General features: G+C 47.4%; 5 protein-coding genes and 5 pseudogenes across 7 annotated transcripts; 4 read left to right on the top strand and 6 right to left on the bottom strand.

The window, feature by feature from the left end:
* Positions 1-184: 184 nt before the first annotated feature.
* LOC136519276 (small nucleolar RNA snoR31/Z110/Z27) lies at positions 185-282 on the top strand (annotated as a pseudogene).
* Positions 283-537: 255 nt separating this feature from the next.
* LOC136519275 (small nucleolar RNA Z112) lies at positions 538-674 on the top strand (annotated as a pseudogene).
* A 96-nt stretch (positions 675-770) lies between these two features.
* On the top strand, positions 771-851 carry LOC136519307 (small nucleolar RNA snoR2/U65; annotated as a pseudogene).
* Positions 852-1,079: 228 nt separating this feature from the next.
* Positions 1,080-3,027, bottom strand: LOC136518335 (probable inorganic phosphate transporter 1-8). The gene has a single exon (XM_066511987.1). The coding sequence runs from the start codon at positions 2,894-2,896 to the stop codon at positions 1,304-1,306; it is 1,593 nt and encodes a 530-aa protein (XP_066368084.1). The 5' UTR covers positions 2,897-3,027; the 3' UTR covers positions 1,080-1,303.
* An 11,235-nt stretch (positions 3,028-14,262) lies between these two features.
* Positions 14,263-15,543, bottom strand: LOC136516867 (serine/threonine-protein phosphatase PP1-like). Its single transcript, XM_066510362.1, has one exon. It carries the CDS (start codon positions 15,460-15,462, stop codon positions 14,407-14,409), a length of 1,056 nt encoding a protein of 351 aa, XP_066366459.1. The 5' UTR covers positions 15,463-15,543; the 3' UTR covers positions 14,263-14,406.
* A 14,335-nt stretch (positions 15,544-29,878) lies between these two features.
* On the top strand, positions 29,879-33,273 carry LOC136516783 (uncharacterized; annotated as a pseudogene).
* A 1,954-nt stretch (positions 33,274-35,227) lies between these two features.
* LOC136518643 (ethylene-response factor C3-like) lies at positions 35,228-36,459 on the bottom strand. The gene has a single exon (XM_066512317.1). The coding sequence runs from the start codon at positions 36,422-36,424 to the stop codon at positions 35,540-35,542; it is 885 nt and encodes a 294-aa protein (XP_066368414.1). The 5' UTR covers positions 36,425-36,459; the 3' UTR covers positions 35,228-35,539.
* Positions 36,460-83,131: 46,672 nt separating this feature from the next.
* On the bottom strand, positions 83,132-84,516 carry LOC136518365 (subtilisin-like protease SBT5.4; annotated as a pseudogene).
* A 15,127-nt stretch (positions 84,517-99,643) lies between these two features.
* LOC136518084 (malonyl-CoA:anthocyanidin 5-O-glucoside-6''-O-malonyltransferase-like) lies at positions 99,644-102,286 on the bottom strand. Its single transcript, XM_066511740.1, has one exon. It carries the CDS (start codon positions 102,232-102,234, stop codon positions 100,774-100,776), a length of 1,461 nt encoding a protein of 486 aa, XP_066367837.1. The 5' UTR covers positions 102,235-102,286; the 3' UTR covers positions 99,644-100,773.
* Positions 102,287-105,761: 3,475 nt separating this feature from the next.
* Positions 105,762-136,575, bottom strand: LOC136517929 (myosin-6-like). 3 transcript variants are annotated; one of them, XM_066511584.1, is made up of 39 exons: positions 136,340-136,575; positions 135,813-135,941; positions 135,434-135,577; positions 134,685-134,830; positions 134,442-134,598; positions 134,110-134,168; positions 133,842-134,001; positions 133,007-133,156; positions 132,786-132,922; positions 132,550-132,696; positions 132,341-132,442; positions 130,701-130,758; positions 130,491-130,592; positions 129,509-129,546; positions 129,294-129,420; positions 128,243-128,410; positions 128,038-128,169; positions 126,988-127,097; positions 126,852-126,912; positions 121,436-121,613; positions 121,137-121,342; positions 120,624-120,743; positions 120,249-120,347; positions 117,033-117,242; positions 116,794-116,933; positions 116,603-116,711; positions 111,152-111,187; positions 111,014-111,070; positions 110,753-110,923; positions 110,485-110,634; positions 109,736-109,939; positions 108,245-108,349; positions 108,091-108,161; positions 107,914-108,013; positions 107,058-107,114; positions 106,713-106,769; positions 106,534-106,614; positions 106,357-106,445; positions 105,762-106,256 (listed from the first exon to the last, which is right to left on the bottom strand). In XM_066511584.1, the coding sequence occupies exons 1-39, from the start codon at positions 136,340-136,342 to the stop codon at positions 106,142-106,144; spliced, it is 4,485 nt and encodes a 1,494-aa protein (XP_066367681.1). In that variant the 5' UTR covers positions 136,343-136,575; the 3' UTR covers positions 105,762-106,141. The 3 variants fall into 3 exon arrangements, with proteins under 3 accessions (XP_066367681.1, XP_066367682.1, XP_066367683.1); XM_066511585.1 differs by having other exon boundaries at positions 109,766-109,939; XM_066511586.1 differs by lacking the exons at positions 111,014-111,070; positions 111,152-111,187.
* Between the last annotated feature and the right edge of the window lie 7,604 nt (positions 136,576-144,179).

The raw sequence follows: 144,179 nt of genomic DNA, 5'->3' as shown, positions 1-144,179 counted from the left end.
TTGAGCTTATTGTTGTTTGTTATTTTAAAAAAAATTGTATCCTAATGCATAATCCAACACTTGATCCAAGGCCGGCTTCTGCCGAGCGAGTGATACACAGACATCTCTGTATCTGAATCCTTAACATCCTTAATTGTATCTCTCGGTGTTTGACGTTGTTGAACTGTATCTTTGTCTTTTTCTTTGTATCAGATGATGAAACCTCGAAACAATCTTAGGACACCTTCTGACACAGTGCTGGTACCTCTGTGAGTGAGAAGGCAATTCTTTTCTGATGATAATGCAAGTGCTCTTAATTTTGCCTTTTATTTTTGTTTTTGGGTATCTTTTGGTCTTTAAAATTGTTTGCTCTAGGTAGGTATCTTTACAAACTTACACTGTCATGTGATCTGTGGTATGCCAATCTAGAATTACCGTCAAATTACTAATGCCAAAAATTGTCTGACTTGCTGTGGCTTATGTGACTACGTATTATACATTTTCTGTTTTGGTCATGTACTCGTGTTAGTTTAATCTGATTATATAGACGTAGTTGTAGTCCCAATGGGGATCTCAAGACCTACCGATAGGAAGTGCCGTTTGACAATGTAAACCTCTGGTCTGATCTGGGATGGAGCCCCATCTGTAGTTGTTTAATTCAGCTATGGTGTGATTTAAATCGGTCCCTGAGGGGTTATAATAACTGCCTGTTAACTTATTCAATGTCTTTTAGTTTATGAACTGTAATGATATGCTACAGATAAAAAAAACTGCAATGAAATAAAATTTTGGGCCTAATGCCACGTTTCTATTAGTCATGGCATTGACTAGAGATGCTATGATTAGGTCGAAACAAAGTTGTTTCAACATTAACATGGCACACTACTAGCGTTAGCACGGCGCGAGATCAATATTATTCTAGAATTAACTTTTGACTTAATATGGTCCGTAGCATTAGCACGGGTACAGTACTAGTTATACCATAACATGTGGGTCCGTCAGTGCACTGCACACCTACCGCTAGCTGATCTGATCGCGCTGCGGATCGGATATATATTGTGCAAACAAACATGCATATGATTATATATAGGATATACTACATGCAAATTGCCTGACCATTGAAATCAGAAACCATAAAGTGCGTATATACGTACACAAAATCAGAGTACGTATATATAGCTAATAATAAGTGTGCAGACTCCTCTCGTAGACGTACGGTGCATATATATATGGAGTGGTAGCTAGGAATCCTAGTATCCGATAAATAATAAATAAATAAAAATAATAAAGTCCAGCATATATATAGTACTCCGTAGAAGATTAATTAGACGATGACGGGCATGGTTCTTGCGTGCGCCGGTGGTTGTTGGTCGTGGTTGTCGCCGGAGAGCTCCTCGAGCGACTTTCCCTTGGACTCGGGCACCAAGAGCGTGCAGGCGAGCCCCAGGAGGCTGCACACAGCGAGCACGAAGAGCGAGCAGCGCACGCCGATGCCCGCTGGGTAGCCGTGATCCGCCTTGGACTCGTCCCGGCTCTGCGCCGCGTACAGGAAGCCGAAGGATCCGACGATGGCGCCCGCCTTGCCCGCCGCCGCCGAGATGCCGTGGCACGTGGACCGCAGCCTCGCCGGGAATATCTCGGCGGGCACGATGAAGGTGGTGGAGTTGGGCCCGAAGTTGGCGAAGAAGAAGGTGAAGGCGTACATGACGAGGAAGCCGATGTGGTTGCCCGGGGTGGTCCAGTGGTGGTAGGGGATGGCCAGCCCCAGCATGAAGACGGTCATCATGGCGAAGCCCATCATCTGGATCTTGAAGCGCCCCAGCACGTCGATGAGCGCCACCGTGAACCAGTAGCCCGGCACCGTGCCGCACAGCGCGATCAGCGTCTGCGCGCGCGCGATGCGGTACACCTCATCCAGCGCGCTCATGGTGCGCGCCTTGGGGATCCAGTGGATCGCACTGAAGATGTCCTTCTGGAACAGGTTCTGCGAGTAGAAGGCGATGTCCAGCAGGAACCAGCAGCTGGTCGTGCCGAGGAGGTGGAGGCCGTGGCGCCGCCAAAACTCAGACGAGAAGAGGCCGAATTCATCGTGTTGGCGGTCGCCGGCATCGCCACCACTGACGATGTCCACCTGCAGCACCTTGGACATGTCGCTCGCCGCCTGCTTTGCGTTCCTGGCCACCAGCGCCGTGTACCTCGCCGTCTCGGGCATCTTCATCCGCCAGTAGTAGGTGAGCAGCGCCGGGATGGCGCCGAACATGAGGATGACGCGCCACACGTAGTCGGCCTCCGCCGGCGTGGACGGCACCGCGCCGTCCTGGTACGCCGGCGACGGGAACGCCGCGCGGAAGGCCGCCGAGACGACGAGCGTGACGACGCCGCCCGTGAGGATGCCGAACCCCTGCATGGCGAAGACGGCGGCGATGAAGGCGCCCCTCGTCTTCTTGTTGGCGTACTCGGACATGATGGTGGCGGAGAGCGGGTAGTCGCCGCCGATGCCGAACCCGAGCCAGAAGCGGAAGAAGCAGAGCGTGCCCATGACGGCGGCCGGAGAGCGGCCCAGGGAGACGCCCGACGCCAGGGAGCACGCCACCATGCACATGAGCGTCATGCCGTACACGCGCTTCCGCCCCATCTTGTCGCCGAGCCAGCCGAAGAAGAGCTGGCCCGAGAGCGTGCCGCAGAATGCCACGCCATTGACGGCGGCGGCGACGTGGGGCGGCAGGGAGCCCGGGTCCGGGGAGCCCTCCCGGTAGTAGTAGATGCGGCCGAGGAGCTTGGTGACGAGGGAGATGCAGAAGAGGTCGTAGGCGTCGGTGAAGAAGCCCATGCCGGCGATCACGATCGCCGTGAAGTGGTACCACTGCGTCTTGGCCGCGTCCAGGGCGCTCAGCACCTCCAGCTGCTGCCGCGCCATTGGTATCTCTGCTCTGCTCCTGATGATGGATCGGATCGGATCGATCGGAGTCGAGAACGACGACGACGTTGGTTCGTTGTTTGGTCAAACCTAGTTACTGATAACATGGATGGAAAGCCGCAACGCAATGAGAGAGAGAGAGAGAGAGAGAGAGAGAGATCGATCTCGTACGTCTCGGTAAATAAATGAATGAGGAATATATATAGCAACAAAATCGGCAGTTTGGTTGGACTATTAAACGGAAAACCAGGGGTTTTAATTATTTCTTTTCGCTGCGAGAAAGAGATTATACGATTTTACCGCTGGCGGCGGGGAGTGGCATGCATGCATGCACGCACCATTCAGTTCAACCAACGGCCTCCACATTTTGCATGCCGAGGTTGGATTTACTTTTGACCGCCGATCGACCTCCATGCATCACCGGCACGGGCATATTCACTGTTCATACGGATCGGATCTCGCCTTCAACCCATGCAACGCATGCATGCATACAGTATGTGGTGTCCTACGGATATTCACACGGACAGGAATGAATCTCTTGTGTCCTACGGATATTCTTTCTTTTTTTATTTGTTAGACATATTCCAATAGACAGAGTTGGCTGGCTCATTCGTCGGGTTCATAAATCTGAGGTCCTCATGAACCGGCTTTCCAGCAAAGGCTCGATCCAGCAGACAACGTTACGAACGACGCGCAACTTCTGGGCCGGCCCAAATACCTAAACAACAGGCCAAAAAGGTGATCCAATCTCCGACCGAAAGGCCTCGCTAAGGAGGAACAACGCTCGCTTTTGACTCCGGCCCGCCTCTTCAACCGGAAGGCCTGGCCAAACACCGCTTCTGACTCCAACCCGCGTCTCAAACCAGGGATGCACCGAACCCCTGCTTACAGCTCTTCTCCGACTGGCGCAGTTGGAGCCGACTGGGATCAACCGATCGGGGACGCCCGCTCGGTAAGGACCAGAAAACGGACGGAGCAAGTAAGACAGGGCACTCAAGTCGACTGCAATACCGAGGACCGTGCCCTGCACACCTGTAGGACAGTAACCGACATGACATGTCAGAAGGGTGCCCTGCAACCTTCCAGACATGCCAGAACCCAAGCAGTGTTGTGAGCGTCGACATTTGCCCTACAGTGTTGTGGGCGTCATCAACTCCCATACCAGACAAATATGGTAAGGCTCCCCCCACATGTCTCTGGGCATCAACAGTGTTGTGGGCGTCGTCATTTACCATACATGGTGAATGCGGTAAAACCTCCCACATGCGTCTGACAACAACAGTGTTATGGGCGTCTACCATCATCTTGTACCCGACGACGTGAGCAACAAGACTTAGTAGCATACATACTCTCTCTCACGCTTGTAAGGCCATCCCCTTCATCTATAAAAGGGGATGCGCTCTCTTCTAACAGGGAGATCCCTCAATTCACTCACATCGATTCACCCTCTGCTAGCTTTAGACACTCAAGCTACACAGAGTGCACGCTCGAATACTTAGCGTACGTAGAAGCTCCCGTCACTCTCGGCCCTTCAGTCTGGAGTCCGATCGGACCTCTTGCACCCCCATCTTATTCCCTCTCGTTTATAACCCCACAGCAAACTTCGAGCACCTAGGCTTAGGAATAAAGTCACCAACCGACTCAACTGGACATAGAGCATGTTGCTTGAACCAGTATAAACCCTGTGTCATCAAGTGCTAGGTCACATCCGATCATAACGTACGGCAAAACTATAAATATTTACGTGGTGGCCACTTTCTACACCGACAGTTGGCGCCGTCCGTGGGGAAGACGTTGTACGTTCACGCTTTTTGGTCATCGGATGCCCCACTTTTCCGCCATCTCGCCATGGCGGGCTCAAGTGATACGACTCGCTTTGGCTCGCTGGAGTTTCTCGCACTTTCACTTGTTGGGATGTGGGTTCCACCCGTCTTCGAGCCATCCTAGGCCTTACTCTTTAGAAAGCCTGGACTTCATTGGCGATCGGCTCGGCGTGCTCCACCTCCGCGAGGAGGCACCCATCCTGGCGCCCGTCGGAGGGGCGCCCTCCATCAGCTCCGGGACACCCGACGACTTCAACGATAAGGCGCCTGCGCTTCATTTTGAGCAAACGCTCTGCTCAAACCCCATTGGGAGTAATGTACATACTGTTATTTACTATCTTCTGCCAGTTATCCAGAGTGACCCTATTGTCCACACCGTGACCGCCATGCGACCGGTTCCCCTATGACCTCGTGTCCCCCACAGACGCGTACGCTCGGGGGCTTCAAAGGACGCTAGCACCGTCCCCTCTCACATCCAAATTCATGGGAATGGCGACCTATGCTCCCACCACTTTCCACGAACTCCTGGATGATGAGGTTGAGAGTGACGGCTCTAGCATCGGCGATGTGGCACCTAGCCACCATCCATCCCGATAGTGCGCTATGTCGGACGCTCTGGGACAGCCGCCGGTGGTAGCGAAGTCCTTGAAGACTCAAACCCCTCTGGACCCTCGTGCGGGGGCCCTCGCACTCACACAAGAGCACGGTGAGGAGCTACGACAATGGCAGTAGAACTAGCCACCATTTGCGCCAGCACGCTCGGTGCAGCACGTTGTGCCCCATGCGCGTAACCCGACGAGTGGCGCCCAAGGTCATGCCCGCTAGGTCTAGCGCGACATCATGGACGAGGGGAACGATCCCCCATAGTTCGCTTGGGCTAGCCAGAACATCGCCGCTGCGGCAATGCTTCTGCATGGCGTTCCGGAGCCCGTCGACCCCAGGAGCGGGCGGTCCACCGAAACCTCTGGGCGCTGGTGGAAGCCGCCGCCATTAAATAGCTCCGCATCGTGACTCCGACTCGTGGCCTCTCTCCCCACCAGGGGAGTGGGGATGCACTAGATAGATCGCTCTATCTGCTCACTGCTACAGCCACCAAGCGCGGCACAGGAGGCCGTAGCTGCATCGCGGTCCGACCCGGCGCCTGCTCCACACCGACCGCTGGTACGTGAATGGCTCGGTCCGAACTAAGATGCTCGCAGTGTCATCAACAACCGGCATCAGGCCTAGCATGATGATGACGTGCATCGGGCGGCGGTGAGGGTAGTTGACACAGGCCTCGGCCAGACCATTAAGGGCAGTGGTGAAACATGCCCTAGGCATGGTCGCCGGCTAGACGACCAGAGTCCTAGCCCGGATGGGCCAGGACCATGGGCCTTTGTCCGACGCATCTAGAGAGCGTCGTTCCCACAGCACTTCCAACCGCCCACCAACATCACCAAGTACACTAGAGAGATGAACCCTAGTATATGGCTCAAAGATTTCCAGCTCGCTTGCCGAGCCGGAGGGGTGGATGATGGCCATTTCATCATTCAATATCTCCACATCTACGTGGGGGAACATGTTTGGGCATGGCTTGAATTTCTCCTGCACGACAACATCCATGACTGGGTGGACCTCAAGAGGATATTCGTCAGAAATTTCTAGGAGACATATGTTCGCCCTGGTAACTCCTAGGACCTTAAGAGCTACCATCAGGAGCCCAGCGAGTCCCTACGGGATTACATCCGCAGGTTCTCCCAACGATACAACTCCCTCCATGATGTCGTCGATGTGGACGTCGTCAGCTCATTCCTCTCTAGGACAACCTGTGAGTCCCTGATCCACAAGCTTGGCTTTTTGAAGCCCCGTACCACCCGTGACCTGCTCGACATCACCATGAACCACACCTCCGGTGAGGAGGCGGTCAGAGTGGTCTTCAACGGAGGTCAGGACAAAGGCAAGGCCAAGCGTGACGACTAAGATGAGGGCCCCTCCATGTAGAGGGGCAAGAAGAACAAAAAGGATCAACGCCGACCGGCCAACACCGTGTTGTTCGCCGCAGCTGATCGCGTGGGCAAGTAGCCCTAGCAGGGCCTACCTGACCACTTAAACAAGCTCATGGATAGCCCATGCATGAACCACGCCTACCCCATCAAACACCTCTACAAGGACTGTGAGCTCCTCAAACATTTCCTACGATAGGCCGGCTGGCCAAAAGAAGGAAACGACAAAGATGCGGCAGCCAAGAAAGGAGGCACGGTGGGCAAGGATGGGGACAGCTTCCTCAACCCCGAGGAATGAATCATGATCTTTGAGGGATCTGACACCATCTGCTCCAAGCGCCAGCACAAGGTATGCTATAGAGAGGCATGCGTCACCAAGACGGTCATCCCCTCCTTCCTTAGCTGGTCGAAATCTCTGATCACCTTCGATCAAAGAGACCATCTCTCCTATGTCGCCAGACCAGGATGCTACCTGCTCATCGTCGACCCCATCGTCCACAAGAAGTGCCTCACCAAGGTGCTGATAGACGGAGGCAGCGACCTCAACATCCTCTACGTTGACACCCTCGACGCCAAGCACATCCCCTGGTCGGAACTCCACCCAGCGGGCTCTCCCTTCCACGGTGTGATCCCGAGAGTGCAGGCGTACCCGCTCGGGCAGATCAACCTACCCATCATGTTTGGCAACTGAGCCAACTTCTGCTCGGAGGTCCTCACCTTCGAAGTGGTGGACTTCCTAGGGTCCTACCACACCATCTTGGGGCAGCCTTGCTATGCCAAATTCATGGCGATCCCCAACTACACCTACCTCAAGCTAAAGATGTCGGGACTGAACAACGTCATCACTGTGAGCAGCGCCTTCTTGCATGCCTTCATGTGCGACTGCAGCAGTCCTAGGCTATAACAAACCAACCTCCTCAATGGCCTTCCGCCCATTCGAGGAAACTAAGGTGATGGGGATCAACCCCACTGACCCAACCAAGACGGTGTGGATCGAGACCCAACTCCTAGCCAAATAGAAATATGAGCTCATCGACTTCCTACACGCCAATCGTGATGTCTTCACATGGAAGCCATCTGACATGTCGGGCATACCATGGGACATCACCGAGCATGCACTGCGCCTCATCCTAGGCTCAAAGCCCACCAAGCAATGCCTACGTCGCTTCGACAATGAGAGGCACAAGGACATATGCGAAGAGATTGCCAAACTCCTGGCAGACTGATTCATCACGGAGGTATACCACTCTAACTGGCTTGCCAATCCTGTTCTTGTTAAAAAGAAGACCGAGAAATAGAGAATGTGCGTTGATTATACTAGCCTCAACAAAGCGTGTCCAAAGGATCATTTTCCTTTACTGCGCATAGACCAGGTAGTCGACTCCACCTCGGGATGCAAGATCCTCTCCTTTTAGGATGCCTACTTAGGCTATTACCAGATCATGATGAAAGAGTCCAATCAGCTCATAACCTCATTCATCACCCTGTATGGTTCGTACTGCTATGTAACAATGCCTTTCGGTCTGAAGAACGCTAGTGCCACTTATCAGTGGTGCATGCAGCAATGCTTCACCGATCAGATCGACCTGCTCGACCAACCTGATCAAGTCGACCGGCCAAAACCAACCATCGTTGTCTATGTTGATGATATAGTGGTCAAAATGGCTCAAGCTTGCAACCTGATCACAAACTTGGCCGCGACATTCGTGAACCTCCGAATGTTCAACATCAAGCTAAATCCTGAAAAATGTGTTTTGGGGGTTCCGAAGGGGAAACTGCTTGGATACATTGTGTCTGAGCGCGACATCAAAGCCAACCTCGAAAAGATCATGGCCATCTCCAAAATGGGCTCTATACATAATGTCAAGGGCGTACAAAGGCTCATCGGTTGTCTGGCTGCCCCAACCCGATTCATCTCCCAACTCGATGAACGGGGGATGCCACTCTACAAGCTCCTCAAAAAGATAGATGCCTTCGTTTAGACTAAGGAAGCTCAGCAGGCTCTAGAGAGCCTCAAAGCATCACTGACATCGGCCCCAATCCTTGTCGCTCCCGAATGAGGAGAACTCCTCCTCCTCCTCTACGTCGCAGAGAGGAACCATGTGGTGAGCGCCGCCCTGGTCATCGAAAGGGAGGAGCTAGGACACCATCTTAAGGTCTAGCGACCCATATACTTCATCGAGGAGGTACTCACCGACCCCAAGGTCTGGTACCCCTAGGTGCAGAAACTCATATACGCCGTGCTGATGGTGACCCGAAAGCTCCTGCACTACACCGACCACAAAGTCGTGATCGTCACTTCATACCCGCTCGGGGACGTTATCCACAACCGTGATGCCACGGATAGATCTCCAAGTGGGCACTCGAACTCATGGGCACGACATCAGGTATATCCCCCGTACTGCTTTTAAATCTCAGGCTCTCATAGATTTTGTCGCCGAATGGACGGAGGTCCAGCTACCGACCTCGGACGTCACCCACAAGTATTAGACAATGTACTTCAACGGGTCCGTAATGGCGCCCGGCTCGGGGGCTGGAGTGGTTCTGATCTCCCCGGATGGGAGTAGGCTCCGCTACACCATTCGCCTCCATTTCTCGGCCTCAAACAATGTCACATAATATGAGGCCCTTATCAATGGGCTGCGCATCGCCATCGAGCTCGGTGCTACGTGACTCTACATCTGCGGTGACTCAGAGTTGGTCGTTGACCAAGTCATAAAGGAGTCCTCCTGCAAAACCCCCCTCATGGTAGCATACTACCAGGAGGTGCACAAGCTCGATGACAAATTCTAGGGGATCGAGCTGCATCACATACCCCAAAAGGACAACGATGTCGCCGATTTTCTCACAAAATTGGCCGCTAGGCGGGATCCGTCTCTGAGCGGGATCTTCATCAATGATCTCCACGAGCCATCCACTGCATCCTAGAAGGTCCGATCTAGACACACCTCGATGCCAAGCTGGCGCCAAGGGCTCCAACCACGATGCTAAGCCGGCGCTCGAGGGCTCTGACCCCAGTGCCTCCATGACGACGTCGCCCACCGACGTCGTCGTGTTGGCACTCGATCAAACCAACTAGTGAGCGCCGCTACTCGCCTACCTCCTCGAGGAGGTTCTCCCACTCAAAAGGACAGAAGCTTGATGGATCGCTCGACATGCCAAGACCTTCATCATGCTCGGTGATGAACTCTACAAACAAAGTCCATCAGGGGTGCTCATGAAGTGCATCCCTACCAACCAGGGGAAATAGCTCCTCCTCGAGGTCCATACCGGGATCTACGGACATCACGTGGCCCCGAGGTCGCTGGTCGAAAAAGCCTTTCACTGAGGTTTTTACTGGCCCACCGCACTATGAGATGCAGAGGAGGTCATCCGCAGATGTGAGGGATGCCAATTCTACGCTCGGCAAACTCATTTGCCAACACAGGAGCTTCAAACCATCTCCATCACCTGGCCATTCGCGGTCTGGGGCCTCAACATGATAGGACCCCTCAAAAAGGGCCCAGGCGGCTTCACTCACCTGCTCGTAGCGGTCGACAAGTTCACCAAGTGGATAGAGGCCAAGCCCATCACCAACATCCGTTCGAAAGAGGCGGTCAAATTCTTCCTCAACATCATCTATCGGTTCGACGTTCCTAACTATATCATCACTGACCATGGAACTAACTTCACCAGGAAGAAGTTCCTGGACTTCAGTGATGAATACGGTATCAGGATCAATTGGGCCTCGATCGGACATCCACGTACTAACGGCTAGGTCAAGCATGCCAATGGCATGGTCCTCCAAGGACTTAATCCACGCATCTTCGACCGACTCAACAAGTACATCAGGCGATGAGTTGTAGAGGTCCCTACGATCCTCTGGAGCCTAAGAATGACCTCGAACCGATCCACAGGGTTCACACCCTTCTTCCTGGCCAACGGAGCTGAAGCAGTGCTGCCCTCCTACCTTAACCATGGTGCCCCAAGAGTGAAGGCTTTCGATCATGATTGGGCCACGGAGGCTCAGCAAGACGCTGTCGACCTGCTCGAGGAGGCTAGTGAGATGACCGTCATCCGCTCCGCTCGCTACTAGCAAACTCTTCGCAGGTACCACGAAAGGAAGATCAGGGGGAGGATCCTCGAGGTCAGAGACATCATGCTTCGAAGGACCCAGTCGACTAAGGAGAAGCACAAACTCTCTCTGCCATGGGAAGGACTCTATACGGCGACTGAAGTTACTCGACCAGACGCCTACCGACTGAAAGATGATAACGGCAACATTCTCACCAACACTTGGAACATTGAACAGCTATGTCATTTTTTCCCCTAAATTTGGTCTTACCACTTTTATTCAAACGCTTGCTCCTGTAAAGCGCCCCAACCTGAACACTTTTGGCCCGGGTCGCTCGAGGGCTCCATGAGGGTACAATACCACCTCTCTCTTTTACTATCATATGGTAAAAACTTTTTGCCCGAACGAAAGGGCATTGACCGAATGAAAGGGCATTCCATGCCTTTGATTACCCTACGTGACTTTGTTTTTACTCCCGACCGAGCGCACCCCGCCATGACCTAAGTTTACGAGCAGCCGAGCCTCACGGGCCATGTCTGGGTTCTTAAAGTTGCATCCTACGGAACGAACATACATGTGCGAAAAAGAAAGGACAAAAACAAAGCTATGCTAGGATAAAAAAACATGGAATGGATAGTGATTCTATCACAAAGCAGAACTAATGTATTTATTAATACAAAACTGTTCACACGAGGGCTCTCCCACGAACTTAATGGTTACATTTGCAGACTACTTCTACTCTAAATGCTACTATGGCCGCTCGGCGGCATCGACTGATGCCAAAGGTGAGGCCACGACACATGCCACCAGACATAACCATCACCGCAAGGGCCTCACCCAGTTCTGCTCCCTTGACTTCAATGAGTGCAACGGGTACCTCAAGGGTGTTGCACCCATAGATGCTCAGCAGAAGAGCATGGAGGTTCGGACTTTCTCATGCAGTCGAGGTAGCTCTTGGACAGGGACGCTGCCCACCGAAGTATGGCCGCCGTGGCTAGAGGATGTCTCATCAAACTTTATGAACTGGCCAACCTATGCAGCTGCAAGGGTGAAACCCCTCACCAGCATAGTCCTGAGCGGCTTCCCCTCTGACAAGACTCGCCCAAAGAAGATTTGTCGGAAGGAGTCCACGTGCGACTCTAATCCGATGAAGGCCTCGTAGACAATGACGAAGCCGATGACACGCAGTACCCTCCAGTGCGCCACTGCCTTTGGCGGAAGCAGCCCCTTCTCAGCGAAGGCGACCAGCACCACCTTATCTACATTGGATGACCTCCAACGAGACATTGCACTCCAGATTCATGAATGGGTCTGTGAGTTCTCCTTTCCCTCACCCTTCCCCTATTTAAGGAGGAGATACAACAGTTGAAGAAGGGCAAAGGATTAGGGCGAAAAACCCTCTCCCTTACCCTATTCAATGCGGACGGGAATGCGACGGGACATGTCCTGATCGATGGGATGCGCCCTACCCGATGAAACATCGCCTGGTTAGATGGAACATGGTCTAGGCTTGGCCCACCACTACCGCACGCCGGGCGCAGCAAACAAAGTGCCACCGCACATAGGCAGCCCTCCGCCTTCCTAGGCAAGCCTTGGAAAAGCCCAACATCGCTATCTCCGTCTAGGAGAGACCAACAGGCTTCCTGAGTCGATCGCACGGCTTAGGTGAATGCCGAGAAACAGGTAAAGAGCAGAGGGACGCCCCATGTGGGCCACGCCAACTCCGTCACGAACGACGAGCACGGGTCCCGATCAGACATATCCGATAAAAACTCCTCAAACCTTGTCACTCGAGTCATCAACGTAACATTACCAACCCCCACTATTTCTTTATATGATCACCTGCTGTCATTCATACATGCACACACACATTCATACATCCCTTACATCCGAAGCATCGGATATGCTGTTAAATGCATCACAACGCTCCATGTTGTGTCACGAAGCGGCAGTTGCCTCATTCAACATGAGCAACGATCGACCGGGGTTCGAAGGTCGGCCCACGAAGGGCTTGAGGCCGCCTCGCGTTAAACAGAGCCAGGGGAGAAAACACAGATGAGCCCCGAGCGGCCCTCGCGCTAGTCTGCTCCATAGCAGACAGGGTCATCTTAACCTTCTCATTCGATCCTAACCTCGAGCCATACCCATAGAATCTCCATCGAGGGGAGGCTAGCGGGCCACCCGGGTCGGTCTCTGAAACAACCCAGGCATCTACCGAGAAGCCACTATTTTCATCGAGACCGCAAGCAATAGCAACCAACACCTACCTGGCTAAGCCATCGTATGTTGATAGAGGCAGAGACACACGGGAGAGACATATAATTGAGTTGACAACACACGCCCGCGTGTGGATAATTAATTAATTAAATTGTAATAAGTACATCAGTAGCTAGCGGCGGTGCATGCTTCTTCATCCAACTCTAAGCACACAACATGTTGGGCATGTTTGGATGTTGTCATGGCAAATTTGCCTGGTCAGACAACATCCTCAGGCATCCGATTTCCTAAGTCTGGGGTGGATGATTGCAGCGTGGCAGGCAGCATCCAAACAGTCCTGTGTTGTGCGCTTCGCTAGATTTTAGAATGGACCGTGGAGCATGGGTGTTAGGTTCGTCATGTAGCGAACGTGGCAAGTGAACAACAACCTAACCATAATTCTAAAAAAAAACCTTCTTATGTTGATTTGGTGGCATTTTTAAGAAGGTATTCGAGTGAATTGTGTGGGATTAGACAAAGATGTTCCATTTGATGTAAAAGGAAATGCGTTGGTATGCGATTCACTAGTAAAGGAAGGTCACTTGGTGAAGGAGAGGTGTACTGTGATGGCGATGGGTGGGTATAGGTAGATACTGACGGCGCTTTTGTTATTGAAATAGGAGAAGCAAGACTTAGAGCGATACTACTTTCAAAAAGACTTGAGTAATAGTTCGCGATGAAGAAGGCAAAGTCTTAGCGTCCTGATGATGCATCAGAAATGTGGAAAAGCACTGAGGAAGTGGTGGCGTTAGCGCGCTGTGATGGAACTGAAATTGCGGCGAAATAATCGTCGAAATAGGCTGTACCACAATGCATGGTAAGCATGCTATCATCGCCCGTTGAGATCCAGTCGTCGACGGATTTGTGCCACGTTCGTTTGGCTTATAAATCGTACTTTTTTAACTAATAAATATTATTTTTTTCTCACAATAAATTAGTCAACAGTCATAGCTTATCAGCGAAACGAACATACCATTGATCGGCAGAGAGGCACGTGAAGGTGGAGAGAGAATCCCAGAGTGCATGGAAGATAGTCCACAGGAAAAGAAAGTGTAATTTCGCAGCTCATGCGCTCGCACATTTTGCTACACATACAAGACATTCAACTGTTTGGAGATCTAAGACAAAGTTTGTGGCGAGCACATTATTGATTGAGATTGTAACCCGCCTTGCTCCCGAGTAATATAATAAATAAAGCTCTGTTCCTCCAAAAAGAAAATTAGTAGTTAATTAAAGTGGCATCAGCAGCTAGCATAATTAACGCGGTGTGGTGCATGCTTTGCAGAGTTGCAGTGCAGTTTCTTGATCCATCGCCACAGGAAAATCGAATCGAATGGCCCTGCTTGCTTTGCTTCACTCTCTTTTTTTTCTTTTCTTCCGCCAGTAATTTAGTAATTACCAGTATCGCAGGAGCCCCTTCCCCGTGCTTCTGTTGGAACTTGCAGGCGGCGCAGGCGCTGGTGGTGGTGCTGATGAGCTGCGGCCCAGGCCGGCGGAGGAGATGCCCCTGCCCCTGCTGCTCTTCCCGCTGTCCGTCGTCTCCGGCTTGATGACGGTGAAGGAGCAGACGAGGTCGGCGTCGATGCTCATGACGGCGCCCGCGTTGTCGAACTCGCCGCAGTAGTTGGGCGCGGAGAAGACGGTGACGAGCTGGCGGTCGGCGAAGAACTCGTATCCGTCCTCCACCACCTGGTGCGCCCTGCACACGAGGTCCAGGTCGTGCCTGCGGAGGAAGTCCGCCACGACGTCGGCGCCGAAGGTGCAGGAGACGCCGCGGTCCTCGTTGTCCGCCCACCCGCTGTTCTGGGGGGAAGGGTCGGACCAGAGCAGGTCGCAGAGCAGGCCCTCGTCGGGCACGTCGCAGGGCCTGGGCAGGCGTCGGATCTGGTCCAGGCTGCGCAGGTGCGGGGACAGCCCCCCGTGCACGCACAGGACGCGGCCGTCCACCAGCGCCGCCACGGGCAGGCAGTTGAAGCAGTCGGAGAAGAGGCGCCAGAGGCGGACGCTGTAGCGGCGCTTGCACTCGTCGTAGAAGCCGTAGATGCGGTTGATGGAGGCGCACTCGTGGTTGCCCCGGAGGAGGAACAAGTGCTCCGGGTACCGGACCTTGTAGGCGAGCAGCAGGCAGATGGTCTCCAGGCTCTGGTCGCCGCGGTCCACGTAGTCGCCCAGGAACAGGTACTTGCTCCGTGGCGGGAACCCACCCGTGGCGTCGAAGATGCGGAGCAGGTCACGGTACTGCCCGTGCACGTCGCCGCAGATGCTGATGGGCGCGTCCAGGTCCACCAGGCTGGGCTGCCGCATGAACACGTCCTTGACGGCAGCGCACAGGCTGCGGATCTCACCCTCGCCCAGCTGCGCCTGCTTGTTCGCCGCCGGGCGGCTGCGCCGCGTGTCCTGGAGCAGGAGGCGGCGGATGATGTCGTCCACAGCAGCGCGGCTCATCTCCATCCTCGATCGTCGTATGTAGGACGGACGATCCTGCTGCTGCTTCTCCTTCACTCTCCTACTCCCAGCTCCATCACTGAAGACGTACTCTAATAGTCTACACTGTGATGAGGCCCAAGTGCTAGTCCTAGTCCTCCAGTATCCTATTCCTGTTCCCATTCCTATTCCTATTCCTATTCCTATTCCTATTCGTGTGATCGTGTCCAGCGCTGCATGCATGATTGATTGACGATCTTGTTCCATAGCAGGAGTACGAGACACGGGGAAAGAGAGAGTAGCCACTAGTTAGAGAGGAGAACCGTGAACCGTCCGTCCGTCCCTAGGTACCAAGCACGCACAAGCCAGCATCGTCTCTACACACAGAATCAAAACTTTCGGCCTCTGCAGCATCAAATCCATCCACACAACACTCGATCCATGGGCGATGCATGCATGGATGGAGCACCAAGCAGCGACCAGGTTACCTTTACTACTTTGCCCTAGCCTTTTCTCCCATCGACGACCGATCCTCACCGCCACCACGCCACCCATCACAGATTCTCTACCAAGATACTAGCTCCACCACGGAGGAGCTCAGAGCATAACTAAAGCAGGAGGGGAAATGGAATTACGACATATCGTCCAACCAACCTCATGAACTGACAATGCATATATAAAAGCAAATTAAAGAAAGCTAAGACCGAAACTTTTTAGGCCTCAACGCTACTTTTCCACGATGGAACGATGTTTTTCTCTCATAGCAAATCAGCATAAGCTAAATTTCAGCGAAACGAACAGGGATTTAGTTATTTGCCAACTTGATCCCTGCTTCACTGTAAGTACTCCCTCTGGTTCAAATTTTTAAGTTAATTATTCTGACTTTTCTACACATATAGCCAAAAGCTTTTATTATATATCTAGACATAATATATATCTTGTTGTGTAGTAATTGGAATATGGGGAGTATATAATAAGTGTTTACACCAGAATTTGGAAAGAAGAGCGCGGGAACTCAAAGATTCTAAGATTATGTCATCGAGAAATCGATTGCATAAGGATCGATATTAACTGATTCAGATGCGAAACTAGAATCAGCTCTCTTCGGATGACATCAACAGATAACATCAACGAGCTACAGTTGGCGTCGGGAAAGATATGTCGGACTCTACAAAAAAAGATTATGGTCCAAGTTATCTTAAGTTAGGAATGTCTTCTCTTATTCCAAAGATCGTAATGAGTCGTGTTTGAATATGATTCATGTTTAGATTCCGGGTATAAATATTGGACCCCGGTTATTGTAAAAAGTACATCCAATCAATCAATACCAATTATTTTTTTGGGCTTCACGCCAACCCTTAGGAGTAGTAGTAGTGTAGATTTCGGCGAGTTCTTCAACAAGCAGGACTGCATCGGTCTGGCCGACCTCTGGCTTGTCTGTAAGTACCGTCATGGCTTATACCTCTGTTTATAAGGCTGCATCGGTCTGGCCGACCTCTTACGAGCTCTAGTATAAGCTAGTTATTGACCCTTATCTAGTTCAAGTACGGCTGCATAGGTTAAGTTCGACCTCTACTACTCGAATTAGATTAAGGTCAAGTTATCAGCTCTACCTAAGGGTGGCATCCTTCAGGTAGATTCATTAAGTTACCGATCTTGCTGATATTCCTATTATTATTAGTTTCAGCAATATCAACCTGCCCGATCGAGATCGATCTAGTTCGGCCACACATCCTTTTAGTCCATCGTTTATTTTGTTACATTGCGACGGTTCTTATTTTAAACGATGGATTATGTTTCATCGGTTGTTCTACTTCGATCTTGATCGTGCATAGTACGTGGTTAAGGCATGTCTAATCTTGAGAATGTTTAGTGGCTAGTTGAATCTGGTCTATAACTCACTATTATGGATGTAACGATCCGGTTGATCCCCACTGTTAGTACTTTAGATCAGAGTATGCTAGCTAGTAGACTTGCTTTTGACTAGGCGTGATCTTGGCTGTTTGCTATGCCTGCATTGGCTAAATAGCCGATCGCCCGTACTTTAACGCTCATAGTATGTTTTTATGATCCTTTTAAACGTGAATAGATCTGTTTACTTTAAATGTTTAATCTATTATCTTTATTATGGCTGCCATCGATCCGGTCGAACCCCACTGTTAAATATAATAGGCTAGATTTGATGAGTTTATAGACCTGTTCGCATTAAATAGTCGATTGTTCTCATGCTATGATCTTTTTTTTACCTGAATCGGCTATTTTAGCCGATTCGTCTGTGCTTTCACACATATAACATGTCTTTCATAAACTTGTCAACGTATAGATGGTGTCGGGTTCATAAACTCGAGGTCCCTCATGGACCAGCTTCCCAACAAATACTCGGCCTAGCTGACAACGTTATAAACGACGTGTAACTCATGGGCTGGCCCAAACACCTAAACGACAGGCCAAAAAACAATCCAATCTCCGATCGGAAGGCTTGGCCGAGAAGGAACGACGTCCGCTTCTAACTCTGGCCCGCCTCTCCGACTAGAAGGCCTCGCCTCCGACTCCAGCCTGCCTCCGAATGGCCTCTCTGACCGGAAGGCCTGGCCAAACACCACTTCCGACTCTGACCCACGTCTCCGACTGGGGACACGCCAAACCCCTGCTCACCGCTCTTCTCTAACTGGCACAATTAGGGCCACCTGGACCAACCGACTAGGGACGCCCGCTCGGTAAGGACCAGAAAATAGATGGAGAAAGTAAGACAGGGCACTCAAGTCAACCGCAATACTGAGAAACGTACCCTTTACACCTGTAGGATAGTACCCTATGACCTCCCTGGCATGACAAAACCGAAGCAGTGTTCTAGGTGCCGACATTTTCCCCTACAGTGTTGTGGGCGCCATCAACTCCCATACCAGACAAATACGATAAGGCTCCCCTCACGTGCCTCTGAGGCATCAACAGTGTTGTGGGCGTCGGTATTTACCATACTAGGCGAACATGGTAAAACCCCTTGCATACCTCTGGGTATCAACAGTGTGGTAGGCACCAATGTCTACCATACCTGAAGAAGACGACGCAACCTCCCATGTGCATCTAACATTAAACAGTATTATGGGCGCCTACTATCATCTTGTACCCGCCGACGTGGGCAACAAGACTTAGTAGCATACATACTCTCTCACTCTCACATGTAAGGCCATTCCCTTTATCTATAAAAGGGGATGTGCTCTCTCCTAAAAGACAATTCATTCAGATCGATCAAGTTCACTAGGACACAACAACAGAACCACCAGGTTTAAACCACAAGCACACGCTCGAATACTTAGCACACAGCGAGGCTTCCGTCACTTTCGGTCCTTTAGACCAGAGTCCGATCGAACCTATTATACCCCCCATCTTTATCCTTCTCATTTGTAACCCCACTGTAAACTTCGGGCACCTAGGCTCAGAAATAAAGTCATCGACCGACTCAAACTAGATATAGGGCATGTTGCCTAAACCAGTATAAACTCTGTGTCATCGAGTGATAGGCCACCTCCGATCACAATGTACAGCAAAACTATAAATATTTACGTGTTGGTCACTTTCTGCACCGACAGCACAAGTACAATAGAACACGTCAATCGATATCTTACACAGTTGGGCGAAGCATCCATTGAAGAGGCTCATCGAGTTTGTTTCTTATCCTTGTCCCTGTCAGGACCAGCCTTCACTTGGTTTTCATCGTTGCCTGTTAATTCCATTACCAATTGGGCTGGCCTAGAGAAGAAGTTTCATACATATTTCTATACTAAGACAGGAGAGAAGAAAATCACAGATTTGACGACCATAAGGCAGAGAACTAATGAATCGGGTGTCGAGTTTTTTAGAGATTCCAAGAGATAGAAATTTGTGCTTCTCATTGAACTTGACTGATGATCAGCTAGCTGCTTTGGCCGTTCAGGGAATGTTGCCAACATGGAGAGAGAAGCTGCTTGGGCAAGAGTTTAACAATTTAGATTAGTTGGCTCAATGGATGACAACACTCAATAGCCAATTCTAGAATATACACATAGATACCCGATTCTAGAAGAGTGTCGCAATTGTCGAAACCTATAATCTATATTTAGTTGATAACGGCGATGAGGACGATGAAGAAGAAGAGATTGCTGCGGCTGAATGGAATTAGGGTAAGAAGACAGTAATGGTGCCAAATCCTTAGGGAAGAGAAGTTGAAGAGAGCTATGATTCCGATGTCACAAAATCGGACAGATCAAGTTGCCCGCCAATTATGTTATGTTACCTCCTAATCAGTTGAAGAATAAGAAGTTCTACAAATTTCATAATGCTACTTCTCATTCTACTAACGAGTGTAGAATTTTCTAACAACATATACAGAGGGCTATTCAGCAAGAGAAGCTCAAATTTGATACACCTCAAAAGATGACAGTTGATGATAATCCTTTCCAAGAGATCAGAACATGGTTGATGCTAGGTTGCTCAATGGGAAGACTAAAGTCCTAACATCAACTAGGGGCCAAAGAAGCCAGAACCATTGACCCAAAGATGCAAATATCGACTGATGAATATAAAGAGATTAAAAGGCATCGTAACCAACAGAAGAGCCGATACGAGCGGGGAGAGACGTCAAGGGATGGGGGCAATAAGGCCGCGTGTTACATCTTGAATTTTATTGAATAAATGACAACGACAGAAGGAAACAGATTATCAGCGTTGGTTAGAAGAAAAAAAATACCAGCGTCAACAGGAGAAGGAGAGGTATGAAAGAAAGCAAGTTGAATCACATTGGAATTGTTCTTTCATCAGACATTGTTGAAATAAAGGTTTAAAATTACCTACTAGAAATAATTGCCCAGAGTGCAGTGAGCAATATTAGGAGTTTAGGCAATAACAAGCCAACCGCCGGTCTATCTATGCTCGAGATAAGTATCATCATAATAATATGGATCGACGCTTAAAAATAAAAAGTGTTCACGATCGGCTCAGAAAACGAGTTGTAGACCAAAATTGGGCTGATTATGAAGAAGAAGATAACAAGAAAGTGTATGTTTGGCAGGAAGGGCAATGGTGTCTAGGAGGTTTGACAAGAAGCCAAAAAATGAGGGTGCAGCGCCTAAGAAATATAGAGCTAGAACAGGCTTAGGCATCTGGTAGACCTCAAGTGTGGCGTGCGAAATAAACAACCGATAGACATCAATCATCGGCTAATATTCAAATAGCTTTTCTATTGCTGTTAGAATCTAGATCTCCAACAGACCAGGTAGTTTATTCAGATTTTGATGAATCGGAGTATGAGGAGATAGTTGCCAAGTTGACAGTTGTGCATCAAGCTATATTCAATAAGTCAGTCAAACATCGACACTTAAAAGCTTTATATATAAAAGGTTTCATACCCAAGTTCATCCCCGAGTTCTCCAAAATAGCTTAGCCAATCACCAAGTTGCTCTAGAAGGATGTCAAGTTTGTATGGAGTCCGGCTTGTGAAGAAGCTATCCAAGCCCTGAAGAAGTTTCTTACCTCTGCTCCTGTTCTTGCCCAACAAGATATTGATAGATCATTTGATGTGTATTGTGATGCCTCTAGGACTTGACTAGGATATGTGCTTATACAAGGCAGACATGTGATCGCTTATGCTTCACGTCAGCTGAAAAAGCACGAGTTGAATTATCCCACCCATGATTTAGAGCTAGCTGCAATTGTGCACGCTCTAAAAATTTGGAGACATTACCTGTTAGAAAATAAAGTGCATATCTACACAGATCACAAGAGTCTTAAATATATTTTCACTCAGTCCGAGATGAACATGAGACAACAGAGGTGGCTTGAGTTAATCAAAGATTATAACTTAGAAGTTCATTCTCACCCTAGAAAAGCTAATGTGGCAGCTGATGCCTTAAGTCAGAAGTTGCATCAAGTTGATGAAGAATCTTTGTCCCTCACCCATTCTAAAGTGTTAGCCCATATTACTCTAGTCTTAGATTTACTTGAGCAAATTATTATAGAGCAAAGGCAAGATGCTTCAAGAATTCCGTATATCAAGAAGTTAATTGCCGAAGGGCGTGGTCTTCATTTCAGTATTGATGATCAAGGTGTGGTGAAGTTCAAGAACCGATTGGTGGTTCCCTCAAGTGATGAGCTTAGGAGAAAAATTTTGGATGAAGCCCATGACTCCAAACTATCCATTCATCCGAGAAGTAACAAGATGTATCATGATTTGCGTCACTTGTATTGGTGGCCAAATATGAAACAGGATATTACCAAATACATCTCAGAATGTGACATTTGTAGAAGGGTTAAGGTGGACCATATGTGTACGCCTGGATTTCTACAGCCCTTGCCTATCCCTGTTTGAAAATGGAAGGATATTTCCATGGACTTTGTTGTGGGTTTGCCCCGCACGGCAAAGGGATATGACTATATTTGGGTCATTGTGGATTGCTTCACCAAGTCCACTTATTTCCTCATGGTGGATACAAGGTATTCATCCAAGAAGTATGCCAAGTTATATTTTGATCGGGTTGTGACCCTACATGAAGTTTCTCTTACCATTGTTTCCGATAGAGGGTTAGTCTTTGTCGCTCATTTCTAGGAGCAACTCTAGAAATGTCTTGGTACTCGTCTTCTTAGAAGTTTAGTTTATCATCCACAAACTAACAATCAGACAGAAAGGGTCAATCAAGTACTTAAAGACATATTGAGAGCTTGTGCCATTTCTTATCCAGAAAAATAGGACGAATGCTTGACTTTAGCTGAGTTTTCCTATAACAATAGCTATCAAGAGAGTATTCGAATGGCACCTTTTGAGGTTTTGTATTGTAAGAAACGTAGGACACCTCTTAACTAGGTTGAAGTGGGTGACCGTGGTTACTTTGGACCTAATTTCATAAAGGAAGCAAGAGAGCAGGTATTTAGAGTCATTTGAAAGTGGCTCAGAACCGGCAGAAGCTTATGCGGACAAGAGAAGACCCTTGTAGTTTGAAGTTGGTGACCATGTGTACCTAAAGGTATCCCCAATGAGAGGTGTGCATCGATTTGAAGTCCGTCGGAAGTGTGCTCCTTGTTATATTGGACCTTATAAATTTTTGGAGCGGTGTGGTTCTGTTGCTTACCGTCTCCAACTCCTAGATATTTTGTTAGTAGCCCATAATGTATTCCATGTTTCCTAGTTAAAGAAGTGTCTGAGGGTTCCCGATGAAGTGGTGGAAATTGAAGGACTCCATCTCCAACCTGACCTTTCTTATATTGAGCACCCTGTCAAAATCTTGGATGAAAAAGAGAGAGTCACTAGGAACAAAGTGGTAAAATTCTATAAAGTCTAATGGCAAAATCATTCAGAGGACGAAGCAACTTGGGAACAGGAGAGTTATATTCTAGAGCATTATCTCCATCTTCTTTCTAGTTCACCAAGGTAATTATGTAAATTGAAATTTATTTCTTATCTCTATCCCACACTAGACACACACATGAAATCTCGGGATGAGATTTTGTTAAGGGGGTAGAGCTGTAACACCCTTGATGTTACGTCCTAAACAAACTATTAAATCATATCATGAGCATCATATTTATGTGATAATATATGTGATGGAATGTGTAGATAACATTTTTGTAACTTCAGATGATCAATAAAAATGTTAAATGATAAGCTATTCCATAACTCATATCTATCAATTAGGGTTTAAAATTAATTTTTATTGAACAAAAATGCTATAAAATATATATGTGGCACCAAATAAAGTTTAGAATATGAACTTTGTAGATGACAATGAAATACTTGTCGTGGAAAAATAACAGTGCTAGCCAACATTTCTAATAGCCTAGAAATGCAATTCGGAATATTTTCAAGTATGTTGACAGCTAGACAATGCAATGTTTGGCAATTTATTTTGTGAAATTGAGTTAGGAGGTGGTGTTGTGTTTTAGCTCGGGTTGGTAGCCTCATATCCCCTCTGGAGCATGGTGAAGATGGTTTAGGTTCCAGAGCAACTGTTTAGTTTTTATAGGCGCTTTAAAATTTGTGCATGACACGGTCTCGGGCTGGTTGGACGCGTGGGCGTGGTCACCACGCTCGGGTACACGGCGTCGCCACGCTAGTTGCCCCGCGCACACGCACGCTGCCATGTGTGGTGGGCTAAGGCGGCTTTTGGCCTGGCCATGGCTTTGCTGTGGCCTAGCGTTGTAGGCCTCTATGTTGCTGCTCCCCTCGCCACCGCGCCGCTGCCACCTTGCCGAGCTACCGGGGCGCAGCCACTGCCACCCTTGGTAGCTGCCATGCGGTGCTGCTGTCGTCGTGATGACATGTTGCGCTGTTGCTGCTCGCCTTGTCATCACGCGCACGTGGGCTATCCCGGCTGCCTCGCGTCGTCGTCTTGCCTTAATGGCGCTGCGGCCGTGCATGCTGAGCCCCCACCTACCTCCACGCGCGCATGTGGTCTGACCGCGTTGTCACGTAGCGAGTGCGCAAACCTATTGGTGTATTTAGTTCATACTTATATGTGTTGATACTAGGAGGCATTAAATCATTTGAGAATGCTTAATATTATTAAGTTAATTATTGTAGGAATTTTTGTGGTAAATTGGTGATAGCTTTAGTCCTGAAATTTTTATGGTAGCTTCATTGTATTATTATGTGCTCACTGTAATTTTTGTAGCCTTAGAATAGACTAAGCATTAGGGTAGTTAAATGCTCTTTGGTTCGATATATATGAAATCACTAGTAGAAATAAAGATATATCCTTAAATTGCCAAGTTAAGGGTTTGATAGTTGAACCAACACTTTGCTTGATGAAAATAATAGTTAGCTTAGTATCTTAATCATTAGAGTTATCTTAGTAGCTTAGTATGTGTATTCTAATTTTAAGAGTTGTTGTTGCCTAAATGCTAAGTGTTGCATCATCATCGCATGCATGTAGAGAACGAGTTGACGGAGATAGTGACCGCCGGTGATCACGAGTTTGAGGATATCATCGAGGAGTACGAGGAGGAGATTCTCGTGTAGGAGGAGGTCTTGGAGCCGCCACTGACTGACTTAGCTGACACCGTGTCTGCCCAAGGCAAGCTCCGGTGCATAACCTCTATTTTATAATTCACCGTATATATATGTGTTATGCATTTATGTTACAGAAATTTTATGGAAACCACATGCATAGATATACCTATCCTAAAAGTTTTACTAATACAGGTTCGAGTAGATGCTATGCTTAGGTCATCGGTTGCGTGAGTAACCTGTTGTTGCTCATAATAGAGGATTATTATTACTCTCATAATAAAATGATGAAAGAAAAAATAGAGACAGGATAGGGATATGGTATGTGTATTGGTAGGTGTAACATGTTGTGTCCCGCAACCAATGGGGCTTAGCTTGGTTACACTATTTTCCCTGTTCGTGTCGATTAAGCACCGTCCATTGCTATGGATGGCAGTCAGGTCACAGACTTATTATCCTTAGCACATACTTGCTTATAGAAGCAGGAAGGCTCGTTACGCTATTGACGTGGGTTCTGGCTCTTTCTGGACCGACTGATTGGAGGCGGGGAAAGGTGGAGGTCTAAGCACTATATTGAGACCGGGTCTCAAGTGTGGGGGCTTGGAGTCCAAGTTTGGACAGAGACCTGGACCCCATGATAGGAGTGGAATGGGTTGGTCTTATTTATGCCTGGGGTACAAACAGAGCATGCGTTTCGGGGTACCCAGCTAGGATACATTGGTTCATGATTCACTGTTTCCATGAGACGGTATGACTTGGCTATGGTCTAGCACCATAGTAAGAACTGGAAGATAAAAGATGGTGAAATGGTTCTGATTGCTTAATACTGGCTTGAAAGTAGAACATGTGCTTACCTAGAATGGTTAGCTAATGAAGTAATCATGACTGCTAATAAAACTTGACTATAAGGATGAAATATTAGTAACGCTTTCTGTAAATAAAAAGAAAACAACAAACCTATATTGCCTATCATATCCTTGAGAGTCGGGAAACTATTTCCACTAGTCGGGTAAGTCTTGCGAGTACATTGTGTACTCAGGGTTTATTTTACTCCTATTGCAAGTGCAGCTTGAGGAGTAGCTCTTGTGTGAAGGATTCTTCTGGTGGGCACAAACGGATCCTTGTATCGTTTTCGCTAGATGTTTATTTTTATTACATTGTTTAATTATCACACTCTGAACTCTGGTATTGTAATAAATAATTTCTAAGAACTCTTATTGTATGAAATGGACTAAGTATTGTAAGCTCGTACTCATTATTGATTCTAGATGTAAAACGTGGATTGTTTTGAGTTCTCCCTTGGGGTGTGCTTGATGGAACTATCTGATGTAGCTCACTTTTGAGGTGCTTAGTGTCTAGTGGAAGATGAGCACCTTTGAAAACATGTTATTTTAGACAGTTCTACCACAGCATGGCTCCTAGGCGTATGATTTTAGATGTCTAGGTCTAGGATTGCTTGCATGGCCAGGCATTGCCTGACATGCCTCAATCCAAACAAACCCTAAGGTAGTGTTTGGATTGGGGGATGGGGTGGGTTGGAGATGGGACGATCCCACTTTTTGGGTGTTTGGTTGGGAGTCATAGGGAACTGGGATATCCCACCTAGAGCATATGTCATGGAATATTAAGTGAAATCGGGGGCGACCCCGTCCTAGAAAAAACCATGGGCAGGATCATCCCACTTCCATGCCGTCTTCATTCTCGATCGAGCCATCTCTGGGTGGATCCTATCTCCCCCGGCGGCATTCTTCTTCCTCTTCTCTGATGGTCGGACGGCCTATAATAGAGACGGGGATCCCGATCTTCCGTCAGGTGATGATAACTATCGTTGTGGCGGAGAATGACACACGGATCCGGCTTCAGATCGAAAGATCAAACCCTGTAATCTTAGCACCATAGCTCCTCTAGTTATCAACCAAGTCATGGACTAGGTTGACCTCACCAAGAAGGCTAATCCCTGCTTGCGCAATGAAGAACACAAGCAAGAACAAGAAAGAATGCAACCAAATTACAGATGAATAATTAAACTCACGAAGTTGGGGTCTCACAAACCGATGAGCGGCGAAACTGTTCTTGATAGAATAATCTAAGCAAAACTCAAACCCTAAGGGAGGGGCGGCAACTGTTTATGAAGACTCTAGGGTCATGCAAGACCCCTGGACGTGCCCCTAATGGGCTCAAACTCAATACATGGTCCAACGGACCAAAAGACGGTGTCGCAGCACCCTGGCAGATTCTGGACGCTAACTTATTTCGATAATTCCCATTGATTCCAAATAGATTTTGACGTGAAACACTTGGATTGTCTTTCTTATCAAATTATCTTTCCATCCATATGTGAATCATCGAAAACGGAGTTCGGATGCGTCCTGGGTGACCAATTTAAGATAGATTGGTCCTGGAGACCGAGACAGACTCGAATTCTTATTGGACTGAGCCTCCGGCTTGTGTTGGACGTCCTTACTGGTCATCGTCACCTCCACCACTTCCTCTAAGTCTGTTTGTGCATCCTCTACAACAGCTTGTAGTTGCTCTTGACTGACACACTCGTTGAAACCCTTAGGATTGTTATCTCTAATCTGTTCACCTCCTGCCATTGAAAACACAAAAATAGGAACAAATAGGTAAAAGTTATCCCTATCAAATGACTACGTGGTTGCAGTGGTGTCACTTTTCACAGCAAGTGGAAACGTCTTACCAAGCTCTTACAAAGTTCTTACCAACACAAGCAGTGGGCGGTACAACCGGTGGCTCGTTCGTGATACCTGTGAGGCAGTGGTACCGAGATTGCAAGACTCTTTGTATGTACTGATCTGAAGAGTTTGTGGAGCTTGGAAGGCAAACAAAGAATAATATGTATATCTGGCACACAAGTTAGTAACAGAAAGTAATGCTGAATTATAGTCCAACGTACTTGTTCTCGTTGCTGTTCTAAAGTGTTACAAGTACCAGGTGTGTGACAAAAGTATGGTGGATAGCAAGGTGATAGATGTGAGAAAAATAAGTAAGGTGGATGGAGACAGCAACACAAACAAGGAACCACACAACACATGCTAACACAGCTCACTTTGGTCTTCTCTATGTGCTCCTCTAAATATTGTACCTCTTTTACCCCTCTTTTTTTGTATTTTTTGGGCTGTCGTTGTTTTTTTAGGAAATTTTGACTTTTTTATTTTATTTTTATTTTATATTTTTTATTTACTTAGGAGCACAAAAGAAATAACCACAAAAAATATGAGCTCAAACAAGTGAAAGACGTGGCCTGTGGAATTTTCAGAAAACTAGATCAAAATCGATAAAAACCTTGTGACCACGAAACGAGGATCTTGTGACCACTTTTTGACCAATCTAAAAATTTTGAACCCCAATAAAACAAGGGATGGACAGATCCAAAAATTTTTTCTGATCGATTTGCATATATGGAACGTCGAAAACGGAGTTCGTATGCGAAAATTAGACCAGTTTTAAGAATTGGCTCCGAATTAAAGGACAAAATGGGAACAATGTGTGCAAAATTGGTCACAACAGACAAGATTTGATGGAAATGATGGGGAAAAAACACACGAACTGGACTCTAACACGACCTAACCAGCAACAAGACCTTGACCAAGACACAAACTCAACACGACGAACTCTGAAACAGAAATATACAAAGGCTATGGCACGGAAGGTTCTAGGACAGGAAAAACGAGTATGGCACTGACTATGGGAACAATGCGAAATACTAAAACTAGGAAATAAAAGTGAACCTGACGGTATACCTTAGCTCTGATTACCACTTAATGGAGACGGGGATCCTGATCTTCCGTCAGGTGATGGTAACTATCGTTGTGGCGGAGAATGACACACGGATCCAGCTTCAGATCGAAAGATCGAACCCTGCAATCTTAGCACCACAGCTCCTCTGGTTATCAACCAAGTCACGGACTAGGTTGACCTCGCCAAGAAGGCTAATCCTTGCTTGCGCAACGAAGAACACAAGCAAGAACAAGAAAGAATGCAACCAAATTGCAGATGAATGATTAAACTCACGAAGTTGGGGTCTCATAAACCGATGAGCGACGAAACTGTTCTTGACAGAATAATCTAAGCAAAACCTAAACCCTAAGGGAGGGGCGGCGGCTGTTTATGAAGACTCTAGGGTCATGCAAGACCCCTGAACGCGCCCCTAATGGGCCCAAACTCGATACATGGTCCAATGGACCAAAAGACGGTGTCGCAGCACCCTGGCAGATTCTGGACGCTGACTTGTTTCGACGATTCCTGTTGATTCCGAGTAGCTTTTGATGTGAAACCACTTGGATCGGCTTCCTTATCAAATTAGCTTTCCATCCATATGTGGATCATTGAAAACGGAGTTCGAATGCATCTTGGGTGACCAGTTTAAGGCAGACTGGTCCTAGAGACCGAGGCAGACTCGAATTCTTGTTGGACTGGGCCTCCGGCTTATGTTGGACGTCCTTGCTGGTCATCATCACCTCCACCACTTCCTCTAAATCCTTCATGACCCTCTCCAATGTTCCTAAGCAAGATAACATCATTAGGTAGTAGTCTATTCTTAAAAGTATGAAAAGTATCGCTTAAGAACGACTCACCTCTAAATTGAGTTGTCGCTTTCGAGCCCGGGTCATTGGACCTTGCATGATGGTTGAAGGATCAATGGGTACCTCTGAAGAAGTGATGTCCTCATCAGCCTACCTACGCGGGCATGGGGGCCACGGCGGTGACCTCCCGCGCGAGCGTTGGGGGCGCGACGGCGAGGGCCCGCGCGGGCGTCCGGGACATGGCGACGAGCTCTCGCGCAGGCGTTGGGGATGGAACGACGAGGGCCTGCGCAGGCGTGGGGGCCACGGCGGTGCCCTTCCACGCGGGCGTGGTGGAGGCGGCGACCAGGGCCGCGCGGGCGTGGGGGCGTTGCGGCGAGCTTCCGCGCAGGCGTGGTGGAGGCGGCGGCGAGGGTGGCATGGGCGTGAGAGTGCGGGGGGCGCGGCTCCCAGCGTGAGCGAGCTCCCTGGCGCGGGACTCACTCGCCGTGGGCGAGCTCCCAGGCTCGGGCTCCCCAGCAGCTTCCCGGAATGGGCGAACGGCGCGGAGGTGGAAGAAGAGAAATAAGACTGACAGGTGGGGCTCGCGCATGGAAGGAGAGAGAGGAAACTGGCAAGTGGGGCCCATTAAACAGTAGCTAACGACGCCAAATCCATCATCCATTCTATTCATATTTATCCCTTCAACCAAACACAAAATGGGTCGATCCTATCCCTTATCAACCAAACAAAAAAAATGGAGTCGTCCCGTCCCCGTCCAATCCCAACATAGTTGATGAGGCTCCCCCCCCCCCCACCCCCACCACTCCCCCCCCCTCTCTCCTGTACATGGGCCGACTGTATGACCTGAGCCCATTAAAACAACGTTTGTGCTCGAGAGCTGGCCCAGTTGTACCCCTTTTCGGTCTGATTGATTTTCTTTCCATCTGATTGATGGTTCCTGTTTCTCCCCTTTTCGGCCTCATCTAGCTTCCTTCAATCCTTCTCCAGATTGAGCCAAACCCTAGGCCGTGCGTGGCGGACGGAGGACGCAGTAAGCGGGATCGCCACTACCAACAGCATGCGTGGCGGGTACTCGGGCCGCGGTGGTTTCGCTGGCGGCCGCCATAGCAGCAGCAGCAGCGGCAGCCACAGCAATGATGGCAGGGGATACCACGGGAACCCTTGCCTGACGATGCACCAGCCGTGGGCGTCGCTGCTGGTGCACGGCATCAAGCGTGTCGAGGGCCGCTCATGGCCGTCCCCGATCACAGGTCTGCGCCTTCCCTTCCCCTCTTTTGATTTTGGTTTGGATTTGAATAAGTAAGTAGTAAGATTCAGTTCCATCTCATTCCCTCCCAGGCCGCCTGTGGATTCACGCAGCATCCAAGGTTCCTGACCCCGACACCATCAAAGCCATGGAGGATTTCTATAGGCAGATTTATGCCGTCAATGGCATCACTGACATCAAGTTCCCTGATCATTACCCTGTCTCACGCCTCCTTGGTTAGCACTCGTATGCCTTGTCTTCTGTCTTCTCTCCCAGTTACTATAGGACACGCCTGCTCTGGCTACTTCCTTCAATCACAAATGTAATCTGTCCAAAGTTGTCCCAATTAATATTTTCTAACTTTGACTAACAACATCTTTAAAAACATAACATCTCGAGTGAAAAGAGTGATATATTATGAAAATGTTTTTTTTTTCCACACTGGCTGACAATGTCAATCTTGTACTGTCAATCTATACTGTAAACTTTGGTGCTTCTCCTAGTGTTTCTTGTGCGTTGATGCTAGCTGTAGAGGAGTTACACTTTTGGGATTTGGCCAGGGCACGAGGTTAATTTGTCAGTGTTAGAGGTTGTGGTTGGTCAATGTGTTTGTGTGGCACGCATATTTTTGGATCGTAAGTGTGTGTGGTGTTGTAAGGGTTCTTACCCCTTTTTTCTTCTTAATATAATGATACGCAGCTCTCCTGGGTGTTCAAGAAAAAAATATATTTTGATCGGATGGTCAAAACATAAAAAGTTTACCTTGGATAAACCTAGATGGACTTATATTTACAACCAGAGAAAGTGCATCACATCATCCTAGATGAAGTTGTTGACCTGGGACATGAAAAACTGCATCTCATCTCCTACCATTCCGTTTTTTTGCTTTTATGTGCTAATATGTTCCACCACAGGCTGTGTTGAGGTGGTAGGCTGCCTCAGGTCTGAAGAGCTTGTTTGCTGGGAACACGTTCCTGAGTCTGTATGTTCTGTTACTCTCCAATTTCTCTTCCTTTGCTCCAGTACCATTTTACCTGCAATGCATTTTACTTAGCTCATGATGCAACATCCTACTCTCAAATGCAGGTCAGGCTTGAAGGGCTGACTGACTTTTGTTGGCTCTGTGAGAATCCGCAGGTGAGTTTGACATGCTACTCTCCTCCTCACTCCTAGCTAGCACATACCATAACCGCTGGCATCTTTGTTTGTCCGTGACATTCCGTACATGAATTTATGCAGAAGTTGGTGGTTCCATTCGAGATGCGTGGCTACCAGGGCGTCTACAATTTAGAAAGAAGGGTGAGTTCAGTCCTGGTTGGCATAAGCAGTTCCTCCTATTTCCACCTTTTGCTTGTACTCATAACTCTGGAATCTGTTCTGCTTGCCATCTCACAGATCTATGATGGGGCTGTGAGGGGCCTTTCACCTGTTCAAGGTCCACTGCCTGTCAAGTTCCCTCTTCCAGATCCCAGAGATCCTTTCTCTTTGAAGCCAGGATCTCTTACATTTGCTGCTTCCTAATCCACGCAGCAAAAATCTGCAAGTGTTACTGCAGCAATAGCCGGGGCTCGAGCTGCAGCCACTCAATTCTCAAAGAAGGATCACAAAGCTGCTACTAGTAGTGAAACTGGTACACAAGAACAATCCTGTGGAAGCAATGGTGATAGCAGTTCAGTTGATGGCAATGTGCCGTCCATTGTCCATGGCAGCTCTGCGTATCTACAGAACCAGAATCAGCCTTCAATTTTCCAGAGCACTCCAGCGTACTCCCAAAATCCAAATTCCGAGCCTCGGAGAAGCCCCAGATTAGAATTTGGAGCTTCCAATAGGGTGAGTATTGATATGTTTAGCTTCATCTACTTTTGCTTGGTGAATTCATTTTTCCTTGCAGTTTTGATTTTTCCTTCATTTTTCCTTGCAGTTTCGAGTCGCGGTCTCCTCGCATTGCACAGGCGAGGGTAAGGCTTGCCACTAACACCCTTCCCCAGACCCCGCATAGAGCGGGAGCTCTCTGCACTGGGTACGCCCTTTAAAGAATAAGTTGACTTGCTTAGTACTCCCTCCATTCCAAATTATAAGTCGTTTTGGCTTTTCTAGATACATTGCTTTGCCATGTATTTAGACAACATATATCTAGGTGCAAAGCAAGATCTATGTACCTAGAAAAGCCGAAACGACTTATAATTTGGAACAGAGGGGGAAATATACTAATATTGTTTGGTTAGTTTATACGTTGGATACTGGAGCACTGGGCACATAAATGACTAGGTTTCAATTTGCACCACAAAATCTGAAGTGAACATTTGAAAATATGGAACACTTGCTTTCCAGTTAACTAGTGATTGATATACTCAAATAAGATCATTAATCAGATCTACAACAGCTACCATGCCGCAGTTGTGAATTAAATCATAGCAGTTGTCACTGTATGGAGAATGTTTAGTTACATTAGAGGAATGGGTCAATGGTAGAGAACTGGAGACGCACTCTTGATTTTGTAGAATTCAGCTGGCAGGGTCGTTGGAACAAGATGAGTGGCAAACCTCTAGAATCCACAATTTGCAAATACACCGCACACAAATTAGGCATGTTTGTTTGGTTGGAGAAGGCGCTTGAGGTTATCATGGCTAACCTATTTGTTCGTGATTTGACAGGGTTTTGTTGGAAACTAACACTAATATGGTGACTGATTATTAGCTTGTTACAGTGGCACTGAGGGAGCTGAAGCAGTTAAGCCTGAGCGAGAAAGGAGCAGGACAAGCAGTTCCCAGAAGCTGACCAATGCAATCTAACAAGTAGGTAGGTTGAAGCGCATGCATGGGATGGGAGTATGTGATAGATAGAATGAGCACCTTGGATCCCTTGTAATGCTTGCCATAGCCCATAGGGCGAGAGAGGTATAGCATTTGGCTGTTGTATGTTTGTAGAAAGATCGGTGATGTTTGCAGAATTCATGGGGGGATGAAATCATGACGGACCGCCTAGCTAGGTAACAAATTTCTCAAATCAAGCGCCCCCTTTAGCTTGTAATTAAATATGCTGCAGTGCTGGAAGTGTTGCAATTGTGTGAATTAATGTTTGCCGTCACACGTACGCTAGCAGTGCTACGGCATTGCTGAGGCGGGCTCTTTTGGCATCTACCCGGCTCTGACATCTGAGGGAGGAAGGAGATAAAGGAGGTCCAAGAATGCAGGCAGGCAGGTGCAGGTTCATGCACCACCTGTATTTGAGGATGGCTGACCCTGACCGGGGATGCCGTGTAATGCAGTGGCCTGATAGCCGCGGTCACTCTCACTCTAAATTGTGTGAATGCAGAGTGCGTATATACGACATTTAGCTTGCTTGCAGCTCATGATATGTATGATACATATATTCCATCGATTTGCTTTGCTTCTTTAGCACTGTCTTGTATCAATGCATATACCATGCATACGTGTGATTTGTTTTAGCAAAGCTAGTGCATGCATCTTCCATACTAGTTGCCTTAATCTGTTGGACCAACAAGCCAGAACAATTTTGTTTATTCGGCTGTCTACAACTTGCAGTGGTTAAAGGGGTGGATCTATGTATGTATATATATAAATGGTGGTAGCTAGTACGATAATGATATGTAGCTTGTACCGCTGCGTATCTATATGGGGATGTGAATCATGTACATCCATCCAATGGATATGTATGAATATATACTAGGCCGTAGCTAGTATGATGTTTCTTAGAAGGCAAACTACTGATGGTAGCATGCATGCAATGGATGTGGATTAGGCTTAAGGTTGGTTTTCATTCTGAGCGAGGTGAGTTTGAGATGAGAAGACAGCGACCAGTTGATGAAGCGGCCGGCCGGCGAGTCCGTTCCGATTTCCGAATGTGGTTAGGCAAGCAGAGCACTGAGGCGGTGGTGAGCTGGTACACTACATTCATCTGCATCTGGTCACTGACTGGGTGCGTGCTGCTGCTGCTGTAGCTGTGCTTCTCTATCACTCACGTGAACGTGACCATTCTATCATCCTCGCATCCTATTGTATATGTATTCTAGTCTAGTCTATTTTATTGCAGAAACAGCCCGTAGCAATGTCTTATTTCCTCTATGTAGTGGAGAGTGATCGGTGATCGCACATTGCGGAATAAAAATTAACTTCTTTTTTTTTCCCCCTTAGACAGACAAGAAGAGGGGGATTTGAATCATATTTTAGAGGCAGGTATCTCAAGTATTTTGTGCCAATAAACCATCCTTTTTTCTAATTGTAGAGTGGATGGGGTAAGTCTGATGAGAAGCATTTATTTATTTATATACTGCCGAGGATAGGAGGTGCTTTGGGTTAATTGTCTTTTTTAGTGGTATATATGAGAAGGGTTGTAGATAGGAGTATACTCCTACAGAAGAAACAAAGACTTGTGCCGGGTGGAGACTTTGTTTTTCCTGCCCTGTAAAAGCTAGCCATGGAAACTTTTTTGTAGATGACGACGACGACGATGGAATAAATAAAAGACGAGCAAGGCGTGGAAAAGTAGCTAGGGGTAGCAATTAGCATAGGCGTAGCAAGCAGATTCATTGTACCTCGCTGGACCACCGGATGGGACGGATGATAACCTGCCAACAAATCAGTAAAAACCTACTGTAGGAGTAGTCACGCCCTCTCCTCCAGCGGATGGAATGAAGAAGAATACTGGAAGTTGCCAATTGCCATTGCCAGCACCAGCACTGTTTTCTTGGCTGGCTGACGGCTTGACCTGGTCATGTCATGCCCCTCTCTCTCTCTATATATATATATCCACGTGGAGTCGATTCCGCCCAAATTATTAGCTACTCAAATTCCACGGGGGAGACCCATTCACCCTTTGAAAGTCCCAAGTATAATGGTTCCGTGCCTTGTCTAACATCTTGCCCATGAATTCCATCCAGAACCCTTCGTGTCAACGAATATTTCCGACACAAACATGCTCCCCCTCTAAGGGGAAAAAACACACACACGTGGAAGACAACGCAAAAGATAATTTTAATACAACACAAACACCTGTCACTTAGTGTCCTAAAGTTTTTTTTTTCTTCGCGAACGTGCCTAAGCATGTTTTTTCATCCAGAAGCTTGCGCTTCATAAACCCTTTCCTTTTCTTTCCCTCTGTTTGGAGAAGGTTTCTCGTTAAGAAGGTGGCGCCGCCCCGCGCCTCAAAACAAAACATGTAACTTGATCAAGCTCGTCTCTTCAACTCAAACAAAACCTTACTATCTAGTTTAGCCCTCTTCTACTCCAAACAACTCCTCCATGGATGATGTATCTATTTGCCCATTGGTAATGCTAGCCACCACTTATCGTTCTTGACTTGCATGCCTAGGCAGATTCAGATGGAGTGGTGGCTCCGGCACCAAGATGACGACGACGACGACTCCTCGGTGGCAGTGGCGCCCAGCAGCGCCTCCAGGTAGTCTGCTCCGAGGTCTTCCAGCTCCATCACCTCGCTCCTTGTCGCCGCCTTCGCCTTCCGGCTCCGGCTCGCTGGACGCCGCATCCGCATGGAATGGCGCCGCTTGAGCGCCACCACGGGCGAGCCAGAGGCAGAACCAGAGCCGGCGCACACATCCATGCCCATTCCTTCCAGGGACTGGCGGACCCGCTCCACGGGGAAGTTGAGCACGGCGGCGGCGCCACGCATGGCGAACGCCGCCTGGTCGTACGCCAGCGCCGCCGCCTCCGCGCTGTCGAAGGTGCCCAGCCACACGCGCACGCCGTTGCGCGTCGAGTCCCGGATCTCCGCCGCGAACTTGCCCCACGGACGCTTGCGCACCCCGCGGTAGGGCCGCCTGCCAGGCCCCATGGCTCCCGTGCCATTATTCGCCTCTGCTTCTTCCTGCGTCGACGTTGCCAGGGCCAGGCCGGCCTCCTCCTGCAACTGCCGCTGCCCGGCGATCATGTCCAGCAGCGCCACCTCGTCGGTGTCGTTGCTGTCGAATGGGAGCACGGGGGCGGGCGGCGCGCGGTGCTGTTGCCGAGCCATGAAGCTCCACGGCGCGGAGGAGTCGACAGAGCCGGTGGAGGAGCCCGGCGAGTCCAGCGGTGCCACTGCCACGCGGGGCTGCTGGAACTGGAAGGATGATGGGTGACGCGTCGTCATGGCGGCACGCCGGGCGAGGAAGCCGACGATGCCGGTGCTGAGGTGCACAGGCGGCGGCGGCGGCGGCGGCGGGGAGCTGTTTGAATTCTGGGAGTGGGAGGTGCTGCTCACCATGAGACGATGCTGCCTGCTGCCTGCTGCCTGCTGCTCCTAGTATATACTAATAGTAGGGACTCCACTGAAGTGGTGGCTGGAAACAATCGCGCGCGCGCCTCTTTTTATACTGCTCTGCCTCTGCCTCTGCTCGAAACACAAACAGGAGGGCAAAGGAAAGGAAAAGGAAGCAACACAACAATACAGAGTACAGACAAAAGAAAACAGGGGAAAAGAAAACCACCAGAATCCTTGTTATGCTTTTTGAATCACTTGCAAATTAGAAACTTCTTTTTTCCTTACTACAAACTTGAGTCAAATGCTTATCTCCCAACCATCTAAAACTAACACTGATGGTTTTAAAAAAATGGCAAACAAAATCTCATCTAGAGCTCTGTTCGCTTGTCTTAAAAATGGCTTGTTCGGCTTCTTTTTTCAGCCGGAACAGTGTTTTTCTCTCACAACAATTCAGCCGGAACAGTGTTTTTTAGCCAGTTTCAGCCAAGTTTCAGACCAGCGAACGGGGCCAACGAGGGATTAGTACAGTAATTAGAAAGTTGTTGGGATGTGGCAGGCCCACCCTAGCCCCCTCCCTCTGCCCCTGCTTCTCGCTGTCAATGAGTATGTCGTTTAGCCATGAAGGCTCTGTTCGCTTCTCTTATAATCCATTTTTTTCAGCTTGTTTTTTCAGCCGGAATAGTATTTTTCTCTCACAACAAATTAGTCGGAACAGTGTTTCGGCTTATTTTTTCAGCGAAGCGAACGGGGCCGAAAGGATAGCGTTGCTGAATCTTGAAATAAATTTAAAAAAACAAACAAACATTGTGTAAGTAGATGATTTGGTGTTACATTACACACCTTCCAACTAGCTATTTGTTTGATGGAAAGCGAAACACAAGCGTAAGTAGATGATTTTCATTGTAGGTACAGTGCACCATGTAAAGTGAGCTCAGCTATTTTCCTGACCGGACATTATTACAGTATATTTATCCACATTATTTTACAGTTTATTAGCCCGCATAAAAAGGGTAACAAAAGTCCATGAGTGGGTAGTAATTAAAGAAATGCCAAAAGCCCACGTGAGTCAATGTATCAGTGCATGGTAGCAACAATTGTTGAAGAGCACGCATATATGCAAGCTGATAATAATCGGATGCCCGTATATATTTTGTGCAACCAGGGACCTTTCCATGGATCTTTTTCTCTGTTTCTCCGCTCAATTGGGCACTGGCTCCATATATATATATATATATATATATATATATATATATATATATATATATATATATATATATATATATATATATATATATATATATGGCTACAAAATAACTTATTCTATAGCCACTTTGAGTTACGATAATTACTATGTTAATTTACGAGATTATAGTAACTCTTTACTACGTGGTTTACTATAACATTATGGTAAATATCCCCATGTGTTATAGTAACCCAACTATCGTAAATTAGTATATAAAATTATCGTAAACGGAGGTAGCTACATAATAACTTATTTTGTAGCTGGCTACTGAATATACTCTAGAACTACTACCATGTAGCTGGCTACAAAATAACTTATTCTATAGCCACTTTGAGTTACGATAATTACTATGTTAATTTACGAGATTATAGTAACTCCATACTAAGTGGTTTACTGTAACGTTATGATAAATATCTTCATGTGTTATAGTAACCCAACTATCGTAAATATGTATTGATATTATCGTAAATTAGTATATAAAATTATCATAAATAGAGATGGCTACGAAATAACTTATTTTGTAGCTGGCTACCGAATATACTCTCCTATATATATATATATATATATATATATATATATATATATATATATATATATATATATATATATATATATATATATATATATATAGGGAGAGGCTATTCAGTAGCCGGCTACAAAATAAGTTATTCTGTAGCCACCTCCATTTACTATAATTTTATATACTAATTTACCATAATGTCAATACATATTTACGATAGTTGGGTTACTATAACACATGGGGATATTTACCATAACATTATATTAAACCACTTAGTAAGGAGTTACTATAATCTCGTAAATTAACATAGTAATTATCATAACTCAAAGTGGCTACAGAATAAATTATTCTGTAGCCAGCTACAGGATAGTAGTTCTATATATATATATATATATATATATATATATATATATATATATATATATATATATATATATATATATATATATATATATATATATATATATATATATATATGTTTGAGAACTCAGATGGCCAGATTCCTTGCACCTGCAGTAGCAGAGGCCTAATTAACGATGTGTGTACACGAGTGTTGTCTTGCATGTTCAGTTATTTGGGGTGCACTTGCAGGTGTTTGTAGTGAGCGCGTGGTATGCCATATGCCTATGCCGATGCATCATATCTTCTATAACTAAAAAGAATAAAATGTAGATATTTTTTAGTGTAATATTTGTTTTGGTTCATCCGTTTGCCCACGCCTACGATCCCACGATATCTCCTGTATGCTGTGTCCTTTGGTGCGATTCTCCTTGATTGAATATTGTCTATTATGTGATAGAGGAATCACGATAAAATAAGGAGTAAAAAATTATTGTGCTATCCATATACATATTGCATAGTTGCATGCACCAGCATACATGGCAACGATGAAAGCATCTAGGCCCCTAATTGAGTTTCGGTGATTAATGATAATATGTAATTACTATGACTAACGTGTGTTTTGCAGAAGCAATTAAGTTAGGTCATAGTAATGGCAATTGGTTGTCATGCCCCTACGATGAAAATAGTTTTAGTTTTATAAGGATGGACGACAAGGTTAAGGATGAACTAGTTCTAAGTGTCGTTTAGAGTTGAAGAGACACTTAGAGTAGTTTAGGACTTTGTTTTTCCTTTGGCCGTACTATTAAGGGGGTACAGACGAATAGCTTGACCTAGGTGTGGTGCACACTTGCTAAATCTAGCACTAGGTAGCTCCAAAACAGCCCTTAGATCAATTGGAGTAAACTTCATTCACATATGATCGAGAGGTGGAAGTGAATGGAGGGTCAAATACTGACCGGACGCTGGCGCAGAGTCCGATCAGTTCATTTGATCAAGGTGAAATCATCTGGTGCGACCGGACGCTGAGTGCCAGCATCCGGTAAACTCCAGTAAAGTTCTAGAGAGAAAAAAAGTGACCGGACGCGTTCAGTCAGTGCTGACTGGACGCTGTCCAGTGTCCGGTCACAACTTAAACACTGGGTTTCGGGGAGAACTGACCGGAACGTCCGATCACCCCACAGAGGCACATAACGGTTTGTTTTGAACATGGGTGTATAAATACTTTCTCTATTCGTATGAGGGGGTACTTTTGCTCATTCCAATAGCTAAGAAACATCCTTGAGAATGCCAAGAAGAGCAAGGTCCTAGTGAGGTGATTAAGATTTGAGAATCCCAAAGAGAGAGCCCTCATTAGTGAAAGCAAGAGTAGCAAAATGTGCATCCACCCTTCTCATTAGGCTTGTAATGGTCAAGTGAGAGTTCGTGCTTGTTACTCTTGGTGATCGCCATCACCTAGACGGCTTGGTGGTGATTGGATTGGAAGCTTGGTGATCATCCAACGGAGCTTGTGGATAACTCAACTTAATTTATGAGCGGTTGTGGGTGATTCACCGCGACGGGATATCAAAGAATCAACCCATATAGAGCATTTGATCCTTGCGCAGATCAAGGGGGAGCTACACCCTTGCGTGGGTGCTCCAACGAGGACTAGTGAGGAGTGGCGACTCTCCGATACCTCAGCAAAACATCACCGCGTTCCTTCTTCTCTCTCTACTTTGAGCAATTCAATTCTTGTCTTTATATTCATAGAATTGTCATGCTAGAGTAGGATTAGAACTTAGGTTGTAAGACTTTTTGTGCGGTAGAACATTAGAAACACTTTCTAGGCACAAGGGGTGAAGTTGGGCTAACCATAGGGTTTAATTATTGAAAGAAATTTAGAATTAGCCCAATTCACCTCCCACTTGGGCATCTTGATCCTTTTAATTGGTATTAGAGCCTTGTGCTCACATATTTAGACTTAACCGTCTAGAGAAAGATGTCTCACAGGGATGGACCTCCTCCTATCTTTGAGGGGGGTGATTTTCTTTATTGAAAATCCATATGGAGGCGTACTTAGAAGCTCTAGATGTTGGGATACTTAGAGCCGCCTCACAAGACTTCCCAAAACCTTGGGATGCCACACACCTACAAGGCGATGAGGTGAATTACAAGAAATAGAATACAAAGGCTCGAAACACCATCTTTAGAGGCATTTACAAAGATGTGTTCAACCGGGTGAGAAACCATAAAGGCGCCCATGCATTATGGTCGGATATTTGTATATGAGGGAACTAAGAGCGAGCGTGAGGAACGATATCATCTTGTTATAAAAAAGCTAAATTCATTTGAGATGCTTTTCAAAGAGAGTGCTAATGAAATGTACTCACGCTTGAATATTCTTGTAGAGGAAGTCAATGGGCTTGGACTCACTCAAATACAACCATCCAATGTTGTAAGAAAGATCTCAAGTGTACTCCCCATTGATAAATATGGGCATATTGTGACCGTGCTTCATCAAGGTGATCTTTCCACCGCTACACCAACACAAATCTTAGGAAAGATCAATGCTCATGAGATGTATATGCAGATAACACCACAAGATGGCTCATCCTCTACTAAGAAGAAAGAAAAAGACTTAGCATTCAAAGCTAGCCAAGAGAAGGTCAAAGGAAGAATTGAGTATGAAAGCTCAAGTGATGATGAAGTAGATGATGCAAGTCTTGCTCTCATGGTGAGAAGAACCGCCAAGATGCTAAAGAAGCTCAACAAGAGTGGCATCAAGTTTGATAGGAAGAAAAAAAAGTTCTTCACTAGCTCTAGAAGGAAGCCAATCTCAGAGATGGATTGCTACAATTTTGAAGAACTTGGTCATCTAGCACACCAATACACAAAGCCTAATAAAGACACATACAAGAACAAGTACAACGGCAAGAAAGATAACTCAAGTAATGAAGAAGAAGATGAGAAGAAGAAAAACAAGCCATATAAGAAGAAGGATGGCAAGAAGAAGGAATTCCACAAGAAGAAGAAAAGTGGGAAGGCATACATCGTCGGTGATTGGCTCACGAATATTGATTCATCAAGTTGCTCATCCGATAATGATAGTGATAATGAGAAGGTGGCTGCCATTGTGATTGACTCTTCATCATCTTCACCGACACCACCGCTATCATCCTCTACACACCTATGCCTTATGGCTAAGGGTGAACGAAAGGTATCAAATGATGATGATAGTAGTGGTGGTGATCATGCTAACAATGATGATTGTGATAGTGATAGTGATGATGATAAATTTGAATCACCTTCATATGATGAACTTGTTAAATTGTTAAACAAATATATTAGGATCATTAGAAAGACTAGAGCTAAGAATGACAAGCTAGAAGCTAAGAATGATTCTCTTTTAGCTAAATGTGATATAGCCGAAAAGACTAGTGTTGAGCTTAGAGAAGCAAATGATGCTATATCATACAAACTCAAGGAGCTCAAATCTTCTAAGAAAGAGCTTAAAGATAAACATGATAAACTTAAGAGGATACACAATGAGCTCATCACTAACCATAATATGCTAAAAGAAGAATATACCACTCTTAAGATTAATCATGATAATCTTGTCATTGCTCAAGAATTTCTATCCAATGAGCCACATGATGCTACTAACGATGTTGTTAAGATTGATATAGCTACATCATGTGATGATTTGATCATTGAGAGCATTGAGCAAAGTTCTAGTAGTAAGGGCAAGCAAGTGGTTGAGACCGATAATTATGATGAGTATGTCAAGCTCAAGAATGACAATGAAAAGCTAAAGAAAGATCTTGAAGAGCTCAAAACCACCAACACTATAGTACTAGAAACTCTTGATCATGATGGTGACTTGATTCTTGAGAATGAGAAGCTCAAAGAAGAGAACAAGAAACTCAAGGAAGAGAAAAGCAATGATGCACTAAAGGAAGAGAACAAGAAGCTCAAGTTGGAGAAAGAGCATCTTAAGATTGGATTGAGCAAATTCACAAGAGGCAAGCATTTTCAAAGTGAGCTATTAATGAACACCATCATGAAGATGGATAGAAGTGGTATTGGGTACTTGGCAAACCAAGAGAAGAAGGCTCAAGCTCAACAACAACACAAGTCAAAGCCAAAGTAAAAGAGATGTTTTGAATGTGGACAAGAATGCCACTTTGCCCATGAGTGTCAAACTCCACCACCACAACCCTTGCCCAAGCATGCTAGACCTTTTGCTTTCGATGCTCATTACATACTTAGAAAGGATTCTAGTGGAAAGATGAAGGTCATGTTCTTAGGACCTCCCAACAAGAATAGGCCTAAGAAAATTTAGGTAGCAAAGTCACTTGTTGAGAAGGTGAAGGGCCCTCAATAAGTTTGGGTTCCTAAAGCTTGATCTCTTATGTGTAGGTAAACTATAAGACCGGTGGAAGTCATTGGGTTATTGATAGTGGTTCCACATAACATATGACCGGTGATCCTCATATGTTCACCTCACTAGATGAAGAAGTAGATGGAGAAGAAAGAATCACATTTGAAGATAACTCAAAGGGCAAGGTTAAAGGATTGGGCAAAGTGGCAATATCAAATAATCATTCTCTCTCAAATGTGCTATATGTTGCTTCTTTGAGCTTCAACTTGCTATCCGTTGGATAATTGTGTGATGTTGGCTTCCAATGCTTGTTTATCGAGAAGGAAGTTGTTGTATCTAAAAAGGATGATGATCAAGTGATATTCAAAGGATTTATATACAACAACCTATATCTAGTGGATTTCACCTCTGAAGATGCTAACTTGAAGACTTGTCTATTCATCAAAACAACACTTGAGTGGCTATGGCATAGAAGACTTACTCATATTGGGATGAGCTCACTCAAGAAGCTAATAAAGAATGATTTGGTGAGAGGGTTGAAGGATGTAAAGTTTGAAAAGAATAAACTTTGTAGTGCATGTCAAGCCAGCAAGTAAGTTGCAAATACTCATCCAACAAAAGCTTTCATGTCAACCCCAAGAGTGCTAGAGCTCCTTCACATAGACTTATTTGGACCTATAACATACAAGAGTTTGGGAGGAAATCTTTATTGTCTTATGATTGTTGATGACTATTCAAGATACATATGGATGTTCTTTCTTCATGAAAAATCTAAAGTTGCATCATGCTTCAAGAAGTTTGTCAAGAGAGCACAAAATGAATTTGAAGTGAAGCTCAAGAAGATTAAAAGTGACAACAGCAAAGAGTTTAACAACACAAACATACAAGCCTATTGTGATGAAGTTGGGATCAAGCATGAGGTCTCCGCAATATATACTCCTCAACAAAATAGTATAGTTAAGAGAAAAAACCAGACATTGATCACACTAGCAAGAACAATGCTTGATGAGTACAACACTCTTGAAGCTCTATGGGCAGAAGCTATCAACACTGCATGCTATGCATCCAACTGCCTATTCCTTCAAAAGTTTCTTGGCTAGACACCTTATGAGTTACTTAATGGGAAAATGCCAGACGTCTCCTTCTTTAGGGTGTTTGGTTGCAAATGCTAAATCTATAAGAAGCGGCAACACCTATGTCTTGGTCCTTCAAGAAACAAAATAGTGTGGCTTTGTCCACCGCCGAAGCAGAATACATTTGCCACGGGTGCTTGTTGTGCACAAATACTTTATATGAAACAAACTTTGCTAGACTATAGTGTAGTTTTAGAAAAGGTACCTCTTTTGTGTAATAATGAAAGTGCAGTAAAACCTGTAAATAATCCGGTTCAACACTCTCGCAGCAAGCACATAGATATCCGCCATCACTTTCTTAGAGATCATGTTGCAAAGAATTATATTTAAATAGAAGGTGTAAGGACCGAGGATCAATTGGCGGATATCTTCACTAAACCGCTAGATGAGGTGACTTTTTGTCGATTGCGAAATGAGCTCAATGTTCTTGATTTTAGCAACTTCAATAAAAAATGAGCTTGTGTTGTCCCTTGCATTGCATTGCATTGTAATATACACCATGTTTAATCTTTGGTAATGCATATAGGGCTTGTCTAACATGGTTAAGATAACCGTTGAAAAGCGAGTGAAGAAGCTTAACCTTGGATCAAACTTGATAAGCAACTAGATTTACTTTCAAGTATTGCATTGCATATGCATGGATATTGTTTTGTTATTTCTCTTCAATCACTCTTTTATTGCCTATTTTCTTAAAAAGAATTATAGCCTAAGGCAAAATATTTTAATTTTTTTTAAGGTTTGAGAGAGGTCACTCACATCAGTCCCAATTAGTGTTTATTTAGGTCTTATTGAAGTTGGGACTTGATTGGGAACAGGCAGCACGAAGGAACTTTGAAGATTTGTTGGAAAAGAGTGACCGGACGCTGCACCAGACTCTGAATTCCAACGTTCGGTCAGTTCATAGGAGGTGAACCTTACTACAAAGGAGTGACCGGACTCTGCCGTCCAGCGTCCGATCAGAAGGCGTTCCAGCGTCCGGTCGAGCGAAGACGAAGGAGACAAGGTGGACCGGACTCTGGCTGTGTCCGATCAATGGTGATCGGACGCGTTCGGTCATGATTCCAGGGGTTTTGGACCTCTCTGGAATTGACCGAACTCTAGGTGGCAGTGTCCGGTCGGTGCCACCGGAGCATCCAGTCAGTAGAAACATTTGGATCGTGGACTCTTTTCTTCTTTCTTATCCAACTCAGTTAGGGGCCACATATAACCACAGCGCCGCATGCATTTTGACCTATCCCACCGACATCACCGCCGCACTCCTGCCCGCACCCTAATCTCGAGCCACCACGCCATCCTCCCTAAGCCATACTGCTTCACAGCCGGTGAGCCCATGCCTCCAGTGCCGTTTCCCGCACCGCCATACTGCCTCCCACGTCACCATACCACCGCACCTGCATCATGCCTTGCGCCGATCCACCGTGACCTGCCTGTGCCACTGTGCCTGTGCACTCCTCCAGCGCTGCCGTCATGCCTTCACTAGAGCCGCGCCATAGCACTTTCACCAGAGTCACGCCACAGCACCTTCATTGGAGCCACATCACAGCACCAGCCATCCGTAGCTCAACAACGCCATCACTATGCCGCCAATCCACTACGTATTGCGAACCCTAGCTTCACAGTGCCTCCTAGTGATTCCCCGATTGTCGTTCCTCTTCTTTTCGGTTCGCCGGTTCGTCAGGTAGCAAGCCCTTGTTTCCAATTTCATATTTATTGCTTGCTTCTTAGGGTTTTGTATCTCTAGATATATTATAATTATTCATATATCCGATCTATTCTAATGTGAAGTGAGTCGGTGTTTTAGAGGTCATCTTGGTAGTTGTAAGTCAACTCGGGGCCAAGCTCGTGAGTACAGATCAAGGCCAAGCCTCAGAAGTGATAGTTGGCAGTTGATCTTTGTTAGAGGCAGCAATTCGTTTCAGATGGCCTGTGTCAAGAATGCTGGTGGTGGTCCAGGTGATGAGGATCTGAGGCGTCCGCCTCGCTTGCCTACTGATGCAAAAGGCAAGGCGATGAAGAAGCTTGCAACGAAGAAGCGCAAGTATCAAGATGCTGATACAGCTAGAGCAGCCATAGTTGTAGCCACCGCAGAGCGTGCAGAGGCAGGAGGTGCTAGGAGTGGTGTAGTGATTGCAGAGCAGCTTTCTCTAGCTTAGAGGGCTGCTGTCCAGGAGATTGAGCGTCGTCATGGTGGTCCAGCTAGGACAACCATGGTTGGAGGACGGTGTGTCGCTATTAATGAGAGTCAGCCTTAGGGGGAGTCACAGCAGGAGCCACAGCCAGCAGAGCAGACTTAGGAGGAAGAGCAGGTAGAGGAGACAAAGTAGGCACCTCAACCACAGTTACGCCGTTCTGGTTATTCCCGTACCCAGGTGACACCGAGGGTAGAGACACGGCGGAGGGGTTCTCGTCTGCCACCTAGACCACAGGGTCCGCCTCTAGTGACTCACTTGAATTTGAGGGCTGCCACGGCCAAGCAGGTGCATCAGCTCAGGTTTGTTTTGTTTGAGAACTGGTTCCCGCCTAGGAGAGATGAGCGTGCATCAGAGGGCTTCTACACACCACTGCAGGAAGATTTTTATAATTCATATCTTAACAGTGGAGCAGTATTCAGATCACAGAGGGTGTGCAACATTGAGTCCATTATAGCAGTAGCTAGAGAGGATATTCGCCCTTACCTATCATACTTGCCAGGGCTGACAGACTTACTTAGATGAACCGGCTTATATTTTCCATCTTAGGTCTGTGAGTTCTTTGTTACACTTTAGATTGACCCGCAGCATAGATTTATACACTTTGCATTCAGAGGCAGTGATTATAGGCTGATGAGCTTCAGGGTCAGAGAGATACTTAGGCTTTAGGAGTAGCCCATCCGGCTACATGAAGTGTGCTATGGACAGACAGAGCTTCCTAGACACCCTCACAGTGGTCTTGTACCCCCTATAGATCTAGTCCGCCATTACTTCACAGAGCCTTTCTGCGAGGGGTCGAGTAGGACACCTAAAGACCTCACTCCTACAGCTAGAGTGCTTGATGCTATCATGAGGAGGACACTGCTTTCGAGGTTGGGATATCGTGAGAAATTGACTCACATTCAGCTGTGGCTTCTGAACTCTTCGATGCAGTAGACTGTATTTGACATTTGTGATCTCCTTCTATCAGAGATGGATGATACTATTGTAGAGGGGTTCAGAGGTCACCGATAGTTGTCCTATGCCCACTGGATTACTTTTCTAATACACAAGGCAGTTACTGTGAGGCCACCTGAGATGCTGGCAGAGTATAGTGGTGCTACTATAGAGCTTCCTGCATACAACATGACTTAGATCCTCCGCCATAGTGCAGGGAGGACACCCAGCCAGTCACACCATCGCCTAGAGGTGCTAGAGACTATAGCCCAGTAAGATGAGACCATCAGGGGCATAGCAGCTATAGAGGAGGAGCAGCTTGATGCTCAGTAGGAGGGGATGGTTGAGAGCGACCCCAGTGACAGCTTAGATGATGACTAATAGGTTGTCCCTCAGATGCCTCCACAACGACATGATCATGAGGCCGGCAGCTCCAGCTCAGCTCTACCTGCACCATAGACAGACCCCGCTCTACTTGCTATCCTTGAGCGGATAAGGCAGGATCAGGCTCGCTAGGCCCAAGAGACCACTGCTACATTTGCACAGTTCCATACTAGGCAGGATGAGTTCCAGCGACAATAGCAGGCTATACAACAATAGCTGCAGGCCATGCATCAGCAGTAGCTCCTTATGCAGCAGCATCTCCTTGGATTTATGCAGCATGTTATGACAGCTATTGGGGCTCCACCACCACAACCTTTACCCCAGATCGGTCAACCTGCCACCACTTTTATGACTCTAGTTGTACAGCCTAGTGGGCATCAGAGTCAGGGATAGCCACCAGCATAGTTTCCTTCTCCTATAGAGCAGGTGTCCCAGTGGTTTGCCTTGCCAGTGCTAGCCTCGTAGTTCACACCTCTTCAGATGGGCTTCATACCGGATCAGACTTCCTCGCTGCTAGTGCCAGATACTACAGTTCTAGGAGCCTTGGTGCTACATTCAGTGAGTTGACAGGGCAGCCTACTTCGCCATATCTACATATCCTAGGTCCTTCCATAGTTGCACCTATCATCGGGACTACAGAGATGCTCCCTTCTTCTATTGTATCATTAGAGCCGCCTGCTACAGTCATACCTATAGAGTCTCAGGCCGCACTAGTTCCTGATCTAACCCAGACCACTTTAGCATTGTGTGGGGGTGTTAACCCCTATACCCTTACGGCTAGGCTTGGGCCGGCCCGGATCAATAGGTTCGGTCCACCCGAAGGACGACGTGCGGCCCGGCCAACCTGATCGGAGTCCTGCATAAGGAGTCAAGGCGGATTTGGCGATCAAGTAGGATCTTGGTCAGTTAGAATAGGAATCCTTATCCAACCACATATGGCAATTGTAACTAACTAGAATTGGTTTCTAGATCTATAACCCTGCCCCTCGGACTATATAAGGCGGGCAGGGAATCCCTCTAAAAAAACATCTCTCTCTCATTGATATACAGTAATACAAATCAGACGCAGGACGTAGGTATTACGCCTTCTTGGCGGCCGAACCTGGATAAAACCTTGTGTCTGTCTTGCGTCACCATCTTGTTTGTGGCTTGCACTGTCTGCCAACAATCTACTACCTTGGGCATACCCCTAGGTAGACTACCGACCATATTTCATCGACAGTGGCGTGCCAGGTAGGGGGTGTGCGTACTGCTCTCCAAGCAAACAAGATGGTCATCATCTCCGGCTCCATGGCTACGCCGAACGGCCTCACGCTCACCGTCGGCCAGATCACCTGGACCACCGGCTCCGACGACTTCATCACCATGACCATGGAGGAGGCGTGGATTCAGTCCGTGCTGACCACTACTTCACCTACATCGGCTACGGCTCTGACCACGACGGATACGGCTCCAACCACGACAGATACGGCTTCGACCACTATGGATATGGCTCCGACCATGATGGATCTGGCTCTAACCATGATACATCTGGCTCCGACCATGCCTACATCACCTTCAGCCATGCCGATAACCCATCGTCTACTTCCCCGCTACAAAGGGAAGCAGATCGACAACACCGACCTGCTCGATTCCATCGATCGGGTCGGCACCAAACTCGCTGAAACCCTAGCTCTGGTAAGTACGATTCAAAGTCAACCTAATGAGCAGGTAACCGCTCCCCACAATAGATCTACCTGACCAGCTCGGACCAGTCATCCTACGCGACTTGGAACAGATCTCGTGGTCATATCTACTCTTGAGGGGCGCTCTGTTCATCGCCAGCCGACCTTCGCAATAGGCCTTCGACTCTCCGAGTATGAAGCCTTGATGAAGAACCACCAGGTCTAGCCCTACGGCCTACGAAACGCTGCCTCCAGCTACACGTACAACTTACAATGCCGCTTGGATCTGCGTTTTATGCACCGACCTCGGCCGAAGCCACGCAACTTCGTCAACATGATTCGGATTGAAGATTATCATGAAGGATCCATCCACACGGTCCAAGAGGGTGACTCCAGCTCCTCGTCTGGCACCGCATCTGATGCCTCCGTCCACACCAAGCTCCAGCATCACGGAGATGAAGGCGTCGAATACGATCTGGATATCCTGGATCACGCCTCGGGGTTCCCGCAATTCCTGTCTTTCCTGCCAAGGCGAGGGGGTTTGATCAACGTTGTCAGCAATGATGAACCACTGGTAGTTGGCGAAACATAATAAGAAAGGACTGCACGTGAGGCATGCAACATTGACCAGTTTAATCGCCGACAAATCGAAGCCAAAGCAGACCAGGAGGCACGACGCATAAGGGTCCAGCCACGTGACCTCAACGATGCTTTCGACAGGGTGGGAGACAAACAAGTCTTCAGGACTCCAAGTGCTAACGTAGCTGTCGCCATGGCGACAATGCAACGGCTACCAAACACCCCAAAAACCCAAGCAGTTCGCAATGAAATACAAGCCTATCTGACAGCTGCTATGGCCCAGACTGCGGAGATTGCAAACCAAGCTCAGGCTCCGTCCATATTAGTCGAGTCAAGCCATAGCCGCCAGCACCCAAGTCGTTCACAGCCACTCAACCAACGTGGCTCACGCAACAACGATGGCCATGACGGTGGTCGGGATGACAACCGCCGTCGGGAGGACAACCGTCGCGACGTCCGGGACGATAATCACTGAGACAACCGCGACAACCGTCGTGATAACCGCGGTCGCAGGGCTAATGCAGATGGCTATCGAGATCGCCGCGATGGCAATAACGATCTCCGCCATTACCTCGGTGAACGCGACCTGCGCGCTCGCATAAACCAGAGAGCCGACGATCGAGCATCCCACGAAAGCTATCACCGTATGGAGTATGACACTGCCCATGGTCCGCTGGGTTTGAAGTAGTTTACTCTGCACCTTCACCAAGTCATATGGCCCAAGAATTTCAAGCTCGAGAAACTTCAGAAGTACGACGACAAAGAAAACCCTGAATTATGGGTCATGCTCTATGAAACTGCGTGCAGATCAGCCATGGCTGACGAGCACGTCATGTCTAACTACTTTCCAGTCGCTGTTGGCCATGCAGGTCACCAATGGCTGGTCAGCTTGCCGGCAAACTACTTTGATTCTCGGCAGGAGCTTAAGCAAGCCTTCATCGACAATTTCATCGCTACTTGTGAACAACCGGGCAACAAGTACGATCTACAATGGATCCGAGACCGGAAAGACGAGCCACTGCATGAGTATGTCTGATGTTTCTCAGAGATGCGCATCAAGGTCCCATCAATCTCCGACAACAAGGCAATTAAGGCTTTCATCACTGGCCTCCGCTTCCACGATGCCCTAAGAGACAAGCTCCTCCAGAAGAGACCTAAGTCGGTCACAGCGCTCCTAGCCACCGCTAAGAAATATGCAGACGCCGATGATGCTAAGAAGATAATTATTGAAGAAGCAACAAGGATTCCACGCTCCGACCACCCTCCATACCACGATGACTACCGCGGCAACTGTGGTCGGAACGACAATTTTGACCGCCGCAACCAGCGCAACGACTCCTGTGACCAACATAATCAGCGGCGTAACCGCCGTGATGATTACAGGAGCAAGCGTGCTCGGGAAGACGACGGCGAGGTCAATACCGTTAAAAAGGGTGGCGGATGTCGTAATTATGAAGACGACTACGCCAAAGCATTAAAAGGGCCCTGCCAGCTCCATCGTAAGTCAAACCATACCATGGAAAATTGCCACGTTCTCAAGTCTATCTATACGTGTCAACAGGCCCCGGACACATCCGACAAGCCTAACAATGCAGGGGAACAGCGCAACGAGGATAACGACAACGAAGATGCAGACCCTCATCACAAGTACGTCAAGCCAACCGATCGCGTACACACCATCATCGAAGGCAAAGTGTCCATCAAGACCAAGCGGGAACGTAAGCTGCTCGCTCGTGCTTGCTTGAACGTGGCCAACACCGATAACCTCCTCGCCGATCCGCGGCTCCCTCCATGGTCTCACCGCGAAATCTCTTTCAGCAAGAAGGACCAATGGGCCACAATACCAGAGCTAGGACGTTTTCCCCTGGTCCTCGATCCTTGTATCAACAAGGTCCAGTTCGACAGAGTACTAATCGACGGCGGTAGCTCCATCGATATACTGTTCAAGAATAGCCTGCCCGCCCTAAAGATAGATCAGGCGGATCTTAAGCCATACGAGGCACAGTTCTGGGGTGTTCTCCCTGGACAGAGCTCTACACCTCTCGGGCAGATCACGCTACCTGTGCAGTTTGGGACCCCGGACCACTTCCGCACCGACTACGTCAACTTTGTGGTCGCTGACTTCGATGGCACCTACCATGCTATTCTTGGTCGACCGTCACTCACCAAGTTCATGGCGATACCTCATTACAGGTATCTGGTGCTCAAGATGCCTACCGAGAAAGGAGTCCTAACCCTCCGAGGTAACGTGTACGCCGCTTACACCTGCAAAGACGACAGTTTCAAAATAGCAGAGGCCCACGACCTCTCTATTCGCATGGCCAAGACTGTGCTCGACACTAAGAAGACCTCAACCGACCACCTGGAGATCCCAGACCTCGAGACTCCATGCAAGAACATCAAGTCAAAGGAGCACAAGGTGATCCAGCTGGTCGACGGTGACTCCAGCAAAACGACCCTTATCGGGGCCAACCTGGATCCCAAATAGGAAGACGTGCTCGTCAGGTTCTTAAGGAGCAACATGGATGTGTTCACATGGAAACCTGCCGACATGCCCGGTGTACCTCGGAATTTGATTGAGCACTCCTTGAATGTCAATAGCAAGGCCAAACCTATCAAGCAGAAGCTACGACGGTTCGCTCGCGACAAAAAGGAGGCGATTAGGGTAGAAGTGACATGGCTTTTGGCAGCCGGATTTATCAAAAAAGTGTATCATCCGGAGTGGTTAGCCAACCCGGTTCTTGTACGCAAAAGGAATAATGAATGGAGAATGTGCGTTGATTACACTGATCTCAACAAACACTGCCCTAAGAACCCCTTTGGCTTACCTCGCATAGACAAGGTTGTAGATTCAACCGCCAGTTGCGAGCTCCTTTCCTTTTTCGATTGCTACTCTGGTTATCACCAGATCGCTCTCAAAAAGGACGATCAGATCAAGACATCTTTCATCATGCCTTTCGGCGCCTACTACTACATGACTATGTCATTCGGGCTCAAGAACGCCGGGCTACATACCAACGCGCCATTCAGGCCTGCCTCGCAGACGAGATAAAAGACGACCTTGTAGAGGCCTATGTGGATGATGTAGTTGTCAAAACCAAGGAAGCGCATACCCTTGTTGACAACCTAAAACGCACCTTTACGGCCCTCAATACATTCCAATGGAAGTTAAACCCAAAGAAGTGCATCTTTGGTGTTCCTTCTAGTATACTCCTAGGCAACGTCGTCAGTTACGACAGCATACGCCCTAATTTGGAGAAAGTCAAAGCTATCTTAGACATGAAGCCCCCCAAAAAGGTGAAGGATGTCCAGAAGCTTACCGGATGCATGGCTGCTCTCAGCCGTTTCATATCAAGATTAGGAGAAAAGGGCTACCGTTTTTCAAACTGCTCAAAGCATCCGAGAAGTTTGAGTGGTCGGAGGAAGCAGACGCTGCCTTCACGCAGCTAAAACAATACCTTACATCACCTCCGGTCCTCACTACTCCCAGAGAAGATGAAACTCTCCTACTTTACATTGCAGCAACCAATCGGGTGGTCTCCACTACCATGGTGGTCGAGCGCGACGAGCTGGGCCACGCCTATAAGGTACAGCGGCCAATTTATTTCATCAGTGAGGTACTCAACGAATCCAAGACCAGGTACCCACAGATTCAGAAATTGCTCTACGCCATACTAATAACATCCCGAAAATTGAGACATTACTTCGACGGATATCGTGTGGTGGTCATGACCGAGTACCCCTTGGGGGACATTATTCCCAATAAGGATGCGAACGGCCGCATCGTCAAATGGGCAATGGAGCTATGCCCCTTCTCCTTGGAATTTGCAAGCCGTACTACAATCAAGTCTCAGGCACTCGTCGATTTCATCGTCGAGTGGACAGACTTAAGCATGCCTGCCTCTCCGGGATCCGACGAATATTGGACGATGTACTTCGACGGCTCTCTCAACATTGACGGTGCGGGAGCAGGAGTTTTTTTCATGTCACCATCCAAGGAGCAGCTCCGGTATATTCTCAGGATTTATTTTCCAGCATCTAATAACGCCGCCGAGTATGAAGCATGCCTGCATGGTTTACGCATTGTGGTTGAGCTTGGTGTTAAACGTCTCTATGTCTACGGAGACCCGGCTCTGGTCATCAACCAACTCAACAAGGACTGAGACACGACCAGCGAAAAGATGGACGCATACTACAGATCGATAAGAAAGCTAGAAGGCAGGTTCTATGGCATCGAGTATATACACGTGGTCCGAGACAAGAACCAAGCAGCAGATGCGCTGTCAAAGTTAGGATCATCCCGAGCCAAAATCCCACATGGCGTATTCATCCAAGACCTGCTCACGCCTTCTATCGAAGAGGAAGATTCCACGGTCGACAAGGCTCTGGACCAGCAATTGGTGGCTACGGTTCTGGTGCCGAGCACAACCGAGCCGCCTTCGACCACTCATGAGCCTGACTGGGGAGTACCTTTCATCAAGTACTTAACAGATGACAGCAGTTATACTGATCGGACAGAAAACGAGCGCCTGATGCGTCGCAGTAAGCAGTACCTGCTCGTCGATGGCAAGTTATGGCACAAAAATGCAAAGGAGGAAATCTTGATGAAGTGTATAACCCAGGAAGAAGGCGGACATCTCTTGGACCAAATCCACTCTGGCTCCTGCGGCAACCACGCGGCCTCAAGAACACTGGTCGGTAAGGCTTTCCGAGTAGGGTTTTACTGGCCATCAGCAGTAGCCGACGCTGAGAAGCTAGTCCACCATTGTGAGGGTTGTTAGTTCTTCACCAAGAGAATCCACGTACCAGCACATGAGATACAGACGATACCAGCCTCTTGGCCCTTTGCATGCTGGGGACTGGATATGATCGGGCCCTTCAAACCGGCTCCTGGGAAATTTACATGCGTCTTTGTGCTGATTGACAAATTTTCTAAGTGGATAGAATACATGCCTTTGGTACAGGCATCTTCAAAAAAGGCTGTCATGTTCCTCGACCAGGTCATCCACCATTTCGGCATACCCAACAGCATCATCACTGATTTGGGTACTCAGTTCACCGGGAACGCTTTTTGGGACTTCTGCGATGAAAGGAGCATAGTAGTAAAATACGTCTCGGTGGCGCATCCTAGAGCTAATGGACAAGTCGAGTAGGCAAATGGAATGATCTTGGACGCATTAAAGAAGAGGATGTACAGAGAAAATGACAAAGCTCCCGGAAGATGGCTCAAAGAGTTACCAGCCGTGGTCTGGGGCCTCAGAACTCAGCCCAGTCGAAACACCGGCGTCTCACCATACTTTATGGTTTACGGTGCTGAGGCAGTCCTCCCACCAGATATAGCTTTCAGATCAGCACGGGTAGAGAATTTTGACGAAGGCAAGGTCAATGAAGTACGGGAGCTAGAAGTGAACATCACAGAAGAGAAAAGGCTCGACTCTTGTGTACGTACGGCCAAGTACCTTGCTGTTTTGCGCAGGTATTACAACAAGAACATTAAAGAGTGTTTCTTCGTGGTCAGGGACCTGGTCCTGAAGTGGAAGACAAACCAGGCTGGCGTCCATAAACTCGCAACCCCATGGGAGGGACCCTTCATGATCAAAGAAGTCACACGACCAATGTCTTACAGGTTAGCTCACTTGGATGGTACGGACGTACCAAACTCGTGGCACATCGACAAGCTTAGACGTTTCTACGCTTAACTACTGAGATATGTACTCCTCTTGTACTTTCGATTTACTTCAATAAAGCAATTATGATTCCTCTGACCACTCTAATGTGTCACTCCGAATTTTATGGTTATTCTAACTTAGCTAATACAAGCCGACCACCACTCCTTCTACGGTTTTCGAAGCAGGCCTTGTCTCCGGTTCCTCCCAACACGTGCATGGGATCCGCTCTCTACGTTATGGGTGATCGGCAGGTCCCCCTTGGTTTGACTTGTCCGCGTCTACGTGTGCATAGGTCATTGTACCTCACACTCCGACCACATGGCAAATTAAGACCACACAAACCGTCCAGGATGATGTGTCGAGTAAAATGGTACAACTAAACAGAACGTTAACATATTCTCACTTAGTTACACCAATATAAAGTTTCAAGCTTAAGTACGTTTTATACAAAGCAAACAAGCTTATAATGATATACAGTTACGTTATTACAAGCTTGCCTGAAGAGGCTCAAGTTTACAATAACACAACTATGTCCTCCTTCTATAGCTCTAAGCCTATTACATTGGCTGGTCGGGGCGCGTGGCACTTACTGCTCGCCGATTCCGACATCCTACTCGAGTCTCGGGGACTCTTGTGCTGGTCGAGCTGAAGGGGATGGCCCCACCGATGCCTGGCTGGTCGAGACCACAGGCTTCATTGGTTGGTTTGCAACTGATGGCATTTCTAGCTGACTTGTCAATGGCGTACCCTGTACAGGTGCTGTCCCACCTCCACACAGGTTAATGTCGCTAATTATCTTTGACGACAAGTCCAGCTGGGCCGTCCGAAGCTCCTCCGCCTTGTCTGGGTCTACCTCCTTCGGGTACCCAGCCTCCAGGCACTTGAGATCGATCAGGGGGTAGTGAGCACGTACCATACTTAGTACATGGGCATATCGCTTCTAGCTACAGAGGGTCCGACAGCTCAGAGCTCAGGATCAGATAATGATGGCACACAGTTCTAGCTCGCTCCTCGTACCTCAGCGACTGACTCATCCGTTGTAGCCCCGCCGACCGACCTTTAGGTTTTGGTGTTTGATGCCAAAGGGGGAGAGAGATTGAGTATGTTAGACTTAGGGGGAGCGACTTATCTAGGGGGAGTTTAGCTTATCTACTATATTTGGTTTTTATGTGTGATACACTATTATGCATTCATATGTTTACTTTCATGCATCGAACTATATTTATGTGATAGTGATATCTACGTAATTGTGATAGTTATGTGATATGTGACATGTGCTCTCCACTTTGAATTATTTATATGTCATATCACTTGTGTTATGGTCATTTGCTTTGCTTCCGTGTTTTACTCCGATGCAAATGAGCTTTATTACTTGTACTCATGCTTATTTCATATCTTTTGAGTACATCATGTTGGCTTAGGTCATATAAGCTTTCCTAACTCCTTTGTTCTTATTGACAAAAGCTTATATGAACCAAGCATGTTGAAAACCTCATCTCTTTCACATACTCGAGGTGGTATTGTCATCAAACACCAAAAATGGGGATATTGAAAGCATCTAGACCCCTAGTTGGGTTTCGGTGATTAATGACAATACGTAATTACTATGACTAACGTGTGTTTTGCAGAGACAATTAAGTTAGGTCATGGTAATGGCAATTGATTAGGCAATCATAGTTGTCATGCCCCTATGATGGAAATCATTTTGGTTTTTAAAGGATGGACGATAAGGTTAATGATGGATTAGTTCTAAGTGTCGTTTGGAGTTGAAGAGATACTTAGAGTAGTTTAGGACTTTATTTTTCCTTTGGTCATACTATTAAGGGGGGTATGGACGGGTAGCTTGACCTAGGTGAGTCTAGTGGGTTAGGTGTGGTGCACACTTGCTAAATCTAGCACTAGGTAGCTCCAAAACAGTCCTTAGATCAATTGGAGCAAACTTCATTCACATATGATCGAGAGGTGGAAGTGAATAGAGGGTCAAATGCTAATTGGACGCTGGTTTCGGTATGACCGGACGCTGGTGTAGAGTCTGGTTAGTTTATTTGATCAAGGTGAAATCGTCTGACGCGACCGGATGCTGAGAGGTGAGTGATCGGACACTGGGTGCCAACGTCCGGTCGACTCCAATTAGGTTCCAGAGAGGAAAAAAAGTGGCCGGACACGTTTGGTCAGTGCTGACCGGACGCTGTCCAGCATCCGGTCACAACTTAAACACTGGGTTTCGGAGAGAACTGACCGGAGCGTCCGGTCAACATGACCGTCCGGTCACCTCGCAGAGATACATAACGGTTCGTTTTGAACACGGGTATATAAATACTTCCTCCATTTGTATGAGGAAATACTTTTGCTCATTCTAATAGTTGAGAAACACCCTTGAGAGTGTCAAGAAGAGCAAGGTCCTAGTGAGATGATTGAGATTTGAGAATCCCAAAGAGAGAGCCCTCATTAGTAAAAGCAAGAGTAGTAAAGTATGCATCCACCCTTCTCATTAGGCTTGTCATGGTCAAGTGAGAGTTCATGCTTGTTACTCTTGGTGATCTCCATCATCTAGACGACTTGGTGGTGATTAGGAGCTTGGTGATCATCCGGCAGAGCTTGTGGATGACCCAACTCAAGTTGTGAGCGGTTGTGGGTGATTCACCGCGACGGGGTGTCAAAGAATCAACCCATAGAAAGCACTTGATCCTTACGTGGATCAAGGGGGAGCTACACCCTTGCGCGGGGTGCTCCAACGAGGACTAGTGGGGAGTGACGACTCTCCGATACCTCGGCAAAACATTGCCGCGTTTCTCCTTCTCTCTCTACTTTGAGCAATTCAATTCTTGTCTTTACATTCATAGAATTGCCATGCTAGAGTAGGATTAGAACTTAGGTTGCTAGACTTTTTGTGCGGTAGAACATTATAAACACTTTCTAGGCATAAGGGGTGAAGTTAGGCTAACCGTAGGGTTTAATTATTAAAAAAAATTAGAATTAGCCCAATTCGCCCTCCTCGTGGGCATCTTGATCCTTTCAAACGAGCAAAAGGAAAGAGAATTAACACAGAAGGAAAGAGAATTAAGACAAAAGGAACCTCTTTGCATTTTTGAGAACCTTGCCAAATCTACCTATATTTAATTACTTTCCCTCTTTGCATTTGCAAAAGAGATAACTTTTTTCTCCTTTCATTTAGTTTCACACTCACGTGTTCCATCGCCATCGCTTGCTGTTTCTTGCTGAAATTGTCCTTGGGTCTGTTCATTTTAAATCCTTTCCCCATATTCTAATTAAACTACAAAAATTTGAATTAGGATACGAGGTAAGACATGCAAACAGTATTTCAAAACTATCTGTAGAGTCCAAAGAACTTAATAAATAAATCTTTCTGAAGGCAATGCAAATTCTCTCTAATATTTCATTTGGTGTAGTTAATGTTATCATAGTACCCGCATGTATTCATGGGAAATAAATTATGGACAAAACGTGGACACTTTTTGGTGCGGCATTCTAACATGGATCCATCGTCCTGCCAATATCCTTGAGGCAGATCACATAAAGAATGAGAGTTCCTCTATGAGATTGCTCACAAGAGACTCAAACTTATATCTGATCATAGTAATGTTGAATTGCTTTGCATCAAAAGCATCGGCAATGATAAACAGGGACATAGGTTTTAGTTTGCATAGTGGAGGAAAACTCAACCTTAGCCTTTTCAGTAGCTTTTCTGAGTCTTTGCAGTGCTAACTTATCCTTACTCAGATAGTCAAGAGGTGCACCATAAAATTATGCACCACTAAGAAAAGTGTCACCATTGATTGCCTTGATCTGAAAAATGTGTCGAAATTAAGAATTACAACACCTAATTCAACATCTTAGAACAGACACTCAAGTGGATACCTTATTCTACAATATATGTCTGTGTGGAATAGTCCTAAAGCCACACATATTTATACGATGAGTATAACATACTTTGTTTTAAAATTTTATGAGAAATTTTTTAAGACACGCAGTATTATCCATGTGACAGGCACTAATATTTACATATATACTCGAACTTGTGTGTACAGGATTATATGGAGATGCAGCGGAACTTATTCATGAATTTATTGACGCATGAAAGAAATGGATATCGGAGAATTCTTTCTGTCGATATAAAATATTATCTTAGCCATATCACGAAAAAGTCTATACAGTAGAGTTTGTGAGCCTGCGACGCCGCGCTCTCCGTGACTGTGTTAATTTCACGAACTTTGCCTTTTGAATTAAATATCACTTTAACGTCGGTATTTAATTTAACAGTATTGTTATCTTATCGTACGATCCGTGTGTTTTTAGTATAAAAGATTTAGTTGTCTCGTAGCAACGGACGAGCACGCTACCCAGTCATACATAAACTACAAGCTCAAATCAAAACAAGGGGTGCTGATTGCTGTGGCGGCTATCTTTGAGTATCCATATATAGTACTACAATAAAGTAAGTAATGTGGTCCTTTGATTTGGGGTGTGAAGAAATAATTAAGCAACGTGCATGCACGTATTAACAGTTAGTAACAATTATTAATTATACAGCTAGCTGAGAGATGATGTGTTCACGACTGAGTACTGCTGCTGGGTTAATTAACGCAACACAATTTCAGGCCGCAGCGCGCACGCACGCAGGGATTGACATGCCTGCTGGCAAGCAGCTAACATAACCAATGCCCGCTGATGATTGATTAGCTAGCACCGATAGAAAATCATAGTATTGTGATACATAATAAAGAAGAAGAAAAGCTAGCTAGTCTTTTTTGACAGAATGTGCAATAAAGAAGAAGAAGAAGAAGACAAGCTAGTTAGGCAGTCTTGTGGCTTGGACCTAGCTACAGCCTATAGCTGGGGCTTTAGGGGTGTTTGGTTCTTTAGTCGCTTCTCAAATTCACGTCACATCGAATATTTAGATATTAATAAAGAGTATTAAATAAAGATTAATTACAAAACCAATTACATAGATGGAGGCTAATTTGCGAGACGATTTTTTTTAAGCCTAATTAATCTATCATTAGTACATGTACTGTAGCACCAAGTTGTCAAATCATAGACTAATTAGGCTTAAAAGATTCATCTCGTAAATTAGTCGCAAGTTGTGTAATTAGTTTTGTAATTAGTCTATATTTAATATACTCCATATATATGTCTAAACATTCGATGTAACATGAATTTTAGACGAACATGTAGAAACCAGGGCGTTAGTTTCTTGCCTGCCTGCTTAGCTTTTGGTCAACGTTCAAGTCTTGCTAGCTAGACCGGCCGGAATGAGTTGTGCAGCTGCCTGATCAGCTGATGATACTGCATGCCATTCCGGTCAGCGCCGCCAGCTACTGGCTGGATACTACTCGGATCGATCAGGATGCATGCATGTTGTTTGTTTGTGTTGTGCCAATTCATTTCATTTCCTCCAATCCAGATTAATTAGTTTATTCAATTCTTGAAATATATTGTCAAGTTGCAGCCATGTAGCTGGGTAATTGTGTCACGAGCTCAAATCTAAGCAAGTGGATCGACTGCTCTTACTAGTAGATTAGTATGTAGCTTCTTTTGTTATATAATACAGTAATGCGACTGGTGATAGAATAAAATAGATTAGCCTAACTTCTTGTAGCTTTAATTTGGTGTACGTGATGACGATGGGTGGATGGGATCCACCACCAGTACATACTGCATGCACCATCGATCCTGGCACTGGCAATGGCAAATGCCAAGCATCCATGGATCGGATCCGCACGCAGACGACGACAGCGACGCATTCAGAGAACCTGAACCTCATTCTGCTCCTTGTCTCCGATCCGACCCTGCTGCTGCGCAAATGCAAACCTGCCCTGTCGACGTACGTGGGATGCTCCTGCATATTTTTCCCAGTTTCCACCCAACACTCAACCGTCCATCTCTTCAGCTCCATTATGTTCCTTCGCCAGACGTACTACTCCTATCCCATAAGTAGTACTATTAGTAGTAGTTCGTGCGCTCGCCTCAAATTTTCTTCATGTATATCACACTGGATATATCTTGGTTGCATAAACGGTACATCCAGGTTACCAGGTGTTAGACACGCAAAAATGTGAGAAATTGGGTTACGCCATGCATCAAATTGTTGACATCAAGGACGTGCTAAATATATTTAGTGCATCACAATTCAAAGCACAAAGCGAAGAGAAGAAAGAGATGGCGCTGCCCTGCCTGAGCCGGCCAGGCCGACCCACAAACCTGGCCAGCAGGCCAGGTGCCCAAAGTCGGCTAGGTCGTTCAGCTGGTGGAGAGTGAGCTCAACATCGACCTAACCGGTCTCTAGATTGGTTTCATCGATCCGTCGTGCTCTTGCTGCAATCACGGTCGTTTGTTGGTCTCGGGGAGTGCTAGCCCTTCTGGTGTGTGTGACTCAGATCCTATTCGGCGTCAACACCAGGCAACATCAAGATCCACAAAACCCAACGTTGAAATCCATAAGCTAGCTATGCCTCACAAAACGTGGTAGAACGTGAAAATCATGCATGAGCGTCGGACGCCCAGAAACTACCCAAGGCCACAAAGTACAAAGAAAGCCATGCCGGACGTACCGGAACAACGAGAACACACAGTAATAATGGCCACCAGGGAACACGAGGGCTTCATTTTCATCAAAAACACACACACACGAGGGCTTCATGACCATGTGTCCTCGAGAGGCCCCCAAAACGTATCATCTATCTAGGACCTAATGTAAAACTGGAAAGAAAAATCTTCATTTAGGCATCGAACATACATCTTGGTTGCATATACGGTACACTTGGTTGTCTAGCGGCTAGTCAGTGTCCTGGACTCCCAAAACGTCAGAAATCTATTAACAGTTAGGATGATCTCCACCAGTTAGTCAAACGGCCAATTGGGTTCTTGATCCGCGTCCTGATTGGGGGCGCTCAGCCGGTTCTAAGCGGCTAATGGGCCCCCGTCGCACAGCTCTATTAAAAGGGACGGTGGGGAGCTGGGGCACACGTGACGAGGTTCACCGTAGCCGCCAGCGTCACACCTTAATGTCCTAACCCTAATCCGATCTATAAGGAGGGGCTGTAAGCGACGGGAAGTCCAACGCCGCCTCTGCGCCACCTGACGTCTACGCCGCCGCGGGACTCCCCTACTTCTCCTTCTCCGATGCCCTACATCACCGACATGCCCATGGACAAATCATCCTCCTCCAAGCCCGACGGTCAGAGATCTCCTACACCTCTCTCTCACTGTCTCTCTCTCCCGAAGCATGCTCTAGGTCTAATTGATTCAACCAGTAACGAAAGCACCTAGATCATCCTAAGAAACTAACAATGGTATCAGAGCCAGGTTAGTATGTAGATCTAGTCGGGGTAGAAGCAATTAGAAGGAGAGGATTTTTTATTTCGAATTAAAACCGAAAATAAGAAATTTTTTGATGAGCGGTGGCCGCCGGTTTCACCGACGACCGCCGGCGGTGCTCCGCCGCAGGATAGAAACCATGACGGCTCGCCGGATCTGGACCGACAGCCGCCGGTAGCAAGAACAAACACTAACCCTAGACCTGACCCACTCCGGGAAGAGAGAAGAAGAAGGGGTTGGGGGAGTTTAACTTACTGGATTAGCTTCGAGAAGCACCACACCGCTCGCCAGCGTGCGCTCTCACTCACAGTCACGCAGCGCCGTGGGCGTCGACCCCACGGGCCCCTTCACGGCCGCGGTGGCTTTCACCCCGTGCGCCATTTCCCTTAGCGTAGCACGCAGCGAACTCCTGTGCTGGCGACGAAGACAAAGGCGGCATTCAGCCGCAACATCTCCCTCCTCCGCGTGCCACATGCAGCAACTCGATAGAGCCACGCGCGGCCTCGGGCTCACGCATGCTCCAGCGAGGAGCAGCCCGGCGACACGTGCTCCCGTCGGCGGCGCCGACAACCCGTGCGTGCTCTCTCAGCAGCTACTGCCCGAGAAAATCAGAGGGAGAGGAAAGAAATGACCTAGGGTTTTGGGGGTGTCGACAGAATATCATCGGTAGTCCTCCGAGGGGTATCCCACGAAGGTAGATTGATCGGCAGAGATGCGTGTAATTGAGAACAAAAAGGCAACAGAGACACAAGAGTTAGACAGGTTCGGGCCGTCAGCGCGACGTAATACCCTACTCTTATGGTCTATTTGATTGTATTGGCTACCGTATGATATTGCGTGTGTTTTGAGGGGGTCTCTGCCCGCCTTATATAGTCTGGGGGCAGGGTCACAAGTCGGTTAGATCTAGGAGATAACCGAAAAGTAATAATAGATTATATGAATCATGGGATCATACGTATCCTAACAGATCTTGTAGTATTTTCAGGATATCTTCCCGGTGTCTTACGGGGCACGCCGAGCAGCGTCATGCTCTGCAAGGCTTCGTCTTGTGGGCTAGGCCACCCCTGGAGGCATAGCCCATATAGTCTATCATGGGTATCTGGGGTCGTACCCCCCATAGCTAGTCCCCGAGCACCTTGTATCCGTTGTGTAACGCCATCTTGAGCTTGTCTGAGCAGGTGTGAACAAAGCCAAACAGTCAGACTCATAGTCCAACCACCATACTAAGTCACCAAGCAGTTGTGAACCATCGCCGAGCAGTGTATCCCAAGTAAGGCTTGCCATAAGGTTGTAAGGAGCTCAAGTTTAAAATCAAAAATTTCCTCGCAGTGGACCAAGTGTGCCCACTTAGAGTCCGACCACGAGAGAGGAAGATAATCTTCTTCATCTTCAAGAGGCGCGGAGTCTTCCAGATCAAAGCAAACACACTCACCGCAAGGTGAAGTGTGCCCACTTACTCCCCGAGCATGACATTAGGTGACGTAGTCACATGGTGCCAGGGTCCAAAGTAGAACGAAAGCAGAAGACCAGTCGAGTAGGCAGCCAGTCCCCGAGTAGAGTCTTGAAATGAGAAAAGCACATTCACCGCAAGGTGAAGTGTGCCCACTTAGTCCCTGAGCCTGACAGTAGGTGACGTGGTCACGTGGTGCCAGGGTTAGAAACAATAGTAACCGGAAGAAAGTCCCCAATGTGGTGAGGAACCAAGTCATAGTGACGACGCAATCCCAGAGCCATAAGTGAAACCTTGGAGAAATCAAATTGAAGAAAAATATGGAGTAATGGCTGTACAGTAGGAGTTACTGAGCCTTAATGATATTGCAGAGAGGTCGGCGAATATTCGGTATGCTGTAACAAGTTGCGGCGAAAAATGGGCGATATGGGCTGCAATTGCGTGGAAGCCTAGGTAATGGCCCACCACGCCATTTCTGAGAATTCGGAGAGGCACAAATCGTGGAGCAGTTTCCCAAAAACCCTTGAATGCGAAAAAGTGGGGAGAGTGCTTTATAATTGCATCGCCGCACTCCGCGCTCCCACCTTTGCCACTTCATCTTCCTCCTCAGCCCTCGCGCTTCCCGATTCACATCCACACGTGCTTCCGCTGCTAGTCTCAATCGAGATCTGAGAGATGGCACCGAAGAGGGGAGTTGGGAACCCGAAGAAGGCGACCACCGGAGCAAGCCATGACAATGAGTGGGTGCCATCGCTCATGGGGGAGATAGAAATCAATGGGATGGTGGAGGCGGGTGTTCTTCCTGACCGTGTCACCGCCGGATGTCATCCCGCAAACGGTGAGCCCTACCCGATGCCGCATACCGACGAAGTTGTAGTTTTTGAAGATTACTTCTAGCGTGGATTAGGAGTTCCTATTCATCCTTTCTTGCAGGATCTTTTGGAGTTCTAGGGAGTGAGCCTATGCAATCTGCATACCAACACCATCTTGCACATCTCCATTTTTATCCATTTCTACGAGGCATTTCTCAGAATTCTTCCCCACTTCAACCTCTTCTGACACATATTCTGGCTGAAGAAGAAGGGTGGCAGCGGTTCTAGAGTGGTCGGTGGCGTGTATCTACAACTCCACGATGAGATGGCGGGTAAGTACATCACTGTGCCACTAAACACTTTGCTGAAGGGGTGGAATGCCAGGTGGTTCTACATGAAGTAGAGCCATCCTGCCATCCACTGTGACATCAACCACATTTTAGAGAACCAGAAGAGCTGGTCGGAGAAGCCAAGCAGTGGTGATATGAATCAGGTGAGGGAGCTCCTCAGCCTGATAAAGGGTATGAAGATGAACGTCGTTCTGGTGGCGGCGAGCTTCATAGTGCGCCATATCCAGCCCTGCAAGGAGAGGGCCCACGTGGGCTTTGACTTCAAGGGAGACACTGATGGCACCCGGTAGAGGATGGAGAGGCTGTCGAAGGAGGATGTGATACCCTGAGCAGTTGAACTATTTGCTCCAAACATGTCATTCAGCGTGCAAGGGCAGACAAGAGCCTTCAACTGTATGAACCCACCTCCTCAGGTAAAAGTCTCAACTGTTTGTTCCTGATGCTTTTTATCCTGTACCATTACCGAACAGTGAACTGATTCACTTGTCGAAAGATCCATTCACAGGAACGAGCGACGTACTTCTCTGGCGTGCTGAGGAGTGATTGGCTAAAAGCAGTTGACGCCCGGCCAACCACTCAGCCTGAGGAAGGTGCTGTTAGCGCCTCATCAGAGTTAGGAGGCGCATGCGCTGGTCGGACGGAGAGTCCCCCCGGTGTTGGAGAAAGTCCAAAGGAAAAGGGCAGCGATAGATGAGCTGGCCTGCAAGAAGAGGAAGACGGTGGGTGTATCTCCCTGCAAGTCAGGCGACATTTCGCTTGGCGGCGATTAGAGTACTCGGACATAGAGTGCGGTGATGTCTAAGTGGTCGGATGATGATGGGGCTCTAGTAGGCCCTCCTCCGAGTACTGTGGCGCCACCACACAACACACGCGTAGAGGTGTAATCAAAGGAAGGGGAGGGAGTCCTCGAGCAACAAGTGGAGGAGAGGCCAACGACGGGGGCCGCGAGACCTCTAGCCTAGGGCACACGAGTTGATCCTAGAGCCATGCCTAGCGGCTTGGGTAGGCAGCGTCGGTTCAGAACCATGTACCGGGACCGGGAGGCCAACATGTAAGTATCCTTGCCTTGGATTAATTTTGCTGTCGGATTCTTATACTTGCGATGATTGATGAGCTAATCTGATGCAGAGTGAGGCGTATGGAGGATCTAAATCAATCCATCCAGACTGGCGAGTAGTCGGGGGCTGGTCTCGGCATGGAGGCGATGCCGACAGACCCTGTCTCGGAGTCCCCGGGTGCTCGGCGGCCTACGGAGGAGACGATCACCGCTGCCATTTGAGCTGAAGACGGAGAGCAGCGGATGATGACAATGTGCACGTCGGTGGAGACGCTGGGGGCAACGGTGAAAACTGTCGAGCCTTTGGAGGCAGAAACAGACCGCCCGCTGGTTGCTCGCTGTCAACGCGAAAGACGTCGTCGTCAACCCCAGCTATTGCCTTTGGTCCGAGGTCCCCATCACTTTTAGCAGGGCCGACCAGTGGGTAGACATACCTTACATAGGGCATTTTCCCCCCGTTCTTGATGCAACCATCAGGAAAGTGCTTTTTAGGAAAGTGCTCTGAACCTCCTCTTTGCCGGAGCCCTAAAAGAGCTAGGCCTTGGGATAAGAGACCTCACACCCTCTGACTCCTCCTTCTAGGGTGTGGTACCTGGCAGGGCATCCAAACCGCTTGGAGAGATCACCCTCCCAGTACAGTTCAACATGACTAGCAACTACCGCATCGAGCACATCAACTTCTACATCACCGACTTCAACACTGCCTACCATGCCATACTTGGTCAGCCAGCTCTGGCCAAGTTCGTGGCCATACCACACTACGCCTATCTGGTGTTGAGATGCCTTCACCTATAGGAGTGCTGGCCCTGCAGGTCAACCTCTCCATCGCCTATCCCTGTGAGACAAAGAGTCTCGTCCTCATTGAAGCCACTACCTAGATGGCTAGCGTGGTCATCGACGCCAAGATGGTGCCCACTGATGACCTAGACATCCTAGCGCTGGATCCTCCACGTGCCTCCGCCATGTCTAAGGAAACAAAGGAGGTCGGCCTCGGCCTCGACGACCCCACCAAGACCATGAAGATTGGGGCTCACCTTAACCATAAATAGGAAAGCGCGCTCATCTCCTTCCTACGTGCAACGCCGATGTGTTTGCTTAGAAACCTGCAGACATGTTGGGGGTATTGTGGGAGAAGATCGAACACTCCTTGAATGTCTCACCGACCGCCAAACCAATCAAGCAGAAACTCCAACGATTCGTGCCAGTTAAGAAGGAGGCTATTAGGGTAGAAATAAAATGGCTCCTAGCTGTCGGATTTATTAAAGAAGTGTATCATCTTGAGTGGTTAGCAAACCCTATTCTTGTTCAAAAAAAGAATAAAGAATGGTGAATGTGCGTTGATTACACTGATCTCAACAAACACTACCCTAAAGACCCCTTTAGTCTGCCTCGGATAGACGAGGTTGTAGACTCCACCACCGGTTACGAACTGCTCTCCTTCCTCAATTGTTACTTCGGCTATCACCAGATGACCTTGAAATAGGACGACTAGATTAAAACGTTGTTCATCACGCCTTTTTGTGCGTATTGCTAAACCACCATGTCCTTCAGATGCAAGAACGCTAGGGTGACCTACAAAAGGGCCATCCAGATGTGCCTCGATCAATAGATAGGCCGCAACGTCGAAGCTTACATCGATGATGTGGTCATCAAGTCCAAGACCGTCGATAATCTCATTGCCAACCTCAAAGAAACGTTCGCTAACCTGAAATGACACATATAGAAGTTGAACCCTTCAAAGTGCATCTTTAGAGTTCCATCCGACATACTCCTGGGCTACATCATTAGCGCCCATGGCATCGAACCCAACCTCGACAAAGTATCCTTCATCACCAACATGAAATGGCCAACCTGCGTAAAGGATATATAGAAGCTTACAGGGTGCATGACTGCTCTCAGCCGCTTTATATCATGCCTCGACGAAAAGGGTCTTCCGTTCTTTAAACTACTCAAGGCCTCCAAGCGATTCTCCTGGTCGGAGGGGGCAGATACAGCTTTTGAGCAACTCAAGTTGTTTCTAACGAAGCCTCCAATCATGACGGTGCCTCAACCAAATGAAACCCTACTGATCTATATCACTGCCACTTCTCGCGTCGTTAGCACATCTATCGTCGTTGAGCGCGAGGAAGCTGGACACGCCTATAAGGTACAACATCCAGTCTACTTCGTTAGCAAGGTCCTTAATGAGTCCAAAACTCGTTATCCTCAAGTTTAGAAACTGTTATACGTTATTCTAATCATGTCACGCAAGTTCTGCCATTACTTCGAGTATTACAAGATTGTCGTGGTCACTGAGTTCCCTCTAGAGGACATCCTCTACAACAATGAGGCCAATGACCGCATCATCAAGTGGGCTGTCGAGCTCGGCACTTACTCCATTGAATTCAGAAGCAGGCCTACCATCAAGTCACAGGCGCTCACTGACTTCATCGCTGAGTGGACCGAGATTCAAGAGCCCATCCCGACTACTTGCCCCAAGCACTAGGTCATGTACTTCGACGACGCCCTCAACATCAATGATGCTGGTGCTAGCATTCTTTTCATTACGCCGACCAAAGACAAGCTCTGATATGTTCTCCGAATTCATTTTCTAGCCTCCAACAACGCCGCAGAGTATGAAGCATGTCTCCACGGACTCTGTATAGCCGTCGAGCTCGGCGTCCAACACTGCATGGTATATGGAGACTCCGTGCTAGTCATCAACCAACTCAACAATGATTGGTCCTATTCCAGTGAGAAGATGGATGCATACTATGATGAAATCAGGAAACTCAAAGAGAAGTTCTATGGTATCGAGTACCACCACGTGGTATGGGACCAAAATTAGCTCGCCGACCACCTATCTAAGATAGGCTCTTCTCGTGCTACGATTTTGCCAGGGGTCTTTGTTCAAGACCTATCTACGCCATCCATTAAGGAAGAGCAGGAAGTTTAAGAAATCCCCCTGCTGAGCAGTTGATACTTATAGTACCTTTGTCAGCCACCGACTAGAGGGAACAGTTCATCAAGTACCTCATCAGCGTCGACGTACCTACCGACAAGACCAAAACTGAATGTCTAATCTATCAAAGCAAGCATTATGCGCTGGTAGACGGGAACTTGATGAGGAAAAGTGTCAAGGAAGGGAGACTATAGAAATGCATTACCCAAGAAGAGGGAGTGAAACTACTTCTTGAAATTTGCTCTGGTTCCAGCGGCAGTCATGTGGCCTCGAGAAACCTGGTCGGCATAGCTTTTCGAGCTAGTTTTTACTGGCCTAAGGCCATCACCGATGTAGAATACCTCATTCGATGGTTTGAAGGATGCTAATTTTTCACCAAGCAAGTACATGTGCTAGCACAAGAACTACAGACCATCCTAGCTTCCTGGCCTTTTGCATGCTGGGGACTGGACATGATTAGGCTTTTCAAGCCTACGCCAGGTGGTTTCCGGTATGTGTACATCGACATTGACAAGTTTTCAAAGTGGATCGAATACAAACCGTTTGTTTTGGCTACTACAAAGAAGGCAGTTGAGCTCTTCGAAGATATCATCCACAGATCCGGTCTCCTGAATAGTATTATCACTGACCTCGGAACTACATTCACTGGTCATTATTTTTAGGACTTCTACGAAGACCGATGCATCTTCATCAAATACGTATATGTTGCCCATCCTAGAGCCAACGGCTAGGTCGAACAGGCGAACAGCATGATCCTCGATGCCCTCAAAAATAGGCTATATCAGAAAGAGGAAAAGCATCCGGGCAGATGGCTCAAAGAGCTCCCAGCTATGGTCTGGTGACTGCGCACTCAAGCTAGTCGCAGCACCGGTGTGTCTCCATACGTTTTGGTCTATGACTCAGAAGCCATACTTCTAGCGGACATTGCCTTCCAAGCACTTAGGGTGGAACATTATAATGAAGAGCAAACCACAATTGTTCATATAGAGGACATTGATAGGGCTAAAGAAGAATGCCTGATTACTTGCATCTGCACAGCCAAATACTTAGAAGGCTTATGAAGATACTACAATCGCAACATAAAAGGTCATTCATTTACTGTCGGCGACCTCGTTCTCCGTAGAAAATAGAAAACTAAAGGGGTGCACAAGCTCTCCTTCCCCTGGGAAGGGCCTTACATGGTCAAAGAGGTTACCCGACCAGGGTCTTACCGGCTATGTGACTTGGACGGAGTTGATATCCCCAATTCATGGCACATCGAGCACCTTATACGTTTCTATCCTTGAAACGCTCCAGATATGTATTCTCCACTCCATAATGAATGAAGTTTTTGTCGCTATAATTTGTCTTCATTATTTCTCCACTATGGTTTTATCTCCATTTGTGGCCACCAGTTCTAAGCTACTCCTTAACAAACTCCAATACGTGATCTCCATAAATGATCCGCCACGTTTCTCCATATAAAAATATTTCTATGATATTTCACCAACCGCCGACCAGCACATGTTCTTCTCTATGTTCTTTAGAGAAGACCTAGTCTCTGATCTCTCCCTACACGTGCTACAGGCTCCGCGCTCTGCGTTATGGGTGGTCGACTGTGGTTCCTTGGTCACGCCTGTTCCTCTTACACGTGCACAGGCTCCGCGCTCAACATTATGGAATACGGGCTAGCCAAGGCCAAGAGCTCAGTAAAGAACTAACTGCTTGAACGCTACTTATACCACATATAATTGCATTAGGGTTAACACTACATCTATTTTTTCACCAAAATACTGGCAAACTGCATAAAGATGCATGTCACTTTACAACATTTATACACATACATAAATGTTTGTCTGTGCCCTTGTGCGTTTTAACTATCCTCTTCAGCTATTATAGATTACTCTCCGAGTAGGTCATTGGGCTTGGCCGTCACCATCCACCTTACCAAACAGGTCAACGTCACCGGCTAGCTTCTTCGCCGCATCCTTCACCTCATCTTCCAGTTGCTGCTGCTTCGTCTCACCAGTCCCTCTAGCGAATCCGGCCCCTATCATTTGAAGATCTATGGTAGGGTAATGAGACCAGACCACCACCAAGGCATGGGTCACAGTGGAGATAGTGGCATCTCGGTTGAAGCTTTTGAAGTTCTTCCACGCCGCCTTGCACCTGTCGATGATGGTGTTCGGATGAGGTGGCCTAACATCATGCTGAGGAGCTACCTCCATGTCGATGCAGTCAAGCATTGGCCTAACTTCGGCCACCATAGTGTCGAGCTTTCACCTCTAGGTTTGTGCCTCCAACTCTAGCACATCAAATTGCGCCTTGGTCCTTCGACGGTATTCTGCAGGCACCAAAAGGATCCGTTAAACGAAGAAATGACTTTGGCTATAACTCCGACCACGAACTACTAACCTTTCAACTGCTCGGCTAGTTTCTCTGCTCGCCTAGATGCCTTCCCCTTCTCCACCTAGAGCTGGCTGATGACCTGATGCAACTGACCAAGCTCTGCATCTTGCTCTACAAAAGTGATGATCGTCAGCAACATTAAAGTTGTTCGGTAATACAGAACAAGTCCACCAATCTACAGTACCTTTTTCTGCTCGAAGACATTTCTTAGCTGCTCAGAGCTACGCTCTAGCTGCTCAAAGTTGCGCCGCAACTGCTCGGACATGGCCGCCAGCTGCTCAGATAAAGCCCCCTTTTGGTATTCTAGGTCCCACGCATTAGGTTCGGAAAGATCCCTTTTGCGCTGGCCCTCTGGACGTTTTCTCCATAAGCTTCATCGCCTCCTTCAGCTTAGCGTTCTCCTCAATGAGGGGCTCCATCCTCTTGATTAGCTACCACCATTGTTGGGCAGTTCATGCTATCCCCTGCAAAAGCACCAAGATTATGAAGAACTCCAATCTCCAATGTCAAAGACGAACAATGTCGACGCCATACTAACCTTGATCTACTTCATGGCTATGGAAAGGGTGGACTCTAACCTCCTCATAGCTTTGGTGGTGTCTTCCTCCTCCACAACCACCACTTCATCCCCCCGCTTGCGGAGGATCTGGACAGCTTGAGGTCGTGGCTCTTCACGCTCAATCTCCTCAACCTCGTCATTTTCCTTCATAGTGGGTAGTGCTCCCTGAGGCCTCAGTGGCCACACAGCGCATCCAACCATGCCCTACGATGTCTTAGGGTGTGCCATTTGCTCCTTCGCGATGCTACTAGCCTTTGCACTTCTAGCTCTGGTGCAGCGCTAGCAGCTCCACAGGTGGTCGGTGGCCTCTAGCTCCATCATTGTTGTCGTTGCCTGGCTTTTTAGCCTAGAACTCCTTAGCCAAACCAAGGCAGTCCTTCATTTTGTGCTTGCTGTTCTTACGAAGAGGGCATGGGCCTTTGAGGATCTTTTTGTACTGATCGTCATAGTTGCACTTGGCACAAGGTTCGTCAACGGCGGCGACGATGTGGTCTAGTCGGCGGCAGCGATATTGACCAGATTTGGATCCTTCTGGCCGATCACGGCCACTGTCGCGATGGTGACTGCGGTCGTCGTAGCGGCAGTCGCTGTGGCGTCGGTCATCGGGTCGCTCGTTGCTGTGGCGAGTTGGGCGATGAGTGCCCGTATCCTCATTGAAGCGTACTTCGGCCTCTTCGGCGTCGACATATTGTTCGACGATCGTAATCATCTCGCTAATCCCTTTTGGTGGCTTGCGATTGAACTTGGAGCAGAGGTCGTGGTGATGGAGTCCTTGGATGAAGGCGGTGATGACCTTAGCTTCCATGATGTTAGGAATAGATTTCCTCATCTCAAAAAAGCGTCTGATGTTGCTATGGAGGAGCTCGGATGGCTTCTGGTAATGCAGTTTAGATCATGCTTGGTGCCCAGCTGAGTATACATAGCCATGTAACTGTCGGTGAAGACCTTCGTCAGTTCTTCCTAGGATCCGATATAGTCCAGGGCAAGGCTTGTGAACTAGTTCATCGTAGTTGGCGTGATCATGGCAGGAAGATAGTTTGCCATGACGCTTGTATCTCCTCTGGCGGTGCGCACAATAGTGGCATGACCTTGTAGCCACTGTGTGGGGTTCATCCATCCCTCGTAGGGCTCAACTCCGGTGATTTTGAAACCACGTGGCCACTGGAGTGTTCGGAGTACCCTTGTGAATGCTCGGGGCCCTTCGGGATCGTCACCATCATGATCTACAGCATTGCCGACACTAAGTGGCTGGAGGGCAGCATTCGAATGTCTGAATTCTTGCTCGTACTCTTGACGATAGGGTACTTCTTCTTCATGGTGAGAGAAACAACGCCCGTCGATATGACATCGCGCATCTCGGAGATTGTTGATGTGAGCTTGGACATCTTGTTTGACCTCTTGGTCGTGTTGGCAAGGGTAGTCGATGCGGTCCCCCTAGCTCCACCCTAGAGGGGTTGTCCATCATCACAATTCTGGTCGGCGAAACGGCTTCTGCTAGGGCGGCGATTAGATCTTGGGGCGGTGGATCGGTGAATCGAGCTCGTCCAGAATGAAGGTCTCTGATCCTAGCGAATCTCATTGACCTAGCAATACGTCGCTTTGAGCATGGTGGCGACCTTGGCGACCTTGGGTGTTTGCTCGAGCTGGGCGAGCTCATTGGCAGCCATGGCCAAGTTGGTGCTTGGGGTCTTATAGACGTCGTGGCCATCAACACATACAAATTTATCATTGAGGTTGCATTGGAGTGGGCGTGGCCTTCCTTGTGAGTCGTGCTAATCATTGCGAGCAACCTCGGCTAGCACAAGGGCAGCCTCATTTGCTCGACGCTGCACACGGTTGACGTTTCTGTTGACGCGAGCAGCGTGATCCTCCATGGTTTCCCCATCCTATGGGGGGCTATCGATGCTGACATTGAAAATTTCACCAACACGGAAGGGTGGGAAAGGAGGTTGTATGGCGGTAGTTTCAACGATAGTCTCCATAGAGCCCTAGGACTCAGAGTCTGGATTTTCCTCTAGGATGGTTTGGAGGGATGCTTCGAAGCGTCTACCGATGTGTAGCATGTTGACATTCGACAAGAGCTGGTCGGCGATCTAGTCGGTGAGAGGATGGATATCTCCCACCTGGTCAGTGAATTTGCCCCTTAGGGCATCTTGATAGGTGGCGGCGACGCTGGTGAGCCCAAAGGGTAGGGCCGTAACCCTTGGTGTTTCCTGATCAGCCTCCGATAGATCTAAATCAAAGGGTGTTTGGCACTGAACTAGAGTAGTCAGAGCCAATTCTATGATGGAGAGGCAATCAATGAGCTTCTAGCCAACCTGATTGATGGATGTGATCAGATCGTCATTGTTGAGTTGTCTCCTTGGGTAGGGGGGAGCGGGCGGTGAATTATCGATGAAGATGACCTTGGAGGCGGTTTTAAGATCGGATCTGCAGTCGCAGGTGTTGGGGTGATCGGCATAGAATCGATCTGCACCGGCTCGATGAGCTCTCTGACTCCGTCAGCGTTGATGATCCAGGAGATCGATCTGACCATGAAGATCCAACCGGGCTGTGAGAGGGACGAAGAGCCTGCAAATCGTACCATGTTGTTCGACATGGAAACAACACGCACACCCCTACCTGGCGCGCCAACTATCGATAGAATATCGTCGGCAGTCCTCCGAGGGGTATCCCATGAAGGTAGATTGATTAGTAGAGATGTGTGTAATCGAGAACAAGAAGGCAACAGAGAAACAAGAGTTAGACAGGTTCGGGCCATCAGCGTGACATAATACCCTACTCCTATGGTCTGCTGGAATGTATTGGCTACCGTATGATATTGCGTGTGTTTTGAGTTGGTCCCTGCCCGCCTTATATAGTCTAGGGGTAGGGTTACAAGTTGGTTAGATCTAGGAGATAATCAGAAAGCAATAATAGATTACATGAATTATGGGATCATACGTATCCTAATAGATCTTGTAGTATCTTCAGGATATCTTCTCGGTGTCTTACGGGGCACGCCGAGCAGCGTCGTGCTCCGCAAGGCTTTGTTTTGTGGGCTAGGCCACCCCTGGGGGCGCAGTCCATGTAGTCTACCATGGGTATCCGAGGTCGTACCCCCATAGGGGGCTATGGTTTTGTTCCTTGCGGGACAAACCGTGACCATCGGATTAGATCAAATGGCGTAGATCGAGCCGACAATAAGCAGGCCGATGGGGCAGGACTGCCTAGGCCCAGGTTGCCAAGCCTAAGGCCCACGCGACGATAAGCAGGCCAAAAGGCTAAAAAGGCCGGACCGCTTTGTTGCTCGGGCCGATTGACCAGAGAAGAATGAGCCCTTTTTCCTTTTCTTTTTCTAGAGAATTTAGTTTTTTTCCTGGAAATTGGTTAATGGCTCAAATAAAATTAGTTAAGAGGAGTTTTCCTGTGGGTAAAAATTCACAAATTATGTTTAAGTTTCCGCTGCAAAGTTTAATGTTTGTTATCTTCTAATTAAATTTGAACCAATGGAAGAATTTAATTTGAAGAGAAGTTATATTTAGTAAACTATGATTGAGTTTATCCTCTAATTAAATTGGAACCAATGGAAAATTTTAAATTAAAGGAGTAGTCCATTTTTTGTTTAAGTAAGATTATAGTATTGTCAGTTTCTGACCAACGTTGATGATGACAATATTATAATGAATTTAAGTTTGAAGTTTAAATAAGATTATGGTATTGTTATTTTCTGACCAACGTTGATGATGACAATATTATAATAAATTTAAGGTTGAAGTTTAAATCTCAGATAAATTTTACACCAACGTAGTCAATTTTTCAGAGAGTAGATAAGGACCAAGAAATATTTCTGAACTAATAGAATGTATTTTATTAACATGTTTCCACTGCGATGAAGTGTTCATTATCTTCTAATTAAATTTGAACCAACAGGAGAATTTAATTTTGAAGAGTAATTGCATGTATTTCAAGTTGATTTATGAGTTTTATGCATTAATTCTATTTTCTGCCCAACGGTAATGTAGAATTGATGCAGAAGCACCTTGTTTATTTAACCGATGAGATCACTCGGCTGCATGCCAACAGGCTGCAATGCTGGGGTATGTGAATGAAAAGGCTTGAGTCAAGCTAGTTCAGGACATTTTTTGCTAGTTTACTAATTTTTTGATTAAATTGGAACCAACGAGAAGATTTAATTAGAAAATAAAGTATAAGTGAATGTTTTAGTCGTCATGACTAAGTTTACTATAGATATATCCTGCATGGAGAGAAGTTTTGGCATAGTACTTATGCTAGTCAATCATGCATGGTGGGAGAAGTTTTGTGATGATTCACATATTTTGTATCCAGCATAGCGAGAGAAGTTTGGGTAGCTCTTATGTTGTCCCAGTATTGACCTTGGCACAATAGAAATGCATTGTCACGGACAATACTAACCAAAAGATAAGAAAAGATGCAAGTGTGACTTGCAAAAGCACTGCTAATGAAAGATCTCGTTGAGTTCTTGAAGTAAAATAAGAAAAATGTACTCCTATATGAATCAAGAAATAACTATGTTCACATAACATAATCATGTGAATGAAGTAAGTCATACATGTCTACTCGTTCACAGGTTTTCTTAATGGTTCTCGAAATTATGACAGTAAAGTCCATGCTATGTTTTGAGGGGGAGAATATAAAGATTAATTAAGAAAGATACTCTTCATTAAGAGTGAGATAAAGATTAATTAAGATGTGATTAATTAAGAAATATACTCTTCATTAAGGGTGAGATAAACATTAATTAAGATATATGCGACTGTCGGAGAAGTATAACGGCCACAACAATGATACCCCTAAGCAGAGAAATAGTTAAATTCCTAGACCTTTTAAAGTTCCGACAGAAAGATAGCGTAGTCAGCCTCAAAGATGTTAAGGTGGTGCTTACAGCGTCATATGAGGTTATAATAGATTAAACCCAAAATAAGATATTTGAAGATACACCATCTTTAGAAAATGTGGGATGATCTAGAGGAGCATGCTATGTAGAGGTATGTAGAGATCTAAGACATGAAGAGAAGAGGGACTGTGTGCCCACTCTAGTGACTCAGGAGCAACAAGTTTCTCAATACCTGTTGATGTTGTATGACTAATACAACACATGTTGTTGGCTCTTCAAAGAAGATGAATAATATAAACAAGGATCTTGTAATACAGGAGCCTGTAGAATCAATTGCCTCTTGACAATGAAGAGCAACAATAGCCCCATATGAAAGTGCCAGTAGCTAAGGCCCTAGAAGGTCTCAAAGAATTAGTAAACCAGTTTTTCTGATGACTATGAAGTCTATGTAAATAAAGAAATTCAAATGGAGGGTGATCCCACCACATTTGAAGAAGCCATGGGAAGCGTTGACTCGTTTAAATGGAAAGAAGCTATGGAAGTTGAAATGAATTCGATGAATACCAACGATGTTTGGGACTTAGAAAAAATTTCTAATAAAGCCAAAACAGTAGGTTGTAAATGGGTCTACAAGAAAAAAATGTGACTCCAATTGGAATGTAAAAATATATAGGGTTATTTGGATTGGTACCATTACAATTCTTAGAACTTTGAGATGTACCATTAAAATTCACCTATTCTGAAACTTGCCATTACAATTCTTCTTCTACCTGATACTTGCCATTTTCTATGTCTTTCGGGTGTCTGCGCCCACTGTTAGGCCGTATACATGTACACATCTTCCGTATGGACCAAAACACCCTCGGCTGCTTCTCTCCCTCCACTCACTGACGTGTGGGCCCCACATGTCAGATTCTCCTTCAACCTCCAGCAAGCCCATCCATGCCATCGGATCTCATCTGTTGGGATCTACCGCCGTTGGATCCAAGTCGCTCGCCTCCTCAACCAGATCCACTCGCCGTTGGGGAGGAGGGTGCTGGATCCACTGCTAGGAAGGAGGTGGGGCCAGATCCACCGCCATGGATGAGGTGGGGGCCAGATCCACCATCGGGGATGAGGTGGGGGCCGGATCCACCACCAGGGATGATGTAGGGGCCAGATCCACCACTAGGGAGGAGGAGCGGGCTAGATCCACCGCTGGAGAGGAGGTTGGGGCGGGTTCTACCACCAGGGAGGTGGAGCGGGCCGGATCCACCACCGTGGAGGAGGTGGTGGCCGGTTACACTGTCGGGGAGGTGGAGGGGGCTAGATCTGTCGTTGAGGAGGAGGTGGTGGCCGATTCCACCGCCAAGGAGGAGGAAGGGCCTAGATCCGCTGCTAGGGAGGATGTGGCAGTCGGATCCGTGCCCCCACACGTGCCGCCGGGCGAGATGGGCCATGCTCACTGCCGTGGTCAAGCCACGCCACCTTGGTAGGAGTGAAAGGGAGGAGGGGTGCCGCCGTGGTTTGAGGTAGGAAGGGTACCACCATGGTGTGGGAACGAGGAGGAGCGCCGATGTGGTTGGAGGGAGAGGGAGGAGTAGCTGGTGTGTGAGATAGAGAGGAGTGAGAGAGAGAGGCGTCGGTCGAGCTAAGGGAGGAGTGGCTGGCGTGTGAAGGAGAATCTAACATGTGGGGCCCACACGTCAGTGAGTGGAGGGAGAGAAGCAGTCGGGGGTGTTTTGGTCCATACGGAAGATGTGTACACGTATACGGCCTGACAGTGGGCCTAGACATCCGGAAGACATAGAAAATAGCAAGTATCAGGTAGAAGAAGAATTATAATGACAAGTTTTAGAATAGGTGAATTTTAATGGTACATCTCAAAGTTTTGAGAATTGTAATGGTACCAATCCAAATAACCCAAATATATAAAGCTCGACCTTTAGCAAAATGCTTTATGCAAAGAGAATGAATAGATTATAATGAGAGTTTTCTCTCCAGCCTCATGCAAGGATTCTTTTAGAATCATACTAGTGTTATTGGCACATTACGATTAAGAGTTACATCAGATGGATGCAAAAACAACATTCCTCAACGAGGATTTATATGAAAACGTTTACATGGAACAACCCAAATGTTTTGTCATGGAAGAAAAAGAACATATGGGATGCCGCCTATAAAAATCCATTTATGGATTAAAAGTAAGTCTCTAGACAGTAATATTTGAAGTTGATGAAACGATAAGAAAGTTTGGGTTTTAAAGGAAATGAGAAGGACAATAGCGTTATGCGAAGTTCAAGAATGAAAAATTCATTTTCCATATTCTATGAATAGATGACATTCTACTCACTAGTAGTGATGTTAGTCTGTCATTAGAGAAGAAGAAGTTTTGCCCTCAAGTTTTAATGTAAATGATATTGGTGAAGCGTCTTTGGTTCTAGGAATCTTAATTCATCGAGATAGAAGAAAATGGGGTATTAGAACTATCGCAAAGTCATACTTAGAAAAGATTATGGAGAAATAAAGTATGCATGCAAGTAAACCTACGCCTACTCCTACAGTCAAGGGTAATAGATTTGGGAACTTTAAGTGTTCTAGGAATCGATATGAGATCGATTAAATGAATATGGTTCCATATGCTTCAGCTGTTGGAAGCTTGATGAGTGTACATGTACAAGTAAGAACTTATCCTAACGTAGTTTATATATCCGGGATATTTTGGCAGAAGTCCAGTCCAGATATAGATCACTGGAATGGAGTAGAAAATGTCTTGCAATTTTGTAAAGTATCGTAGGCCTCATGCTGAGTAAGAAAGAACAAGTACTCTCAATTAGTTGAGGGTACAAAATTAAGTCTTGGCGAGATGTGTAGTGAATCCACAATAGTTGTTAACACTCGCAGTTGGAGTATTATTGTGGAAAAGCTCCAAAGAAATAGTTATAGTATCATCAGTGATGCATACCACAGTATAGCTTGACATGAGGCTTAAGGAACAGGCAAAAGAGGTTAAGGGAATTTGTACCCGGATTTAATAATGGTAGACAACAACAATAACCATTTAAAGTAAGTTAACTCCTAAGACAATAGGTCAAGTGTGCTGACAAACACATTGACACTAAGTTATATGTTGTAAAGGAGAAAATCCATAATCATTTTGAAAGTATTGAGCACATAAGTACCAAGTAAGTACTTGTGGATCCGCTTATCAAAGGCTAACCACCCGGTGCGTTCAGAGAACACACAGTCGACATGGGTTTATAGAAATGCCTATTATTTCTGGATACTAAGGGCCTAGTTAAGTATCTGTTTCAAAACAGAGAGGTGCATTGTAGCTGTTAAGTCTAATGGCAACTGACCATGATGATGAGGCACACTCTATGCATTGATCTGTGATGGAATGGGAATAAGATAAAGTAAGTAAATTAAGTTTAAGTCATAAGATGAGATCAAGGGGAAGAATGTTAGGATGATCTCCATCAGTTGGCCCAACGACTAATTGGACCCTTGATTCGCACCCTGATTGGAGACGCTCAGCCGGTTCTAAGTGACTGATGGGCCCTCGTCGCGTGGCTCTATTAAAAGGGACGGTGGGGGCTAGGGCACACATGACGAGATTCACCGTAGCCGCCAGCGCCACACCTTGATGTCCTAACCCCAATCCGATCTAGAAGGGGGAGCTGTAACCGATGGAAAGTCCACCACCGCCTCTGCGCCATCAGACGTCTACGCCACCGTGGGACTCCCCTGCTTCTCCTTCTCCGACGCCTTACATCACCGACATGGTCATGGATGGATCATCCTCTTCTAAGCCCGACGGTCAAAGATCTCCTACACCTCTCTCCCTCACTGTCTCTCTCCCAAAGCATACTCTAGGTCTAATTGATTCAACCAATAACGAATACACCCTCTGATTTGCACCTGTATCATCCATGAAACTAACATTAACAACCACGAAACGTGGAAATTAGCCCAGCGAATAGTTCAAAAATACTCGAGGGCGTAGAGTGAGCCACAGTGTGTGAATCGATCGATGTTCAAAACCAAAAGCAGAAACTCGGCATCAGTGGAGACAAAGCTGCAATGGACAGACATCGCGTAGGACCCACTAAAGAGAAAAAAGCAACAACATTACCCACCTGGCTTTCCTCTCTCCTGTGTATGCATGTTGCCGAACTCCGCATCGAGGCTGCAACAATCCTCGATGCCAACAACATGCAAATCGATGCTCCAATCTTCTCTCTCCTCTTGTCAGCACCGATCTTTGCCCACACTGTGAGTAGTCTAATGCCTTGCCGAACATGTTGGAATGACAAAGCGTGGAGAGAGCCACCCTTGAATGTGTGGAAAAGGCAAGTCACAAAAAAAGAGAATGAATGTGTGGAAAAGGCGATAGAGACGCTCTTAGTTACTACGATGGCACAAACAAAACAATTGTTTTATCCTAGACCATGATACTTAAGATGCTAAATTTTCTCCTTGTAGAACTATATGTGTGGTAGTTTTGTTTTATAAGAACATGAAGTGGTTAAAATTAAATTACAAGTATTGATATATAACATAAGAAAATTGCTATATTTCTATCGACAGAATATGTTGATCTATATCTGTCAGATTCCTGGTGGTTTATTTTGTTTGAAGATTTGTATTGTCTAACTCAGATTTTGACCAATAAAAAGATGACAACTCAGAAAAAAAACTGACTTTGTACCGCTAGGTTTAAAACTTTGAAATATCACATTATAAACTTTGTGCTGCTAGATTCAAAACTTTACGCTCAGAATTTATAAACTTTGGGGGTGTTTGGTTCTTTAGTCACTCCTAAAATTTATGTCACATCGAATGTTTAGATACTAATAAGGAACATTAAATATAGATTAATTACAAAATCAATTACATAGATGGAGGCTAATTTCTGAGATAAATTTTTTAAGCCTAATTAATCTATCAGTAACACATGTTTACTGTAGCACCACGTTGTCAAATCATGGACTAATTAGGCTTAAAAGATCCGTCTCGCAAATTAGTCGCAAGTTATGCAATTAGTTTTGTAATTAGTCTATATTTAATACTCTATGCATGTGTCCAAATATTCGATGTGACAGGAATTTTAGGAGTTCCTGTAGGAACCAAACAACCCCTTTGAACTATGATATTACAAACTTTATACCTCTAGGTACAAAACTTTGAACCTTGACATTATAAACTTTGTGATGCTAGGTTCAAAACTTTACACTAAGTTTTCATAAACTTTCAACTATGGCATTACAAACTTTATACTCCTAGGTTCAAAATTTTGAACTATAACATTAAAAACTTTGTACTGCAAGGTTCAAAACTCAAACGAGTGGGTTTCTAAACCCGTTAGCTATCGGTCCAAAATTCAACAGATACAAACTTTGCACTGCTAGATTCCAAACTTTATACTCAGAATTTATAAACTTTGAACCATGACATTACAAACTTTATACTTCTAGGTACAAAACTTTGAACCTTGACATTATAAACTCTGTGCTGCTAGGTTCAAAACTTTACACTAAGGATTCATAAACTTTCAACTATGGCATTACAAACTTTGTACTCCTAGGTTCAAAATTTTGAACTATAACATTGAAAACTTTGTACTGCAAGGTTCAAAACTCAAACGAGTGGGTTTCAAAACCCGTTAGCTGTCGGTCCAAAATCCAACAGATATAAAGCCAACAAAATGTTCGATAAATTTATATGTGTATTATCTGTCAGATTTTCTTTTTGGTGAGCTGTCTTCTTTTTGATTGGCTAAAAATATGATTGCTAGATAGACCCAACTAAAAATCTGACAGATTTTGGCAAAAGAAATCTGTCACCAGATTGCTAGACAGACCCATAACATAATGTTTCATTCAAAATGTATAAATTTATCTAAAGCAACAACTTAACAACATGCCACAATTTATTATATGTAGATACAAATTATATGTAGCTTAATTTGTTTACCATTAATTCAAGTTCCCATGCAAAGAGCCAAAATTATTTATTAAAGAATAATATGTCTAAGTAAAAAAGGCTATCTCATTTCGTCACTAATAATAATAAGAAGAAGAAACAGATTTTAAACCCTTACTTATGTGTCACAAAAATTCACAAGGCCCTTGCTTGGATCCTAATTAAGTAGGAGGAGTACTAGGTAGTTTTCAGGAATAATTGAAGAATCATGCGAGTGCGTTGACGACGACGGGGCTCCTGACATAGTGGGTCCCGTCTGTCCAGATGAGCCTCCCAAAGACGTAGCCCATCCCGATCTTGTCCTTCTGCGACGTCACCGTCACCTTGAACTCCTTCTCCTCGCCGACCTTGCTGAACTCGAGCACCGTCGGCTTCACCTCCATGGTGATCCCGAAAGGCGCGCGCCAGGACGCGAGGTACTTGGCCGGACGGCCGACGTTCTTGAGCCGCCGCGTCACCGTCTGTGCGCCGCGCAGCGACGGCACCACGATGGACGGGTAGTTGAGGTCCTCCCTGGCGGGCACCTTAGTCTTATTATCGGGCACGCGAACTTGCCGGCGCTGAGGCGCTTCATGTCTGCCTCGGAGAAGCCCATGGAGCAGAGGAAGGTGAAGTAGTCGTCGGGGGTGGCGTCGTACACGAGGCCCGGGTCGACGGCGCGGTTGGGGTGCACGTTGCCGGCGCCGTACGCGAAGGCGTTGGCCTCCCTGCCGTCGTGGTCGCGCATGGGCGCCCCCGTGTTGTCCTGGGTGCGCGCCGTGGTCATGATCGCGGAGCGCATCGCGGCGGGGCTCCACTCGGGGCGCGCCACCTTGAGGAGCGCGATGACGCCGGAGACGTGCGGGCAGGCCATGGACGTGCCGGACAGGATGGCGTACTCGGAGCGGCGCTTGTCGGAGGCGAGCTCCGTGGGGCCGACGTACTCGGTGAAGGCGGCCAGGATGTCGACCCCCGGCGCGGCGATGTCGGGCTTGAGGACGTACGGCAGCGTGCCGCTGGGCCCGCGGGAGGAGAAGCCCGCCACGGACGGCGACTTCTTGACGCCGACCTCCGTCTTGGAGGGCGAGATGTTGGCGACGGGGTTGGCCGTGGACGCCATGTAGACGTACAGGGAGACGGCCTCGCTGTAGGTGATCATGGTGGCCGGGAGCACGTGCGGGTCGGCGACGATGTCCTCGCCGTTCATCCTGTCGTTGAAGAGGATCATCCCAGCGCCACCCGCGTCGAGTACGGCCATCCCCTTGGTGACTCGGGAGACTTCGCCGCCGCCGCCGCGGCACACGACGATCTTGCCCTCGACAGTTCGAACGGTCACAATGTAATCCTGTCGATGTATCTGCATCTTAGGTAGTTGCACGTTTGGTTATAGTGAGTACATATCGCAGGTGGGCTAGAGATGTGCATAGGACACGCTGTGACCGCACGCTGGTTTGACGAGTTCTCTCCACGACGTCGTGCGCCGTGCATGTCGCACAGGCGATCTGAAAAATGAGGACGCACCGTGCAGTGCCGGCGTTGTGGCAGGGACGGAAGGCTCCAAGCCCGTGTAATGCATTCGCATATATGGAATGAAAAACGGCAACAAAAGCTACGCAGTCGTGCAGTAAAGCAACTGTCTCCAACTCTCGCGTGCGTTGTGTTTCCATCTCGGAGTTCTCGAGCTCGCCGGTGGCGATCTAGGCTCGGCGGCCACCGCCGGTCCTAACAACTGGTATCGGAGCCGGTTGAGGAGGCGTCTAGGGAGAAGATCGAGGTGGAAGACACCGGGTGGAATCATCCACCTTGGCCGAAGCGACTGCGGCGCGACATCCCGAAGAAGATGGGCAACGACGCGTCACCAAGCACCATGTCCAGCGGCGTCCAGGAGGGCATGCTCATGTGGCCGATGCTCACCCGTACCGATTACTCTGAGTGGGCGATGTTGATGCAGTGCAACTATGAAGCAGCGCACAACGCGCGATGGGCCTCGGGCCGAATGCACAGTAACTTCTCTGATTTGTTTTATTCTTTTTCAGAAGCACATTTTGATGAATTTGTTAAGTTTTGATGTTTAATCTCTACTCAAATTTGAACCAACGGGACAATTTATTTAGAGAATAGATAAGTACTCAGTGATGCTTCTGAATAAGTATTATTTTTCATGAATTTTTCATGTTTCCGCTAATATGAATATGTTTATCCTCTAATTAAATTAAAACCAACAAAAAAAATTAATTTATTGGAGTAGTCATATTTGTTTAAGTTAAATTATGGTATTGTTATTTTTCTGGCCAGCGTTGATGATAACAATACTATAAGGTTATTTATGAGTTTTATGCATTAGTTCTATTTCTGCCCAACGGTGATGTAGAGTTAATGTAGAAGCATATTGTATGTTTTAATTTTGACCAACGTTAAATTACGACATGCAATAATTATGCCAACTGTTTCTCACTTTCTCTGACATTGTTTCAGGATACAACACAATGATGTTTATCTCGTCCATTCCCTCTCTCAATGGAAACAACTATAACACATGGCGAGAGAAGCTTGAGATAGCACTTGCGCTGTCAGACAATGATCTAGCACTTATCTCTCCGTGTCCCACTGAGCCTGAGGACCCGATGAGAACAGAAAATAAGACTGATGCAGCTTTCGCTACTCGGCAGCGTGACCATGCATCAGTGAGAATGAAGTACGACCTTGATTGTACGAAGTGGGATAGTTCAAACCGTAATTGTTTGATGGTGATTAAGGGCTCCATTGAGGATCCAATAGGAGATTAATCCCAGAATGTACCACTGTCACTGAGTATCTAAAGAATGTGGAGAGTCAATTTACTGGCTCTTCAAAGGCTTATGCAAGCACTCTTATTAAGAAGTTATTTAGTGAGAAATACACTAGTGGAGGAATTAGAGAGCATATACTGAAGATGAACAACACGACATCCAAACTCAAGCCAATGGACATGGGGCTCAAGGATGAGTTCCTAATTTATTTGATTTTTGCTTCTTTGCCCAAACAGTATGAAACATTACCGCTGCCATAGTACCCCACTGACAGAAAACCTTGGTCTGATCCCTAGACGTGTAGAAGCGACGGGAAGCGCGCCACCGTTCGCTTCTACTTGTCGTCACTCCTGGACCTCGCCGTGACTCCACCGACCCGGGCCGCCACACCTTCCCCATGGTGACCTCGAACCCTAGCGCCAAGCCTATTGATGGTTGGTAACATTCCCCCTCTCTCCCTCTCTCCTTTCTCCATTTAGATTTCTAAGTTTTTAGATTCCAGATCTATGTGTTTATTTCACTGTCAAGTTGTTTTACCTGCTAGATTTACCTCTAGGTGATCCTAAGATATAACATTGGTTTCAAAGTTGAAGTTGAAGCCATTGGAAAACTCCCATTAGAATTAAATGATGGCTTTGTACTTAACCTTACAGATGTCCTTTATGTACTGTGGGGGTATGGCCCCCGGATACCCACGGCAGACCACATGGGTTGCGCCCCTAGGGGTGGCCCAGCCCACAAGATCAAAACGTGCACGGCGTCGTTCGGCGTGCATCGTAAGATATTGTATAGTACCAAATAGGATACTTACCTTGTAACCCTGCTCCTCTAGACTATATAAGGAGAGGCAGGGGTCCCCTAGTGGACACGATCCATCTAGATCTATCTACTACATCTCAATACAATACACCAAAGACACATGACGTAGGGTATTACATCGATCAGATGGCCCGAACCTGTCTAAATTGCTATCTCTGTGTCTTGTGTCACCATCCGGTTTCTGATCATGCGCACCCCCATCAACAAATCTACCATCGCGGGATACCCCTCGGTGGACTGCCGACAATATTATGTCGATAGTTGGTGCGCCAGGTAGGGGTTGTGCGTGCTGTTTTTCTTGTCGAACAAGATGGTTTTTTGTAGGCTCTTCGTCCCTCCCGTAGCCCGGCCAGATCTTCACGGTCGGGTCAATCTCGTGGATCATCAATGTTGATGGAGTCAGAGAGCTCCTCGAGCAGGTGCACATCGTCCCTGCGCTGATCACCCCCGCACCTGCGACTACATATCCAATCTCGGAACCACCTCTGAGGTCGCCTTCACCAACAACTCACCGCTCGCTGCGTGCTTGCCGTCAACGCCGACTAGATAACGCCATACGTCGCTAACTAGACTTTCTATCTAAAGCTAAGTCACGTTTTAATATTTTTCTAAATATTCTCTAATCTCCGTATATCGCTATAATGTTTTTTCAAACTGTTTTATCCATGTTTGCTCTCCAAATGATTTTCCAAACCCCGAACAGTCCTGTTGATGCTTGGACGCCTTCAGAGACGGCCTTGTCTCTATCTCATCCCTACACGTGCACGAGCGTCTGCCCTCTACATTATGGGTGGTCGGTAGCGGCTCCTTAGCGATGCTTGTTCCTCCTACACGTGCATGGGCTCTGCGCTCGATGTTATGGACTATGGGCTAGCTAGGGCTAGAGACTTAGCTACACACTAACTGTTCATGCGGTTTATATTAAACATAAATATATTTTCACGCTAACTGATCGCCAAGCTACATATGCTATTTTTTCTCCAGAGTTCATTTATTTTTACATCATGTACTACACGTTCTACATGTTTGTATTGCAGGATCATCGTCTAGGTGATTGGACCACCTGGTGCTCAGACTTCTCCACCGATCAACTGGTTGGACCGCTTGGTTCATGGACTCCATCGTCGACCAGTTGATCAGACTGTTCGCCGGTCGTTTCTACTCAATGCTCACTTCGCCACCGACCAGTTGACTAGACTGTTCGCCGCTCGTGCTTCATCGCCAACTACGCCGGTTACTCCTCAGCGCTTGGATTCTTCGTGCTAGAGGACTAAGTGGGCACACTTCACCGCATGAACATCGCCAGCTACGTCGAGGACTCCTTGGTGCTCGGACCTCGCCAGCTTCGCCTAGGACTTCTCGGTGCTCGAACATCGCCGCCTACGCCGGGGACTCCTCGCTCCTCGGTGCTCGGTCATCGCCAGCGATGTCAGGGACTCCTCGCTCCTCCATGCTCGGTCATCGCCGCGTACGCCGGGGACTCCTCGCTCCTCGGTGCTCGGTCATCGCCAGCGACGTCGGGGATTCCTCGCTCCTCAGTGCTCGGACATCGCTGCCTATGCCAGGGACTCCTCGCTCCTCGGTGCTCGGTCATCACCAGCGACGTCGGGGACTCTTCGCTCCTCGGTGCTCGGTCATCGCCAGGACGTCGGGGACTCCTCGCTCCTCGGTGCTCGGTCATCGCCAGCGACGCTGAGACTCCTCGCTCCTTGGTGCTCGGTCATCGCCAACGACGCTGGGGACTCCTCGCTCCTCGATGCTCGGTCATCGCCAGCGACGCTGGGGACTCTTCGCTCCTTGGTGCTCGGTCATCGCCAGCGACGCCGGAGACTCCTCGCTCCTCAGTGCTCGGTCATCACCAGCGACGCCGGGGACTCCTCGCTCCTCGGTGCTCGGTCATCCCCAGCGATGTCGGGGACTCCTCGCTCTTTGGTGCTCGGTCATCGCTAGCGACGCCTGGGACTCCTCGCTTCTCGGTGCTCGGTCATCGCCAGCGATGCCAGGGACTCCTCGCTCCTCGGTGCTCGGTCATCGCCAGCGACGCCGAGGACTCCTTGCTCCTTGGTGCTCGGACATTGCTAGCGACGCCAGGGACTCCTCGCTCCTCGATGCTCGGTCATCGCCAGTGACACCAGGGACTCCTCGCTCCTCGGTGCTCGGACATCGCCAGCAACACCGGGGACTCCTCGCTCCTCGATGCTCGGGCATCGCCAACGATGCTGGGGACTCCTCGCTCCTCGGTGCTCGGTCATCGCCAGTGACACCGAGGACTCCTCGCTCCTTGGTGCTCGGTCATTGCCAGCGACACCGAGGACTCCTCGCTCCTCGGTGCTCGGTCATCGCCAGCGACGCCGAGGACTCCTCGCTCCTCGGTGCTCGGTCATCGCCAGCGACGCTAGGGACTCCTCGCTCCTCGGTGCTCGATCATCGCCAGCGACGTCGGGGACTCCTCCCTCCTCGGTGCTCGATCATCGCTAGTGGCACCGGGGACTCCTCGCTCCTCGGTGCTTGGACATCGCTAGCTACGCCAGGGACTCCCTTGGTGGTTGGATCTTGCTACGTCTCGTCGGTGTGCTATCAAGCTGCTCCATGCTGTTTGGATCAGGGTGCTGATCTTGGGCAACACGTCTAGGGTCTTGATACACACATGTCGGATGACGTTGGCAAGCTTTCAGACTTCTTTTTCTTTGACCCTGCTACAAGATTCATTCTTCATCTTCCAGCAGGCTTGGGGACTAAGTGGGCACACTTCACCTTACGGTGAATGTGCTTGTTCTTATCTCGAGGCTACACCTAGGGACTGGCTACCTGCTCGGCTAGTCTTCTACTTTCTGACCCTGGCACCATGTGACTTCGTCACCTACTGTCAGGCTCGGGGACTAGCTATGGGGGTATGGCCCCCAGATACCCAAGGCAGACCACATGGGCTACGCCCCCAGGGGTGGCCCAGCCCACAAGATCAAGGCATGCATGGCGCTGCTCAGCGTGCACCGCAAGACATTGTATAGTACCAAATAGGATACTTACCTTGTAACCCTGCTCCTCCAGACTATATAAGGAGAAGCAGGGGTCCCCTAGTAGACACGATCCATCTAGATCTATCTACTACATCTCAATACAATATACCAAAGACACAGGACGTAGGGTATTACGTCGATCAGACGGCCCAAACCTGTCTAAATCGTTGTCTCTGCGCCTTGTGTCACCATCCAGTTCCTGATCACGCGCACCCCCACCGACAAATCTACCATCGCGGGATATCCCTTGGTGGACTACCGACGATATTCTATCAACATGTACCCTCTTTGCGTAGAAACTTAATAAGTGTCTCACGTTTAGACGATGATGGATATGATTGCCATTTTGGTAATGGCCAATGTAAGATTATATTTAATCATAAATGTGTTGGTCTTGCCTTCCGACAAGACAAGCTTTATTTGTTATCACTTTATGAGAATGCGAATGTTGTGAGCACTAATAATGAGAATGCCTCCTCATCTATAAATGTAAGTAATAAGCGGAAGATAATTCATGACGTATCATCGAAATTATGGCACTGTTGTTTAGGCCATATTTCGAGGGGAAGAATAGAACTATTGATTAACAAATCAATTCTTCCGCCATTAGAATTTTTAGACTTAGAACAATGCATTGATTGCATTAATAGAAAGTATGTTAAGAAAATAAAGAAAGATGTTAAACGAAGCGCATGAATTTTGGAAATAATTCACACAGATATATGTGGTCCTTTTCCTATGAAAAGTATGGATGGTTATGATTCATTTATAACATTCACATATGATTATTCTCGTTATGGCTATATTTATCCAATTAAGGAAATATCAGAAGCATTGGATAAATTTAATATATTTAAGGATGAAGTAGAAAATCAGCATAATTTAAAGATTAAGGTAGTAAGATATGACCGTGTGGGGGGGGGGGGTACTATGGTTGACATAGCCCATATGGCCAAGTTCCTGGACCTTTTGCAAAGTTCTTATAGGAAAATGGCATAGTTGCCCAATACTCTACAACGGACGAGCCTCAACATAATAGAGTAGCTGAAAGACGTAACTATACCTTAATGGATATGATGAGAAGTATGATAAGTTACTCTATTTTACTGATAAGTTTGTGGATGGAGGCGTTAAAAACCGCCATTCATATTCCTAATCGTGTACCAAGCAAGTCGGTGCCCAAAACACCATATGAGTTGTGGATAGGAAGGGAACCCTCACTTAATCATTTACGTATGTGGGGCTATCCAGCTAAAGCTAAAGTATTTAACCCAAACATTGGGAAGCTAGACTCCAAGATAGTCAGTTGTCATTTCATTGGCTATCCAGATAAGTCAAAAGGTTATCGTTTCTATTATCGTGATAGACATACGAAGTTCATAGAAACCAGACACGTTGTGTTCTTGGAGGATAAGATGGTCAGGGGGAGCATGGTAGCGTGAGAAATTAACTTTGAGGAGAAGCGGGTATGCGTACCCACTCCGATGGTTTAGGAGCTATTTTTCTCGCTACCTGCTGCTGCTGCACCAACAATGCAGGACACTATAGTGACATCACATGTTGTTAGTTCTCCCATGGCAATAATAAATGAACATGAGGAACCTGTCCTTTAGGATCCTATAGAACCCGTTGTCGCACATGAGGAAGAGCAACAACAGCCCCATATGGAACAAGCGCCAACTAATGAGGTCCCCAGAAGGTCTCAAAGAGCAAGAAAACCAGCCATTCCTGATGACTACGAAGTATATGAATGTGAAGAATTTCAAATGGAGGGTGATCCCACCTCATTTGAAGAAGCCATGAGAAGCGCTCACTCATCGAAGTGGCTTGAAGCTATGCAAAATGAAATGAGATCAATGAGTACCAATGACGTTTGGGACTTAGAAAAAATTCCTAAAGGAGCCAACACAGTAGGTTGTAAATAGGTCTACAAAACTAAATATGACTCCAAAGGGAATATAGAAAGATTTAAAGCACGACTTGTGGCAAGGCTTCACGCAAAGAGAACGAATAGATTACAATGAGACTTTATCCAGTCTCATGCAAGGATTCTTTTAGAATCATAATGACGTTTGTGGCACACTATGATTTAGAATTACATCAGATGGATGTAAAGACGGCTTTTCTTAATGGGAATCTAGATGAAAATGTTTATATAGCACAACCAAAAGGTTTTGTCGTAAACGGAAAAGAACGTATGGGATGTCGTCTGAAGAAATCCAATTACGGATTAAAACAAGCCTCTAGACAGTGGTATTTAAAGTTTGATGGAACGATAAGGAAGTTTGGGTTTAAAGAGAATATAGAGGACAATTGTTGTAACACCCTTGGTGTTACCGCTTAAACAACTTGTTAAACTATGTCATGAGCATCATGTGTATGTGTCAATGCATGTGATAAAGTGTGTAGATCAATTTTCGTAACTCAAAACGATCAACAAAAGTGCTAAACGAAAGTTGATTCAATAGTCATGTTATATCACTTAGGGTTTAAAACCAATTTTTATTAAGCATAAATACTATAGAATATGTATGTGACACTTAAATAAAGTAGGAAGTACAAACTTGGTAGATGACAATGCAACTTTAACTTTTGGAAAATAGATGTTGTTAACTAGTGTTTTGGGAGCTCTAAAATCAAACTTGACGTTAAGATGAGCTCTTTTCGGTAAGCACTTGAACAATTGTTAAAATACCATTTTTGATGAATTATATGGAGCAAAATAGTTAAATAGTGCTCAAATATTTTGCTCCTATGGGTTAGTATAAGGTATGGATTATTGTATGAAGTGTTTGTGGTTGAAATTAACAAGGTTTATATCTATTAAAAATTGCGACAAAAGAGTTAATGGTTACTTAGCCTCAGTTGAAATCCTTAACATTCTTAAGTATGGAAAAGTAGTAAGACAATGCTATTTTGATATTTAATTTCTAACAAAAATGTTTAAACACTAGTTGCATGTTTTGGTATTGTTGATTGCATCAAAGTGAGTGCTTGAGCATGGCATAGGTCAACATTGTGTTGGATGTCACGTTGTTCACTCTAAAATTACCCTAACTTCACTAGAACGCACTGCGAACCCTGATTCGGTGCTCGGTTCACGAACCGGCGTTCAGCGTGATGAACCCATGTTGGCACCTCCCTATCTCTCTCTGGTCGCTCTCTGGACGTGAGGTTTGCTTCGTTAGCTAGGTGTTAGTATCGACTTTGGGTTCATGGAGTTGGTTGAGTCTTCATCGAGTTAGTAAGTAGTTTTTGGCCTGCTTAAAAATGTGTGCGTGTCATTGTCTCGTCCATTTGAACCCGTGGGCACGATCGCCTCACGCGCGTGCGTGGCTGGCGCTGGGCTCAGCCCTGGGCTAGTCATGGCCCTTCCCTGCAGGCTAGTGCCGCCTACCGGGATGACGCCACGACATGCCTCTCACCTCGTCTGTCCTCTTGCTGGCCAAGCCACGTCGAGCCACGGTGCCACGCGTAGCGCTGAGGTGAGGCTGCGACAGCCATCGCTCGGTCATCGTGGTGTTTTCTCTACCCTCCGATTCACCTCAACTGCTATAGCGCACACCCTCCGCCTATCAACCCACCTACCACGCCCTCATCTCGACGCCCCATGACACGCTCCATCTGTGCCGCACCATGCGGACGCTCTCGGTCATTAAATGCGGCCACGGCTGAGGTTGGCCGGGCCTAGAAGCCGCTAACCCATTGCCTTGCCGCCGAAGGAGCTGTGCCGCTTTGCAAGCTTTAAACGCGTGGTCCATGATATCCCATCTCGATTCAGTGCCCCAGCGGCTAGGATTGGAAGCAAGCTAGCAAACCGACCCACACCAAAGTGCAAACGAGCCTTGTAGTCAGCCAATTTGGCGCTTTGCTCGCCATCGGCCGTGGGCGCCACCAAATTAGTAGGTTGGGAGGTAAGGCATGTAGAAGTGGTAGCAGTTCGATTGCTCGTAACCCTACACTCGCCTTGACCCCCTCTATCCGGTGCTGCACTATTTTGGCCAGGAAACTCGTTAGTGACGTGATTACACGCCAGTGTCCATCGTAGAGCGCCGCCGCCCCTCTCTATCGCACGTGGCCAGATAGCCATAGTGCTTCCCAGCTTCAACTGTCAGTAGGGTGTACACCATGGTGAGCTACGGATGCTTCTCCGCCATCTCTACCTAGTCATGAGGGCGTAGGCTCACTGGAAAAGTCACGCCGCTGCCGTGGATAGCCGCTCGCCGTTGCAGTTCGCGACAGTGCACCTTCGAGTCCCTAACTATCACCCATCCTTGCGTGTTTAGTTGTAGATGGTTGTCGGCCCCTTACTTCCATTGTAGCGAGCCTAGTTGGCCCGGCGTAACAGCCATTGCCGCCGGTGTACCGCGCCGCCGCGTGCAGGTACATCGAGGACCGCCCCATTGCAAAGGCAACACGTTCAAGGGTCTTTATTGCAAAGCGTGAGTCTATAGTAATAGTATTCCATTGCTCCGCGTGATTATCCAAAAACCCGAGCTCTTTTCTGCAAAATGGCCTACGCGCGCGGGCGCCCCGGCTTTAGGCCGTCCTGGGCCGCCACGACGTGCGCAGGCGCGCCATGCTGGGCTGCCGAGCCTAAAAGGGCGCTGCCGGCCCTTTCCTTTTTCTAATGTATTTTCTAATTTAGTTTCTAAGGTGAACTTGTAAATTCAAGATAAATTTGTGTAGATGTCCAAAAATTGTGAAACCAATTGTGTTAGGTTCTTAAAATCATGATCTATCTGTTAGTATATATTTTGTTCACATAGTTTTATAATATTTTTAGGGGTTATCTAATCAATTTGAAATGCTTAATATTGTAAAATATAAACTTGTAGGAATTGTTGTGATAAATTAATGATAGTGTGGGCTCTGAAACTTTTACAGTAAATTCCTCACATTATTAGGTGCTCACTACAATTTTTGTAGCTCCATAGAAATTAGTTTGTTAAGGCAACTAAATGAGCCCTAGTATGAAAATATATATTTAATCAATCAAATATAAAAAATAATTAGGGGTTTGTAGAACAAAAACATTTTTTGGAAACAAGCCTTACTTGGCGACGTGGATACGTAGACTTGTATGTTAGTCATTAAGCTAGCTCGTTAGCTCACGGAGCGTAATCGTATTATAGAATTGCAGTTACCATTGATTAATTGCGTCTCTACGTTGCATCCACGTATATCATAATAGGAACAACGATGGATCATGGAGATGACCGAAGTAGCGGAAAAGATGGTACCTTGATGATCATGTCACCATGATGGAATGCTAACTTTTGGTTATATCTTACCCAGAAAAGCCCTGGTGCATAACACCTATTATTCTGCACTTTATCTTTATGCTTGTGCATTAAGTTTTAAGGAGTTGAATGAAAACCACTTGCATATATATATATATATATATATATATATATATATATATATATATATTCTTATCCTATGAGTCTTACTAGTATGATAGGATCGTGTAGATTGCTATGTTGCAGGACTCCGGTAGAAGTCGAGTGATTGCCTATCACTCGCGAGAGATAGAAAAGATATTATTGTTGTTATTATATTACTATCATATGGAATAAATATGAATGATAATTGGAGATCGGGCGGAATGGTACTTTGGATCTAGACTTGGTTTGGCATTCGAGCGAGGCTCGGATTGCACTTGTTCCGCCTATGTCGGTTAAGGACCGGTCGTTGCATTGGATTCTAGCCAGGTCATAGACTTATTATCTTGAGCACATACTTGCTTATGAAGGTGGGAAGGCTCATTGCTCTCTTGTCGTGGCTTCTGGCTCTTTCTGGACCGCCTAATTGGAGGCGGGGATGGTGGAAGTCTAAGCACCACACTAAGTCTGGGACTCAGGTGTAGGGGCTTGGAGTCCAAGTTTCGACGGGAACCTGGACCCCTTGACATGAGAGTAGTGGGTTGGTCCTGCTTGTGTCTGGGGTACAAGCGGGGCGTGTGTTTTGGGGTATCTAGCTGGGCTATATTGATTCACAAATTGCCGTGTAGTACGGTACGACTTGTCTACGATCTAGCACCGTAGTAAGAACTGGAATATGAAAGATGACAAAATGGTTCTGATTGCTTACCACCTGCTTGAAAGTAGCACATGTGCTTACATAGAATGGTTAGTTAATGAACTAATGATGACTACTAATAAAATTGAATATAAGGATGCACGTTTAGTAATGCTCCTGTAGATGCAATAAATCCACAAGCCAGATAGCCTTGCATATCCTTAGAGTCTTTTCTTTTCTCCCGATGGGTAAGTCTTGCGGAGTACAATTGAGTACTCAGGGTTTGTTCTATCCTGTTGTACGTGACAAGTGGATGCTAGAGCTGACACTTGGGTGCGGGAACCTCCTGGTGGGCTTAGCGAGGATTTCCTTAACGTTGCGGACATAGAGTTTATTTGAAAATTCCACCCAAAATGTTTTACAACGGGAAAACTTATAACCTGTTATGATGTATATAACGGATCATCATGTTAATGTTTAACTTGTCATTGAATGATTTTGTTTCCGCTGAACTCTAATAACATGTTTATATTCCGCTGTTATAAATAATAAATATTATACTCTGATGTTGCATGGAAAGTGATGTAAGAAATGACTTAAGAATATTGTAAGCTTTATTCTCTTATTTGTGATCCTAATAGAAAAATATGAATTTTTGGGTTCTCCCTTGGGGTGTGCTCGATGGAACTGCGTAATTTAATGTCCTCCCTTGAGTACTTAGTGTCTAATGGAGGATAAGTACTCCTAGGAGGCATTAGATTAGGCGGTTCTACCACAATTGCTTTTGTACAAAGTTCAAGAATGAGAAATTCATTTTTCTCATCTTGTATGTGGATGACATCTTACTCGCTAGTAGTGATGTTAATCTACTACTGAAGACGAAGAAGTTCTTGGCCTCAAATTTTGATATGAAAGATCTCGGTGAAGCTTCATTCATTTTAGGAATAGAGATTCACCGAGATAGGAGAAAGGGGATTTAGAATTATCGCTAAAGGCATACTTAGAAAAGGTTCTAAAGGAATACAATATGCATGCGTGTAAGCCTTTACCTGCTCCCATAGTCAAGGGCGATAGTTTTGGGGAATTTCAATGTCCTAGGAACCAATATGAGATCGATCAAATGAAAACAGTTCCATATGCTTCGGCTGTTGGAAGCTTACAGTATGCTCAAGTATGTACACGTCCTGACTTAGCTTTTGTTACTGGGATACTTGGTAGATATTAAAGTAATCCAAAAATAGAACACTGGAGAATGATAAAGAAAGCTTTGCGTTATTTGCAAGGCACAAAAGGTCTCATGCTAACTTATAGAAGATCTAATTCTCTACAGATAGAGAGGTATTCAGATTTAGATTTTGCGGGAGATGTAGATGATAGAAAATCCACATCAGGCTATGTATTTACTCTCGTAGAGGGAGCTATATCGTGGAAAGGTTCTAAGCAAACCGTCACTGCATCGTCCATGATGTATGTCGAGTTTGTACCATGTTATGAGGCCACGGGGCAGGTGAACTGGCTAAAGAAATTATGCCCGGGGTTAAAAGTTCTCAACGACATTCATAAGCCACTCAAGTTGTACTGCGACAATAAGCCAGCAGTATGTTATGCTCACAATAATAAGTCAAGTGGTGCTGCCAAACACATTGACATAAAGTTTTATGTTGTGAAAGACAAAGTCCGAGATCATTCTATTAGTCTCGAGCATATACGCACAAAGAAAATGCTTACGGATCCGCTTACAAAAGGCTTACCGCCTAATGTGTTCAGAGAACACTTAGCCGGCATGGATTTACGAGAAAGCCTATGATTCCTGGACAATAAGGGCCTAGTTGAGAATCTGTTTTAAAAACAGAGATGTGTATTGTAGCTGTTAATCTAATGATACTAACCATTATGGTGAAGCACGCTCTATGCGCTAATCTGTGATGGAATGAGAAAAGATATAAGTATTTTAAGTTTAAGTGATAAAATGAGATCAATGGGGAGAATGTTAGTATTGATCTCATCCGACTCGGTCCAACGATCGAGTCGGAGTCCTTGATCTCACGCCCTGATCGGGGGCGCCTAACCCTATATGGTTGGTGGGCCCCCGTCGTACTGCACTATATAAAGAGGTGGGGGCCAGCGGCTCGGGACACGAGGTTTACCGCTGCCACGGTACTCCACCGACAGAAAACCTAGGTCCGATCCCTAGACGCGCAGAAGCGGTGGGAAGCACCGCCACATTTGCGTCCACTCGTCGTCGCTCCTGGACCCCACCGCGACTCTGCCGACCTAGGCCGCCACACCTTCCCCATGGCGACCTTGAGCTCCAGCACCAAGCCCGCTGATGGTCGATAACATTCCCCTCTCTCCTTTCTCCCTTTAGATTTCTAAGTTTTTAGATTTTAGATCTATGTGTTTATTTCACTGTCAAGTTGTTTTACCCGCTAGATTTAGCTCTAGGTGATCCTAAGATATAACATGCACTGCATGCCTACTAACAAGGGGTCGAGAGCAGGGCTGCCAACCAAAGCCGAAATGCCTGCATGTCACTCAGTCAAAGCCCCCAAACAGAGCAACGTTTGCATTGTTCCTTCCGTCGAGGGTGTTTCAAACTTTTCAATTCAAATCATAATTAAATGATGTATATAACCAGTACGGTACGATTGCCGAGTGAACAGCAGTAACATGCATGCATGTATGCAAAACCAAGACATAGGGCCCGTTTGGCACGGCTCTAGCTCGTGAAAAAACAGCTCTGGCTCTGGCTCCTATGGAAAAGCAGCTTTTTCTGGCTCTGGCTTATTTTGTACGAAAACATTTGGCAAAATGGTTTCTCCTAGCTTTTTAGAATATAAAGAAGATGTCAAATGTCCAAAATACCCTCTTATATATTTTTCTCTCTTTTCTTTTTCTTTTTTCTCTTCATTTTCCTTTTCTTTTTCTTTCACTTTTTATTTATCTTTCCTTCTCCCCTTCTTTTCTTTTCCCTTCCTCTCTCCTCATCCAATCGGCCTCTCCCTCCCGGCCTTATCCTAGCGGGGCGCGGCGCAGCGGAGCAGGAGGCTGGCCGCGGGGGAGGAACCAGGGGCGGAGGCGGGGCGCGCTGGCCGGAGCAGGATGTCGGCGGTGGGGCGGAGCTGGAAGCCGGCGGTGGGGCAGAGCTAGAGGCCGGCGGTGGGGCGGAGCTAGAGTCCGGCGGGGCGGAGCAGGAGGCCGGTGGCGGGGCGGAGCAGGAGACCGGTGGCCGTGGTGGAGGAGACGGAGGCGCGCGGGGAGGAGCAAGAGGCCGACGGCAGGGGAGGAGGAGGCCGGCGGCGCAGGAAGGCGGCCGTTGGCGCGCGGGCGCCAGGGAGGAGAGCAGGCCCGGGGAAAAGGATGGAAAAGCAACGCGCAAGGAGGAAGAAGCCGGGGGAAGCCACATTTTTTGGCTTGCCCTCCCCTGTGTAAGCCACCGAATGGCTTCTCTCTGGCTTCTAGGCGCAAGCCGTTTTGCAGAGTGTCGTTTGGCACGGCTTCATCAAAAGCCGCTCGAGAAGCCGCTAGATGAGCCGTGCCAAAGAGGGCCATAATATACGCAGCGTGGGAGCGTGAATGAGGCACAAACACACCTAGTTTGTTTTTTTTTGGGGGGGGGGGGGGGGAGGGTTAGAGCATCTCCAACGGTACCAAAGAAATCTGGTGTCATAACCTTTTCAATAAATATCGGAAAAGAAAAAAAAATAGCCTGGTTATCAATAGCTCACAATAATTTGCTAGATCTAATTCTGCATAACATTGTTCTTTCCCGAATAAGATATTAGGCCCTCCGTTCTCTTTTATAAGGCATGCCTTGACATGACATGGTTTTTAAAATTACACTTTGACCATCTATCCAAACATTAATCTTAAAGATGCCACATTCATCGTCCCTAACCAATACACATGGCGTCTTAGCTAGGCAAGAGACTTTTTCCGGTTGTGCTAAAACAAACCATTCTAGTCTACTACTCACTACCAAAATGTCAGAGACGAGCAACGGCGGAACGTCGGCGGCGAGCTGAGCTCAAACGATCGACCAAAAGTTCAAGAATCATGCATCATGCGAAATACTCTACAGCACCGTACATATACTGTATATGCGAACAAACCGCGCCTGCACGTCGGAGCGGAGGATGCAAATGACACGCGCGCAGGCACGCTAACCATTCCTGCATGCCGTGTCCATCGCTCCAACAAACAACAATTGGCCGGCCAAAATAAACCCTGTTTGCTTCGCTAAAAAATTTATTGGGACAAAAAAATACCACTGTGACTGACTGACTGGAGCTCCTCGATCGTTTCCTTATTCAACACATACGGAGTACAACCACACAAATTAACAAAGGAAAAAGTCTACTTAGCCCCCACCTATCAATAATGGTCTACTTCACCCCCAAACTATAAAACCGTCTATTTTACTCCCTGAACTTTTCAAAACCGTCTATTTCACCCCCGGGCGGTTTTCAAAACTTTTCAAAGCTTCTGTAGTCCAATTATGGTGAAATTTTTATGGTAGGCTAATTATTGTATGCTTTAACTATAGTAAAAATTTCATACTTATTGAACCATGTATAACTTAGTTATAGATAAATTTCAATTAATTACAGACAAAATTAGATTTTTCAATTAATCTAAAGGTACATCAAAACCTTTGTACTAAAGCATACCACATTATATGTTAACTATGTAGATCTACTCATGTGGAGTCCAAAAAAATTGGATTTTCCATTTTATGATTTTTCTATGATTTACTATGATTTTTCAAAAATTCAGCGAAAAAAAGAAGGTGAAACCACAGTTACTGTAGCAAAACCACCGTCGAAAACCGCATAGGGGTAAAATAGACGGTTTTGAAAAGTTCAAGAGATAAAATAGACGGTTTTATAGTTTTAGAGTGAAATAAACCATGATTGATAGGTGTGGGGTTAAGCAGACTTTCCGATTAACAAACACACAAGAAAGAAGAGACTAGTAGTACCATCCATCACTCACCGGTCACTGTGATCGAGTCTCTGACTGGAGGAGAGGAGCCACGCCATCCCGTCTGCAACGCTGTGTCGGAAGCGGTCCATGTCCCCCGTCGCCGCCGGCAGAGAGATGCCCACCTCCACGCCACCTCCGGCGCGCGCGTCCGCCACGGAGATGGCGCCGGTCTTGGCCACCGACACCATGTCCACCTTGGCCGGCCGGCCGAAGCCAAAGTCGAGGTCGTAGACGCGGAACCTGGGGGAGCCGGCCACGGACAGCGTCCCGTTGGCCACCGCCTCCTTCACCCGCACCACGCACGCGTCCCACCGCTCCTGCGCCCCCTCGCGCACCTCCTCCTCCACCGCTGCGCACGCCGCGAACAGCCCGACCATGCCCCCGGCCGCCACCTCGTCCGTCGGCGCCGTCGCGATGGCCGGGCAGCAGCAGTTGCCGAAGTACTTGTCAGGGACGGGCGGTTTCAGGCGAGAGCGCTGGTCCACGGAGAAGAGGAAGTAGCTCATGTTGGTCTTTGCTGCTGCTGCTGCTCGTCGGACCTGGCAGTAGCAGGACCAGATGAAGCCGTAGGTGGCGAGGATTGAGGAGCACCGGGGCGGCATCACCATGCCACGCCGCGCCGCCTCGTCGGCGACCGCGCTCTTGATGCTCTGCAGCAGCTGCTGGGACAGCGTGAAGGTGGCCAGGGCCTTGTCCTCGCCGGGATCCTGATGCTTGCCCAGCACGAACTCGAAGTCGTCCTGGGACACCATGGGCGGCATGCTGCTGAGGTAGATGTCGTAGAGGCCCCTGGGGTCCGGGATGAGTTCCCGGTCGATGACGGGGGGCTGTGGTGGCGGGACCTGACGACGATGCTGCTCATCTGCTCCGGCCGCTGCGGCCCATGTGTGGAGGAAGTGCGTGGATCCTGCTCCGTCGCAGGTGGTGTGGTGGACGGTGACTCCCACCGCGAGGCCCCGGCAGCGGCCGAGCAACAGCGTGGCCTGCACGGCGAGCACTGCGCGGCCCTTAGGCAGGCGCGGCACGAGCGGAGCGAGCGCGGCCACCTGCACGGGGACGGAGTCGTCAGCGATGAGGTGGTCGATGTCCACGTCGTACTCGGCGGTGGTGAAGGGGACGGCGTCGCCGGGGCTGTACGACAGCTCGTGGCGGCGGCCCTCCGTGGGCATGCGGACGTGGCCTGCCATCGGGTAGAAGGCGCGGAGTGCCTGGGAGAGGGAGGTCCTGAGAGCGGAGAGGATGGCGGGGACGTCGGCGTCCGGGGAGAGGCGGTACAAGAGGACGCGCTCCACGGGAGGGAGATGCAGCCACTTGACGTCGAAGAAGGTGAGCGGGATGGAGCGCGGCGGCAGCGCGGGACCAGCTGCTGCTGCAGGAGCCACCAGGGCCGTGTCCACGACGCGGAACAGCTGCTGCTGGTGGACGTGGCCGGCAGCCGCAGCCTCCGTTGCCATCGCTGCCGCCATTGATGGATCGATCGATTAGCCTAGCCTCGCTGTCCCTGTCCCTGTCCCTGTCCTTGAGCTACTAGCTAGATTCGGATGGAGAGACCTCCCTGTCCCTGCCGCCATTATATACATACTGCCGCAGCTATCTTGGCAATGCAATTCAAGCGAGGCAGAGGCAGGCACAGCTACCCGCACGTGCTGCTGGCGTTGCAGTTGCTAGCTATAGCTAGCCTCACTCCCCCTCTCTCGCTCCCTGTCCCTGATATGGTGCAGTGAAGTACGTACCAGCAGACGTTTTGCAGCTAGCACGTGCTGCCGTTGCAGTTGCTAGTTAGCTAGCTACAGCACAGCACATAGATAGACCGGCCGGCCGCACCCACACCGCACGCTTCAGGGGTGTTTGATCAGCGATTAAAATTTACGACGTGTGTCAGGAGAATGTTTGAATACTAATAAAAAAACAAATTACATAATCCGTCGGTACTCTACGAGACGAATTTGTTTAAGTCTAATTAATCTGTTATTAGCACATGTTTACTGTAGCACCACATTGTCAAATCATAGACTGATTAGACTTAAAAGATTCGTCTCGTAAATTAGTCACAAACTATACAATTAGTTTTATAATTAGTCTATATTTAATACTTCGTTCATATGTCCAAACATTCGATGGGACAACGACTAAATTTTAAGAGGGCAACCAAACACCCCCTTAATTTGACAGTTGGATGATCCGGTCTGATCCACCCTCCTGCGTACGTGCTCCATCTCCATCCATCCATCCACTCCTCTTTATCTTTATTATTATAAGCTATTAATAAGGGTTGCCCGTCACGACGATATCATATATGATGATGCTATATATCTGATGATGATATCATCCATCCATCCATCCATTCCTCTTTACTAATTAAGCTAAGTCTATGATTATTGTGGACTTTGCGATGGCCGCGTTGCAGTTGCATAACCACGCCACGACCTTTATGCAAGATTAAGCTCGTCCCTTTCTCATGCTTTTAAACATGCATGCTTCCTTTATATTTTAAGTCTACTTGTAGCTTTGACAACAAGTCATATATATATAACTACTATCCTGTAGCTGGCTACAGAATAACTTATTCTGTAGCCACTTTGAGTTATGATAATTACTATGTTAATTTACGAGATTATAGTAACTCCTTACTAAGTGGTTTAATATAATGTTATGGTAAATATCCCCATGTGTTATAGTAACCCAACTATCGTAAATATGTATTGACATTATGGTAAATTAGTATATAAAATTATAGTAAATGGAGGTGGCTACAGAATAACTTATTTTGTAGCCGGCTACTGAATAGCCTCTCCCTATATATATATATATATATATATATATATATATATATATATATATATATATATATAGGCTCCCTTCAATTCATGCATATCTTTATACAAATATACTAAGTAGGGGTGTGATTAGTACCAGGTGACACACTCACTAGGAAAGTGCTCAACTTAAATACAAAGCTAGTGTGTGCTACTATACACACGTTGAGGAGGACAATTGGGAGGCCACACGCGTGCGCCGCCGTGCCAAGCCTTGGCCAGAGATGATGTGATGTGCCACCTTTTGCGGCTCAGTGCAACAGTCAAGTGGTCAAAGCAACGGTCAACAAGGGCACAAGGGAGGATGTGTGGGTTTAGAGGGCAAAATGGGTAAAGACGCACGTGCCGTCGTGCCGAGCCTTGGCCTTGGCTGGACGTGATGTGATCTGATGTTCCAGCTTAATTTCACGGCTCAGTGCAACACAGTCAAGTGGTCAAAACCAACAATTAGCAAGGGCACAAGGGATGAATGCGTGGGTTCAAAGGGGCAAATGGATAAAGACACGTGAGCCTGTCACTGCAGCATATCAGACGTAAGTTACCATTCTACCCTGCTGGAACCCGTCTAGGTTCATCACCCCTCCTGACCCTGACCTTTATGTGGAGCGCCCTTCTTCATTCAGATAGTTCCTCACTCTCTTCTCCACTGAGTTCTTGCTCTGCTGCTCTCTACGATCTCCGGTCTGAGTCCCTTGCGCGCACAAGGGTCTTGGGCGAGCAGGCTTTCGAAGCTCTGTCTGCCTATGTCCCTGCTCAGGTAGACAGCCAATCAAGTTTTCAGGGGAGCGCATCTGCACGACTACTCTTCGTCCGCTCCGATGACCTCGATCCAGCGACTGCGTTCTTCCCTCGAGCAAACGACTACATCGACACTTGCTCATGGGTCTGCACTGCGTACCTCTTCCCACGTCGAGCCTAGATCGACTACTTCGAGCAGGCCATCATGACCGAGTCTAATGCTGGTAACATTGTTTCCCCTACCTCCTGCTCGGTTCCACTCAATGGTACAGTATAGACTCATCTCTAGCACATTTGGTTATATGCGATGTGGACCTATAGATAGGATCTGCTATTACCTTACTCGGTAGCAGATCCGCATATGCGATGATGTTGATTGCTCGTGCTCATTTGTGTCATGTTGTATGTGATGTCTCATTTCTGGATTAAAGCATGTCGTAAAATGACTCAATATTCAACAGTGGATACATTCATCTTGTTGTTCTTGCACTCCTCCAAATGCCCAACACCTTTATGCTTTGCCATTGTTTCTCACAAAAAGTAGTTTTGTGAAGGGTGCGGATGTAACAAAAAAAACTAACCCAAGCCATGGAACCAGTTTTCTACTTGGACTATTCTATCTTCTAATATATAATGATGCGCAACTCTCCTGCGTATTTGAGAAAAAAAGTAGTTTTGTGAGGAGCAAATGCTTTTCTTACCCTTCTTGGGTGCGTAGCCTAGACCTTCCTTATTCAAGGAAAATCTTTGATTTCTTAGACATCATCCCAACTTGGCCTCACTCCCGCTCTTGCTCCATCTCCATCCATCTATTCCTCCTTGCTGCGGGGTTGGCCCTCACGATATGATCGTGTCATATGCTGATGGTGATGGCATGGCCTCACTTGTGAACTTTGCACAATCAGCGTGCATGCGTCACGGCTGATGACGACACTCGGGACACAAGTAGTCGTGGGATTGGATGAGGAAGCGCCCACGACGTCGGGCAGCGGCACCCATCGTTAGGGAAGGGAGGGAGCATCTCCGGCCTTTGAAGAAGAGGGCACGACGGTGGTGGCGGTTAGACGGGCGATGAGCGAGGCAACGAAGTCTCCATCGAGCTCGCGGCGGAGGACATTCGTTGGGTGGAGTCGATGGCTACGGGTCCATCTCTTTCTCCTCCGATGGGGATTGAGATTGAGATTGGGAGAGGGCATGCAGTGGGCAAAGGCCGACCGGCGGGGTGGTTGGCGCGACCGGCAGCAAAGCGCCGTTGGCTAGGGATGGTAGGCGAGGTCGGCGGCGGTGGAGCGACAAGGTTGACTCCTCAGATTCCGATTAGAGGAGGGTGAGGGTGGGCAGCGGGGAGCCGCTAGCTGAGGGCAGCAGTGGGCTGCTGCTGTGTTTCATGTCTCTTCTCCCCTTAATTTACATGACAGATGACACGTGATCACTTTTGCTAATATGGCACTATAATAAATAAATATAAAACTCACTGAAACTGCCCTAAAACAAAGAATGAATGGGCTTTGCTTCTTTCTAAAGGCAATTTTGGGAAGGGCACCAAGATAAAGAATGTTCTTCCCAATACAGGAGGCGCCTCACACCAACCTACAGCTAGCTATCATAAATAAAGTGGATAAAAGGAAATGATTTACAAGGCCCTGTTCGGCCCGTGAAGCGAGAATGACGAAGAATTTCAAAAGCTACATCGATCGATCTATCTGAATTTACAGCACCTAAGGGGGTTAGATACAACACCGGCATTTCTATCTATCTGTATCTTCTATCTATGTCTGTCTGACTTAAGGGAGACTGACATATATGCCTCCTCTCATCCTCAGCTTCTCAAGAACTGGAATGCGGCGTTGTCAAGGAGTTCCTGCGGTGGACTCACATCCTGAAATTCCTTGGCATCCATAGAGTTGGCAATCTCCTCCAGTGATAGAGGCATGCTGTTTGTGCCAGGAAAGAGAATTCAAAATCAACAACATCCTGCAGTGCGTTATATTCCTTTCACGTTCCAATACAAATTTAGAAAAAAAAATAAAATACCTTATTTCCTCATTTAGCAAAAATGTATTGTCTGATGAAGTGCCCTGGCCAGTTCCCTCGTTCACCACTTTTTTCATCTCATCAAGGACCTATATCCAACCAACAAGTCAATTTAATTCAGCGCAATCACCTTACACAAATCCTCCATCTATCATCATGCACATATGTGCTTCTTACCTCTTCAGATACACTCTCGGTATTATATTTATCATCCCAGTACTGCGTGCATATTTTGTAAATTTGCTGGACACTCAATACCTGCATCAACGCAGTGCAAATGATGAGCATACTTTCATTTTTTTCTTCTTCTTTTTTCCTTTGTGTGTTTGTGCATGTGGTGGTAGTGGGCAGCTTACTGGGCACAAATCACTGATGATTTCATCATACGAGATCCTGAACTTTTTGAAAATGACCTGCAGACCAATGCAAAAGGTACAGTATTATAAAAATGGCCCTGAAATAGTATAACTGGCGTGGTTTTCATCTTGCCTTACACCGTTACACATAAATGAAAGCTACAACAGTAAAGAGAAAAGCAGCACAGCCTTTAACTGCAAATTCAATTTATCACAAACTTTCCCAACTTTCTTTTTCGCCATTAAGCCAAATGGCCCTAAATTCTGTTGCTTAAAACTAATAGCACGTGTCCCAGCTTAAAGCACTAACCAAACTAGTAATTATCTCGGTAAGTAATGACGTACCAAGAAACCAACAGCCTGGCATATGTGCTTAAGTTCATCCCATGCAGATCCTGCGTACTGTTAGTAATTGACAGTTAGTAAAAGGAAAATAAATGGAGGATACTAATACTGGAACTGCACTGTCATTTTAATGGATACCTTTCTTCTGTTTTACCTTTTTAACCAAACACTATTCTGGATTTATTATGAAAAGCCAATACTACTACGAAATAAATCTGGGTTTACCAGACAACCATGTTCAACCTTTTTTTTCCTTTTTTTTCTCGAAAACGCAGGAGAGATGCGCTTCATTAAATTAAGAAGAGAATAAAGGGCAAGGGCCCAAACAACACCATACACACCACACACACACGCACACGCCCCAACAGTTTCTAGGATTACACTCGCGCCGGTGACATAAACACACAAAACGACCACTACTGAGTTAGACACTAACTACCGGGGAGGAGGGCAGTCAGGAAAGATAATCCTCGAGCCCCTGCCATAGACCACAAGCGGCGGTCCTCGCCAGCTAAAATCAGAGCAAACAGAAACCTAACATAAAACTTTGTTTTGTTTTAGTCTATAGAAGAGACGCAATGGTAATAAGGGGCCATGCAAGATGGTCATCTAGCATCATTTTCCACGAGAAGGGTTTATAGTTATTTAGGTAGCACAGCATTTCCAGTGTGAATAAACGTTTCTCACTGTTTATGTTGGTCTGTAACGATTTCGTGAAGTACATGACAGGGAGAAAAAGACTATACAGGGGACTATTTGCTCCATGTTTGGAATTTTAAGGTATAATACTTGAGGGGGTAAAGTAGAAATGTCACAAAAAATTCGGTGATGTAATATTTTTTTCCCATTTATTTACCTCTGGCTTGGCCACTGTGCACCAAGTCTCAAGTTCGTCCAACCCTTGTTTCACATATTCCCCATTGCTAAAGGAACAGCACTCTCGCCGCACGAGAAGACTAGAACGTTACAGGAGAAGAAAACATTAGCATTAGAAAAACTATGTCAGGCTGAATTATAGACTAATAAATCGTACCTATTTAAGAGTTGAGCATTGATGAATGAGAAAATTTGTGTAAAGATCTTCCGAGCAAAAATCGTCGGTACCTAGAATTTCAGCATAATGATCAGAAATCAGAACACCATGTAACCAAATGCAATGCAAGTACATGGAAAACAGTAAGACTTACACAATTTTCGTGCAAAATTTCCAAGAGGTCATTCAAATGGTTGACTATTGTCTGCCAATAGCTACCTTGATCTGTAATCAGACCAGCTTTTGCATTTCTCGGTGCCTTGAGAATCAATAAGGATATAACAAGGCATTAGACTAGCAACAATAAATTATGGCCAGAAAGAGAGCCCAACTATAGAAGTGACAAGCAAATTAAAAAAAAATGACAGCCTAATCCGCAACAATGACAGCCTTATAACAGCAAGAAGACACGCATGATAGAAGGAACATCCTAATTTCTTCACAGAGCACTCAGTGTTCAGCATGTCAGTGGTAAAGGCAAGTTACTGAGAGAATGATAGTGATGATTGGTTGTTGTTAATTTTGTTAGCTCTTGCAAGTGTGCATGTGTGTGTGGAGCCAGCCAACATTGGTCAGTAACACTACTCCCTCCAGTCACTCAGACGCTTTGACCAAAATCTAGTCAAGCTTTATTTTGGACCATCAATAGCTTTCACAAAATTTAGTTTGGAAACAAAAAAAAACTCAAGTGTAGATTTGTCTTGAAAGCACTTCCATAGATATTACAACTATATTCTCCTATAAAATAGTGGTTAAATTTGCAACTTGGAAATCATAAGAAGTCAAAAGCGTCAATTATTTTTGACTGGATTGGAGAGACTATCCAACAATTGCTCATCTCATGTGTCTTTACCCGGCAAGTGTGGTTCTTGATCCTACAGCGACTGGATTTTGATGTTGTTGCACCCTTGACAACAAATGTTCACATCTCTAGCTGGTGGAAGAAGGCTATTAGAGGAGCTCCTAAAGAGATGCTCAAAGGGCTGAATTCATTCATCATTTTAGTATCCTGGGAGGTGTGGAAACACCGGAATTCATGTGTGTTTGAGGGAGCGACGCCTAATGTTAATTTGCTTCTTCAGACTGTGGGAAATGAATGTGCCTTATGTTGCATGGCCGGTGCTTCTAAACTCAATGAATTTCTCATGAGGTCACCGGCTCACCGCTCCCAGGTGCTTAGGCCCAAGGGATCCTTGTTCTTGTTTGGTTGTGTATTTTTTTTTCGCTCCAGCCCATGGAGCTTTTGTCTTTGTGTTCAGGGTGTGTGGGAGGTGCCCCCTCGAGTCGGGTTATGTTAACTTGACTCATTGTACTCTTTCTCTTAATGAAATGATACACAACTCTCCTGTTTCCGAAAAAAATTTGACTAGATGTTTTTTGAACCATAAATACAGCAGGGGAAGCCCCCACTGTAGATTTAACTAGTAGATGTTAGTACTTGAACATATTGATATGTTGTGCTTATTTAAAAAAAAAAACTCTCAAACACGCAGGAGAGCTGCATATCATTATATTAAGAAAAAAGGGGCAAGAACCCTTACAACACCATACACACCTCCAACACACTTCAGATCCTCCAACATGCTTATTTTAAAAACTGTACTAATCCTGCTGGAACAATAAAAAATACGAAATAATATTTAACCTGAGGATGACTTTCGATAGATGGGGTAACCTGAATGACTAGTGAAATTACTGAAGATATTTCTTTCTTCACATTGTCTCGGATCATTCCATATAAGCCTTCCACAAAAGCTGTAAGTTGCTGCTTAAACAGGAGAGCAGGATACTTGGCCTCAACTTGGCGGACAAGATCCATATCAACAGTAATACTTGAAGCACGAAATCCCTGAGAACAATATTCCATCAAAGGAAAAAAAATCAATCAATAACATTTTGTACCCTATCCCAAGAATTTATTTTTAACAAATTACAGCTTCTAGACTCAGAATCAGAGAGACCTACGGATTAAATAAATAATTAAAAAAGTCTCAATGATTCCATCAGCTAAAATAAAAAGGAAAATCATATGGCGCCCTCGTTAGCTAAAATACCAGTTGTAATGTTTCAAAACTCATCACAAAAATCATGTACGTAGTACACCTAAAGTTTAGTGTAGCCACAACAATTCAGTTTGAAAAGAAGTGTAACTGTCAGCACATGATGAACAGTTCCAGGTTGACTGCTTGTCTATTTTGTTTCTTGGCATCTAGGATGGATTTCAAACTGAATTGTTGCGGCTATACTTAACTCTATGTGTACTACATACATGATTTTTGTGATGATTTTTTAAATGTTGCAACATGGTATTTTAGCTAACGAGGGCGCCCTGGGCACCAAATCTGCACTCGAATAAAAATATATCATGCAATGACGTATACTTCTGAGACATACCATCCTTCCAAGGAATGATGTCTGAGTCTGTGGTCTTTTCATTGGAGTTGTTACAGATGATCCAGGAGGTTTGAGGCTCTTTTGTAGTATAATCAATAAAGATGATGAATTTGATAACCAGTATGCAAGATCAGCATTGTTATCTTGTTTCTGAGAAATACATGAGATTTTAGGAAGGTAAGAATAGTGAGATAAAAGAACATGGTCACCAAGTGATATCAGAAAGTGAGCAAATGAAGAATTTAGGCTTGGTACTAGAAAGTTGTACCTGCATCGCAGAACCAAAAACCTGAATCAATCGATCAAAAACATTTGTTCTGTCCGTCTCAAAAATTCTCCAATGAAGAAGGCATTTGTATATGGTTATTGCAGCAACTGGCTTTCCTTCACTGAATCCAACATTTTCAACAACACAATTTATCAGTGTATCAACACTCTCCTGCAAGGGAAGTTAAATGAAACCATAAGTTGATTTGTTTCCCTTTTAATAAATGCTTCTAGATATCAAGTATCAGCCAAGTAAATATACATTATGTCTCTCAATAATGGATCTCCTTCCAAACTCCATAGGAGTGCCGTGAGGGGTCTGGAGAGATTATTACATTAAATTATAATAAAATAAAATAAAAACAAGTTAGTGAACACCTATAAGGTTGATGCTCCACACCTGTTCGTCAGAATGTAGGCTTCCATTAGCCAAATTCTGCAGAGTTCCAAAATACAAAGAAGCATAAGAGTATGTGTCATGTGGGGCCGCACCTACGCACGCCAGCGAAGGGCCCGTGATGTCAGGCGGGCCGCAGCACGCGCTGAGGCAGCAGGCGCGGGTGATCAGGAGGAAGGTGCGGCTAAGGAAAGTGGCTGATTTGATTAGATAAGTGATTGGCCTTAAGTTTAGGGGATTCATCCCTAATTAGTTATTTCCTATTTTATTGTTGCCAAGTGTGGCGGCCCATGGGCCTATATAAACTGTATTAGAGGTCATGATCAATCAAGCAATAAAGTTATCCCTAATCTCTCTATTCTCTGTAAGCCTACGGAAGAGGGGTATAACCTCACCGGAGAAGACGGCCGACGGCTACGAGCTCCGTAGCCGCGGTCCAGCCAGTCAGGGGTTCGCTGCCCTTGACAACCTGGTATCAGCCTCCAGGCGTTCCCTTTCCCGGCAATCCTCGCCCATCCGCCCCACCCAATCCACCACAGCCGCCGCCCACCCTCCCAGCAGCCCGCCATCACCACCATCATCCTCCGCGTCCGCGCCGCACCCAGCCACCATGAGTGAGCCAACTATGGCCGACGTGATGGAGATGTTGAAGGCCCTCACTTCGGAACTGTCAACAATGAAGTCCGACATGGCGGCCATGAAGGACAAGGCGTCATCCTCAACGGACAGCAGCGCCGGCGGTCACCAGGACGGGGCGCGCGATCTTGATCGCCCTCCGAAATTCCAGAAATTGGATTTTCCCCGTTACGATGGTAAGACTGATCCGCTGCTCTTCATCAACAAATGCGAATCATACTTTCGCCAGCAGCGTACCATGGCGGAGGAGCGCGTTTGGATGGCCTCGTACAACCTGGAGGACGTCGCCCAGCTCTGGTACATCCAGCTCCAAGAGGATGAGGGTACGCCACCATGGGGGCGCTTCAAGGACCTCCTGAACCTTCGGTTCGGGCCTCCCCTCCGTTCGGCTCCGCTGTTCGAGCTCGCCGAGTGCCGGCGTATTGGTACAGTCGAGGAGTACTCCAATCGCTTCCAGGCCCTCCTGCCGCGTGCGGGTCGTCTGGAGGAGGCACAGCGCGTCCAGCTCTTCACCGGCGGGCTCCTGCCACCACTCAGCCACGCCGTCCGCATCCACAACCCGGAGACGTTGGCGGCTGCCATGAGCCTGGCCCGCCAGGTGGAGCTGATGGAGGCCGCCCGCCCAGCGCCGGCCCCAGCTCGCGCGCCACCGCGCGGCATCTTGCCTGCGCCCGCGCCACGACCAGCACTTCCGGCGCCCCCGGCGCACCTGGCGCTTCCGGCTCCACCAGCGGCCGCCCAGCAGGGCCGCATTGAGGGCAATCACCGGCGCCTCACCCCGGACGAGATGGCGGAGCGGCGTCGTCTGGGTCTGTGTTTCAATTGCGATGAAAAATACACACGTGGCCACAATCGGTTCTGCAGGCGTCTCTTCTTCGTGGATGGCGTGGAGATTGAGGACGCGCGGGACGCCGCGGACGACGTCGAACACGACGCCACGGCGCCCTGTTTTTCCCTACAGGCAGTGGCTGGGGTCCCCGTGGCGGGCACTATGCAGATCGCCGTGGTTCTCGGGACCGCGGCCCTTGTCGCCCTGCTGGACTCCGGAAGCACGCACAACTTCATCTCGGAGGAGGCAGCTCGACGCTCCGGTCTACCCCTCCACCAGCGGCCTCGCCTCACCGCCTTGGTCGCCAATGGTGAACGCGTCGCCTGCGCCGGGGTCATCCGCAACGCGCCCTTACTCGTCGATGGCGAGGCGTTCCCGGCCGATCTCTACGTCATGCCGCTGGCCGGGTACGACGTCGTCCTCGGTACCAGGTGGCTCGGTGAGTTGGGGCCCATCGTCTGGGACCTTGGCAGCCGGCGCATGACCTTCCAGCGCCACGGGCGCCCCGTCGCGTGGACCGGCGTAGCCTGTCCTTCGGTGCCAGCCTTACGCGCGACAGCACAGGCGCCGAGCGCGTCCCTCCTCGATGAGCTGCTGGCCACATTCAGCGACGTCTTCTCCGAGCCCACGGGCTTGCCACCGCCACGCGCCCGCGACCACAGCATCGTCCTCCAACCTGGCGCACTTCCAGTGGCCGTCCGCCCCTATCGGTACCCGGCGGCCCACAAGGACGAGCTCGAGCGGCAGTGCGCCGCCATGATCGCCCAGGGGATCGTCCGCCGCAGCGACTCGGCGTTCTCCTCGCCGGTCCTCCTCGTCAAGAAGGCCGATGGTTCGTGGCGGTTTTGCGTCGACTACCGCGCCCTGAACGCCGTCACCATCAAGGACGCTTTCCCCATCCCCGTCGTCGACGAGCTGCTGGACGAGCTGCACGGGGCTCGCTTCTTCACCAAGCTCGACCTCCGGTCAGGTTACCACCAGGTGCGGATGCGGCACGAGGACATCCACAAGACGGCGTTCCGCACCCACGACGGCCTGTACGAGTTCTTGGTGATGCCATTCGGCCTCTGCAATGCCCCGGCAACATTCCAAGCGCTCATGAACGACGTGTTGCGTTCCTACCTCCGCCGGTTTGTGCTTGTTTTCTTCGACGATATTTTGATCTACAGCTCCAGCTGGGCGGACCACCTCCGACACCTCCGCGTCGTCTTGACTCTCCTGCGCCAACACCGCCTCTTCGTCAAGAGGTCGAAGTGCTCGTTCGGCGTCGACTCCGTCAGCTATCTCGGCCACATCATCTCCGCGGCCGGCGTAGCCATGGATCCCGCCAAGGTCCTGGCCATACACGACTGGCCACAGCCTCGCTCCGCGCGTGCTGTACGCGGCTTCCTCGGCTTGGCGGGCTACTACCGGAAGTTCGTCCACAACTACGGCACCATCGCCGCGCCCCTAACCGCGCTCCTGAAGAAGGAGGGGTTCACGTGGAACGACGACGCCACGGCTGCCTTCACCGCCCTTAAAGCGGCTGTGACGTCAGCCCCGGTGCTGGCACTTCCGGATTTCAGCAAGCCTTTCGTCGTCGAGTGCGACGCGTCTACCTACGGCTTCGGGGCGGTCCTCATCCAGGAGGCGCATCCGATTGCGTTCTTCAGCAGGCCAGTGGCGCCACGACACCGCTCCCTTGCGGCATATGAGCGGGAGCTCATTGGCCTTGTCCTGGCTGTGCGGCATTGGCGGCCGTACTTGTGGGGACGTCGCTTCTTCGTCAAGACGGACCACTACAGCCTTAAGTACCTCCTCGACCAGCGCCTCGCAACGATCCCACAGCATCACTGGGTCGGGAAGCTACTCGGCTTCGATTTCTCCGTCGAGTACAAGTCAGGGGCGACCAACACGGTGGCTGATGCCCTCTCGCGCCGCGACACCGACGAGGACCCGGCGGTGGCCCTCATGGCGATCTCAGGCTCTCGCTTCGACTTCATCAGCCGTCTACGCCAGGCCCAGGCAACCAACCCCGCCTTGGTGGCCATCCACGACGAGCTTCGCACGGGCTCTCGCGCCGCCCCCTGGGGATTGGCCGACAGCATGGTCACCTACGGTGGCCGCCTCTACATTCCGCAGTCATCGCCACTACTGCAAGAGATCCTGGCAGCCGTTCACGACGATGGGCACGAGGGTGTCCAGCGCACCTTGCACCGTCTCCGCCGTGACTTCCATTTTCCCAACATGAGTCGTTGTGTGCAGGACTTTGTGCGCCAGTGCGTCACTTGCCAGAGATACAAGTCCGAGCATCTTCATCCAGCAGGGCTGTTACTGCCGCTGCCCATTCCCACAGCGGTGTGGGCCCACATTGGCCTCGATTTTGTGGAGGCGCTGCCCCGGGTGAATGGAAAGTCGGTGATCCTCTCCGTCGTCGACCGCTTCAGCAAGTACGGCCACTTCATACCCCTGGCGCACCCGTACACTGCTGAGACAGTGGCTCAGGCGTTCTTCACCGACATCGTGCGCCTCCATGGCCTGCCGCAGTCCATGGTGTCCGACCGTGACCCGGTGTTCACTTCGCTGTTCTGGCGCGAGCTGATGCGCCTCATGGGCACCAAGCTGCACATGACCTCCGCCTTCCACCCCCAGTCCGACGGACAAACGGAGGCGGCCAACAAGGTCATCATCATGTACTTACGCTGTTTTACAGGTGACCGACCCCGGCAGTGGCTGCGATGGCTTCCATGGGCTGAGTACATGTACAACACGGCCTATCAGTCCTCGCTTCGGGAGACGCCGTTCCGCGTGGTGTACGGCCGCGACCCGCCCACCATCCGCTCCTACGAGCCTGGTGAGACGCGCGTTGCGGCAGTGGCGCGCGACATGGAGGAGCGCGAGGCCTTCCTAGCTGATGTTCGCTACCGCTTGGAGCAAGCACAGGGTGTCCAGAAGCGCCACTACGACCAGCAGCATCGCCCGGTGCACTACCAGGTCGGCGATTGGGCGCTCCTGCGCTTTCGACAGCGCACCATGGCGTCCCTTCCTCAGGCGCAGACCGGCAAGCTGAAGCCGCGCTACATCGGGCCCTACCGCGTCTGCGAGATCATCAACGATGTGGCTGTGCGTCTGGAGCTCCCCCCGCAAGCTCGTATACATGATGTGTTTCATGTCGGTACCCTCAAGAAGTTCGCCGGCACCCCCCCGGACGCTCCACCGGCTCTGCCGCACATCCACCATGGTACGGTGGCTCCAGAGCCCAGCAAGGTGGAGCAGGCTCGCCTGGCGCGAGGCGTTCGTCAGCTGCTCGTCCATTGGCGCGGCGAACCTCCAGAGTCGGCCACATGGGAAGATGCTGAATCCTTCCGCGAGCAGTTTCCAGACTTCCAGCTCGAGGACGAGCTGACTCTCGAGGGGGGGAGAGATGTCATGTGGGGCCGCACCTACGCACGCCAGCGAAGGGCCCGTGATGTCAGGCGGGCCGCAGCACGCGCTGAGGCAGCAGGCGCGGGTGATCAGGAGGAAGGTGCGGCTAAGGAAAGTGGCTGATTTGATTAGATAAGTGATTGGCCTTAAGTTTAGGGGATTCATCCCTAATTAGTTATTTCCTATTTTATTGTTGCCAAGTGTGGCGGCCCATGGGCCTATATAAACTGTATTAGAGGTCATGATCAATCAAGCAATAAAGTTATCCCTAATCTCTCTATTCTCTGTAAGCCTACGGAAGAGGGGTATAACCTCACCGGAGAAGACGGCCGACGGCTACGAGCTCCGTAGCCGCGGTCCAGCCAGTCAGGGGTTCGCTGCCCTTGACAGTATGTGTGTATGTTAATTTTTTTCCTCAAACACAAAGGAGAGTTGTGTCTCATTATGATTAAAAGAAAATGGGTAAGAGCATACAGCACATCCACAAGTCTTAGATTGCACACTCGCTTTTAAATTTAAACAAACACCGACCTCAATCCAATGTTTATGTTAAATTTCCATGATGAGAGAGAGAGAGAGATTACTGATTTCCGATGCATGTTAAGCAAAGGCATATTATCAGGTCTTGCTTTCATAGACTGCTGCCTGAGAACATGGTTTTCTGCCTCCGTGCTAGTCAACTTTTCTTGAAGGCTAATCATGACAAAATTTACAACATGTAATGCCTGATAACTTTACAGATAGAATCAACACTTTTATGTAACGTCAGAAAAACCTTTGCATTGTGTTCTTCAGTTCATTTATCATTGACTCTGCATCTGTTGCTTTCTTGACTAATTCTTCCCTAGCTTTCTCTGTTTCTTCGAACTTCTGTTCTGCATTCTGAAGTTTTTCCTCAAAAGAGGCCACCAAAGACTGAAATAAGAAGAGAACAATATCATTAACTCAACTGAGGCTACAAACATTACTTGGATATCACATACTCTGTCCGCCTAAAATTTGTTACGTTTATACCTTGAGCTTCTCGTTTTCAGCAGTAAGCTCATTGACTTGAGCTGTATCAGCAAGAATCTCTGGTACTGCGGCAGATTTCTCTGATGCTTCTTTGGCAGCTTCATGTTCCCTTTTCAATAGGTCCTTTGTGTCCTTGAGTTGCAATTGCAATTCCTGCAATTGTAATTGGAGCTTCTTATTTTCTTGTGTCTTAGCTTCTTCCAAATCAGCCTGCACATACCATGCAATAGCAACTCAGTGGTGACCAAATGTCAAGTCTTCTCTATGATGTTATCATGCGCATGATATCCTACTCGCAATCTTACAAATGCTCCAACTGTTCGCACTTTAATAAGAGTATCCTCTTATTCTATTAATTAATGAACATACACAGCTTTCTAGAAGAGGATAAAATGGATTCTAACTTGAGAGTGAACCACTTAAAAATTTTAAGGACCTAAAGCCTCACTTTGACAGCTATTCACGTGCCTGAACCTTGATTGCTTCTGCTGGGTTTCAACTCTAGCCTACTCCAACTTGTTTGGGACTTAAAGGCTTTGTTGTTGTTGTTGTTGTTGTTGTTGTAAAGCCTCACTTTGAGAGTTTGTGGACCTAAGATGGTAATCCTGGAAAACAGTGAGGACCCTGGGTGCACTTTATTCTTTTTAAAAATTCAAATGCAGGTTTGCGATGCTATTTTCGTTATTACCATGCATAGTGCTCGTTTGCAGTGGAAATAGTCCACCACTAAGAGAAAAGCACCTCAAAGGTCATACAAATATGATAGACTCATTTGAAATAACTATTAGAGATATGTAACATCTTCCGTTAGCCGCCACCCCATCTGGTGTGTTTCACTTGACTTTTTTGTTACAGGACACATCTTCCGCTGCATCAGTTGCTCCACCTTCGGGTGCTGAGCAGCCGCCCTCGTCTTCGTCGCTCCCTCGCCTCCTGAGGTTGAGCAGCAATTGCTCGACGACCCGGCCATCATCATGGCTGGCCCTGCTATTCAGCCCGCTGGACATCTCACCCCGACTGCTGCTCTAGGCGGGTCTGTCCGCTTCAGCATCGTCTATCAGCGCCGCCCGCCGGAAACGGCACCGCCGACACCACCTGCTGCTGCGGACGTCTGCCATTTCGGCAAAGTGTACCAGTGTCGCCCGGCCCAGCCGTCTTCCCCAACAGCGACAGTACCATCGCCTGCTGGGGTGCTGCCCAGCACCGCCCCCGCTGCCACAGCTCCGCCAGGCGCTGGAGAGCCGACCAGAGGCGTCGTTCATGCCGCGGTGCCGACACTGCATTCCGCGGTTCTCGGCAGCTCTGTTCAGCCGGCTGCCTGTCTCTGCTGTGGCGCTGCCCCGTGCTGGTCACGCGCCCCAGCCGGCTCCCATTGCTGGCTGGGTCACCCCGGGGTCCTCCAGCCGCCTGCTCCTGAGTGGCAGCCCATGCAGAGCTCTGCATCCTCGAACCTCATCTTCGATCGGCTGACTCGGTTGAGAATGGGGGCAGTGCAGCCTGTCAACTACCGGAATCTCTCCACTACGTCGACTTCGCCACTGCCAGCTAGCTACCACAGCGCGATGGCTAATCCCAACTGGTGTGCTGCCATGGCAGGCGAGTATCAGGCTCTCATCGACAAAGGCACCTGGCGACTAGTGCCTCGACCACCTGGCACCAACATTGTGACGGGCAAGTGGATTTTCAAGCACAAATTCCACTCAGATGGATCTCATGCCCGCCACAAGGCTCGCTGGGTTGTTTGCGGCTTCTCCCAGTAGCACGGTGTTGACTATGACAAGACGTTCAGCCTGGTGGTCAAGCCAACCACCATACTTGCCGTGCTCAGCATCACATCAGCTCGACGTGACACCTTTCTTCATGGTGACCTTGCAGCCGTCCGACTCCGCTGACCCTTCAGCCCCCGACTCCGTCTATCCCTTGCAGATGTCTTTGTATGGTCTCAAGCAGGCTCCTTGGGCATGGCACCAGTGGTTTGCTTCGTACATCTGCAACCACGGCTTCACGGTGGTGAAATCCGACACGTCTCTCTTTATTTATAGAGATCGAGATGATGTCGCTCACCTGCTGCTCTACATCAACGACATCGTCTTGACGGCGTCTTCCGCGACCCTTCTGCGGCGCATCACCAACTGGCTCAGCTCCAAGTTCGCCATGACAGACCTTGGTGCTCTCCACTACTTCCTTGGCATCTCTGTCGCGTGCTCCTCTGACGGCCTCCTTCTGTCCCAGCAACATTACGCCGTTGATCTTCTTCAGCGGGCTGGGATGACCGAGTGTCACCCTACAACAACACCAGTTGACTCTCGGGCCAAGCTGACCGCGACTGACGGTGCTCCTGTTGAGAGCCCCTCGGAGTACCGGAGTCTTGCTGGCGCACTACAGTAACTTACTCTGACTCGGCCAGACCTCGCATATGCTATTCAGTAGGTTTGCCTCTTCATGTCTGACTTGTGGGGGCCACACCTTGCTTTGATCAAGCACATCCTGCGCTATGTGAAGGGCACCCTCAACGTCGGTCTACACTTTGGCACTGGTGGTGTGTCCTCCATCACTGCCTACTCTGACGATGACTGGGCTAGCTGCCCAGACTCCCGATGTCCTACCTCCAGCTATTGCATCTTCCTCGGTGACAACTTGGTCTCCTGGTCTTCGAAGCGGCAGACTACAGTGTCCCGTTCTGGCGCATGCAGTTGCTGAGTGCTGCTGGCTGAGACAGTTGCTTCAGGAGCTTATGTCTTGATTCCTTTGGTGACCATTGTCTATTGCGACAGCGTTAGTGCAGTCTACATGATAGTCAATCCGGTTCATCATCGTCGCACGAAGCACATCGAGATTGACATCCACTTCGTCAGCGAGAAGGTTGCTTTGGGGTACGTTCGTGTCCTCCATGTCCCTTCCACACATCAGTTCGCAGACATCATGATTAACGGACTGCATGTATAGTTGTTTAGTGAATTTAGGTCCAGTATCTGCGTCTAATTCCCTACCGTTGTGACCACGGGCAGGTATTAGAGATATGTATAGTCAAACACATGTATATCATGTGACTTGTACTCCAAGTTGTACTTTAACGACATTTTTTGTTGAGGTCAAGTAATAGAGTAGGGTGCCCCAGGGATGCAGTCAAAAGTATAGTACCAAGGCTTATGTCCCTCCCCTATGCATTTGACCAAACAAAAACAAATGTAATTGTAACTTGAATGACAAAAGTACCCTAATACGTTTCTCCAGCTGTAGTCGCCATGTAAGCTCCTCAACTTCCTTCTCTAGTTTGCTTTTGGCAGCCTGTAGAGCACCAGTCTCTTTTGCAGCCTGAAAGTAAATGAACAAAGTAGCCAGGAGAAAATTGGTCAAGAAAGGGGATTTGATATTTACAATTACTATGATTTTGGTAAACCCACTTATATGTTTGTTTTGTGCTTGTATAACTGTAATGTATACAACTAAATAAGTTTGTATACTTGATTACTGAGAAACTTCAGTTGAGGTCCAGGACAATGAATCAAACCATTGAGCTAGACACCAAGGGCAAATGGGACACAGAAGATAAAAGGAAGTCCAACAATGTTGAAATAAAGGGTTTCTTACCATTTTGAGGTTTCGAAGTTCCCTTCTGGCCACTCTTCTTCTCCAACCGCACTGAGCCGTAATTGTGGCCTTCACCAGCCTAACGTATTGTGAGCGCAATAGATAACAGCGGCATTGACTCTGCAAGGAACAAGAGCATACAAGGTAGGGTAATGAACAAACATCTTTTTAAATGACCGGCAGGAGTTCTTCCCAGCATATATTAGTAGAGAAGAAGAGTGAGTTTAAACATGAAAAAGAAGTTCAAACAGGTGGAGGAAAAAAACATGTAATGAACAAACATGGATTTATGACTGACTGTAAGTGAAACAATCACTTGATGCTGTAGGCTAAGCTCAGCATCCAACTGGATACAGAAGCGTGCAGGCTGGATATAGAGATATGAGATCGCATTTTGGAGCCAGACACCATTTGATCCTACTCTTATATTGTAAAAATATATTATAGACAAAAGAACGTTATTTTAAAAGAGCAGTAGGTGTTTACAGAACAAAAACCACATCATTTACGTACCTGAATAATCACTGCAGCTTTTGTTTGCCGCTTCAAGCGGAGTTTGATGCGAGCACCCATACCACGTAAACCGGACTGGATATTAGTTGCCGCAGAACAGATTTCTACATAGTTTTTCCTTGCATAGTGCATACGGTAGCGGGTCTGCATTTTCAATGAAGCTGCCTCCCTACGAAGGTTTTCATAACACCTCCTTGCAATTGTTCCTTTGAAAACACAGTACAGGAGTCACACTCAGTAGTAGATCTCACAGGAAACAAAGAACGGGAGATCATTTCAATTTTCGCAGAAGAATATACCCCTGCATATTGCCTGGATTTGTGTAGCACATTGTTGCAGCTCAATATATTTTTTGCGAGCCAGAAATGACCGAAGTTTGCTTTGTATTTTTTTGGCAGAAAGTCCCAAAACTTCAGTTCTTAGAGCATCTAACTCTGCCATTTGACCAGCACGAAGAAATATTTTCGTTTTTCCTATCTGTGCATTTGAAGTCAGAAAGTGAGGCACATAAAAGGAGTAACGGAATGGCATGTTAATATTTTGTCATTGTGACTTTCCAGATGCCGCTTGGTTCTGAAATTCTGTTTGGCATTTATTAGGATATGTATATATCAGGATCATTAGAGAAATCCCCTAGATAGGCTAGTTGCTATGTATAGCCTAGTTTCCTTACATTAGGATAGCTTCCTTGTACAGGTGACAACCTCCTATATTTGTACCTGCCATGTGTGCCTAATTGGCCCTATATATGAAAGGCTCCCCACCCACATTGGGTGTGTGGTGATTCTCTCTATTCTACATGGTAACAGAGCATTAGATCCTCTCTTTTTTTCTCCTCCCTCCCTCCCACCGCACCTGCCCTTTCTTCCCCTGCAGGCCGATCATGTCCACCTCCTCTGCCACCAGCGCCTCCAACTCCCCTGCCACCATGGCGGCTACGGAGTCCCCCTCTGCCCCCACCATGTTCGTCGCTCCCTATGCGACAATCTCCGTCAAATCCCACGTCCCGGTGACCTTGGAGCTGAAGCACCCGAACTTCAACCAGTGGTCGCCGTTCTTCACCTCCCTCTGTGGGAAATTCGGCCTCCTCCCGCACATCGACGGCACGACGGCGGCCAGACCCACTGACCCTGCTTGGGCCATTGCGGACTCCTGTGTTCGCAGCTGGCTCCTCGGCACTGTCGGGACCGACGTCCTCGGCCTCGCTGCGGCATCGGACCAGACCGCGCACGAGCTCTGGGTCGCCATCAAGCGTCTCTTCGACGCCAACAAGGCCCCACGTGCCATCTTCTTGAGTCACAAGTTCCACTCCATGACCCAGGGTGACTCCTCCATCGACGAGTACTGCCAGCAGATGAAGGCCACCGCCGATGCGCTCAGCGACGTCGGCCGTACCATCACCGAATCGAAGCTCGTCCTCAACCTCCTGCGCGGCCTCAATCCTCGCTTCGCCAGCACTGCGGACAACATCGCTGACTCGCACCCGCTGCCGGACTTCGCCACCACTCGCGAGAAGCTCGTCCTCAAGGAACTTCGCCTTGCCAACGAGGGCACGGTCGCCGCCCAGACGGCGTTCAACGCCACGTGCGGTCCAGCTTGCCGCTCGGCCTCCGCCACCGCGGGTGGCGGCTCCTCTGCCGGTCGCCAGGGCGGCCACGGCGGCGGTGGCTACGGTGGCAGCAGCCGCAGCGGCGGTGGCGGCAGCCAAGGAGGCGGCGGCAGTCGCTACAGGAAGAAGGGACGGGGAGGCCACGGCGGCGGCGGCGGTCCCCAGTTTGGGGGCGGGCCGCCGGCACCCACACCGTCCGCCGGCCCCTGGTTCTACTACGCCCCCTGGACAGCCGGGGCGCAACAGCAGCAGTGGCGCCCGCCGGCGGCGAACCCGGCCTGGCGCGGCCCCGGCGTCCTCGGCGCCCATCCTCAGGCCCATACCGCCTTCGCCCCCGCCCAGTTCTCCGATTGTGCGGCCCCTCCTCCGCAGCAGCAGACCGACGGCTGGGATCAGGCCGGCCTCGTCGCTGCCCTGAACCAGATGTCCCTCCAGGGGTCCAACCCCTGGGTCCTCGACACCGACGCCACCACTCACATGTCGCCCTCGGATGGTATACTTCTGTCCCGTCTCCCCCCTCCTGCCTCTGGCATCACGGTTGGCAACGGCAGCACCATTCCTATCACATGTCGTGGCACCTCCACACTGTCTTCTCCCAACTCTACTTTTCGCCTCACTAACGTTCTGGTTGCGCCGGCCCTCGTGCGCAATCTTCTTTCTGTTCGTCAATTCACACGTGACAATGATTGTTCTATTGAATTTGACGCTTTCGGTTTTTCTGTCAAGGACCAACAGACGGGGCGCATGACTCTTCGCTGCAATAGTGGTGGCGACCTCTACACCTTCCCCTCCACGCCAGCGCACCACTGCAGCCTCGCCACCACCTCATCGCTATGGCACCACCGCCTTGGTCACCCCAGTCCTTCCAGCCTCGCCACTCTACAGAGCATGTCGGTCATCTCCTGCAATAAGAGCCCACCATCTCTATGCCATGCCTGTCAACTTGGCAAGCACGTACGGCTCCCATTTAGTCATTCTACCTCTGTGACCACTGCTCCCTTTGATTTAGTTCACTGTGATGTATGGACGTCCTTGGTCCTTAGCACCTCCGGTTTTAAATATTATCTTGTTCTACTGGATGATTTTTCCCATTATTGCTGGTCGTTTCCGCTTCGTCACAAATCCGAGGTGCACCGCCACATAGTCGATTTCACTGCCTACGCTCAAACACAGTTTAGCGCCACACCCAAATCATTCCAAGTTGATAATGGGATCGAGTTCGTTAACCATGCTACCACCTCCTTCCTCGCTAGCCATGGCATTACGCTCCGCCTCTCGTGTCCCTATACCTCTCCACAGAATGGCAAGGCTGAACGCATGCTTCGCACCACAAATGACACTATCCGCACCATGCTCCTTCATGCGTCCATGCCACCTCCCTACTGGGCTGAGGCCCTTGCCACTGCCACTTTCCTCCTCAATAGGCGACCCTCCTCCTCCATACAAAACAATATACCCTATCAGCTTCTTCACAAAACCCTCCCAGACTACTCCTCGCTTCGAGTTTTCGGATGCCTCTGCTATCCAAACCTCACTGCCACCTCCCCCCACAAACTAGCCCATCGTTCAGCACCATGTGTCTTCCTAGGCTACCCATCCTCTCACAAGGGGTATCGCTGCCTCGACATGTCCACTCGGCGCATCATCATTTCTCGCCATGTTATTTTTGATGAATTGGTGTTCCCCTTCTCGGCAGCACCATCGGCGGCCTCCATGCCGTCTTCACTTGATTTCCTGATGCAGGGACTATCTTCCTCGACGGCACCTACGACCACCGCTCCGCTGCTCGCTGGCCCTACGACCCCCACCTCCAGCGTGGACGAGTCCCTGGAGCTCCTGGACTCGGCTATCCTCCAGCTGGGCCCCCTGGCTCCCCCTGCGGGCGGGCGGCCCCCGGCTGGGCGGCCAGCGCTTCGGCGCTGTCTACACTCGCCGTGCCCGGCTTCCTGCAGCGCCGACCGACCAAGCAGCAGCTCCTGTGGCCGCAGCCGTGGCACCCGCTGCACCTCCAGCACCACTGGTGCCCCCTGCTGCGCCTCCAGCAGCCCCAGCAACAGCTGCTAGCCCTGGTGCAGCAGCTCCTCGGGCTGCCGCGCGGCCTGTGACGCGCTCACAGACCGGCAGTCTCTGCACCGTCGAGCGCTTCGGATTCTCCGCCTCCGCTGCCTCACCCCTCCCGGCGAACTATCACATCGCGCTCACCGATGCCAATTGGCGCGCTGCGATGGCGGAAGAACACAAGGCGCTGATCAACAATGGCACTTGGCGCCTCGTCCCTCGCCCGCCTGGTGCGAACATCGTCACTGGAAAGTGGCTGTTCAAGCACAAGTTTCACGCCGACGGCTCCCTCGCCCGGCACAAGGCACGCTGGGTCGTCCGCGGCTTCTCCCAGCAGGCCGGCGTCGACTACGACGAGACATTCAGTCCGGTGGTCAAGCCGGCCACGATCCGCACTGTCCTCAGCATCGCTGCGTCTCGGGAGTGGCCCATCCGCCAGCTCGACGTGAAGAACGCCTTCCTTCACGGCCACCTCGAGGAGACGGTCTACTGCGAGCAGCCGTCCGACTTCATCGACCCCGCTGCCCCTGACTCTGTCTGCTTGCTGCAGAAGTCCTTGTATGGACTCAAGCAGGCGCCGTGTGCTTGGAACCAGCGCTTCACCACGTTCATCCGCAGCATCGGCTTCACCCCCTCCAAGTCGGATGCCTCCCTGTTCGTCTACAAGGTTGGCGACGAGCTGGCCTACCTCCTTCTCTACGTCGATGACATCATTGTCACCGCGTCGTCGCCGGCCCTTCTCCAGCACGTCACCGCACGCCTCCGCTCGGAGTTCGCCATGACGAACCTCGGCGACCTGCACCACTTCCTCGGCATCTCGGTGACTCAGGACAGCCGCGGGCTGTTCCTTTCCCAGCGGCAGTACGCTGTGGATCGTCTCCAGCGTGCCGGCATGTCTGAGTGCCACTCGACAGCTACCCCCGTGGATGCCCGGACCAAGTTGTCCGCCACAGAGGGCGCCGCGCTCGCTGACCCCTCGGAGTACAGGAGCCTTGCTGGTGCGCTCCAGTACCTCACCCTGACGAGGCCGGACCTGGCCTATGTCGTCCAGCAGGTCTGCCTCTTCATGCACGACCCCCGCGAGCCGCACCTTGCGCTGATCAAGCGCATCCTGCGGTACGTCAAGGGCTCCCTATCGTCCAGCCTGCAGTACGTCAAGGGCACCGACGCCATCGACCAGCTCATTGCCTACTCCGACGCTGACTGGGCCGGCTACCCCGACACGCGCCGCTCCACCTCCGGCTTCTGCGTCTACCTCGGCGACAACCTGGTGTCTTGGTCCTCCAAGCGCCAGACGACGGTGTCTCGCTCCAGTGCCGAAGCAGAGTACCGTGCAGTGGCCCACGTTGTGGCCGAGTGCTGCTGGCTGCGTCAGCTGCTCTAGGAACTCCACATCTCGATCCCGCGTGCGACGGTTGTCTACTGCGACAACGTGAGCGCCGTCTACATGACTACCAACCCCGTCCACCATCGCCGCACGAAGCACATCGAGATCGACATCCACTTCGTCCGCGAGAAGGTTGCTCTAGGACAGTTCCGAGTTCTTCATGTTCCCTCCGCGTACCAATTCACAGACATCATGACCAAGGGTCTACCCGTCCAGCTCTTCACTGATTTCCGGACCAGTCTGTGCGTCCGTGATTCTCCTGCTGCGACTGCGGGCGGGTATTAGGATATGTATATATCAGGATCATTAGAGAAATCCCCTAGATAGGCTAGTTGCTATGTATAGCCTAGTTTCCTTACATTAGGATAGCTTCCTTGTACAGGTGACAGCCTCCTATATTTGTACCTGCCATGTGTGCCTAATTGGCCCTATATATGAAAGGCTCCCCACCCACATTGGGTGTGTGGTGATTCTCTCTATTCTACAACATTGTTATGCATTACAGGAATGTCTGTGAATGAACAATCTATGGGTAAATGCACAGGTTATCTGTTGAATGTCAACTATCCTTTTCAGGACACTGGAATGGATTATTGAAAGGTTAAAGAACTAGAATATAAGTTAATAGTATAAAATGATTACTAGTTGTTCTAATAACTACCTGATAGCCTGCAAGATTGGCTTTGTCAAGAAGCATTTTTGCAGCAGTAACTTCATCATGGCTGCGAAGGAAACACATAAGATATGCAATACATTGAAAAGAAACATAGAATCAGTTAAGTAAATCACAAATTTACCTTCGACCAAGGACTTTGGGTTGCAGAATACCAAATCGATTAACAAATTCATAAAATGTCCTCCTAGTAGGGTATCCCAGACAGCTTATCCTTATTGCCTCCAAAACTCCCTGTACAAAAAGAATGATAAAGTCTCACAATTCAAATGACCAATTCTTGTAAGATCAAGAAGATTTTCTTTAATAAGATTCCTACAATGGGGATGACTTTAAAAAAATTATCTTCCAGAAATCTTTTCGAAAATTATTTAGCAAAGAATAGTGGACGTTTGCTGGAGTGGCAATTATTTGTATTACGTTAAAAAAAACAATTATTTGTATTCTTTTTTTTCTTTTTCCAATTCTCAGGGCAGTAATTGTTTAACACAAAAATTGAATTCTGACTGCTTCCTATATTATACTTGCAGGCATTATGCTAAATATATTCAACAACAACAACAACAAAGCCTTTAAGTCCCAAACAAGTTGGGGTAGGCTAGAGTTGAAACCCAGCAGAAGCAATCAAGGTTCAAGCACGTGAATAGCTGTCTTCCAAGCACTCCTATCTAAGGCTAAGTCTTTGGGTATATTCCATCCTTTCAAGTCTCCTTTTATTGCCTCTACCCAAGTCAACTTCGGTCTTCCTTAGGATTCCACTACGCACCGGTACCTCTGGAGGTCTCCGTTGGACATGTCCAAACCATCTCAACTTAACAGACTTAAAAGAAGCTGGTGAAATAGCAAAAAACTTGGCTTAAGGAGTTCGTGAAAAAAGTTGGATTATGAACAGCATATAAATTTATTATGAAATAAAGAGATATCAAGGTCACAAATTTGATTTCCAGTAAATTTATCGTCCTTATAACCCATTGACACATAAAAGAAAGACAAGATGTTTCAACTAGTCCTGTGTCACATGAAAATGCATTTCCAATTAATAAATAAAATGGTCCATTCTGCTGTCCATAGATATATTAACCATGTACCAAGTACTAACAGTGCCTCTAGACATCTTTTTGATCAATTTGTTCCATGTTTATTGATACAAAAGAAGCACGTTAACATGACTTACCCCACAACGAAGCTGCTGGAGAACATTACTGTTCTCAAATATTGCTGGCTTGAGAACATTGTTTGGTTTTATGCACCGGATATAGTGTGGTTCTGTTGCACTCAGAGTTTCAAGCAGACTCTGCAATTGTTGCTGCAATACCATACAAAAATAAGAGTCAATACAAAAAAAAAGATAAAGGAGTAGCGAAAACATTTCGCTTTACCTTGAAACTTGAGCCGATTGAAGTAAATTTTGTGGATTTTGTTGATTCTTCACATGGTGGAAAAAGACTTGAAACAAATGAACATTTTGAGGCATTTAACAAGACTTGATGTTCATTTACAGCATAATCTATATTTTTATCTAAAAAAAGGTCCGTTTGATAAGTGACCTGCAAAAGAAAGAGATACACATTACGGTGCCCACTTTAACAGTGTAAATAATCAGTATAATTGACGCACCAACAAATAGCCAGCACAATAAACTAATAACTCTCCTGAGTCAAATACCAAATTGTTTATCTTGTGTTCTATCTTTGTACAGTTGTGGTCTGAGAAAATATGGGTAATATTCTTCAACAATTTTGAAGGTCAAATAATATTTTACAGGTTCCAGGAAAAAACAGTAAGAAGCATACGCATATGCAGTTATGCACAAAATGTTGGCTCAATTGAAGCCCTGTCCATTCACCCTTCTTGTAGATCTACCTTGCCCAGTTGGCCCTAGCTGAGTCGTTTGTTCTGACAATGATTTAAGCAAGTGCTATTCGCTAATTAGCAGGTCACAGTGAAAGCATTCTAAAATGACAGTTTTTTAGTACTCTGATTTTTCTCTCGAACCAGCAGGAGAGCTTAGTACCCTGATTAATCAGTGTGTATTTCACCTAGACTAGAACACCCTTGCTAAGCCATCCTCCAGCTGAGTTGTGTCAGACTGCGTGCAGTCAAACTATTTTAACTTTGATCAGTAACATCTATATGGATTTTATTGGTCAAACAAAATGTTAGGAGTAGATTTGTTGCAAGAAATACTCTCATATCAGTAAATTCATGAAGTTTCACAAATATTTCGCAGTAGAGATTAATTTTAAAAAATTTGTATTATATACCAGGTCAATTTCCAAAATTGACATGAAGTGTCATGTAGCACAGCAAGTCCCCAGATATGGTACACAGACAGTAATGATTTTAGACTGACCGCATAATAACTACCATGAAAATATAACCCCCATACAACCTTAATATTTAAATGTACATCAAGAACATGTTACCTACATTGCCAGCATAGTGATGAACAGTGAAGCCAGACCGTGAAAATTTGGGTTTACTGAAGTGTGGGTTGTCTTTAAACTTTTGATATAACTTTTCAGCAAATGTCTCGTGCGTTGAATTACGCAACATGCTGAAGCGTGAGAAAGAATTTGTTAGGAAAAGACCTGGAATCTGACAATAAAACATAAACAGATACATAAAAACTTATTTGCATATACCATGTCTCATCCAAAAGAGCAATTATTCCCCCAGGTTTCTACATGAAATAAATCAGAACAAGAAATGAGATTTCATAGCATGACCAAATCACCTAATGGACCAAGCGCTATATACATATAGACAATTTACAGATATATTAAAAATGCAAGGACCAAATCAAGTAAGCAACAGGCATACAAACATGTCATGTTTCTGCTTCAATATCCAGATGGAGATAAAGAGAGGAGAAATAGAAGATGGAGAGCTATGACATGCAGAAAAAAATGTGATTGATAGATATATTAGTATTGAGTTGCATGCACTGAGCAGTTAACTCAAGCTTAAGCTCATGTGAAAGAGTGGCCAACCAACACTCCCGTCATCTTCTAGGAGGGGCTCATGTGGAGGCAGAGGTGTGTTAGGAGGGGCTCTTTCCCATCATCTTCTACCATTAGCCCCTCCTTCCAAGCTACTATGGCTGCAAACTTGTAGGGAGGATAAGGGGCATGCACCAAGCAGCAGTAGGGGAGTGGGGGGCACCCCGCCCCGGTGTTGGATCCGCCCCTGCATGGAGGCTCCCTCAAGCCTTGTGGAATAGGATCAAACAACAATTCTTTTATTAAATTGCGGTAGCCACAATTCAAACTCGAGACCTCTAGCCTCGTACAATATTGAGTTGCATGCACCGACCAGTTCAACTCAAAAGCTTAAGCTGATGGGGAAGGGTGAGCAGTTCACTAATACGTCAACAATTAACATCCCAGTGTACAAACTAGTATACAAATCTACTAGCTAATCACAGATATTGGTAGGCACAACTCATCCTCTTTGTGAAAGATAGTAAATGGCCTTGAAACAGGAATGCGAATGCAAAAGATTGCTTAATGTAGTTGCCAGTTAGCTCAAATTTTACATGTATCTGTCCTGCTTAATAAATGCCTTCACTTTTTATTATATGCCAATTGGTCAGACAACATTGCATCAAGAATCTGAATTCTTCACCTTCTCAATTAGATCTAGAATTTCTTGGTTGTCCACAAACTGGATATAACTCCAGTCAATTTCTTCTTTGGTGTATTCTTCCTGCTCCATCTTAAAGACATGCTGTTCATGGGACATATAATGGTTAGAAAGGACTCACAGCTAAAGTAGTTAAATAACCTAAACCAAGCAAGGTTGAGTTGTCAGCATAGGAGATTTTCTTGTTGTAACCTGATTAAAGTGTTGTTGGAGCTTCTCATTAGTTAGATTGATACAAAATTGCTCAAAGCTGCAGAACATCAAAATGTCAACATATAAGAATTACATTCTTTTAAACATGACATAAGCAGATGATTGTTCATGCAGTAATTACTATATCTCATATACTTCATGAAAGAGCAAACAAAACAAAGGATTTCAATGAACAGAAAGGTTAGCAAGATCACGCTGCAGCAAGGCCACTACGTTGCGCACATCCTCAAACTGGCGGGCATGGTCATCTATAATCCGACCTACACCCCCATGGAGGAGCGGCTCAAGCTGAGCCGAGAAAGCACGGCGGAGGACGTAGACCCAACGCACCACCAACGGATGGTCGGAAGCCTCCACTGCCTCGTCCACACCTGGCCGGACCTGGCATTTGCGGTCAGGTTCGTGAGCTGGTTCATGGAGAAGCCCACAGAGGAGCATCTCCAAGTAGTGAAGCGCATCCTACCTTATGTCATAAGGACCCTGGACTCCGATCTGTGCTATGGGTGGCAAATTGTAGTGTGGCTAGTCGGCTACTGCGACAGAGACTTGGCTGGCGACATTGACATGAGGTAGAGCACCAGCAGCATCCTCTTCTTCCTTGGTGACTGCTTGATCAGCTAGCAATCGATAAAGCAGCGCGTGGTGGCTATGTCTTCTTGCAAAGCAGAGTATGATGCAGCCACCATGGATGCAACCCAAGCTATCTGACTAGCTCGACTGCTCGGCGATTTCCATGGGAATAAGCCTGATGCAGTCAAGCTTAAGGTGGACAGCAAATCCGCCCTGGCACTTGCGCATAATCTTGTCTTCCATGAAAGGATCAAGCAAATTGATCTCTAATATCATTTCATCCTGGACTGCATGGAGGACGGGAGCATTAGTGCCAGATACATCAGCACCAATGACTAGCTCGCTGACATCCTAACCAAATCACTTGGGCAAGTCAAGTTCCAAGAATTGTGCACAAGGATTGGAGTGGTCAAGATCAGTCCGAAGCTAGAGCACAGGGATTAGGGTGAATTGATAGATAAGTAATCCCTGTGTTCAATTATCTTCATTAATAGTTGTTGCTGCTGCTGTCGACTTTGGATGGACAGCACCATACTCTTTTGATCAGCAACAGTAGGTAGTATGGTAGGAGGTATTGTACAGTGTAGTTGGTAGATGAGATAGGCTAGGTAGTGGGTGTTAGACACCATACCTGGGCAGGTATACAACTGCTCCCTAGCTTGTATATATATGTATGCAATGTGCAATGCATAGAACAGCTTAACAGCTCTCAATTCCTGGTGTGTGCGCATCTTGCCTCCTCCATTGTCAACAATATTCGGCCTTGAAAGAGGGTTTGCCCAAAGCATTATTGCATTTGTTTCATTTATGTGATATCACTCGTTTATCAAACTTTGGATCTAGCTGCATAAATTTTACTCCTAGATGCCATGAACCCCCTTGATTTTTCCCATGAACCTAAAGATGGACAGACTTTTCCCAATACTTAAGTTCTTTGGTGTATCATACACGAATGGTAAAATCAATCTACCAAGACTGGTATATGTGACTTCTATGAGTATGTGAACATAAGCAAGCAGATTAAATGCAAAGGCATACCAGTTAAGCACCTGTTTGTCAAGAAACTCTCGAAACCATAAATGTCCAGGACACCAATCAAAATCTTTGAATCAGGATCTTGACCAATTGAACTATTGATTTTATTTACAAGCCTGTAAAGGTCAAAAGCTCCATTGTTGTAAGTACTATTTTGCCTACACCGGTTATAGATATACAGCAGCATGGGAGAAGCATTTTAAATGATGATTTTCAAACGTACCAATCAAACAAACGTGAGTAAACAATCCTAGCCAATGCATCTCTACTCAAAGCTGCAGCTCGTGGGTCTAAATTTTTTGTAATACTCTCCCCACGTGTTGCCATTACACGCTTGCACAAAGATTCCTCGAGACCTTTTTCATCACACCTGCATAATGCCAGAAGATGTCCATATAAGGGATGCAAAAGGAACTTGTGTAAATTTCATAAACAGAAGTACTAAAGAAATAAAAATACATGAAAAGCTCAGCTGCTGTCTTAAGATGAAATTGGGATTTCTCGTCTTTGGGTACTGAAGAATCGTCTTCACTTCCTTCTGCAAATTCTATGTTACCCAAATGAAGAATAGCAGCCACGACTCTAAATATTGCATCCTGCAGGATAGAAATTTGCATGTAGAAGATTGTTTGTCTGCTAGTGATGTACTAAATTGATTGCTGGCAAAATCTTGGTTTTACCTGTTCGTCAGAACTCATACCCACAATACCCATAGCTCTTCTGGTTTCCATGTATTCTTTGGAGTCATCCAGCCCATCAAGCGCAATACAATTGGACTGATTGAGATAGTGAAATGATCTGGGATCTCCCAATTTATATTTCTTGCAATCCTGATAGGCATATTCAAAGCTACATATAATGATATAGACAAATAGATCTACCCATAATGTCAAGAGAGAAAAACTTATGAAGAAACACTTAGTTGATAAAAGGAGCATCGGAGGAAACAGAAAAAAAATGAATATAAACTATTTGGATTCCCTTAACATTATCTCTTTAGCTACCTATGGAATTCCTTCACTTAATGATCATTTTATTGGCAAAAAGAAAATAACTAATCTTTTTTTTTAGCGAAATATACAGCAAGGGAGGCCCCCACTGTGAATTTTGTTAAAACCAAAAAGAGAAACAACACTGTACAAAGGCGACACAGCAAGGGAAGGAGGGGCTACACAATAAGCAGGCCCTGGGGAGGCAGAAGAACTAGGCTAGAGGGACTATACAGGAAAGGAACTCTAGACGCTTTACAACATTGAACCTATGAGCTTGAAGCCTAGCTTCTTCACAGAAGGAGTAATATGGCATCTCAACTTCTCAAGATATATGTGCTTGCCATGAATGCATCACCCATATATCTTTCTTGAATTAGTTTTACCTTATTGTTACAATTCTCTGACAGTTTTACAATATGCAATAGTATCACTGAATCAGCTACCAAACTATCACTGTAACAAACAAACTCAGTAGTATTATTACAAGATTTCAGAAAAGCAGTTATAGAGAACATGTTCTTACTTCTGGCGGTGCAGAACATAGCATGTAAAAGCAGTGGTAGTTTCTTTCTGGATCAGATATTTGACACACACGTGATCTTTCTAGAAGATAGGTCCTTATAGCGGCTCCTGATATCTTCCCATTTGCATCAAACTGAATCTCAACAAATTTTCCAAAACGACTGTAAAAAAACAAAGATAAGTTGAAACACCAAATCAGGAAGTTGCACAAGCAGTTTCGTGACCACCCAAAAATGTGGAGCATTGATGCAGTGCATTTAGTTCATTACCTTGAATTATTGTTCCTGACGGTTTTTGCATTGCCAAATGCCTCAAGAACCGGGTTGGACTGTCAAACAAGTAGGCGAATTAGAAATATATTTACGGCTTCCCCTACTGTTTTCGCTAAAAAACACGTAGGCCAATTAGAAATATATGTAAATGATGCACTGCTGCTTCTTAATACTAAGAAGATAATAACATGTATGATGATTTGATAACATAAATTTCCTTAAAAGGAGACAACAACTTTCCTAGTTCTTAGGTAGGCCATAGTAGTACAGTACTTGTGCTAGCAGCAAAAGAAAGAACATGAACGTAAATGTGCCAGTGCAAAACACACCTCCAGGATCTGTTGTTGCACTGACCTTCCTTCAGCTTGAGGTTTACCACCCATGAAAGCAAGATATTGCATAAGACTTTTAGTGCTTTCGGTCTTTCCTGCTCCACTCTCTCCACTCACCAATATTGCTTGGCTTATATGATCATTGATCATAAGTCTGGGTAGAGGAAACATAGGAACTTGACAAGGATTGATACGTAAGAATGTGACATATTTAACGATCCGTTCATGAGGAAAACACACCTATATGAACGGTCAGCGATGGCGAATGGATGGGGACTCAGCTCACCAAACTCTGCTCCTTTGTAAATTCCCATCATATCGTTGTTATATAGGTGAGGAAGCCTTTGAAATGGATTAACAGCTATCAAGATATTCCCGGTATAAGTCTGGAAGAACAATTCAATCCATTAGAGAATCAGAAAAATCATGAATAAGATCGCAAATTTGCAAACTCATACCAAGTATGAAACACTAACAGAACTAAACTATAATGGACCAGTGTCAAGAATCACCAAATTCCCAAATTTTTTTCTCGAAAAACACAGGAGAGCTGCGCTTCATTATATTAGGAAGAAAGATGGGTCAAGAGCCCTTTACAACACACACCACACACCACACTGTTTGACTGATTACATTCGCATTCCCATTATCTATTGACATTCATGTTTCAATGTTGAAGGAGACCAATGTTTAAGAAAAAAAGGAATGAAATTAAGGTTTGCATGTAGCAGCATTTTTTTTTCGTATGGGTGAATTAGATAAAGCCTGGCAGGCAAACCCATGACAAGGGAAAAATGAGCACAACGGAATCAATGTAGGAAGTATAAGATGGGCATCTGTTCTCGAGAGAAAATGTTAGTAAATGCAAGCCCCACTGAACCTAAACCTCATATGATCTGTTGTTTAGAATAACGAGACATTATGGAGAGGTAGGAAACAGATATGCTCCTGTTTGCATCAGGGATGATGTGTTGAGAGACTCAACTTACATATATTTCATTTAGCATAAATCTAGACTTTAGGTTCTGAAGCACTCCTGGTTCGTGTAAATAGGCTAGCCTTGTCATATCCTCCACACCACCGCGTGGAGACTCTGTATCCTTGGGGTAGGCACTTGACACATTAGCAGTCACCTGCAGGAGGATGGTGGCATCAAATTAAACTGAACAGGAGGACTGTGTTTCATATAGGCAGAGAAGAGAATTATTCCCTTTTTATTTAAAAAACAAATTAAATTAAACATACTGATTCTAGAGTTTTAGATTTGTTTTTAAACAAATAATTCGAAGGCTGTAATTTTGTAGCCGTTGTTTCATAAGTCACAAATTATCGAGTAGTCAACAAACAAAGCGTTGAGCAGTTAATTACCTTCTTTCCAGAGGTGCAGTTGACGACAAGTTCATCCCCATTGATCTGTTCCACCAAGCCATCCATCCAGGCCTCATCTGGGTCCTCAACCCAGACATAAGAGGCCACAACAAAGCGGCTTTTCGACGCCTGCAACGGAACAGACATTAATTAAGCACATACATCTTGTTGCCTAATGGGGTGACGGGCGGTGATGGCAACTTCAAAGTGCCCGATTGGGATTGGGATGGAAATGTACCACGAGGCCACGATTACAAGAACCGAATACGAGCGTGCGAGAAGATAAGAATGAGCGAGCATTGCCGCGTTGCATTTGGCCATATGAGCAAACATTTGGAGGGGGTGGGTAATAGAGGCGAAGCGAGGCTCAAATCGATCATGAGGCAAGGCAAGGCAAGGCAATGCAATGCAATGCAGCAGCAGAAAGGGATAGATATAGATAAATAAATAAATAAATAAATAAATAAAAGAGGAGAGATTTTGATCTACAAGGGAAGAAGAGAAGAGAAACGGGCATGCATGTATACCATTGCGACGGAAGAATCAGATGGAGAGCGGCGGCATCAAACCAGCCACGCAGCGGCAGCACCACCGCAGGACGGGGGTCGCGAGACGGAGGAGGGGATCAAATTGGTAGAATCCCCGGCCCCGGCATTTCCCTGGATCGTCGTCGTGGACGCTGCTGGTTGCGTTTGTTTGGGCGACCCTTTACTACTATTTTTAGCAGCGATGCTAGCTGGAGAGAAGGCAGAAGCAATGAGGAGGGAGGGAGGGAGGCCTGCCCTGGAGGGTGGTGGTGGTACTCGGTAGAGGAGGACATAATTTTTTTACAATTTAACTCTTTTCTCGAACAAAATTTACGTTTATCGAGAGACTTAAACTCATCTTTGGATCCTAGGGTCGAGGTCAGGACTCATGGCGCCGAAGTAACACGTCTCGGCACCACAGATCTTGACGTCGAAGTGCCTGACCGAAATCCTAGGTGGAGTTGACGTGGCTGGTACCTCGGCGCCATAATACATGGCGCCACAGATCTTGACGCCGACCTCGGCGCCACGAACTCTGGCGCCGAGCTGGCCCATGCTACTTTTGCGCAGGCGGCCATTGTGGCTTGTCGCCTCCGCCTCTGCGCTGCCGCTGTGATCGGCTACAGAGAAAAGACTGCTGCCGCATGGCTGCGGCTGCCTGTGATCGGCTACAGTGATCAGCCCATGCTGCTTTTGAGAGATGAGAAAAAGGTTGTAGCAGCAGTCTTTTCTCTGTAGCCGATCACAGCGGCAGCGCGGAGGCGGAGGCGACAAGCCACAGTGGCCGCCTGCGCAAAAGCAGCATGGGCTAGCTCGGCGCCAGAGTTCGTGGCGCCGAGGTCGGCGCCAAGATCTGTGGCGCCGATCTCGGCACCGTGTATTATGGTGTCGAGGTACCGACCACGTCAACTCCACCTAGGATTTCGGCCAGGCACTTCGGCGCCAAGATCTGTGGCGTCGAAACGTGTTACCTCGGCGCCATGAGTGCTGGCGCCGATCCCATGGTCCAAAGATGAGTTTAAGTCTCCCAGGGGGTCAAACGTAAATTTTCTTTGAAAAAAGAGTTAAATTGTAAAAAATTATGGGAGGAGGACGGGGAAGCCGCGTCGTGGGCTCGTGGCGTTGGCGTTGGCTCGTGGGCCCGCGCTTCCGGTTCCCACCTTCCAAGCCCATGCCCATGGGCCATTGGTCCTTTTTTCACAGAGAAAAACGATGATTGAGAATTTATTTTCATCGAAATTTATAAAATAGAGATTTGGTATTTATCATACGGAGCAGTATACTTTTTCGATAAAACTGTAAAGCGTTTTAACTTATATATGAAACTTGTCAACTGTGATCAAATTTATCAAAAAAATATATGTTAACATCTACAACATCCAATAAGTACAGTATCAAAAACATATTTCATGTTATATATGTTTGTAATTTTTCTATAAATTCGATCAAAGTTACAAAAGTTTGACTTAGAACAGACCCCTAGAGTGACTTAGGATTTGGAATCAGGGATCAAAGAATGTCACTGTTCATAAAAGTAAAAATTCACCAGCGATTCTCAAAAGTCGTTCAGAGGTGTCATTTAGGTCCCTAAAGTTTTAAAATATGTTTTTGGAACCTCGGGTTGTAACAAATCTAATCATTGGTCCAAACAAATGACTATCTTACCTGCTATATCATGTATGGCATTGTCGTTTTAGAGCTTACATAGATCTAATTAGCTAGGACCCATGTGTCAACCCTACATACCCAATCTCCAATCTCCTCTTCTTTCCCCGGGACATCACCTTTGCGGGGCCCACGTCGCCGTGCACACGGCTCAACACGTCACTGGCAGCGCCTCGACGGGCATCCGACACATGAACAGAACTTTTGAGAATACAAAGGACTTTTTAATATCTATGAGGATACATATATTCCAAATCCGATTTTGTGTGGACGTAGAATAAAATATCGAATTGTAACATCCCAGATGTTAAAAAACAGTTAAAACTTGATCATGAGCATCATCAAGCATAATCACCAAGAATCATGTCATGTATGCACTCCATGTTTCATTTATAGCATTGCTATGTTGCATATTTAGTGTTTCATATGTTGTATGAAGTGTTAATAACAATAATGTTTAAAGTTCTTTGTGAATTTATATATATGAAATTGCTTAAATAATTAAAATTATGCTAAAATAAACTTTGTTGTTTAAGGTCTGCTCTTGAATATAGAAACAAAGGTATGAAATGTTTTCAAGTCAAACATGTTGAAATCAAGCTTCAAAAACTGAATTTAACATTGTTTTCCACAGTCAATTCGGTTAAGTCCCTGAAAATAGTGCTTAAGTTCAATCTTTGGAGAATTATCAAATGATTTTTTATGAATAAAATTTGTCCTAACTTTATTCCATTGCTTGGTACTATGCTTAATCTTTGTTAATGTGTAACTAGTTGAAATGTTTAATCAATGTTTAGCCTCTAATTAATTACCCAAAGTTTGCTAACCAAACCAGTTTTCAAAACCCTGGCTGAATTTCAGTTTTGTAGTTCAAAGTGCCTGATTTCAAAATCCAAAATCTTGCTAACCATCAAGTTTTAGATGTTGGGCCTGTAAGCAAAGCTGGAGATCGTTGATCAATGAAAAACTTTGTTTAAAGCCGATCATCACGTTTCTGTTCAAAATTGCGAGAAAAAGAGAGAAGAAGAAGCTCTGTCTGTCGTCTACAGTGTTCACGGTGTCCTGTCAGCCTGCCTGCTCGCCGCCGGCGCTTCCCTTCTTGTTCCCTTTCTCAGCCCACCGCCGGTCATCTCCGTCGCCGGCGAAATTAGTCGTCGCCGCTGCACCTCCGCCCAATAGCTCACGCTCGGAGCTTCGCCTCGAGTTTGCGATCCTCCTTGACCTGCTCGCGTCCACCCTCGCTGCCAGAATCGGCCGTGTGCCGGATTCTCGCCGTGGCCATGCCGCCATGGCAGTCGTGTGCTCCTCGCCGTGGCCAGCTCGCTCCGGTGGACCTCTCTTGCTCCTATCAATTGCGTTGGGTTCTTTTTTATTCCGTGATTCTCATCGGCCCGTCCGTTGTCTTGTTCCATCATAGGACGCGCCGGAGCGCGACCCTTGCCGCCGGTTCACACCGCCGCGTTCACCCTCAATGGTGGCAGCCCTCTCTGGCGCACCTATTTCCCTTCCGTCTTGTGCTCTAGCTTCGCCTTGATTCCATGGTCATGACTGGCTCGTTTGTTTTCACAACCGAGCTTCAGACGCGCCGGTTGCCGCCGTAGCCGTCCGTCGTGGCCGTCACGCTCTCCTCTCACGTGGCCGGCCCTTCACCGACCGTCTTCGGTCGCGTTTCGACCTCTCACGGGTGCGGTTAGGCATGGAGATGCCCCAACACCACTCCCTCGCCGCCGACAAGCATCAACCGGCTGGAAATCGAGCCTCTCCGTGCGCCTTCTCTGCTCAAATCGTGACTAGGGACTTCGCGTAATAATAGAAGCTTTTCTAGGGGGTTTTCTGTAGAAACTGTGACTTAGATGAATAGTGTACTATAGAGTTTCTTTTTCCTTTTTGTGTTTTCAGCTAAAACTTGTGAATTTCATAACTAAATATAGAAACATGCTAAAAATATGAAACTTTTTGTGTAGCCTTGTTATGATGTTCTCTACATAGGAAAAATATGAATTATCCACAATCAGTAGTTTTGGTATGCTTCAAAATTACCTGTTTTAATTATAAAATGGACATTGCATGATTTTTATAGGCTAAAATAATAATCGTTTAATCATGTAACTTTTTGTGTTTGCTTTACATGCTTATACCTGCCTTCACAAAAAATTGGTATTGTTTTGATCATTCTAACTTAGCTAATTAATTTAAGTGTGTTTTAATGCCTTTTACCTTAATTAATAAATGCTAAAATGAATTAGAAAAATACTTAAATAACTTTGGTGTATTTTGAACATTGTTTGTCGGCCTTGGAACACTCAAACCCCTGTTGTTCCTTGGCAACTTAATTACTTTCATGATTTGGTTGCAATCCACTTGTCGATTAATAATTAAAATGGCCATGTTCGTTTGTCTTATAATCTATACTTTTCAGCTTGTTTTTTTAGCCAGAACAATGTTTTTCTTTTACAACAAATTAGCCAACAGTATTTTCAGCCATGGCTTGTCAACCAATCGAACGGGGCCATTGGTTACTCAAATGTTTGTTTAGTAAATGCATATATGTAAGCTTTGTGATTACTGTCTGCATGCAATAATCTAATATGGTTACTCAAGTATGTTAACGTTAGATTAACCCTTTAACATTGCATGTATACATGATCTCTTACTAATATGATAAATAATTATGCTAACTAGTGGTTGATAATCTTTGTAATTAGTTTCTTATCATAATCATGGGTTAAGTTAAATGTTAGTCTCTTTCTGGTCCATACTTATCGGGTATCGATATTAGGGATACACAAAGCAAGGAAGTTAGTGCACACGCTGACTTTCCCGGATAGGGCAAGACGTATTAAAAAGTCTCGCCCGACCCTAAGGCCATGGGCTCCGCCTTGCCCGACCTCGAGGCCGCGGGCTCTGTCTCGCCCGACCCCTAGGCCACGAGCTCCGTCTCACCTAACCTTGAGGCCACGGGCTCCGTCTCGCCCAACCTCAAGGCCGCGGGCTCTGTCTCGCCCGACCTCGAGGCCGCGATGGTCTCACCCAACGCCGCATGCTCCGTCTCGCTCGACCTCGAGGCCGCGGGCTCTGTCTCACCCGACCTTGAGGTCGGGGGCTCCGTCTCGCCCGGCCCTTAGGCCATGGGCTCTGTCTCGCCCGATCTCGAGGCCACGGGCTCCATCTCGCCCGACCCCTAGGCCGCGGGGGTCTCACCCAAGGCCGATGGCTCCGTCTCGCTTGACCTTGAGGCCGCGGGTTCTGTCTCGCCCAACCTCAAGGCCATGGGCTCCGTCTCACCCGACCCCTAGGCCACGGGCTCCGTCTCGCCTGACCCCTTAGGTTCATGTTTTGTCTCGCCCGACCCTAAGGACGCGGGTTCTATCTCGTCCAATGGGGACCCATACCGCCACCAACCACTTTAGGTCCAAGCGTATGGGCCTAGGTCAAAACTCTGACACCAGGGAAGAGACTAGCATGCCTCGATGTAACTGTGGCCATGACGGGCCATACCTAAGGATTCATATCAAGAACAGCATCGAGCATGCCGGTGCTGTTCCGCCTAACCCTCGTACGAACGCTGGCAGGCGCATCAGTTCACCACAACATCCGCTGTGACAGAATGGAATGACATGACCTACAGATGATGCCTGCGCATGGCGCTAGTGACGAATAGGGCCACGACATGGAGCCATCCTGATTGACATCTATAGGATCGGTGGGACCCGCATGAAGAAGAAGAAGGACTCAGCAATCCTAGAAGCCTTCTTCTCTCTCGTTCTTCTCCTTTTCCTCAGCTGTAACTCATGCTTTCCCTTTGCCTATAAAAGGGGAAGTAGGGCGCCCTATGAAGGAGAGCTAGATTCGCACGAGACCGAACCACGAGATAAAAATGCAAGAGCACGACATGAGCAAATGGCTGAGTGGCGATCAAGCTCTCAGCACTCATTCACTCCCTTCACCAGAGACTTGGGATCATTTCTCTCTCTCACCTGTTTGTAACCTCTACTACAAACCAAGTGCCGGTAACACGAGCAGCAGCAAACTAGATGTAGAGATGTTCTGCCTGAACTAGTATTAATCCTTATGTCCTCCGAGCTAGACACGCAAATACAAATTTACTCGGTGGTCCGAAAACATCGATAGTTAGCGTGCCAGGTAGGGACTTTTTTGTGCGTCTCGACATCCACATTAGGCCTCGGATGGGCAGTCACGACATTAGCTGGGTCCCAAGCGTACATGTGCACTTTAGGAACCTAGACTTCATCGTCACGATGGGGGGAGAGTTGGTGCAGGCTCCCATCGCCGTCCAACCTCTCCACTCCACCGGTCTTGACATGATTGTTGAGGTGCTTGAGGAGCTACGGCTGCACGTACTAGAGGCCCACGCCCTCGGGAGCGACCAGCTCCTCGGCTTCAATTACGAGAGGCTAGACCGCTAGCTCTGCGCCTTCCTAGGACCCCGACCATCCTAGGAGGACCTGGGCCGCCTCACCTTCTCGTTTGCCAACATCGTGACGCAGATTTCCGGAGGAGAACCGCTCTCCCTAGAATAACTCGTTCGGAGCGCCCCAACAGCGCCCTCGTTCAGTCTGCGCAATGCCACAGAGCCCGTTGGCCACCTTGTGGCGCAACGCATGCCCTCATCCCCCCACAAACGACAAGTTCAGGGGGTGACCGAATATGTCATGGAATCTTTCCACGACCTCCTTGTGGGAGAATCAGAGTCACCCTTCGACTCTGACTCCAGCAGGAGGAGCCATCACCCTCGCGTGAATGTTTCATGGTAGGTACCCCCGAGGGATATGTTGAAAGCATCCACGAGTGAGAGGCTACCACAACAAATGACCTCAAGGATGAGGTTGAGTGGGATGTAGGGGCCCCACCTCACCTGTGAGTAGAGCAGCTAAAGGCCCAGCACTAAGAGCTCGAGGAAGCATGACTCCTGCTCGAGCAAGAACATGCGAAGCTCAAACGAGAGATCGAGCGCCATGGAGACAGGGGGCATATGCACTCCATGCCCGTGACGTGAATCGGAGGATCATCAAGGACGATGAAGCCCTCCCACACTTCGCCCAGGCAAGCCAAAACATCGCTAATGCGGCGGCCTTGCTCTGGGGGCTTCCAGGGCCCACGATGCCCGAGGATCGTCGGGCCCATCGTGAGATTCGCACGCTACTCGAGCGTGCGGTGGCGCAGCAGGCCGAGAGCTCACTGTCCTGACGATGCGAGCTCGGCACCAGCCAGCGCGTGCCCTCAGAGCGACCCGACAAGGACTTGTCAGTCCACTAGGCATAGCAAGACGGCAGGCCACGCGTCGTGGTCCTAGTGCATGAACGTCTCGGCCTCCACCGTGATGCGTGTGACACCCTTGATGCTATGACAATGGTGAGGACCAAAGCTCGAGCCCCGACTTGCCGTGGCCTTAGGCCTTTGGACGACACATCCTCAACGCCGTCTTCCCACCGCGGTACCGACCGTCAACCAACATCCCAAAATACTCCAGGGAAACAAACCCAGACTATGGCTCGAGGATTATCGGCTTGCTTGCCAAGCTAGTGGGGCCGATAGTGATGATTTCATTATCCGCAACCTTCCATTGTTCCTAGCCGATTCGGTGCGAATGTGGTTGGAACACCTTCCGCCCAACCAAATCCAAAGTTGGGAGACCCTAAAAGAGATCTTTGTGGAAAACTTCTAGGGCACATATGCGTGTCCTGGGTACCCATGGGATCTCAAAAACTGTCGATAGAAGTCCGGGCAAACTCTTCGTGGGTACATCCGGTGCTTTTCCTAGCAGTGCAACGAGCTACCTAATGTCGTCGACGCCGATGTCATAGGAGTTTTCTTGTCTGGGACCACCTACAAGTCCATAGTTCATAAGCTAGGACATAAGGGCCCACTGAAGGGGACCATGACGCCTAAGAGGGGGGTGAATTAGGCAACTTAAAATTCTAACTCCAAACTATGGCCTCTTTTTCTAACCCTAGCAAAACCTATGCAATAGATAAACTATCTAAATATGCAACTATGGTTTTGCTACTGTATTGTTATCTCTACCGCTAAAAGAGTAATACAATCAATGTAAATATGGAAGCTAAAGAGTAAGGTAGAGATATGCAAACTCCCGTCGACGACTCCGGTATTTTTACCGAGGTATTGAGAAGCACGCAAGCTTCCCCCTAGTCCT

This window comes from Miscanthus floridulus, chromosome 17 (assembly GCF_019320115.1).
Source record: "Miscanthus floridulus cultivar M001 chromosome 17, ASM1932011v1, whole genome shotgun sequence".
Lineage (NCBI taxonomy): Eukaryota > Viridiplantae > Streptophyta > Magnoliopsida > Poales > Poaceae > Miscanthus > Miscanthus floridulus.
Note: the sequence above shows the minus strand (reverse complement) of the source record. Positions and strands in the feature narration are given on the sequence as shown.

What these genes read in the sequence shown, in the direction of transcription:
- LOC136517929 (XM_066511584.1), bottom strand. An exon ending in AATCCAGGCAATATGCAGGG is followed by an intron (nt 121,343 to 121,435) that starts GTATATTCTTCT and finishes GTGTTTTCAAAG; the next exon opens with GAACAATTGCAAGGAGGTGT. An exon ending in AGCTGGAGAAACGTATTAGG is followed by an intron (nt 117,243 to 120,248) that starts GTACTTTTGTCA and finishes TGGTATGTGCAG; the next exon opens with GCTGATTTGGAAGAAGCTAA.
- LOC136516867 (XM_066510362.1), bottom strand. Translation starts at nt 15,462, where the DNA reads ATGGAGATGAGCCGCGCTGCTGTGGACGACATCATCCGCCGCCTCCTG.
- LOC136518084 (XM_066511740.1), bottom strand. Translation starts at nt 102,234, where the DNA reads ATGGCGGCAGCGATGGCAACGGAGGCTGCGGCTGCCGGCCACGTCCAC.
- LOC136518643 (XM_066512317.1), bottom strand. Translation starts at nt 36,424, where the DNA reads ATGGTGAGCAGCACCTCCCACTCCCAGAATTCAAACAGCTCCCCGCCG.
- LOC136518335 (XM_066511987.1), bottom strand. Translation starts at nt 2,896, where the DNA reads ATGGCGCGGCAGCAGCTGGAGGTGCTGAGCGCCCTGGACGCGGCCAAG.